Here is a 144,179-nt window from a genome sequence, read left to right on the forward strand (position 1 = left end):
TCGGTTCGGTTGTGCTTTCAGGCCAGAAACTAGGAATTGTTTCATGGTGCTTGGTGTTTATTGTCACGGAGTTTGGCTGGAAGTAAAGCTGGTGGGGCTGCCACAGTGAAGAGCTGGCGCGACTCGTTAGGACCGTGGATCTCAGATTTGAGCCTCTGTGGGACTCGTCTGAAAGTCCAGATGCTGGGCTACCCTGCCACACCACTGATTTTCTGATCCAGTTGTTCCGGGGTGGGACCCGAGACTCGCACCTTTCCCATGTTCACAGGTGATGCTGGTGCTCCTGGACCTCAGACCACAGTCTGCATGTCAGTGACTCCAGACAGGGGTCTGCAAATTTCTCCTGGAAATAGTAACTCTTTCAGGCTTTGTAAGCCACGCACTCTCTGTTATAGTTACCCAGTTCTGCCTTGGTAGAGCAGAAATAGCAGCCAGCAATTTGTCAATGAAGGGGTCTAAGCTCTGTTCCAATAAAACTTTATTGACAAAACCACAGGTTCCAGTTTGTAGATCCCTGGTTTAGCAGAACCTGGAGTGTTGGCTCTGTTGAGGGTAGTACAGTGGGTGATTCCTACTCCCTCTCAGAGGAAAGGGGAAGCTAGTAATTCTCCCACATGCCAGGCATTTGACCTCATGGGACGGTTGCTGTGCTCAGGACAACGTGGTAGGTAGGCAAGGTGATGCCTGCCTTTCTAGGCTGTATTTCTATCTGACACTGAAATAAAACCATGCCATGGTGGGAATATAAAGTACGAAGAACCCCTTCTGTCTCCTCTCATGTAAGTACACCCAGGACTGGCTCCATAATTCGTAGGCCAAATACAAAATTGAAAATTCAGACACCCTTGTGCAGAAAGTAGTAAGAATGTCAAGGTAGTAGTAGTGGAGCATTATAAGCCCAGGACTCCATGGGGCTGTGCCAGTGTACTCCTGTGAGGCTAACCTGAATGCACAGCATCACCATGGCCTCCCCTACTTCTGTACCCGTAGGTCAGAAATGCTCTTAATGTGAGGGCATTAACAGTATTGATAACCATATTTTAGAAACAGATTTAGCTTTTTCTTGCCAGCTTTTTGCAGCACTCTTGGTTCCTCTTGGATAACTGTGTGGCATATGACCAAATTACCCAGTGTTCAAAGATATGTAACACAGTATAGGGAGAGAGGGCGTCTAGACTGACAGAAAACATGAGCAATCCATCCACAGCGGGTTAGATATCTACCAGAAATACAGTTTTAGCCTTGTGGGTAACTGGTCAACCATGTTTGAATAAGCTCTCTATCCAGTTCTATTATTTCCTGTAATTTCCCCCCCAGGATGTATTTCACAGGCTTTGGCTCCTGGTGGCCAGCAGGGTCCATAAGAGTTTTAGGTGTGCACATGCAACAACTCTGACCAATATGGAGACTTCTACAAGAGTCAGAGTTCTATGTTCATAAATAAAACCAACCAAAAGCCTAGAGCATTGGCTTCTGCTGAGTGAGTATGCTTCATTGAAGTGATCCCCAAAGTCTTGAGTCTCCAGTTTCCCCTGGTGTTCTAGAACTAGACCAGCAGCATGAGGGTATTTGGAGTCCATGAGAGAGACAAATTGGAGGAAAATATTAGCCTTGATCTAGTGGTGAGTTGGGGGCTGAAGAGCATCATTCTCCTGACCCCACTTGTCTGTTTTGAGCCACAGAACAGCTGTGGCATTTCCTTTGAAAGAAGCAGATAACCCTAGCCCGTTTGGAGGAAAGACTGTTTTGAAGTTGCAGCCATGTATTTGGAAGGTTGCATTTTCTTGTTAAAGGGTGAGTGTACTGCACTGTAACACCTAACCTAACCCCAGATGGTGGGAAATGATGTAGGCTTAGTAAGATAATGTACAACAGTAATATGCAGATTTCTTCAAATTTTATCAGACTTTGTATCGGTGTCCCCATGTCAGCTGTTCACATATTCAGCACCCTACATTTTACTGTAGAAAGCCTTTCAGGATCTCTCTCCAATTTGAATTATATTTCCTCCTGTCCTTCTGTCTCCCTCTCCCCCACCTGACCATCCACTGACTCTCCAGCAGCCTCTATCTTGGTTTTGTTACTCAACTAACTGATCTCCTTGAAGGCAAGGAAGATGTCTTATTTTATGTTTGTATTCCCAGTGCCAATCACAGTGTTTATCACCCTCTAGATCTTCAAAAAAGGCTGAATAAATGAAATCCAAAGTAAAACTCAGAACCTAGCTCATGTTACAAGAAAGTGAGTATGTGGCACGTCAAAACTGATCTTCAACAACAGCAGTGTTCTCCATTGAGAGAATCTCCTGTATCTCTTCTATCCAAGATGGTAGCCAAAAGCCCCTGTGGCTCTTGAGCATGTGAAATGTGACTTCTGCAAAAGAAGAACTGAAGTTTTGATTTTGAGTAATTTAAACAGCTACATGTGCCCAGTGGCCACCATCTTGGCTAGCACAGTCTCAAGGCCACACACCTCTATCCAATAAAGACCAGAAATAACTTTGTTAGCCATGGAAGCAGGCATTCATCTTATGCCTAACTTCATCATGGAGTCTGAGAATGGGAGAAGTGGGGATGATAGAACACAAGAAAAAAGAGGTCTATTTTCTCTCTTGTATGACACAACACATATAGCAAGGCCAGGAATTTTAGCTGCTGTTGGTTTGGGAGCCTGGAGAATTTGGACTTTTAGTTGCGTTCCTCACTTCAACCTGATAGGAGTTCATAGGACAAAATGAGATTGACTTCCATCATTTGTGCTCACAAATCTCACATGTCTCACAAATCTCTTTAAGGTATCGACTTGCTAGTGGACTTGAACTGTATTGTGAACTGGGTTCCATTTTGGGCGGTTTCATTAATCCATTTCAGGGAGGTTGGTTTTCTTGAAAATAGCTGGTCATCTTTTGAAATGAAAGGAAGAACACTTTCTTATGAGGGCCTGGCATTTTTACTTTCCAATGAACTGTAGAGAGATATGGGGTTATCTCCCAGGGACAGCAGAGCCTGGTGGGCTGCCGTCTTTGGGGTCGCACAGAGTCGGACACTACTGAAGCGACTTCGCAGCAGCAGCAGCAGCAGCAGTTTAGCATGGAATGATCATCAAAATGGAAAGGCCTAGCTCCAGTGTTTCATGCTGGGTAGTCATTCCCTGTCTACTGTAAAGACCGTTTGAGGGAAAATAATTTAGCCACCTTAATGTGCTTGCCCTTAAGTCATGAACTGCTCTTGATTGCTGTTAAACATTATAATGCATTCAAAGTTCTATTTCTCTGGATAGTATAAACAGGGATGGGAGGTCAGGAGAGGGACTGACATTACCTTGAGGCCTGCACTACTCCAGTGAAATGTAAAATGTCTCCGAACTGAAAATGTCACCTGACTCAATCCCCAGGAAAGTCTTTATGGACATCTCAAGTCAAAGTTGATTTGAAAAATTATTTCTCAAGAATGAAGAATGAACTGTGGCTCTCTCCTTCATTTCACTTCATGGATGCTCATTTTGTCCCCTCCCACCCCACCTCTGTTCCTTTTTCCTCTTCAAGTACTTAAACATCACTCACCTGTTCTGGGTTCTTATTCTCAACATGTGCATTGGGCAGGGGCAGGTTGAAGCTGAGGAGGTGGGTTCGGGGGACAAGTATGATTAAATTGCTTGTGCTGCCTGACTCTGGGGGAACATTTTTATTTAAAAGCTGAGCTTATTTCTGGTATTGACATTAATGAAACCTGAGTGGGCCCATTTGAGTGGATCTGGGTGGCTTGGTACTTCTAGGGACCCATATGTCCACTCTCTTTCCATACTGATTCCCTTGATATTTTTCTGATCACAGCAATAGTGTAATTACTGTATTTGACTTTTCTGGTTGCCCAGGACGTCAGAGGCTGGGGAAAGCCATTGGTTGCTGCTGCTGCAAAAAAAAGAAATATCTACCTGAAACCCCATAATGGTGAGGCTGGGGGGAACTTGACGGTCACTTTTCTTCATAGAACAGCAGCCTCACTGCTGTTCTTCTGACATTGTTTGTGGGGTGATTGCTTCTCATTGTCACTTGAGCAGGGGTCCCCTAACCTCAACCCTGGGTCAATCAGGATGTGGTAGAGTTGTGTCTTGCTCCATAACCATTTGCCACTTAGCTGCTGTGCCACACACCCCGAGCAAATTGAGCTATGTTTTCCACTGAAGCCCCCAGGTCCTCACCCACAGAATGAGATGAGGACAGCTCCGCTTGGCCCCTGCGATGTAAGCTGTTACCCAAAGAGCACGCAGGGCAGAGGGAGGAGTCAACCTTCTCTGTTAACGCAGGGTCTTCATGAAGTCGTAGGTGTTTTGCCCTTACCAGCTGTGTTTTCTCTCCCCTGGGTCCAGGCTGCTTTGAATGCTGCATCGAGTGTCTGGGCAGAGTCCCCTACGCCTCCCTGGTGGCCATCATCCTCTGCTTCTCGGGTGTCGCCCTGTTCTGCGGCTGTGGGCACGTGGCTCTGGCAGGCACCATGGCGATCCTGGAGCAGCACTTCTCCACCAACACCAGTGACCATGCCCTGCCAAGTAGGTGTAAGTTGCCTCCTTCCTTTTAGAAATGCATTTAAAGTACCACCACCCCAGGAGGGTTGCAGAAAAACTGCTGTGGGCGCCCCTGGGAGAAAATAGATGCCTTTCATTCACGCTCCCCAGGAGAAGACAGAAAAAGGGCCAGGAAAGAAGGGAAAAGAAAGGGCCAGGTGTGCAGTGGGTGTTGGGGACCTGGGATAGGATGGCTTCTGGAGAATGGGACAGTGCACACATAAGACACAATGAACGGGTGGCCAAGGGGGATGGTGGCAACACTACCCAGCCTCTCACCGATTTACCATGGTCCCCGAGTAACAGATGCCCTCCAGTGCTGTCAGGGAAAATGGCCAGCAGTGGCCTGGTAGGAGCCTGTCAAGGACTTAGCCCCACCTGAAGTTGACAGGAGTAGGACTTGGACGTTCATTCTTCAAGCAAAGGAAAAATCCCTGGGGATCCTCCAGTTCAGAAAAGGGGAAGTTTTACGGGTATGGCCTCAGCTCTGCTGTCCCAGAATCCTCCTGAGTATCCAACTTCCATGCATGGATTCTCATAAGCGTGCCTGCCTGGCAGCAGTGTATTGATGATTGTCTTTGTGTATCTTCCCCTGCCCCTCACTGATTTTTCCTTCCTTACTCCCAAAGTTCGACAGTCTTTAGGTGACTTGTGATTGGGAGATACTTTTCTACCAGCCCTTTGAAAAAGGCAGGAATTAATTTTTATGAAATAAGGGAAGCATGTTGGAAGAGTCCTTGGGAAATTTTATTTTTTATCTGTGAAATGATTCAAAGAAATCAGCAGTGGTGGAGGCCATGAGGAGGATCAAGCAGGACAAGGGATTCAATGAGTGCCAATTGTGTATAAAAAAAGACCAAGAAATATTTACCATGACTAAGTCTCAGGAAAGCATGGTAGTTTACTTAGCTGGTGATGTTGATAAGTGGCTCTCAAACTTGGAAGAATGTTTTTTAAAAAATCCCCAGGTCTATGTTTCACCCCAGACTAATTGAGTCATAATCTCGGGGGATAGGACCCAGGTACCATAGTCTCTAACTCACCAGCTGGTTCCACTGGGCAGCCAAAGGTTGTCATCTGCATTTATGTTGGTTTTCATAGGACCAAATTAGATGTGAATTAACTTGCTTGATACTTTATCACTTGTGTTATGACAGTGTCTTGCGCGGAAAGCTTTTGCCCAAGTTACTCCATAGCGAGGCCATGAATGCTTACTTAGGGGTTGTAGCAGAAAACCGTTAAGCACAAAGCCTGGCCTGGTTGGGAGACATTCTGATGTGGTGGAAGGGATAGGAGGTCCACTGGACCCAAGTTGAAATGCTGGTTGTATGTGTGTCCTGGATGAGTGGCTATAACTTGTCAATCTATGCATTTACTTACATGCAAAGGAGCATCATCTAGTAAGTACTAAAAGTCCACTGGGGCCCCGCCCAAAGGAAACATCTCCCTGATCTGGGAAGTTGCCCACCCCTTGGAAGAAGGGCCCAGGTTGCTGTGGTCTGGGCAGGGGTGCCTGTCTGCGGCACTCCCACTGAAGCCATCAGTGGGCCAACTGTCACAGGATGTCACCTACCCCACGGCCTCCCCTCCAGAGGCCAAAATCAGGCCGCAAATGTAACCACTTGGGATCTTCTTCTTTTTGCAGAATTCAACTGATGCAGTATGTCATCTATGGAATTGCGTCCTTTTTCTTCTTGTATGGGATCATTCTGCTGGCAGAAGGCTTCTACACCACGAGTGCAGTGAAAGAACTGCACGGGGAGTTTAAAACAACCGCTTGTGGCTGGTGTATCAGCGGGATGATGAGTATGCATGAAATGATACAAAATTCAAGTTTTTTCTGTCTGGTATGGTTTTTGGCAACCGCTTCCCTTTGCTGACATGTGGTCTGTGATTGCATTCACTCAGCAAATCTGAGACGTATCTGTGACCCAATGGAGCCTGACCAGTTCCTTCTCTGGCCTTTCACGGGCAGTGTTTGCTGACCTCTGGCCTAGAGGAGGACAGAACTTAAAAGGGGCTCGGTAAGAGACAGGGTCAGAAAGTGCTCTATCACAAAAAGAGACTCAGGGGTGGAGGGAGAGGTGGGAAGGAGGCATTTTTGGAGTTGGAGTTGGGGTGGTGGTGTTGAAGTGGGGTTTATAATGGCCTATGCCAAGCAGCTGGATGTGTGGGTCTGGCATTTGAAAACTGGTCAGATGCGAAGAAAACAGCTGGGGAGTTGAGAGAGATGCACTCATATGGAGGCAGAAAGTCATGGAAGGAGGAAGATAAACACCTAGGCTGCAGGGCTGAGGACACCAACTGAGCTCTCTGCTGTCCTAAGGTGAGGACTCTTAAAGATGTAAAACCAAGCAAGACTAGAGGAAAATGAGCATTTGAGCAGGTTTACTGTGCACTAAGCTTGTGTTCATGGCTATTGTAAATGTAGCAAAGGTGCATCTAATGCTCGTTAGTAATTCCACAGGATCTTGAAGCTACCCAGGTTCTTTTCCAGAAAGAACTTCCTGTAGTGGTGGTTGTTCTACATCCCATCTATCATGCAGAATAAAGGCAATTTGGAACAGAGTTCTAATGCAGTGGCCTGTGAGAGCATCCACACACCTTGGTAACTGTGGAACTGATACTTACAAGGCACGACTGGAGAAGGCCTTGTCCCAGCTAGCTCGGTGACCTTGGACATAAACAGCCTGCTTTGGCTACTCACATCCTTACTAAATACGGATCTGCAAAACTACAGAATTTCCCTTGTATCTGCTATGGTCCAGTGACTGCATCCAGCAAGTTTAGTATTAGGAGATATATATTATTATTCCTCCCAGGGATTGCACTGGTTGGTGACGATTCTTTCTCCTTCTTGTCCTAGTTTGTCTTCCTCACCTATGTGTTGGGAGTGGCCTGGTTGGGTGTGTTTGGTTTCTCGGCGGTGCCATTGTTTATGTTCTACAACATATGGCCCACCTGTGAAGTCATCAAGTCCCCCCAAACCAACAGGACAGCAGGAGTGGAGCAGATCTGTGTGGCCATCTGGCAATATGATACTTCCTGTGTGGTCCCGTGATTCATTTGTGTTCTATGTGCATATGCAGATTTAAATTATTACAGGGTTGTAATAAGAATAATCCTAATAGTCATTAGAATGGAGAAGAGCAGAGGAAAGCAGAGAAGACTGAAGAAACAAGACTCTGGAGATCAGGGGATGAGACCCTAGAGAGTCAGGAGGGTAACTCCGGAGACTTGGGAGATGAGATCCAAGACTAGAGACTTCAGAGATCTGGGATAGGAGACTCAGGAAATGAGACCCCAGAGACTCAGGAGACGAGACACTGGACAGTAGACTCAGGAGATGAGACTTGGGAGACTAAGGAGATGAGATGAGACTTAGGCTATTCAGGACAGGACAGTTAGGAGACTTGGGAGGCAACACAGTGGTGACTCAGGAGATTAGACTCAGGAGACGAGACCCTGGATAGCAGACTCAGGAGAGGAGACTTAGGAGACTAAAGGAGATGAGATTTAGGAGACTCAGGAGATGAGACCTGAGTGATTCAGGAGATGAGATCCAAGGGTCTCAGGATAGGAGACTGTGAAGAGGAGACTCATGAGAGGAGATTTAGGCTACTCATGAGCGGAGAGACAGGAGATTCAGGAGAGGAGATCTATAGCCACGGGAGATGAGACCCTGCAGGCTCAGGAGATGAGACCCTGGACAGGAGGAGAGTCAGGAGAAAGACCCTGGAGACTCAGGAGACAAGACTCTGGAGATAAGCGAATGAGACTCAGGAAAGGAGACCCTGGAGACTCAGGAGACAAGATTCTGGACAGGATACACTATTGACTCGGGAAAGCACACTCAGGAAAGGACACCTACAATACTCAGCAGACAAGACTTAGACTACTCAAGAAAGGAGAGTCATGAGACTTAGCAGACGAGACTCAAGAGATGAGACCCTAGTGTCTCAGGATATCAAGAAAGGAGACTCAGGAGAGGAGACTTAGGAGATGAGACTCTGGAGGTTAGACCCTGAAGACTCAGGAGACTCCAGAGATAAGACTCAGGAGAGGAGATTTTGGAAACTCAGGATATGAGTGGAGACTTTGAATATTCAGGAGAGGAGATGCGGCTCTAGAGACTCAAGGAGAACATAAAATCCGGGCATATTTTAAAGTCATTCAAAGGGACTCTAACAAAGCTGAGCGCTGGATACCTATTCAAACATATTTTTCTGAGTGGGCACTTTACCTAAGTTCAGTTCATCTTGAGAGGCCACAGAAAGGGCCACGGCACCTCCTGTCCATCACTGCAAACCAGACATCCCTCCTGAGTGAGAAAAGACAGTAGTACTTCTGTCCAGGATGGTGGAAATCCTGTTGTTGGCAGGATCAACTAGGGGGAAAGAGTTTTCCATTAGAATTGAAGAGGAAATAATTGTTCTTTTCAAAGCTTTTCTAGAAGAGCTTTCTTCCTGTCTGATTTATCCTCAGCATTTTACCTTGAACCATAATACAAAACTTAACCTAAAATGCACCTTGCACTGATCTCTTCTCATAGAACCAAAGTTTCAACTACACTGTTCTTTAGAACAGGTGGAAAACAGAGGCTCAAGTTGATTTTGAAAATATTTGTAAATGAATATCTAGGTTCATGTATCATTTCCTTACTCTTCACCATTCACTACAAATGTCTCGTCATCAGTAATCATTTAAAAAAATCTGTTCTTGAAATCAGTGGTTTCATCATGTCCCATTCTCCTGAAACAAAGACTTACTACTGGTCCATAACAAAGGTAGAAGGAATAGTTTTTAAGTATCTCCCTTTCTGACCTCCTGGGAGACAAGAGAACTTGAGGTGTGTTTTGTTTTTAAGGGCACATCGAGGCATTAATGGCAGAAAAAGCAGCCTCCGCCATATGGACGAGGTGACCACAGAAGGAGCTGGATACAGCAAGGACACCACAGGCTGAACTGGCCTCACTCTGTGGGGAAGTACAGTGGTTTTCCAAGCTTCCAATTGGACTTTCAATCCAGAAGCAGTTCTGAGATACTTGTATAACACAGCAAAAAAGAACAGAAAAGCATACAAAATGGAAGTGCAGATTACAGAATATAAACAAATTCCTCTGTCAAATTGCCAAGAACCTTTCTGAGCATAGCCTCTCCCTTTCAGAATGGAGTCAGGGCCAACCATGGTGAAAGAGCTTGAGGAGCAAGGATGCAGACCGTGAAGTTCAGGGTAAGATGTGTTTGGTTTTAGGAGGAGGAAATGCCTTATGTTGCGGGGGCGGGGGGGGGGGCGGGGAGGGGTTGTTATCCTGCAGCTGTTGAACTTGAGTACAGGAACTGTTGAACTCGAGTTCAAGCTCAACTAACCAAAGCATAATTTGTCTAATTCTCTCATGGACTAGTTGCCTTTGTTCTTGCCCTGTTGTCCAAATAGGACTTTTTATTATTGCAGACAGTTTCTTCTGCAGAGGGCAGATGCATCAATTGTTGATGAAGAACATAGCACATGATTGTTTTGTAATTACCTCTGAAAGTGGAGCGGCCCAGTGCAAGCAGGGACACTGGCCTTTGTGCTAATCACTAACCTTCTGCTGGGATTCACTTTCTAGGAATTATCCCTTGGAATGCTTTCCCAGGAAGAATATGTGGCTCGGCCCTAGAAAACACCTGCAACACCAACGAGGTAGGCCCCGGCCCCTCAGCTGGTCCTAGACGACCACTGGGCACTTCAGGCTGAGGCAAAGGGTGCTCCTAGGAAGAAAGACCATGAGAGTCTGAGCCACCTTTTTGCACCTAGATAATGGCCCTGTCCCATGGCTGAATCTAGAGTGACAGTCCTGTGCCACTGGACAGCTTACTCTCTTGATGATATTTGGAGAGTGATCCCAATCCTGCCCAATCTGAATATATCTCGATTCTTCTCTTTCATCTTCAGATCGTTTGTCAAAGTAGAACATTTGTCACAGGACCAATGTAAATTTCCCCAGAGAGGATTGCCCTCAATTTGTATACAACTGAATTTTTATACATTGGCAACTTAGTCTTTTAAGACTGAGTTGCTGCTATTGCTTGTTCATCCTCCAGTTCAGTTCAGTTCAGTTCAGTCTGGCAGTAGTGTCCGACTCTCTGCGACCCCATGAATCACAGCACGCCAGGCCTCCCTGTCCATCACCAACTCCTGGATTTCACTCAAACTCATGTCCATCGAGTCGGTGATGCCATCCATCCATCTCATTCTCTGTCGTCCCCTTCTCCTCTGGCCCCAACCTTTCCCAGAACAGGGTCATTTCCAGTGAGTCAACTCGTTGCATGAGGTGGCCAAAGTATTGGAGTTTCAGTTTTAGCATCAGTCCTTCCAATGAACACCCAGGACTGATCTTCTTTAGAATGGACTGGTTGGATCTCCTTGCAGTCCAAGGGACTCTCAAGAGTCTTCTCCAGCACCACAATTCAAAAGCATCAATTCTTTGGCGATCAGCTTTCATCACAGTCCAACTCTCACATCCATACATGACCATGGGAAAAACCATAGCCTTGACTAGACGGAACTTTGTTGGCAAAGTAATGTCTCTGCTTTTTAATATACTATCTAGGTTGGTCATAACTTTCCTTCCAAGGAGTAAGCGTCTTTTAATTTCATGGCTGCAATCAGCATCTGCAGTGATTTTGGAGCCCCCAAAAATAAAGTCTGACACTGTTCTCACTGTTTTTCCATCTATTTCCCACGAAGTGATGGGACCAGATGCCATGATCTTTGTTTTCTGAATGTTGAACTTCAAGACAACCTTTTCACTCTCCTCTTTCACTTTCATCAAGAGGCTTCTGAGTTCCTCTTCACTTTCTGCCATAAGGGTAGTGTCATCTGCATATCTGAGATTATTGATATTTCTCCCGGCAATCTTGATTCCAGCTTGTGCTTCTTCCAGCCCAGCGTTCCTCATGATGTACTCTGCATATAAGTTAAATAAACAAGGTGACAATATAGAGCCTTGACGTACTCCTTTTCCTATTTGGAACCAGTCTGTTGTTACATGTACAGTTCTCACTGTTGCTTCCTGACCTGCATACAGGTTTCTCAAGAGGCAGGTCAGGTGGTCTGGTATTCCCATCTCTTTCAGAATGTTCCACAGTTCATTGTGATCCACACAGTCAGAGGCTTTGGCATAGTCAATGAAGCAGAAATAGATGTGTTTCTGGAACTCTCTTGCTTTCTCCATGTTCCAGCAGATGTTGGCAATTTGATCTCTGGTGCCTCTGCCTTTTCTAAAACCTGCTTGAACATCTGGGAGTTCATGGTTCACATATTGCTGAAGCCTGGCTTGGAGAATTTGGAGCATGTCTTTATTAGCATGTGAGATGAGTGCAATTGTGTGGTAGTTTGAGCATTCTTTGGCATTGCCTTTCTTTGGGATTGGAATGAAGACTGACCTTTTCCAGTCCTGTGGCCACTGCTGAGTTGTCCAAATTTGCTCGCATATTGAGTGCAGCCCTTTCACAGCATCATCTTTCAAGATTTGAAATAGCTCAACTGGAATTCCATCACCTTCACTAGCTTTGTTCATAGTAATGCTTTCTAAGCCCACTTGACTTCACATTCCAAGATGTCTGGCTCTAGGTCAGTGATCACGTTATCATGACTATCTTGGTCATGAAGATCTTTTTTAGACAGATCTTCTGTGTATTCTTGCCACCTCTTCTTAATATCTTCTGCTTCTGTTAGGTCCATACCATTTCTGTCCTTTATCGAGCCCATCTTTGCATGAAGTGTTCCCTTGGAATCTCTAATTTTCTTGAAGAGATCTCTTGTTTTTCCTATTCTGTTGTTTTCCTCTATTTCTTTGCATTGATCGCTGAGGAAAGCTTTCTTATCTGTCCTTGCTATTCTTTGGAACTCTGCAGTAAATCCTGACACACTATGGTTGAAAAATCTCTCTGCCCTAGAATAGTCTTCAGGAATTGGCTTATAACTGTATATAAAAGCAGATTCTCAAATGCACTGGTGAGAGTTTGCATTTAAGACGATCCTGACATGGTTTAGGAAGTAAGCTGCAACCGCAGTAATCAGGGCCTGCCTACCTGGTTGCTAGGCGTGTACATCCATGATCTGGGCCGCAGGTGGCAGGCAAGCAGGAGCAGGGTAATACCCTGTTAGTGGGGAGCAGCCTCAGCTATACCCATGTAATTGGCCTGGGGTACAGCCTCTTTCCAAGTGCTGAAAGCTCCCCAGGTAAGCCCAGCATGTGCCCGGACTTCAGAAATCAGCCCTACAGAGGAAAAGGGAGTGCACCCAGATTAGAGGAGTCCATCACTCCCCCGTAGAATGCTCACCTCAGTGCCCGGTTCTCTCCTAGTTCTACATGTCCTCAGTTCAGTTCAGTCGCTCAGTCGTGTCCGACTCTCCGCGACCCCATGAATCACAGCACGCCAGGCCTCCCTGTCCATCACCAACTCCCGGAGTTCACTCAAACTCATGTCCACAGAGTCGGTGATGCCATCCAGCCATCTCATTCTCCGTCGTCCCCTTCTCCTCCCGCCCCCAACCTTTCCCAGCATCAGAGTCTTTTCCAGTGAGTCAGCTCGTCGCATGAGGTGGCCAAAGTATTGCAGTTTCAGCTTTAGCATCAGTCCTTCCAATGAACATCCAGGATTGATCTCCTTTAGAATGGACTGGTTGGATCTCCTTGCAGTATAAGGGACTCTCAAAAGTCTTCTCCAACACCACAGTTCAAAAGCACCGATTCTTCGGCGATCAGCTTTCTTTACAGTCCAACTCTCACATCCATACATGACCACGGGAAAAACCATAGCCTTGACTAGACGGACCTTGGTTGGCAAAGTAATGTCTCTGCTTTTTAATATACTATCAAGGTTGGTCATAACTTTCCTTCCAAGGAGCAAGCACCTGTTTATCGTGGCCTGTGCTGGAGCTGGCACCAACGTCATTGCCCTGGTGAGTGCTGGCCCCCTTCCCTGCAGGCACCATCCTAACAGATTTCCCTTCCAGCCAACACACCTGGGATTCAGCCTTGGTTCAGGTGCCCCTGTGTAAACGTACCCCGTGTCTAGCTTGCAGGAAGAACGAGGTGCTGGTCTTGGCATTCATGGTAGGTGATGAGATTCAGATTCTGTGGGAAGAAGCCTTTTGCCTCCGTTTAAAGGCATCTTGTGGGGTATATATTGCGGATTCATGGACAGTGTACCCATGCCAGCAGCAGTGTTCCTCAGGCCTGACTGGAGCTTGCTGAACACATGTATTTTCTCCGTCAGGCCCCGTGCAGTCTCCCTGCGCTTAGAAACACTAGACGGCCCTTTAGTACTCTCATGAGGGACCACAGAAAGAGTGAGCTCACAAAAATGCAAAAACCAGGGCACACGATGAAAAGGATGCTTGTTTACAGCTGCCATAGGAAGGCAGAGCTTTGCCTTGGGCATGTTAGCTTTTCCTCATTCTGTGCATCCCCATGGCTGTGAGTGCTGACCTGAGAGTTAGGGAAATTTTAGCACAAGGACAGATTCATAAATATGGAAGATGCCACCACACAGGCATGTGTCTGTGTGTATTCACATGGACTGAAAACTTGGGAGGGCTTGGCTTGTGGTGTCCAGAGATCTAAGGTGGGTAGAGTGGGTAGAGTGAGGGGGAACCTCAAGTGCTGAGAAATGAGGAAGTGAGTCCTTCAGAGTCTGTCCAACCTTTGCTGTCATCCCTCCCCACGTGGAGGCAACCCTCTGTTCCCTCAGGGTGGGGACCTGTTCTCTGGGCTGATGACTTATATTGTACAGGTGAGACTCCAGAAACTTGAGTGTGCAGATATAATGGGCTTACAAATGACAAAAAAGAAACACCTTAGGCTCTGAGCTGGCTCCCATTCCCAGCCGAATTTAGAAGCGTCGGGGCAGCGGCCCACACTGCCTGTATCTTACTGTCCTGTTCTGTTCTCTTCCACTAGCTGATCTACATGATGGCTACCACATATAACTATGTGGTTTTGAAGTTTAAGAGCTGGAAAGATTGCTGCACTAAGTTCTAAGTTGCATAAGGCCAATAAGGAGCTTTAGAGAGCTATATTCCATAGCGTGAAGTATCACTGACCCCCAGACAAAAACAGAGCCTAGGTTTCTGCAGTTTTGTTACAGTAATTTGTAAATTGCTTTAGTTAACTCATTTTGCATGGTAGATTACTCAAATGACTTACCATACATGAACTACAAAATGATGATGAGATCTGGCTATTTCCACTTTGTGGAAAGGATTCAGTTATTTACTGACATTGGTGAACAGCCACTGAAAAACAATTTCTTTGAACTTAAACTCTGAGCAGTATCTCTAAGTGAAGTATTAAAACTGGAATACCTGTGTTTTCCATTATTTTTGCTTGCTTGATAACCCATTTCAGTAATGAACAAAAGCCCTGAAGATGAATTGGAAGAAACTGTTTTCATCTGGATTTGGTCTTCTCAGACTCTGTCTGGAAAATATTTTACACACATATTTTAAATGATTATAGTATTTTTAAAAAATGATTATAGGGTGGCTCACTACCAAGTAAATGCCCCTTAAATAAGCTGACAAAAATTTGAAGAAAAAGAGCTCACTTGTTATCTCTCAAAAAATATTTATATGTACTTTTATTTTTACACAACACCGTCAGTCCTTTCAGAGCCCACAGAATGGATAACCTCACAGTGTTGGATTGGGGTGAGTACTAACTGATTCCTCATAGCCACTTCTCAAACTGCACGTAAGATTCTAATGGGGAAAGTAATTGTGCTTGGATCTGAAAGTCTCCAATATGTTGAGAAGGAAATATAAGGAACTTGATATATAGATTTTGCAGGAAAGATGAGGAAAATAAGCAGGAAAGAAGCATTTGCCACATCAAACTGTAAAGGATGATCATAACAATTTCGACGTTTTATGAAGTGAAATCACGGCAGTTATACATGAAAACTAGTTTCACTACTAAAAGTGTGTTAAAACAGAGACTGCATGCTTTGCTGATAGTTCTTAATTTTGGTTTTGACATTCACTTAATTTTTCCATGTTAAATATGTAGTTTTATATTATTTACTCAAAATACACACCGTTTACACTTTCAGGCCTTTGGGGAAATTGATTTTTGTCCACAGATGGGAAAGATCTTTGCATGACACTCATTCCAAAATAACCACACAGCATGCTTCTGAACTTTTGCCTTCGTTTTTACAGTGACTCTTAAAATGGTAAAAAGCACCCTGTCGTATTTCATTTTTGTCTTTTCTTAACAGTAACTTGGGCCATTTTCTCCTGATTCAATATGTTTGTTTACTTTTTTCACCCTTTTAATATGAAGTGTCCTAGCAGAGCTTGCACTCAGTATCCAGTGCCTCTGATAGAAGAATGAGTATTAACCTGGAATAACCCTCTCCATTTTTACATCACAGAGCGTCTAATCTGCCTTCACAGCTTGCTTTGCCTTCTCACATGCTCACTAGCCATCATGCTCACCTTTCTTTTCAAGATCTACTTCCTCATGATACTGACTTCTAACTGGGCTTACATAAAGTATGCAAGCAAAATGCAGGCTTACCAGGATATCAAAGTAAAGGAAGAACAGAAACTGCAAAGATATCGTCCCAGTCAAAAGAACAACTCAATTCTTACACATAAATGTTTGCCAGAGGGTCTCAGCCAACAAATTTACAGCTCTGACAAATCATCATATAGCTGCTCTGCAGCACAGATGTGTACCCCACAAAACAAACTCATGTAGAAGTCCAAACACTTCACTGTCTGTCTCAAGCTGCTGGGATGTAGTTCTAGGAAAACCTTCCAGTAGGTAACTCTTTTTCTTTACAACAGATATTGGAGGTTTCATGGGAGCCATTTTAAAAGGCAACACTTCAACAAAATGAATATTTATCCTTTTGAAATTTGTGGCATGTTCACGATCCTACCAAGACACGCTGTGAGAACACGATACCCTTTGATAAGGTCCATGCCATAACAGCATCAGGCGGTATGACCACACATTCACTTCTACCATCTGTCCTCAAACACATCTAGGAACTAAAATGGAAAAAATCTCATTGACGTGACATTCCATTTCTGACCGCTGACATGTATGAAACTGTGCCTCAAAGATAAAGTGATTCTTAGAGTTGACCCTGGTAAGAAAAATATTAGCTGACCTCCCCAACACTCTTAAGTCCAGGACATACTAATTTCCTGGTCCAATCAGAAATCATTTTTTTCCTTTCCGTCAAGAATGCTAAAATGAGCCCATTATAGTAATTCTGAGACAGTGTCAGATTTTATTTTTTTGGGATCCAAAAACACTGCAGATGCTGATTGCAGCCAGGAAATTAAAAGACGCTTACTCCTTGGAAGGAAAGTTAGGACCAACCTAGATAGTATATTGAAAAGCAGAGACATTACTTTGCCAACCAAGGTCCGTCTAGTCAAGGCTATGGTTTTTCCCATGGTCATGTATGGAAGTGAGAGTTGGACTGTGAAGAAGGCTGATCGCTGAAGAATTGATGCTTTTGAAATGTGGTGTTGGAGAAGACTCTTGAGAGTCCCTTTTACTGCAAGGATATCCAACCAGTCCATTCTAAAGGAGATCAATCCTGGGTGTTCATTGGAAGGATGATGCTAAGGATGATGCTAAAGCTGAAACTGCAATACTTTGGCCACCTCATGCGACGAGTTGACTCACTGGAAAACTCTGATGCTGGGAAAGATTGGGGGTGGGGGGAGAGGGGACGACAGAGAATGAGATGGCTGGATGGCATCACCAACTCTATGGACATAAGTTTGAGTGAACTCTGGAAGTTGGTGATGGACAGGGAGGCCTGGCGTGCTGTGATTCATGGGGTGGCAGAGAGTCGGACACGACTGAGGGACTGAACTGAACTGAACTGAACTGAACGATGGATGGAGCTAGATTCAGACTGACAAGCTATCCAGAATCAATTTTGTAATAGATTTCTTTTAAAAAAATGTCAGCTTTGCCTTAATGAGTATTTGTTTTCAATTTCTAAGAACTCACAATCAATTCGGTTCAGTTCAGTTACTCAGTTGTGTCCGACTCTTTGCGACCCCATGAATCACAGCAAGCCACGCCTCCCTGTCCATCACCAACTCCTGGAGTTCACTCAAACTCATGTTCATCAGTCGGTGATGCCATCCAGCCATCTCATTCTCCGTCATTCCCTTCTCCTCCCGCCCCCAACCTTTCCCAGCATCAGGGTCTTTTCCAGCGAGTCAACTAGTCGCCTGAGGTGGCCAAAGTATTGGAGTTTCAGTTTTAGCATCAGTCCTTCCAAAGAACACCCAGGACTGATCTTTAGAATGGACTGGTTGGATCTCCTTGCAGTCCAAGGAACTCTCAAGAGTTTTCTCTAGCACCACAATTCAAAAGCATCAATTCTTCGGCGATCAGCTTTCTTCACAGTCCAACTCTCACATCCATACGTGACCACTGGGAAAACCATAGCCTTGATTAGACCGACCTTGGTTGGCAAAGTAATGTCTCTGCTTTTTAATATACTATCTAGGTTGGTCATAAGTTTCCTTCCAAGGAGTAAGCGTCTTTTAATTTCATGGTTGCAATCAACATCCGCAGTGATTTTGGAGCACAAAATAATAAAGTCTGAAACTGTTTCCACTGTTTCCTCATCTATTTCCCATGAAGTGATGGGGCCAGATGCCATGATCTTTGTTTCTCAATGTTGAGCTTCAAGCCAACTTTTTCATCTCCTCTTTCACGTTCATCAGGAGGCTTTTGAGTTTCTCTTCACTTTCTGCCATAAGGGTGGTGTCATCTGCATATCTGAGGTTATTGATATTTCTCCCAGCAATCTTGATTCCAGCTTGTGCTTCTTCCAGCCCAGCGTTCCTCACGATGTACTCTACATATCAGTTAAATAAGCACGGTGACAATACATAACCTTGAAGGACTCCTTTTCCTATTTGGAACCAGTCTGTTGTTCCATGTCCAGTTCTAACTGTTGCTTCCTGACCTGCATACAGGTTTCTCAAGAGGCAGGTCAGGTGGTCTGGTATTCCCATCTCTTTCAGAATTTTCCACAGTTTATTGTGATCCACACAGTTAAAGGCTTTGGCATAGTGAATGAAGCAGAAATAGATGTTTTTCTGGAACTCTCTTGCTTTCTCCATGATCCAGCAGATGTTGGCGATTTAATCTCTGGTTCCTCTGCCTTTTTAAAAACTGGCTTGAACATCTGGAAGTTCACGGTTCACATATTGCTGAAGCCTGGCTTGGAGAACTTTGAGCATTACTTTGCTAGCGTGTGAGATGAGTGCAATTGTGTGGTAGTTTGAGCATTCTTTGGCATTGCCTTTCTTTGGGATTGGAATGAAGACTGACCTTTTCCAGTCCTGTGGCCACTGCTGAGTTGTCCAAATTTGCTCGCATATTGAGTGCAGCCCTTTCACAGCATCATCTTTCAGGATTTGAAATAGCTCAACTGGAATTCCATCACCTCCACTAGCTTTGTTTGTAGTGATGCTTTCTAAGGCCCACTTGACTTCACATTCCAAGATGTCTGGCTCTAGGTCAGTGATCATGCAGTCATGATTATCTTGGTCGTGAAGATATTTTTTGGACAGTTCTTCTGTGTATTCTTGCCACCTCTTCTTAATATCTTCTGCTTCTGTTAGGTCCATACCATTTCTGTCCTTTATCGAGCCCATCTTTGCATGAAATATTCCCTTGGAATCTCTAATTTTCTTGAGATCTCTTGTCTTTCCCATTCTGTTGTTTTCCTCTATTTCTTTGCATTGATCACTGAGGAAGGCTTTCTTATCTCTCCTTGCTATTCTTTGGAACTCTGCATTCAGATGCTTATATCTTTCCTTTTCTCCTTTGCTTTTCGCTTCTCTTATTTTCACAGCTATTTGAAAGGCCTCCTCAGAGACAGCCATTTTGCTTTTTTGCGTGTCTTTTCCATGGAGATGGTCTTGGTTCCTGTCTCCTGTACAATGTCACGAACCTCTGTCCAGAGTTCATCAGGCACTCTATCAGATCTAGTCCCTTAAATCTATTTCTCACTTCCACTGTATAATCATAAGGGATTTGATTTAGGTCGTATCTGAAAAGTCTAGTGGTTTTCCCTACTTTCTTCAATTTTGGTCTGAATTTGGCAATAAGGAGTTCATGATCTGAGCCACAGTCAGCTCCTGGTCTTGTTTTTGCTAACTGTATAGAGCTTCTCCATCTTTGGCTGCAAAGAATATAATCAATCTGATTTCGGTGTTGACCATCTAGTGATGTCCACGTGTAGAGCCTTCTCTTGTGTTGTTGGAAGAGGATGTTTGCTATGACCAGTGTGTTCTCTTGGCAAAACTCTATTAGTCTTTGCCCTGCTTCATTTTGTGCTCCAAGGCCAAATTTGCCTGTTACTCCAGGTGTTTCTTAACTTCCTGTTTTTTCATTTCAGCCCCCTATAATGAAGAAGACATGTCTTTTGGGTGTTAGTTCTAGAAGGTCTTGTACGTCTTTGTAGAACCGTTGAACTTTGGCTTCTTCAGCGTTACTGGTTGGGGCATAGGCTTGGATTACTGTAATATTGAATGGCTTGCCTTGGAAATGAACAGAGATTATTCTGTCGTTTTTGGGATTGCATCCAAGTACTGCATTTTGGACTCTTGTTGATCATGATGGCTACTCCATTTCTTCTAAGGTATTCCTGCTCACAGTAATAGATATAATGGTCATCTGAGTTAAATTCACCCATTCCAGTCCTTTTTAGTTCACTGATTCCTAGAATGTCTACATTCACTCTTGCCATCTCCTGTTTGACCACTTCCAATTTGCCTTGATTCATGGACCTAACATTCCAGGTTCCTATGCAATATTACTCTTTACAGCATCGGATCTTTCTTCTATCTCCAGTCACATCCATGACTGTGTGTTGTTTTTGCTCTGGCTCCATCCCTTCATTCTTTCTGGAGTTATTTCTCCACTGATCTTAAGTAGCATAGTGGGCACCTACTGACCTGGGGAGCTCCTCATTCAGTATCCAATCATTTTGCCTTTTGATACTGTTCATGGGGTTCTCAAGACAAGTATACTGAAGTGGTTTGACATTTTCTTCTCCAGTGGACTACATTCTGTCAGACCTCTCCACCATGACCCACCCATCTTGGGTTGCCCCACAGGGCATGGCTTAGTTTCATTGAGTTAGACAGGGCTGTGGTCCATGTGATCAGATCGACTGGTTTTCTGTGATTATGAGTTCAGTGTGTCTGCCCTCTGATGCCCCGTCACAATACCTACCATCTTATTGGTAGGTATTTGGGTTTCTCTTACCTTGGTCGTGGGTTATCTCTTCACGGCTGCTCCAGCGAAGCGCAGCCAGGGCACCTTACCTTGGACAAGTGGTATCTCCTCAAGGCTGCCCCTCCTGACACTGAACATGGAGTAGCTCCTCTTGGCCCTCCTGCGCCCATGTAGCCACCATCCTTGGACGTGGGGTAGCTCCTCTCAGCCACCGGCCCTGACCTCTGGGTTGGGTAGCTCCTCTTGGCCGCCGCCCATGGCCTCAGGCGTTGGGTAGCTCTTCTCGGCCATGCTTCTGCGCGTGGTCGGTTGTGCCAGCGACGCCAGAGCCAGCGTCCTGCGTCTGCAGAACGTACAATAGGAAACCCCAAATCCTTCAAAGAATTTTGTTTCACAAATGTTTTTCTTAATGAAGAAGTGTTACCTTATTAAAATGACCACCACTCAAAGCCATTTTTTTATGTGGTCTGAATAGCAAGTTTACAGTTTCATACCAACTACGCAAAACTTAATTACCAACAGAACGTGGACCTCCTACTTTTATAGACTTGAATACTGAAGCAATGTCAGTTAGGTTTGATATTTATTTCACTTTTTCTTATCTAAATCTTAAGTTTCCTGGAATAAGAAAGTTCAATGTTCAGGAAAAGAAAAGAAAAAAACAAACAAACCTAAATGCTTGAGTTTAAGCCATCTTCAAAAGAAACTTGCCTTCTAAATCATTGTGTTTCAGAACAATAATTGACTACCAGTTCAATGGGTATTGGGTATTAGTGATGGTAAACTTTGTGTTGTTCTTTATGAAATGATACATATAACTGTTGGGTGCATCAGTGCTTTTAAAGGGGGGCTGCATAATATAATAGAGTTAACTATGTAAAAGACGCTTACTCCTTGGAAGGAAATTTATGACCAGCCTAGATAGCATATTAAAAAGCAGAGACATTACTTTGCCAACCAAGGTCCGTCTAGTCAAGGATATGGTTTTTCCCGTGGTCATGTATGGATGTGAGAGTTGGACTGTGAAGAAAGCTGATTGCCGAAGAATTGATGTTTTTGAACTGTGGTGCTGGAGAAGACTCTTGAAAGTCCCTTGGACTGCAAGGAGATCCAACCAGTCCATTCTAGAGGAGATCAATCCTGGGTGTTCATTGGAAGGACTGATGCTAAAGCTGAAACTCCAATACTTTGGCCACATCATGAGACGAGTTGACTCACTGGAAAAGACTCTGATGCTGGGAGCGATTGGGGGTAGGAGGAGACAGGGACGACAGAGAATGAGGTGACTGGATGGCATCACCAACTCGATGGACATGAGTTTGAGTGAACTCCGGGAGTTGGTGATGGACAGGGAGGCCTGGCGTGCTGTGGTTCATGTCGCTAAGAGTCGGACACAACTGAGTGACTGAACTGAACTGAACTGATGTATATTCATGTTAAGAAATAACTTGTGGTTTGGCTGTTTTCTGGATTTTAAACATATTCACCTGCCGAAATGTCTTAAAATGAAAGGAAGCATACCTTTATCAGATGCTATTAAAATTGAACATCAAGTATATTTCATTTGGATTCTTTTTGTTGGTGTTGTTGTTAATGCCTGAAAATGCCTTTTTGGATCTTGACTATTTTTCTTTTTCTAAATCAGGAGACGATCTCTCCTGTGTAGAACAGCTGTTCCAGAATAGCTTGGTGTTTTGTGTTCCTGTTGCATCACAGACCTAAATATTTTTTCCAGCAGTGGAGGTGCTGTTTGAGTCCAGTGTTCTAGAAGAGGCAGTGTCTAAAGCCTAATTTTACTTTTCTAATTCTGGTAGCTCTTACCAGGAATTTTTGAAAGTTTTGTTTAAGTGGTCTAATATTTTTTATGTAAAAGCATTAAATTTTGCTATGTATAAATTTTTGTAACCTAACAGTGAATCAATATTTTCTATCAGTGCCAAGGACTTCCTGTAGTTCTATTCAAGTGTTACAATAAATATTTGTAGATAATAGTCAATACCTGTATATGCTTATTTTAAAGATCTATTTAGGTGGAAATAGATATGGATGTATTAAGAGAAATGAAATAAAAATTATAGCTTCATTCACTTGCCTTTTTACCATATATATATACTCTCTCTGTCCTCAGTATGGTGTCATTTTTAAACAGTATGCATAATCAAGATTCTACATTTGTATGGAAATCAAGTTTCCAAGTGCTGTGTGTTTCATTTCTGACAGAAGCCTCTTTTAAAGCAAGAGCAATTTGAGAAAACACTGTAACCCACTGGGCGGTATGCTACATCAGTTGCCACTAACACTTAGGTATGAAGCTAGTCAGAAAAATTATATACTAATTATGGCATTAATAAAAGCTTTCTTTTTGGAGACAGTGGGAACAGGGAGGAACCTTCATAAAGGTCCACGTAACACTGGGTATTTTACCAACCGAAGATACCACAGTCTATTCAACAACAGGATCCTATTGTATGGAGCATAGGAAACTATAATCACTACAGAAGAGCCTGAAAAATTGTATATGAAAAACACATATGTATGTTTATATATATATATACACACACATGCATAACTGAATCACTTTTGTATACATCACTAACACAACAGTGTAAATCAACTATATTTCAATTAAAAAAACTAAGCCACAATGCTAGATTTTTTACTTAGGACTTCATTTTATAATCTCCTTCAGGAAGGAGGGAACAAGATGGCGGAGGAATAGGACGGCAAGACCACTTTCTCCCCCACAAATTCATCAATAGAACATTTGAATCCTGAGTAAATTCCACAAAACAACTTCTGAATGCTGGCTAGACGACATTAGGCACCCAGAAAAGCAGCCCATTGTCTTCAAAAGGAGGCAAGAAAAAACATAGAAGATAAAAAGAGAGGCAAAGGAGGTAGGGACGGATCTCCGTTCTGGGAAGGGAGGCTTTAAAAAGAGAGAAGTTTCCAAACACCAGGAAACACTCTCACTGGCTAGTCTGTGGCAAGCCTCAGACCCTCAGAGGGCCACATAACCAAGAGGAAAAAGAAAGAAATAATAAAAACCCAAAGATTACCCACTCAACGTAACTCCCAGTGGAGAAGCAGTGCAGACATCCGCATCTGCCATTAGCAAGCGGGGGCTGGGCAGGGAGGAGCAGAAAGTGCTTAGAGTGAGGTTCAGGTCTGAATGCCACGAGGGCAATCTCAGATAGCTAACGAGATAGCAAAGCAGACTGTGGGATAACAACCCTGCAAAAAGGCAAAGAGCCCTAACCTAAGACTCCACCAGTCCCACTCACAGAACAAAGGACTGAGCAGAGCTAGCTCTCTGCGGATGGCCCATCCCCCACTGAGACAGGCAGGGGAGGGGAGCCAAAGCTGGAAGGGGCAATCGTGCCCCCCAAAAGGCATCCAATACCAAACTGCAGGCAGGCTTCTTTGCTAACCAAGACTTCTTGGATTTCTGGACAGTCGACATCCACCTGAGAAGGGCGCAGGTTGTACACCCAGAAAACCGAGCGGGAGGGACTGGGGAGGCGATAAGTCGCAGGGACCAAACACCTGGTCGCCTAAGCTGCTCAGACAGGGAAAGGGCACAAAACGCAGGCCCAACCAAGTCTGTGCCTTTGTGGAGTACCTGAGTGCCTGACCCGAGCGGCTTAGACCTGGGATGTGCATGCAACCCAGCGCAGGTTTCAGACAGGTCTCGGCAGAGCAACCAAGAGACTGTGCAGTGTAGACTGGGACAGCACACATGCCGTGAGCGGGGGCAAACCCAGTGTGGCTGAGACACTGCGAGCACTCCCCACAGATCCCAGAGATATTTGTCTGCAGTGTTCCTCCCTTCCCAGAACAGGACTGAACAAGTGAGCCTTAAAAAGTGTCCACCACTGCCCCCTAGTCTCAGGGCAGAATTTAGACACTGAAGAGACCAGCAAATAGAAGCTAAAACAGAGGGAACCACCTTGGAAGTGACAGATAAAGAAGTCTAGAGGCTACTGCAAGAATAAGACTGAAAACCAGAGGCAGGAGGCTTAAGTCCAAATCCTGAGATCACCAGAGAACTCATGACTCCAGGCAACTTTAATCGATAGGAGCTAATCAATTGCCTCTATACCTACACTGAAACCAAACACCACCCAAGGGTCAAAAAGGTCCAGAGCAAGACATACCAGGCAGATTCTCCAGCGACACAGGAAAATAGCCCCGAGCTTCAATATACAGGCTGCCCAAAGTCACTCCAAACCCACTGACATCTCATAACTCATTACCGGACACTTCATTGCACTACAGAGAGAAGAAATCGAGCTCCACCCACCAGAACACCGACACAAGCTTCCCTAACCAGGGAACCTTGACAAGCCACCCATCCAACCTCACCCATAGCAAAGAAACTCCACAATAAAGAGAACTCCACAAACTGCCAGAAGACCAAAGGCCACCCCAAACACAGCAACATAAGCAAGATGAAGAGGCAGAGAAATACCCAGCAAGTAAAGGAACAGCATAAATGCCTACCAACCCAAACAAAAGAGGAAGAGATAGGGAACGTACCTAATAAAGAGTTCTGAATAATGATAGTGAAACTGATCCAAAATCTTAAAAACAAATTGGAGTTACAGATAAATAACCTGGAGACAAGGATTGAGAGGATGCAAGAAAGGTTTAACAACATTCTAGAATATATAAAAAAGAGTCAATATACAATGAAAAATGCAATAGATGAGATCAAAAACACTCTGCAGGGAACCAACAGTAGAATAACGGAGGCAGAAGACAGAATAAGTGAGTTAGAAGATAGAATGGTAGAAATAAATGAATCAGGAAAAAAGAAAAACGAATTAAAAGAAATGAGGAAAATCTCAGAGACCTCTGGGACAATGTTCAATACCCTAATATCCGAATCATACGAGTACCAGAAGAAGAAGAAGAGACCATGAGAAAATACTTGAGGAGATAATAGTTGAAAATTTCCCTAAAATGGGGAAGGAAATAATTACCCAAGTCCAAGAATCCCAGAGAGTCCCAAATGGGGTAAACTCAAGGCGAAATTCCCCAAGACACATATTAATCAAATTAACAAAGATAAAATACAAAGAACAAATATTGAAAGCAGCAAGGGAAAAGCAACAAATAACACACAAGAGGATTCCCATACGGATAACAGCTGATTTTAAAATAGAAACTCTTCAGGCCAGAGGGAATGGCAAGGCATACTTAAAGTGATGGAAGAAAATAACCTACAGCCCAGATTACTGTACCCAGCAAGGAACTCATTCAAATATGAAGGAGAAATAAAAAGCTTTATAGACAAGCAAAAGCTGAGAGAATTCAGCATCACCAGACCAGTTCTCTAACAAATGCTAAAGGACCTTCTCTAGACAGGAAATACAGAAAGAGTGTATAAACTCGAATCCAAAACAAAGTAAATGGCAACAGGATCATACTTATCAATAATTACCTTAAATGCAAATGGGTTGAATGCCCTAACAGACTGGCTGACCAAGACTGGCTAAATGGATACAAAAACAAGGCCCCTATATATGTTGTCTACAAGAGACCCACATCAAAAGGAGGGACACATACAGATTGAAAGTGAAGGGCTGGAAAACGATATTTCACGCAAATAGAGACCAAAAGAAAGCAGGAGTAGCAATACTCATATCAGATAAAATAGACTTTAAGACAAAGGCTGTGAAAAGAGACAAAGAAGGACACTACATCATGATCAAAGGATCAATCCTATAAGTTATAACAATTAAAAATATATGTGCACCCAACACAGGAGCAACGCTATATGTAAGACAAATGCTAACAAGCATGAAAGGGGAAATTAACAATAACACAATAATAGTGGGAGACTTTAATACCCCACTCACACCTGTGGATAGATCAACAAAACAGAAAATTAACAAGGAAACACAAACATTAAATGATAAAATAGACCAGTTAGACCTAATAGATATCTATAGGACATTTCACCCCAAAACAATGAATTTCACCCTCTTCTCAAGCACACATGGAACCTTCTCCTAGTTAGATCACATCTTGGACCATAAATCTAGCCTTGGTAAAGTAAAAAAAATTGAAATCATTCCAAGCATCTTTTCTGACCGCAATGCAGTAAGACTAGATCTCAATTACAGGAGAACAACTATTAAAAATTCCAACACATGGAAGCTGAACAACACGCTGCTGAATAACGAACAAATCATAGAAGAAATTAAAAAAGATATCAAAATATGCATAGAAATGAATGAAAATGAAAACAACAACCCCAAACCTGTGGGACTCTGTAAAAGCAGTATTAAGGGGAAGGTTCATAGCAATACAGGCATACCTTAAGAAACAAATCAACTAAATAACCTAACTCTACACCTAAAGCAACTAGAAAAGGAAGAAATTAAGAACTCCAGGATTAGTAGAAGGAAATAAATCTTAAAAATTAGGGCAGAAATAAATGCAAAAGAAACAAAAGAGACCATAGCAAAAATCAACAAAGCCAAAAGCTGGTTCTTTGAGAGGGTAAATAAATTTGACAAACCATTAGCTAGACTCATCAAGAAACAAAGGGAGAAAAACCAGATCAATAAAATTAGAAATGAAAATGGAAAGATCACAAAAGACAACACAGAAATACAAAGGATCATAAGGGACTACTTTCAGCAATTATATGGCAATAATAATGGACAACTTGGAAGAAATGGACAAATTCTTAGAAAAAGTACAACTTTCCAAAACTGAACCAGGAAGAAATAGAAAATCTTAACAGACCCATCACAAGCACGGAAATTGAAACTGTAATCAGAAATCTTCCGGCAAACAAAAACCCAGGTCCAGACTTCTTCACAGCTGAATTCTACCAAAAATTTAGAGAAGAGCTAACACCTATCCTACTCAAACTCTTCCAGAAAATTGCAGAGGAAGGTAAAATTCCAAACTCATTCTATGAGGCCACCATCACCCTAATACCAAAACCTGACAAAGATGCCACAAAAAAAGAGAACTACAGGCAAATATCACTGATGAACATAGATGCAAAAATCCTTCACAAAAATCTAGCAATCAGAATCAAACAACACATTAAAAATATCATACATCATGACCAAGTGGGTTTTATCCCAGGGATGCAAGGATTCTTCAATATCTGCAAATCAATCAATGTAATAAACCACATTAACAAAGTGAAAAATAAAAACCATATGATTATCTCAATAGATGCACAGAAAGCCTTTGACAAAAATCAACATCCATTTATAATCAAAACCTTCCAGAAGGCAGGAATAGAAGCAACATTCCTCAACATAATAAAAGCTATATATGACAAACCCACAGGAAATATTATCCTCAATGGTGAAAAATTGAAAGCTTTTCCCCTAAAGTCAGGAACAAGACAAGGGTGCCCACTCTCACCACTACTATTCAACATAGTTCTGGAAGTTTTGGCCACAGCAATCAGAGCAGAAAAAGACATAAAAGGAATCCAAATTGGAAAAGAAGAATTAAAACACTCACTGTTTGCAGATGACATGATCGTCTACACAGAAACCCTAAAGACTCTACCAGAAAATTACTAGAGCAGATCAATGAATACAGTAAAGTTGTGGGATATAAAAGAAACACACAGAAATCCCTTGCATTCCAATACACTAATAATGAGAAAATAGAGAAATTAAGGAAAATTCCATTCACCATTGCAATGAAAAGAATAAAATACTTAGGAATATATCTACCTAAAGAAACAAAAGACTTATATATAGAAAACTATAAAACACTGGTGAAAGAAATCAGAGAGGACACGATGGAGAAATATTCCGTGTTCATGGATTGGAAGAATAAACATGTGAAAATGAATATATTACCCAAGGTAATTTATAAGTTCAATGCAATCCCTATCAAGCTATCAACGCTGTTTTTCACAGAGCTAGAACAAATAATTTCACAATTTGTATGGAAATACAAAAAACCTCGAATAGCCAAAGCATTCTTGAGAAAGAAGAATGGAACGGGGGGAATCAACCTGTCGGACTTCAGGATCTACTACAAAGCCACAGTCATCAAGACAGTATGGTACTGGCACAAAGACAGAACTATAGATCAATGGAACAAAACAGAAAGCCCAGATATAAATCCATGCACCTATGGACACCTTATCTTTGACAAAGGAAGCAAGAATATTCAATGGAGAAAAGACAATCTCTTTAACAAGTGGTGCTAGGAAAACTGGTCAACCACTTCTGAAAGAATGAAACTAGAACCCTCCCTAACATCATACACAAAAACAAACTCAAAATGGATTAAAGATCTAAATGTAAGACCAGAAACTATAAAACTCCTAGAGGAGAACATAGGCAAAACACTCTGCGACATAAATCACAGCAGGATCCTCCATGACCCACCTCCCAGAATATTGGAAATAAAAGCAAAAATAAACAAATGGGACCTAATTAAAAATAAAAGCTTCTGCACAGCAAAGGAAACTATAAGCAAGGTAGAAAGACAGCCTTAAGAATGGGAGACAATAATAGCAAATGAAGCAACTGACAAAGAATTAACATCAAAATATACAAGCAACACCTTCAGCTCAATTCCAGAAAAATAAACGATCCAATCAAAAAACGGGCCAAAGAACTAAACAGACATTTCTCCAAAGAAGACATACAGATGGCTAACAAACTTATGAAAAGATGCTCAACATCACTCATAATCAGAGAAATGCAAATCAAAACCACAACGAGGAACCATTTCACACCAGTTAGAATGTCTACCTTTGAAACATCTACAAGCAATAAATGCTGGAGAGGGTGTGGAGAAAAGGGAACCCTCCTACACTGTTGGTGGGAATGCAAAGTAGTACAACCCCTATGGAGAACAGTGTGGAGATTCCTTAAAAAACTGGAAATAGAGTTGCCATCTGACCCAGCAATCATACTCCTGGGCATACACACCGACGAAAGCAGAACTGAAAGAGACACATTTACTCCAATGTTCATCGCAGCACTGTTTATAATAGCCAGGACATGGAAGCAACCTAGATGTCCATCTGCAGACGAATGGATAAGAAAGCTGTGGTACATATACACAATGGAGTATTAACAGCCATTAAAAAGAATATATTTGAATCATTTCTAATGAGGTGGATGAAACTGGAGCCTATTATACAGAGTGAAGTAAGCCAGAAAGAAAAATACCAATACAATATACTAAAGCATATATATGGAATTTAGAAAGATGGTAATGATAACCCTGTATACGAGACAGCAAAAGAGACACAGATATATAGGAGAGTCTTTTGGACTCTGTGGGAGAGGGTGAGGGTGGGATGATTTGGGAGAATGACATTGAAACATGTATATTATCATATGTGAAACAAATCGCCAGTCCAGGTTCGATGCATGATACAGGATGCTCGGGGCTGGTGTACCATAATGACCCAGAGGGATGGGATAGGGAGGGAGTTGGGAGGGGGGTTCAAGGTGGGGAACATATGTATACCCGGGGCAGATTCATGTCAATGTATGGCAAAACCAATACAATAATATAAAGTAAAAAAAAAAAAAAAAAAGAAATAGGAGGATGTGTGGTAAAAAAAAAAAAAAAAAATCTCTTTCAACTACTTACCTGTTAGCATGACTATACATGTGGACTGTCTATGAGCTTCTGAGTAAGGACTGGGTTTTGGCACCATTGACATTTCTAAAGGAGGCACTGACTCTGGATTATCACCCTTCTCTCATGCACAGCAGGAGAACATCAGCAGTGCAATTATTATGCGGTTAGTCACACAGCTTATCACCTTCTGTTTATGGACTGTTGTGTGCAGTCATTTCCTAAGTTACATTAGATCACAGGTACTATCTAAAATACTGACAGAAATCCTGCCACAAAATGTAGGAACCCCTAGAGGTTTAAAAGTATGAGTTTTCCCTTTTCCCAGTTACACACTGTGAAAATTAATTTCTAAGGAATGAAAATCAAGTCAAAATTATACAGGACTCATCTACTCATTTAATAACCAACAAGCAAAATACTCTACATTGAAACAATCGTTTTAGGGCTTTCTAATAGTTCCTAATCCAGGCAAACCTCAGAGACACTGCAGGTTTGATTCCATACCACTGTGATACAGCAAATGGTACAATAAAGAGTAACATGCATTTCTGGACTTTCCAGTGCATACAGGTGTTCTACACCACAGCCTATTAACACGTGCAATAACATTACATCTGAAAAAGGAAACAACATGTATACCTTAATTAAAGGACACTTGGAAGGACTGATGCTAAAGCTGAAACTGCAATACTTTGGCCACCTCATGTGACGAGTTGACTCACTGGAAAAGACTCTGATGCTGGAAAATGTTGGGGGCGGGAGGAGAAGGGGACGACGGAGAAAGAGATGGCTGGATGGCATCACCGACTGTGTGGACATGAGTTTGAGTGAACTCCGGGAGTTGGTGATGGACAGGGAGGCCTGGCGTGCTGTGATTCATGGGGTCGCGGAGAGTCGGACACGACTCAGCGACTGAACTGAACTGAACTCACTGCAGAAAACACTATCAGCTGAGCTTTCAGTGAGCTGTCATCTTTCTGCTAGCAAACGGTTTGAAATACTGTTATTATTACTGAAATGTGACACAGACACAACGTGGGCAAATGCTGTTGGAACAACAGCACCAACAGATTTGTTTGGGTTGCCACAGACCTTTAAATTATAAAAATCTTAGTATCTGTGATATACAATGAAGCAATGCACAACAGAAGGAGGTCTGCCCGTTTCAAGATTTAAAGGAGGCAGTATGCTTCGTGAGTACTGTCTTGTCCTAAATGGTGACAGTGTCTGCTAGCCAGTGCAGGGTTACTTTGTTCTTGGCAGTGTGTGAAAAATTAGATTTTTACTTAAGGTAATTTTTTCAAAGTGAGTGTTAGGATGAGTAAAACAACAGAAAGTTGTGAGGAACAAAATACAAAGAGAGGTCAGTCGGGTTTGGTGAAAAAATGCTTTTTCTCAACTGCCCCTCCACCTTCATGTTTGCTATCTATACTTATATACTTACCTACCTGGGGAGGATGTGAATAGACTCCATTTGGGGGGTCTTGGGGAGGCAGGAGCAGGCAGCCTGCAGGGGAGCGTGTCACATTTCTCAGGCTGTATTCACACGCATGGGGGATGATGTGACCACCTGCCATGCTGCATAAAGAGGTGACTTACTGCTCTTGAAATAGACCTTAACCTCATCTGGAGTAACAAGAATACTGTTTAGAATTTAAGCTGATCGACAGGAAAAAACAAAAAGAAATGAAGTTAACAACCCCCAAGCTAGAAAACTGAAACAACACAATCAATGATTTAGACAAGGGCTTTGCAGATAGAGAAGGGGAGGGAAAAGTAATACTAGGAAGTGTTCAAAGTTATCTGAGGGTTTAGGACTAAGACCGTGACATAGGCTCCTGAACTCCCCCTCTTCCCATGGACACACAGCACAGACCACTGCACACCGAGCAGGTTTTTCTAAAAGAAAAAACTAGCTGGGCTACTCTTACACATCGAGCAGAAAATACCCACATTGAAATGGACAGGAAAGGCTCAGACATAAGACTTACCAGAAACCCTAACTCTGGCACACCACCACACAATCTGGTGGGCAATCCCACCTCCACAATTCACTGAATAGCAAAGGGTTCCCACCCTACATCTGGCACCTCCCCTTTTTATGACTTTCACCTACGGAACAGACCATGCCCCAAACATCTTGTTTTAAGGTGTTTTGTGGTGTCCAAGAAACCCACAAGACTGTCACAGCCAATTCTTATCCAGCTCGAGAGGACTCGCCAACTCCTCGTCTTTCCCGGAAAAGGGTCTATTTACATACATTAAAAGGCTGCCTAGAGTCACGCTTCTAATTTAGCACACAGGGAACTGCCATCCTCCCTACGGACCATGAAAGCCACTATATCCATGCTCTGCCTGCTCCAATCACCCATGTCTCCAGAAAGGAGCTGGTACACTGATCTGTGTTCCAGCATTGGCACCTGCCACCCAGGGCACAGATCCGAAGACTATCTGGCTCTGACAGCCACAAGGACGGGCACTCACAAGGCCTACAGGACACAGCAGCAGTTCTTATCAGGCACTGGAGTACGAGTACCCATTCAGCTATGCACCCAGGAAAAGTGCAGAGGGAGCAGGCAAAAACCACCAGCTCCCAGGATCAGACCTGCTGCTGCTGTCGCTTCATTTGTGTCTGACTCTGTGAGATCCCATAGATGGCAGCCCACCAGGCTCCCCCGTCCCTGGGATTCTCCAAGCAAGAACACTGGAGTGGGTTGCAATTTCCTTCTCCAATGCATGAAAGTAAAAAGCGAAAGTGAAGTCGCTCAGTCGTGTCCGACTCTTGGCGACCCCATGGACTGAAGCCTACCAGGCTCCTCTGTCCATGGGATTTTCCAGGCAAGAGTACTGGAGTGGAGTGCCACTGCCTTCTCCAGGATAGGACTTAACACCTCACTTTTCCAGCTGCCATCTGAGGGGTCAGTTTCCCAATCAGCCTGCATCTACATGCTGACTGTGATCTTCCCCACTGCCACACTGACCAGTCCTGACAATACCCTCAACTACTAAGAAGCACCAAGAACAAAGAAAGTAGCTTGGACTATCATGAAGTTTTGAGAAGCAACCAAAAGCTTGGGCTGGGCTGGATGACAAAGCTCATCTCCCATAGAGACCACCCTGTTGAGACTGGGAGAGGTGGCTGTTTTATCTGATGTACAGAAACCAACACAAAGAAAATGAAGAAAAAATATATACTATATTCCAAACGAATAAAACTCCAGAAATATACTTTAATGAAATGGAAATAAGTGACTCACCTGAGAGTTCTAGGTAACAGTCATGCAGATGCTCACCAAGATTAGGATAACAATGCATTAACAAAGCGAGAATTTCAAATAATATATCTAAAAGCACCAAACAAATCACATAATTGAAGAATAACTGAAAAATTCAAAGATGGATTCAATAGCAGACTAAATGAATGGGTAAGCAAATTTGAAGACAGTCACTGGAATTTATCCACTTAGAGGAGTAAATAGAAAAAAAATGAAAAAGAATTAAGATAATTTAAGGGACTTACAGGAAACAGTCAGGTAAACCAGTTATATACATTATAGAGGTCAATGAAGGAGGCAAAAAAGGGGCAGAAAATTTATTGAAACAAATAATGGCTGAAAACTTCCCTAATATGGGGAAAGAAATATTCAGATCCACAAAGTCTGTAGAGTTTCAAAAAAAAAAAAAAAAAGAATCCAAAGAGATACGCACTGAAATCCAATATTTTGTTTGTTTGGCTGATCAGGGACTGAACTTGCAGTGGAAGCGTGAAGTCTTAACCTCTGGACTTCCAGAGAAGTCCCTGAGATACATTAATTTTGAATCATCAAAAGCTACAGACGAGTAAAGAATTTGAAAAACATGAAGAGAAAAACAACTTGTTACATATAAGGGAATACCTGGAAGACTATCAGCAGAAATTGTGCAAGCCAGAGCATATTGAAATGATGTATTCAAACTGTTCAAAGAGAAAAACTTCCAAGCAAGGATACTATACCCAGTTAAGCTGTGCCTCACAACTAAAGCTGAGAGAGATTTCCCAGCAAGCAAAAGCTAAAGTGAGTTCATCACCACCAGAGCAGTCTTGTAAGAAATGTTAAAAGAAGTTCTTCAAGTTAAAATGAAAAGATGCTAATTAGTGAGAGAAAACCTATCTAAGTACAAAACTCACTGATAAATATAAAGTCAAAACACTTTAATCTTGTAATGGCGGTAGGTAAATCCCTTGAAACTCTAGCATAAAAATTAAGACAAAAGGATTGAAAATAACTATAATTTGTCAGTGGATATATGATGTAAAAAGATATAAATTGTGACATCAAATACAAAATGGGAAGAAGTCTATAAATGTACAGCCTTTGTATATGTTCAAAATTAAGTTGTTGTCAGGTTAAAAGTAAAGTCGCTCAGTCATGTCCGACTCTTTGCGACTCCATGGACTGTAGCCTACCAGGCTCCTCTGTCCATGGGATTTTCCAGGTAAGAGTACTGGATTGGGTTGCCATTTCCTTCTCCAGGGGATCTTCCTGACCCAGGGATCGAACTCGGGTCTCCAGCATTGCACACAGACGCTTTATTGTCTGAGCCACCAGGGAAGACTGTTACAAATATGTTTTATGTAATCCCCAGGGTAACAGCAAAGTGAAAAGCTATAGAAGGTACACAAAAGATAAATCTATGCATAACATAACAGAAAACCATCAAATCACAAAGAACACAAGATGAAAAAAACAAAGGAATACAAAACAATTAAAAAAATTAACAAAATGTCAAGTTACATACCTATCAAAAATTACTTTAAATGGACTCTGAAAAACAGAATGAAGTGAATCATTTTTCTTTACACTTGAAACTAACATAACACTGTATAGTAACTTTACTTCAATTAAAAAAAAATGAATAAATGAGTTTAAAAAATAACAACAACAACAAAAAAGACCCATAAATAATGCTGCCTACAAGAGACTCACTTTAGCTTTAAGGACAAACCAGATTGAAAAATGAAGGGAGAAGACAGCTGGCAATTCATGAGCAGGATGCATCTGGATGGCGGGCAGATACTTGTTGCTGCCAGTATGCTACCCGATCTTCCTGGTGCACATTTCTCCACTTGGGGCTGACTGAGGAGCTGGCAAGATTATTTCTGAATGTCCCTGGATGGGGTATGACTGCCGGGTAGGGGACAGATTCCTCCCTCCCCAACACACCTCCTGACGCATGCTTGGCTGATTCTGGGGACTGGAGTTCACTTCCAAGTTTCACCATAGGTCAGCCTCAGTCAGCCCAAGGACGCTGAGCAATTTTCACCATCATCCTCGGTCAGTATCACACTTTGTGCATGCATGAAGAAAGTTTCCTTTCCCCGACCCCTCGCAGACACCACAACAAAAGAACATCCATAAATGAGACAAATAAAAACATAGTAACATTGAAAAAAAAAATTTAAAAGTGAACAGAGGGAAAAATTCTATGCAAATAGAAGCCAAAAGAAAGCAGAGGTGGTATACTTTTATCATACAAAGTAGACTTTAAGCCAGAGACTATAACAATACACAAAGGAGGTCATAATGTAATTATATAGAGGTTAGTTCAGCAAAACATGTAACATTTGTAAATATTTATTCAACCAATATAAAAGCATCTATGTTACAAAGTACAGTAATCAAAATAGTACGGTACTGGCATAAAAACACACACATTAATCAACAGAACAGACTATGGAGCCCAGACATAAACCTATGTGTATATGGTCAACTGATTTCCAACAAAGGAGCCAAGACTATGTAAGAGGGAAAGAACAGTCTCATCAATAAGTGGTGCTGGGAAAATTGTATAGGCACATGCAAAATAATGAAATCTGACCCCTATATCACACCACACACAAAAATCAACTCAAAATGGAGTAAAGACGTGAAAAAATAAGACCTGAAACCATTAAATTCCTAGAAGAAAACAAACAGGGTAAACGCTGGTTTTGATGAGGACTCTGATTTCACACCAAAAAGAAAAACAAACAAGTGAGAAATCAAAAACATTTTGCACAGCAAAGAAAATAATCAACAAAATGAAATGGTAATCTATACCATGGAAGAAATATTTACAAATAATGTTTCTGATAAGGGGATAATTTTGAAAATATATAAAGAACTCCAATAATCCAATCCAACAACTCCAACTCTCACATCCATACATGACTACTGGAAAAACCATAGCTTTGACTAGATGGACTTTGTTGGCAAAGTAATGTCTCTGCTTTTTAATATGCTATCTAGGTTTATCATAGCTTTTCTTCCAAGGAGCAAGTGTCTTTTAATTTCATGGCTGCAGTCACCATCTGCAGTGATTTTGGAGCCCAAGAAAATAAAGTCTGCCACTGTTTCCATTATCTTCCCATCTCTTTGCATGAAGTGATGGGACCAGATGCCATGATCTTAGTCTTCTGAATGTTGAGTTTCCAGCCAGCTTTTCACTCTCCTCTTTCACCTTCATTAAGAGTCTCTTTAGTTCCTCTTTGCTTTCTAAGCCATAAGAGTGGTATCATCTGCACATCAGAGGTTACTGATATTTCTCCTCACCATCTGATTCCATCTTGTTCATCCATCCTTGCATTTCACATGATGTACTCTGCATATAAGTTAAATAAGCAGGGTGACAATATAGAGCCTTGACGTACTCCTTTCCCTGATTCTGAACCAGTCTGTTGTTCCATGTCCGGTTCTAACTGTTGCTTCTTGACCTGCATACAGAGTTCTTAGGAGGCAGGTAAGGTATTCTGGTATTCCCATCTCTTCAAGAATTTTCCACAGTTTGTTGTGATCCACACAATCAAAAGCTGAAGTAGAAGGAGATGAAGCAGATGTTTTTCTGGAATTCTCTTGCTTTTTCTGTGATCCAGCGGATGCAATTTGATCTCTGGTTCTTCTGCCTTTTCTAAATCCAGCTTGCACATCTGGAAGTTCTTGATTCATGTACTGTTGAAACCTAGCTTGGAGGATTTTGAGCATGACCTTGCTAGCATGTGAAATGAGTGCAATTATGCAGTAGTTTGATCATTAGAAGCCTAAGGAATAATAAACACCCCCAAATCTCCTTCCCATTTTAGTAAGGAAATTAATGGCCGAACAAGCATCTCCAGCAAAGACAACTAGCCCAATCTGAATATGTAAAGTAGGAATCCTCTCGGGTTTCACTGGAAAGACAGAGTAGACAGACCCTGCTTGTATTATTCTCTGGGTGACCACTGGTTAGCACTGAAACTCTAGAATAGAAAAACATGTGTTTGTATTTTCAGGGACAAACCATAGGAGAATGCCAGGGAAGATGGTCTCCTGTTTGACAGGTGGGAGCCCAACACTTAAGAGGAAGAGACAACTGAAAGTTCAAAAAGGGAGGCCTAGAACTTAACCAATAAGATAAGTTCTCAAGAAGATATAACTTAAGATAAAAATGGAGAAAAAAAATTAGCAGCTCATTTCAGTGTAGTGAAAGGCCTAAGAATGAGAAATCTTTAAGAGATGTCACTTGACTAGATTATTTTTCATTTATATACTATAGTAGCAAATAGAACTAGGAAAAAAAAAACCACACTGGATCGCACATGATTTTTATTGAGCAGTTTGTCTCACTACAGAGAACCCACAGGCCATTAGTTATGAATTGGAGTAAGAAGCTGGGCAGCCAACACGGTTACCAAATGTCATCTGGTTCCTCATGAGAAAAGGCTGCAAAACTAAATTAGGGAAAGAAAAAAAATTTTTAAATCTGTTATATTCTTGTCAATTTTATTCTGTTATCTCTATCATGTTCTCATTCCTTTCCTCTGGGGTTTCTGCCCTTGCTCACGATTTTTATCAATAATTTGACAGGTAATAAAATGTAATAGATTTTTTTTTTTAAGTCAGTCATTTTGACTGATTCAGTTACAGGCAGACTCAAATATCTGAATAATGCATCCCTGGCTGAGAATGAACCAGCAATATAATAAATGGTTTGCAAAAGAACACAATGCTGGGGACACCATACCTTTCATCTTTGTCACTAGATGGCAGCGTGTCCAATTGTGAGTTCTCTCTGACCACCTTTTTGGAACTCTGACACAACAAGGAGGAGGAGAGAGGAATTTTGCAATTAGATGTATATTCGTTTTATTTAAAACTTTATGATTTCTCTAAGAACTGTTTTTGAAATATATAAGTAATTGAGTCTATAAAAGCTGTGACTTTTAAAAATGACATTCAGCAAGCACATCAGAATAAGATACCTGGAAGGTATTCTCAACATAGTACATTAGTCTTAGATAAAAGATTACTGTCTCAGGACTAACTCATTCATTATTCAATCTTAGAGCTTTCATTTTATTTATTTCTTGTTCTGAAAATAATAAGATATCCCAACTTTTACAAACTTTGACAAATCAAAACTTCTTCAATCTTTTACTCAAAGAAAAGCCATGATTTGTCAGGAGTGTCAGATATTGAGAAGGCTGGAGCTCTATGTGACTTTCAGATTTTCTATGCTTTTCCCTTTGTCTCCAGTGGAGATAGCAGATCTTTATCACAAAGTTTTCAAGTAAACCGCATAAGCCCTCAACACTCCCCACCCACAGACGCCTGTCCACAACATCAGCACCTTATCCGTGGCGTCCTGGTCTGGATTCTGTTGCAGGATTTTCATGTATTTCTCTAGAGGATTTTCACCACAAACAGATTTAGATTTGTCTTTCATTTCCTGAACACTTGATTCATATTCTTTGTCCATTTCCAACTTCAATGATTCTTCAATTAGCCTCTGAAATAGATGGGTACCAGAATAGGAACTAAGTATCTTCTAGAAGTTCTAAGGGTTAAAAAACACACAGTAATGTAATCCTGATCCTTTACCTACAACCCGCGTGCCAGAGAATTGTTTTTTAATTGAAGTCACTGTTACCATCAAAGGGGCACAAGTGAAGTGGCCTGAGTAATCTGTCTGGGACCAGCCTAAGGGCCAGGAGCACAACAAAGAAAAGAGGACAGGGGAGCCCTGAAGCAAGAGGCTCTTTTTGTAAAAGAGGACAGGGGAGCCCTGAAGCAAGAGGCTCTTTTTGTAACCTCATTTACAATGAGAAAATCAACTGCAAAACAAGGTCCTCCTCATTCATGAGCCTGTTTTCAGGACTAGATGAGGATGCACAGGACTGGGCTGGCCCTGCTACCCTGAACCAGAAGGCCTGTGTGCTCCACAGCTGTCTTCAGGCCGCCCAAGGCTGGTTCACTTCCCTGCTCCTCCTAGGACTTGGAGACACAGGGGCCTCCCTCTCCCACCAGCATCACTACCCTTTCCTGATCCAGATTTTCGAGTTCTCGCTGCTCCCTCTGCAGAGTTTCCTGCCACTTGCTCTGCCTCTGTTCTTCTTCCTGCCTTCGTTCCCTGGCCTGCTGTTCTTGGAGTTTTTCTTCTTTCTTCTGTTCTTCGAGTGATTTCTGGTTGACACCTAATGGTACAGAAAATAAAGAACAAATAGCTTCCGGCAGCAGATTTTTCAGACAAATACAGGATGGATACGCAGGGGTCTTGCCAAGCCCCAGGGAGATGGTGTGATTGTCAGCTGCCTCTGCTGGCCTCCAAACCCTCAGCCCCAAACCTGGCAGTGCACCCAGCTCACCTCTCAACAGTGTCCCCACCTCCTCCTTCCTCACTGAGGGGAGCCCTGTATTTCTGCCTCTACATCTGGTTCTGAGCCCGCAAGATGCTTAGCATTCTGAGCCAATCATTTGTCTCCATTTATTCCCACAGCATTCTGGTCACTAGCCCAACCCTACTTCCACAGGGGTGCAAGGGTCTCCTGCCCAGAGCAAGACAAAACCACCAGCCACCCTCCCCTCCCCGCTCAGGCCGCCTGGCCATCACTCCATTCCCTCCAGGCGGATCCCTCCCTGGTTCTGTCCACCAACCGCCAGGACTTCGGGCTCCCACCTCTCCTCGTACTGCTGCTGCAGTGAGGGTTCTGACCACCCTTCACCAAGAGCACCAACACCACAGTCTCTGCACTCCCTGACACCAGTCTCTCAGCCTTCAAGTCAGTATGCTTCCTTAGCACCAGTCACCTCCCGAAGAGAAGGGAGGGATGCACTGAGCACTGTCTCTGCTCCGGTAGAGTCCAGACCATGGCAGCTGAGGCCCCGACAACTTGTCTTTTCCTATCATATTGACTTCCTCCACCATCACCATCACTTTTGCACATCTGACCCCCACAAACCCCCTCCAAGTATGTTTACTGTCACCTGACTCCAGCTGCTCTTTGCTGCCCGCGCCTTTGCTCCCACAGTCTCCCCAACTCGATGTGCTCCCTCCCCATCTCTCCCTGGAAACCCCCCTCCTACCAGGTGAGCTCCCACCCTGGTGTCCCCCGGTACCCCCACAGGGGCAGGGAACCTCTCCAGTGCCAGCCTTGTCCACAGTGGTATGTATCTACTTTCTGCTCCTTCTGGGCACGGCCCAGGCTTCATTGCTAACTCCTGAGAGCCCACAGCACAAGTCCGTGTACCTCATGGTTGAATTACATTCCAATCCCCACTGATGGTTATGCTGACCTTTCTCCTCCAGCCCTGGCTGAAAAACCTCATCTCTGACCCACCCCGCCCCCCCAACAGTGTGGAGAAACAGATAAATTCTCTAGTTCACCAGAGGACTCTGACTCTCTGTGCCGGGCCCTGGTTCCACGTCACCAACTGGAGAGAGACAACACAGGCTTGTCTGGCCCTTGATCCTCGCCATGAACCTGACTACTGGAGGCAGCCAGTACTCATTTCCATGGGCAGAAAGGCAATCTAATCTTCTGGGGGAGGAGGATCACTCCTGAATGATGTAGCCACACTTCTGAATACTCATTTTAAGAAGATCTATGATTATACCCTCTAGTACCTGTCAGAGGCAGAACACCTATCTCCTCAGTTGGTTTCTCTTACTCTGTTATTTTTATTACTATCTCCTCTAGATGGCTGCCATCATCCCTACTGAGTATCCATCTGACTGCGGCTCCTTGATGATGGCTTGCTGACCATCCCCTCCTCCACAACCCCCTCCCCCTCACCCAACCCTGAGAAGCTCCACAAAGCAGGAGCTGCTTGACTGCAGGATGCCCAGCCCCCAGGAAAGTGCCTGGCACAGAAAAAGCTCTTGAGCAAGCCATCCTGAATGGATGTTTTCCACAATGATTTATGCTGGACTCAGCAAAATCAACCCTCTCACAATCTTTCTTCTGTCAGCAATTCTTCCTGTTCCCGAGTACGCTGACTTCACACTGCCTACAAGAGGCTTTACACAGCTTTGGGGGAGGATGGTTTTACTAGTAGATGGTTTTACTTGAGGAAGGGTGTGTACGAGGCTTCAATGCTTTGTCCAAGGAGAGGAAAGGACCTGTCCACTGACCAAGGCCAGAACCACTTCCACACGCTGGTGAGGGAAGGGGAAGCCTGCAGAAGAGACAGGGACAGAAGGTGGGCCAGACAGTATGGAGGGATATAATGACCACTTTTCCTTCAATGTCATCACTGTTTTGAAGACTGAAATGTAACAGGTTAATCACCCTAATTTTTTAAGGTATGAAGGAAGCAAACAGAAAGAAAACAATATTAAACATTATGATTGACATACCTCGTTAGTTAAAACAGAGGAAAACTCACCCGGGTACTGAAAGGAGATGGGCCTGGTGGGCACAGGGGCTGCAGCGCTGTCCACTTGAGGCATGTCGCCGGCATGATGGAGGCCCTCTCTCTCGAACTGCCTTGGCACACTCCGTCCACCTATAAGAAGTGCAAGTGAGTCTCCCTTAGCCCTCAGCAGCAGCAAGAGAAGAGAGGGTGGGGATAACTGCCTGCTGAGCACTGAAGTTTCAGACAAAGCAACTGGGCCAGCCCTTTCCTTATAGGGTTCCAGGAACTTACTGGAGCCATTCTCCAATGTATCTGCTTCTCAAAGCGTTCTTAGGAGATTCATTTACAAATTTGACTTGTTACCCAGCAGGGAAATCAGTCTAGTGACAGCAGAAATCATCTGGCTTGGTAAAAAGCATCTGAATTCTATTTCAATAGCAGTGATTTAACAAAGTTACTGAAGTTGGTTCAAAGAGTTCATAAAATATACGAAGCCCTTTCATTTCCCTGTTCAAACTACTAGACATTCAGACTTGAGGATGAAGCTCTTAAGGCAAAACAATAGGTTAACACACAAATAAAAAGACTTTCTGGGGCATGGGATCAAGATGGTGGAGTAGGTCGTGGAGCTCACCTTCTCCCACAAACACATCTGCATGTGGAATGCAGACTAAACACTGGAAGACCACCTCAGACTTAACATAAGGGCAAGAAAAACTCTAGGTAACTGAGTAGGATGAAAGAAAAAAGAAAAAGGAAGGAATTGGGAAGGGACCTGCACCCGAGCGAGGGAGCTGTGAAAAAGGAAAGGTTTTCATACTCTGTGAGCTAAGGCTCAGCCTTCAGAGGTCAGAACCTGGGAGACAGCCTGAGGGGCTAGAGTGTGGTGCGCCATGTTAGGTCCATGAATCAAGGCAAATTGGGAGTGGTCAAACAGGAGATGGCAAGAGTCAACATTGACATTTTAGGAATCAGTGAACTAAAATGGACTGGAATGGGCAAATTTAACTCAGATGACCATTATATCTACTACTGTGGGCAAGAATCCCTTAGAAGAAATGGAGTAGCCTTCATAGTCGACAAGAGTCTGAAATGCTGTACTTGGATGCAATCTTAAAAATGACAGAATGATCTCTGTTCGTTTCCAAGGCAAACCATTCAATATCGCGGTAATCCAAGTTTATGCCCCAACCAGTAATGCTGAAGAAGCTGAAGTTGAACAGTTCTATGAAGACATACAACACCTTCTAGAACTAACACCCCAAAAAGATGCCTTCTTCATTATAGGGGACTAGAATGCAAAAGTAGGAAGTCAAGAGATACCTGGAGTAACAGGCAAATTTGGCCTTGGAGTACAAAAATGAAGCAGGGCAAAGGCTAATAGAGTTTTGCCAAGAGAACACACTGGTCAGTCATAGCAAATACCCTCTTCCAACAACACAAGAGAAGACTCTATATATGGACATCAAGAGATGGTCAATTTCAAAATCAGATTAATTATATTCTTTGCATTCAAAAATGGGGAAACTCTATACAGGTCAGCAAAAATAAGACTGGGAGCTGATTGTGGCTCAGATCACGAACTCCTTATTGCCAAATTCGACTTAAATTGAAGAAAGTAGGGAAAACCACTATACCATTTAGGTATGACCTAAATCAAATCCCTTATAATGATACAGTGGAAATGACAAATAGATTCAAGGGATTAGATCTGATAGACAGAGTGTCTGAAGAACTATGGACGGAGGTTTGTGATATTGTACAAGAGGCAGTGATCAAGACTGTCCCCAAGAAAAAGAAATGCAAAATGGTTGTCTGAGGAGGCCTTAGAAATAGCTGAGAAAAGAAGAGAAGCTAAAGGCAAAGGAGAAAGGAAAGATATATTCATTTGAATGCAGAATTCCAAAGAAGAGCAAGGAGAGAGAAGAAAGCCTTCCTCAGTGATCAATGCAAAGAAATAGAGGAAAACAACAGATGGGAAAGACTAGAGATCTCGTAAGAAAATTAGAGATACCAAGGGAAAACTTAATGCAAAGATGGGAACAATAAAGGACAGAAATGGTAAATGGACCTAATAGCAGCATAAGATATTAAGAAAAGGTGGCAAGAAAACACAGAAGAATTATACAAAAAAGATCTTCATGACCCAGACAACCATGATGGTATGGTCACTCACCTAGAGCCAGCCATCCTGGAATGCGAAGTCAAGTGGGGCTTAGGAAGCATCACTATGAACAAAGCTAGTGAAGGTGATGGAATTCCAGTTGAGCTATTTCAAATCCTGAAAGATGATGCGTGAAAGTGCTGCACTCAATATGCCAGCAAATTTGGAAAACTCAGCAGTGGCCACAAGACTGGAAAAAGTCAGTTTTCATTGCAAACCCAAAGAAAGGCAATGCTAAAGAATGCTCAAACTACCACACAATTGCACTCATCTCACACGCTAGCAAAGTAATGCTCAAAATTCTCCAAGACAGGCTTCAACAGTACATTAACTATGAGCTTCCAGATGTTCAAGCCAGTTTTAGAAAAAGCAGAGGAAACAGAGATCAAATTGCCAACATCCACTGGATCATTGAAAAAGCAAGGGAATTCCAGAAAAACATCTACTTCTGCTTTGCTGACTATGCCAAACCTTTGACTGTGTGGATCACAAGAAACTGTGGAAAATTCTGAAAGAGATGGGAATACCAGACCACCTTACCTGCCTCCTGAGAAATATGTATGCAGGTCAAGAAGTAACAGTTAGAACTGGACATAGAACCACAGACTGGTTCCAAACTGGGAAAGGAATACATCAAGGCTGTGTATTGTTACCCTGCTTATTTAACTTATCTGCAGAGTAAATCATCTGAAATGCCAGGCTGGATGAAGCACAAGCTGGAGTCAAGATTGTCAGAAAAATATCAATTACCTCAGATATGCAGATGACACCACCCTTATGGCAGTAAGCAAAGAGGAACTAAAGAGCCTCTTGATGAAGGTGAAAGAGGAGAGTGAAAGAGCTGGCTTAAAACTCAACATTCAAAGACGAATATCATGGCTTCTGGTCCCATCACTTCATGGCAAATAGATGGGGAAACTATGGAAGCAGTGACAGACTTTAATTTTGGGGGCTCCAAAATCACTGTAGATGGTCACTGCAGCCATGAAATTAAAAGATGCTTACTCCTTGGAAGAAAAGTTATGACCAACCTAGACAGCATATTTAAAAGCAAAGACATTACTTTGCCAACAAAGGACTGTGGAGTCAAAGCTATGGTTTTTCCAGTAGTCACATATGCATATGAGAGTTGGACTATAAAGAAAGCTGACTGCAGAAGAATTAATGCTCTTGAACTGTGGTGTTGGAGAAGACTCTTGAGAATCCCTTGGACTGCAAGGAGATCAAACCAGTCAATCCTAAAGGAAATCAATCCCAGTATTCATTGGATGAACTGATGCTGAAGCTGAAGCTCCAACACTTTGGCCACCTGATGCAAAGAACTGACTCATTTGAAAAGCCCCTGATGCTGGGAAAGATTGAAGGCCCGAGGAGAAGGGAACAACAGAGGATCAGATGGTTGGATGGCATCACTGACTCAATGGACAACAGTTTTTGAGCCAGCTCCAGAAGTTGGTGATGGACAGGGAAGCCTGGCGTGCTGCAGTCCATGGGGTCAAAGAGTCACACACAACTGAGAGATGGAACTGACAGGCTTAGTTCTGATTTGCAATTGTTGTTGTTCAGTCCCTAACTCACGTCCGATTCTTTGTGACCCCGTGAACTGCAGCACACCAGGCTTCCCTGCCCTTCACTATCTCCTGGAGTGTGCTCATGTCCATTGAGTGGGTGATGTCATCCATCCATGTCATCCTCTGCCGCACACTTATCTTCTTGCCCTCAGTCTTTCCCTAACTTTGCAATTTAGTTATCCTGAAATTTTTAAAAAATGGAACTGAGAACCTAAAAATCTTTGTGATACAAAAACATGGCACTATATCCGTATCACTGATTTTATCAGAAAATAAAAATGTGTTACTTTGTAACTGTTTTGCATTTTGTAACAATTTGTATGTTTTGCCAAAACATTTTACATTTTGAAACAAGTTCTACATATAAACTTTGAAACAAGTTCTACATATAAGAGCAAGCAAAAGTTATACATATAAAAACAATTTACATATTAATATAAATTTTCATATTTAAACTTACATTCAAAAGATGGTTCAAATTCCTTGTTATCCTTAAAAACTAGCTTGTCCACATTTGAAAATTCATTTTTGTCTTGAAGTTCTGTATGTCTTTGATAAAGGCTGGATGGGAAGAATAAAACTCAAGAATGTGAAGCTTTAATAATGTAAGACACAAGAGCAGAGAGTGATGAAAAGCCTGTTGTGATTTAAGAAAATGCTTTAGAAAATTAATTTTTAGTGGACACATAGTGAATAGGAGCTACTCTGCACTGGCCGCTATCCATGCACCAGACATCATTCCAAACCATTAATATGCATTAACTCAGTCACTCTTCCACACTGGCTCATGCCATGAATTGGGTACTACCATTGTCAATAAACAATATCCTGGCACTCTCAGAGCTGTTCCGAGGAGGAATTTTTATTTAAAGAACTTGAAAAATTTTTCAAAAAGCTCTATACGCCATTAGCATGAGCCAGCTGAAGATGCCACGCATCACAGTACCCTAACTTGGACCACATGTGTCCTGCCTCTCTTCTGGCTTTAAACAGAAGGACCAATACGAAAAAAAATCACCTACTTTAGGACCAGACAAGCACCTGTGGTAGTTTTCAACTTTGTACAGTAGATGAGCATCAACACTCAGACGCCCAGGCCTGAGCCAAGAGAGGAGTCAGAACCTCCCACCGTGGAGACCGGGCACAGGTAGAAGGCCCACTCTTGACTTGAATCTCAGCCTCCTGCCCAACCCCACCCCCAAGGTTTTCGACACACCCACCCCATTCTGCTTCAGCCCGTGTATCCTAGGACTCACTACCACTTTTGAATTTATTTCAATGATTGCCACTGTGGAACCTTATTTGCTTATATTTAAATACCTAAATATTTGTAAGTGACTTTTTAATTATGTACAAAACTATTTAATGTTTACAGTGAATTGGTTTACATTTGCAAATTTTTTATGTCTGTTTTATCTTTATAAACCAAGTCTTCACAGAACTATGAAGATGCTTATTAATACCCAAGTATATACACTACAGGGCTTCCCTATTAGCTCAGTTGGTAAAAAATCCGCCTGCAATGCAGGAGACCCCAGTTCGATTCCTGGGTTGGGAAGATCCCCTGGAGAAGGGAAAGGCTACCCTCTTTGGTATTCTGGCCTGGAATTCCGTGGACTGTATAATCCATGGGGTCACAAAGAGTCAGACATGACTGAACAACATTCACGCATACACTATACATCAAGTTTAGCAAACAAGCAGAATTTGATTTTCCTCCAGGCAATAATTCAAATGATTCTCAGAGATCATGCATCTTATAATCTGATTGCAAATTCTGTCCTGCCATGTGGTCTTTAACATCACCTAAAAAACTGAAGAGTACATCATGAGGAACCCTGGGCAGGAAGAAGCACAAGCTGGAATCAAGATTGCCGGGAGAAATATCAATAACCTCAGATATGCAGATGACACCACCCTTATGGCAGAAAGTGAAGAGGAACTCAAAAGCCTCTTGAGGAAAGTGAAAGAGGAGAGTGAAAAGGTTGGCTTGAAGCTCAACATTCAGAAAACAAAGATCATGGCATCTGGTCCCATCACTTCACGGGAAACAGATGGGGAAACAGTGGAAACAGTGTCAGACTTTATTTTTTTGGGCTCCAAAATCACTGCAGATGCTGATTGCAGCCATGAAATTAAAAGACGCTTACTCCTTGGAAGGGAAGTTATGACTAACCTAGATAGCATATTAAAAAGCAGAGACATTACTTTGCCAACAAAGGTCCATCTAGTCAAGGCTATGGTTTTTCCCGTGGTCATGTATGGATGTGAGAGTTGGACGGTGAAGAAAGCTGATCGCCGAAGAATTGATGCTTTTGAACTGTGGTGTTGGAGAAGACTCTTGAGAGTCCCTTGGACTGCAAGCAGATCCAACCAGTCCATTCTAAGGGAGATCGATCCTGGGTGTTCATTGGAAGGACTGATGCTAAAGCTGAAACTCCAATACTTTGGCCACCTCATGCAACGAGTTGACTCACTGGAAAAGACTCTGATGCTGGGAGGATTGGGGGGTGGGAGAGACAGGGATGACAGAGAATGAGATGGCTGGATGGCATCACCAGCTCGATGGACATGAGTTTGAGTGAACTCCGGGAGTTGGTGATGGACAGGGAGGCCTGGTGTGCTGTGATTCATGGGGTCGCGGAGAGTCGGACATGACTGAGCTACTGAACTAACTAACTAAAAAACTGGAGCCAGTCCGGATGAGACCACAGGAAGCTAATCAGCCTCAGCAGAGGCCAGAGAACAAGGTACTTACCCGGCCTTCTGCTCCAGAGGGCTGGAGAGCGAGTACATGGAAAGGTTGTGCCTGGACTCGGCAGGCAAAGGCTGTGGCTTTCTGTCGGGACAGATGGCAGTGACAGTAGACTGACCCAGACCTATGGGGCAGGAGGAACCAGGATAATCATGTTACATGTGTGGAGAAGATGGCAGTGCAGCTTCTAGAGATTTTTACCACTTTGAAAATGCATTCGATCATCTTTGCAAGCAGTGGGGTATCATCCACAGAACTAACAATTCAGGCATGAAAATGAAACTTCAGTGATAAGGGGAGAATACATGCAACTAAGCAGCAGCCAAGGAAAAGCCACAGTCACTCTGAAAATCTCTACGTGCTGAGTAAAATGCCGGCACTCGACTTTCCATCCTACGGCCCCCACACCACCTGCAACCTGGGGTGGGGGAGTCGGGGTTCCCAGTTTATCAGCCTCCAGCTGCCCTGTCACCCAGAGGAGAGGAGGGATGAGGAGCAACCGACCCCCATCCAGAGCATCCCCAGGCCTGTGTCCATAGCTCACCTTCTAGGTACATTTCACTATTGAGGCTTCTCGCTTTGGGGAGTGGCATGTAGGAGAGCCGTCTGGAGGCTGTGCTCTTGTGTGACCTTGAGGCCATGCTGCTGGGCACCTCGGACACCTCGCTTTCATCTGCTCCACGCGTGCTGACTGGAGGCTGCTGAGAGGTGACTCTGGCATCCACAAAAACACACCTCTCGGGAGCAGCTGCAGGGATGTTCTTGAGAGTCCCCAGCAGATGCAGTGAGGGTGGGCTCCTGGCTGCCAAGCGGCTCTTGGCAGGGCACCGACTGACCCTTTGATGGTAGTTCTGGAAAGCTTTTTCTAGGCGCTCTGCCTCCTGCTCCAGCTCTCTCACCCTTACCTTGGTACTGGCTACAAACTCGAGGTCAGAATCAGGGGAACTTCCCTCTGCACTGGCATTTGGGTATCTGGGGATTTGCGGTTTAACTGGGCCTGCTGTCGCCTCCTCTTGTCTCAGAGGATTTTTCAAGAAATCCCCACTGATGTCGCCATCACGAGGCCCCACGCTGGTGCTCATTAACCCGCTGATGGAGCAATTCAGCAGAGACTGCCTCTGGTTGTGGTACACTTCGTTCTCTAGCGCTGCGGGTCACAAACAGAGAGTGTGAGACCGGAAGGGAAGAGGTGGAGAACCGAACTGAAATGTTTCAGCAACTTTTTTCTTGAATAATCAACTAGCACATTAAACAGTTTGTGGCGTGTGATCAAGATGGTGGAGCAGTAAGATGTGAAGCACACCTCTGCCCACAATACATCAACAATACATCTATGTGTGGAGTGATTCTCACAGAATAGCTACTGAACACTGGCAGAAGACCTCAGACTTCCGAAAGGGCAAGAAAATCTCCATGGAACCAGGACAAAAGAGGGGAAAAAGCAAGGAAGAAGTTGGGACAGAATCTGTATCCTCAGGAAGGTGCGATAAAAGAGGCAAGGTTCCTGCACCCCATGAGATCAGCCAGGATGGAAAAGAATGCAGCCTCTGGTGTGCAGCAGCTGGGAGGGAGAGACCTGCACAAAAAATCAGCACCACTGCCCAGTACTCCCCAGCCCGAGACATGTGTCATCCCATGCAGGCAGGAGCTGGGTGCTGAAGCTCACACTTCAGAAATCAGACCCAGGGAGCAGGCTAGGGTGGGCTGTGTGGAAACAGCCTGAAGGGGCTGGAGTCTGGAGCAGTCACTCCTGAGGGTGTACATGGAGGAAGCTTGGGCCGACCTAGAGGCCAGGTGCTACTGATGGTTGGGGTGTGTGAGGGGAGTGGTGGGACGCACCACTGCAGCCTCTTCCGCTGTGCACTCTTTCAGGTGGCATGACACGGCCTACAGGAGCTCCAAGAGGGTCACAAGCTGCAGCAACCGCCACCTGCATACCACAGGCTTCAGGATCGGTTCTGAGCCTCTGCTGTGACTTACTCCCTACCTCAGGCTACAGAAGCAGTCTCGAATGGCCACCACTGCCGGCCTTCTGGGCTCCAGGAGTGGTCTCAAGCCGCCAACAATCCCATCATGTGCTCTGGGAGTCTATGAGATCCTTCACCAGTGCTGAGAACCTCAGGACTGGGCACCAGCCACTGCATCTGCACACACCGATTATAAGGGGATAATGACCATGGCCAGCACATGCTGAGCAAAAAGGCCACAGGCATCCATACCAAAAACAGCCCTCATGCCAAACAAACACTAAACCCACAGAAGCTACACAGGGATGCTTCCACATATAAATAGTCCCCCAAGACCACAATAGATATATTTATCTTCTGTAAGTTTGGGAGAGAAAATTCAGTAAACTGAAGCAGAGGAACAACTCCCAGTTAAAAGACCAAGATAATTCCCCTGAAAGAACAAATAATGAAACAAACCTCTTCAGTTTAACAGACACTGTTTTCAAAAAAGATAATGAAAATACTAAAGGGGTTAAGGAAAAGTTATCAGTAAAAATGCAGAGTACTGTAAAAATGGACTAGAAAGGACAAAGAGGAAGCAAGAAAATTACAAAACTCATTTGCTGAGACTAAAACTGAACTAAAGGCAATGAATAACGTAGAAAAACAGGCAATTCCCTAGTGGTGCAGTGGTTAGGACTCCACGCTTTCACTACTGAGGGTGTGGGTTCAATCCCTGGTAAGGGTACAAGATCCTGAAAGCCATGAGGCATGGCTGAAACAAAACCAAACCAATAACGCTGAAGAATGAATAAGTGACCCAGAAGACAGAATAATGTAAATCACCCATTCAGGACAGCAGATAGAAAACCAAATGAAAACAAACAAACAAACAAAGAAACCTAAATAAGTAGTAAATAACCTGAAAGTAGTGAAAGTGAAAGTCGCTCAGTCGTGTCCAGCTCTTTGTGACCCCATGGACTATACAGTCCATGGAATTCTCCAGGCTAGAATACCAGAAAGGGTAGCCTTTATCTTCTCCAGGGGATCTTCCCAACCCAGGGATCGAACCCAAGTCTCCCGCATTGTGGGCAGATTCTTTACCAGCTGAACCACAAGGGAAGCCCAAGAATACTGGAGTGGGTAGCCTATCCTTTCTCCAGTGGATCTTCCCAACCCAGGAATTGAACTGGGGTCTCCTGCATTGCAGGCAGATTCTTTACCAGTTGAGCTAGAGACCTATGGGACAATAAAAAGCATGCCAACCTATACATAATAGGGATTCCAGAAGGGAAAGAAAGAGAAAAGCTCAAAAATGTATTTGAAGAAATTATGGCTGAAAACTTCCCAAACCTGAAGATGTAAACAGATATCTGGTGCAGGAAGAGACAGGGTTCCATACAAGGTAAACTCAAAGAGACCTACACCAAGGCATATTCTAATAAAAAATGGCAAAAGTTAAAGAGAGGATTCTAAAGGCAGTAAGAAAAAGAGAGTAAGAAAACATAGATATCCGTCCCCCTTTCTAGAATATGTTAGAGCCTATATGGCTACCAGTCTAAGGCAAGCAGACAAAGGATGGAGTTAACATACTTGAAAAACAGGGTAACTACAAATCAAAAACATACAACAGATTCACAAAAACCAAAAAGAAGAGAACAGAAATATAATAAAAAAGAAAATCATCAAACCACACAATGAAAAAGAAATGGACAAATATAAAATCAATGGGAAAACAAGCCTTAAAATGGCAATAAATGTATATCTAACAATTATCAGCTTAAATGTAAATGGACTGAATGCACCAATCAAAAGACACAGAGTGATTGATGGGATTACAAAAAACAAGAGCTTAGGGCAAAGGACACAGACTGAAAGTAAGGAGATATACAAAGATATTTCAACCAAACAAATGGAAAGAAAGCAGGGGTCACAATACTTTAATCAGACAAAACAGACAAAGGTCATAAAGAAAGATAATGAAGGACACTTTATAATGATAAAAGGATCAATACAAGAAGATTTTACATGTGTTGACCTAAAATATATGCACATAACATAGAAGCACCCAAACACATAAAACAAATACAAACAGATATAAAGAGATAAATTCACAAGAATATGATAATGGTAGGAGACTTTAACAGCCCACTCCCATCAATGGACAGATCTTCTATGCAAAATAATAATAAAACAATAGAGATCCTAAATGGTACAATAGAGCTAGACCTAATTGATATTTTCACGACATTATATCCAAGAACAAAAAACCAATACACATTCCTTTCAACTGCACATGGAACAGTCTCTACAACTGACCACATGCTAGAGCACAAAACAAGCCTCAACATATGTAAGGGTACATTAATTATCTCACACATCTTTTCTAACTACAAAGGCATGAAACTAGAAATTAACCACAGAAAAAGAAATGGGGAAAAAATGACTGCATGCAGACTAAACAATATGCTACTGGAAAACCAATGGATCAACAAGGAAACCAAAGTGGAAATTTAAAAATACCTTAAGACAAATGACAATGAAAACAGAACCATACAAAATCTAACGGACATGGCAAAAGCAGTTCTTAGAAGTTCACGGTAATACAGGCCTTCCTCAAAAAAACAAGAAAAATGTCAAATGAACAACGTAATATACCACCTAAAAGAATCAGAAAAAGAAGAACAAATAAAACCTAAAGTCAGCAGAAAGAAGGAATAAAGATAGAAAATAAAGTAGCAATTAAAAAGTGAAAAAAGTCAATAAAAGCAAGAGCTGGGCCTTTGAAAGAGTAAACAAAATTGATAAACCTCTGGGCAGACTCACCAAGAAGAGACAGAACCCAAATAAACAATTTAAGAAATTAAAAAAGACATACAACAGCCAATACCACAGAAATTAAAAACAAAATCCTAAGGGAATACGAAGAACAATTATATTCCAATAAATTCGACAACTTAGAAGAAATGGACAACTTTGTAGATATATAGAGCTCACCAAAACTGAATCAATAAGAAATAATTTAAACAGACTGATCACTAGAAGTGAAAGAGAATCTGTAATTGAAACAATCAAACAAAAAACTCCATAGAAACAAAGTACAGGACGAGTTGTCTTCACAGGTGAATTCTTTCAAACACACAAAGAAGCACTTATACAGATCCTTCTCAAACTCTTACAAAAACTTGAGGAGGCAGGAACACTCACAAAAATCTTCTATGAAACCATCATCACCCTGATACCAAAACCAGACAAAGACACCACTGAAAAAGAAAATTACAGATCAGTATCTTTGATGAATATAGATGAAAAATTCCTCAGTAAGCTATTAGCAAACTGAATCCAACAATACATACAAAAGATCATATACTACAACCCACATGAGATTCATCCCAAGCTCACAAGAATGGTTCAACGTACACAAATCAATGTGAAACACCACATAAACAAAAGACAAAAATCACATGATCATCTCAATAGATGCAGAAAAACCATTTGATAAAACTCATCATCCAGTCAAGACAAAATTCTTACTAAGGTGGGTATAGAGGGAACATGTCTGAACACAATAATAACCATTTATGAAAAACCCACAGCCAATGTAATACTCAATGGTGAAAAGCCAAAAGCCTTTCTAGGAAAATTTCGAACAAGACAAGGATGCCCATGCTAACCTCTTCTATTTAATACAGTACTGAAAGCTCTAGCCACAGCAATTAGACAAGAAAAAGAAATAATATGTATCTAAATTGGAAGGGAAGAGGTAAAATTGCCACTATATGCAGATGACATGAAATTACATATATAGAAAATCCAAAGGACTCTACACAAAAACTGCTATTTCTAATAAATGAATTCAGCAAAGTAGCAGGATACAAGATTAACCTTCAGAAACCAGTTGCATTTCCTTACACTAACAATGAAATATTAGAAAGAGAATGTAAAAAAAACAGTACCTTTTAAAATTACTTCCCTCCCAAAAAAAAGAAAAATAAACTTGACCATGGTGAAAGATTTATACATTGAGAGCTATAAAATAAGATTATTTACCAGCTGAGCCACCAGAGAAGCCCAAGATGCAGGAGTGGGTAGCCTATCCCTTCTCCAGTGGATCTTTCAGACCCAGGAATTGAACTGGTGTCTCCTGAATTGCAGGTGGAATTCAGGAGACACCAGTAACCAGCTGAGTTACTAGGGAAGCCCACCAAATATTAATAAAGGAAATTAAAGAGGATTCAAAGAAATGGAAATATACCCATGTTCTTGGACTGGAACAATACTGTTAAAATGGCAATATTACCCAAAGAAATCTATAGATTTAATGTGATCTCTATCAAATTACCCATTATATTTCTTCAAAGAAATAGAACAATCAATCCTAAAATTTATATGGAACCATAAAAGACCCAGAATTGCCAAAGTCATCCTGAGGAAAAATAAAACAAGCCACAAGGCATAACCCTTTCAAACTTCAGACAACACTACAAAGCTATTGTAATCAAAACATCATTGTAATGACACAAAAACAGATATATGCATTAATGGAATATAACAGAGAGCCCATAAATAAACCCACACATCTACACAGTCAATTAATCTTCAACAAAGGACACAATAACATACAGTGGGAAAAACATAGTCTGTTCAACAAGTGGTGCTGGGAAAGCTGAAGAGCTGCATGTAAATCAACAAAATCACCATACATAAAAATAAACTCAAAATAGCTTAAAGATTTAAACATAAGACATGATACTATAAAACTCCTATACGAGATCATAGGAAAATATTCTCTGACATAAATCACAGCAGTGTTTTCTTAGATCAGTCTCCCAAGGCAATAGAAATAAAAACAAAAATAAGCAAATGAGACCTAATCAAATGTACAAGCCTTTGCACAGCAAAAGAAACCCTAAATAAAACAAAAAGACAACCTACACAATGGTATAAAATATTTACTAACAATGCTACCAACAAGGGCTTAATTTCCAAAATACATACACTCAATGGCAAAAAACCAAACATCTCAACTGAAAAATGGCAAAGAGTATGGAGGTTCCTCAGAAAAGTAAAAACAAGTTACCATATGATCTAGTGATTCCACTCCTGGGCATATTTACAGACAAAGCTCTAATCTAAAAAGATATATGCACCAGTATGTTGACAGCAGCACTATTCACAATAGCTGAGACATGGAAACAACCTAAACCTTCATCAACAGATGAGTGGATAAAGATGTGGTGTGTACAGACACACACACACACACACCACACACACACACTGGAATATTACCCAGTCATAAAAAAGAACAAAATAATGCCATTTGCAGCAACATGGGTCCAACTACAGAATGCCATACTAGGTGAAGTAAGTCAGAAGGAGAAAAACAAATACCATGTGGAATCACTTATATGTGGAATTTAACATATGACACAAATGAGCATATTTGTGAAACAGAAAGACTCGTAGACATTGAGAACAGACTTATGGTTGCTAAGGGGGAGGACGTTGGGGGAGGGATGGAGTGGGAGGCTGGGGTTAGCAGATGTAAGCTACTATGTATGGAATGAGTAAGCAACAAACTTCTATTGTAGAGCACAGAGAACTCTTATTAAGTATCCTGTGATAAACTGTAATGGAAAACAACACCAAAAGCAATCTATCTGTGTGTGTGTGTGTGTACGTGCTAGTATGTGAGCACGCAAGTGAATCACTTTGCTGTACAGAAGAATCAACACAATGGGGTAAATCAACTATACTTCAATTAAAAAAAAAATAGTCTGTAAAACCAAAGTTATACCTGGTGGCTCAGAGGGTAAAGAATCTGCCTGCAATACAGGAGACCTGGGTTTGATCCCTGGGTGGGGAAGTTCCCCTGGAGAAGGGAATGGCAACCCACTCCAGTGCTCTTGCCTAGAGAATCCCATGGATGGAGGAGTCTGGCGAGCTACAGTCCTTGGGGTCGCACAAGAGTCAGACACAACTGAATGACTAACACTTTCACTTTCACAGCAGAAATCAACACAATAGGGTAAATAAACTATACTTAAACAACAAAAGTCTGTAAAACCAAAATAGTAATTATTAACGTTTGAGAGCTTATGTGTACCAACTATTGCTTCATATGCCTTCTTTTGTAATGCATGCTATTATTTCACAATCCATTATGCATGACCTTGAAATCCATAAAGCTCTGAGAACTGAAAAGGCATTCACAATGTATTAGGGGACAAAGCCTAACCGGACTTGAACTCATGTGGTTGAAAAGCCTGACCTGATCTGATATAAACCCATTTATAATCTTTATTTAACCAGCAGGAACATTCACACACTTGACTTCAAAATAATGAATGTGTCTTATTACAGGATGCCACCGCCGAACTCCCAGGACTGCAGCAAAATCTACTGCGTACAGCCTGAGTCTCAGAGAGGGGAAGAAGGGCGTATGGTCAGGCCACCACCGTGGGCCCAAAAATCTCACTGCTCCCATGTCATGGACAGGAGACTATAGCTGAATCACCCAAAAGCAAAGCACCAAGTCGCTGGGTTGGCCTAATGCAAAGCCACCACATGTGACTGCTCCTCTCCTGCAAGGCCACCTTGACGATGCCAGGGACAGATGCTTGGGAGGCCCGTGCTCATGAAGCTTCCATCCTCAATGAACTATTTCTAATGATCTGAGCTTGGGACAGTTACAGCAGTGGGAAGTCTGGCAAACGCAGAGCTGTGGAGAGAAAATGAGCAACAGGAAAGAGTAGAGATGAGTGAAGAGAAGGAAATAAGAGCAGGGTGGGGAGAAGGGGCCAAGGACTAAGGGGTAAGAACTGCAAATAGGGCCTGAGGAAGGCTCAGAATCACAAAGTCTCATGAACATCTGCTGGGCTTGAAAGCAGCTCAAGAAAGTGTCAAAGTTGCCACTTGTTATGAAGGAGGGGCAGGTATCATGCACCCACAGGAAGACACAGTAATAAAATGACAGCAGTGGCCATTTCCCCAAGTGTTTTATGTGCCCCAGGTAATGCACTGGAGCCGACCACATATCCCCTTCATCCTCCACGGCACAGAAGGTATTATCCTCATTACAAAGAGGGGAATTGAGGCCCATGGAAGTTAAAAGAAACGTACCCAAAACCAAAAAACTAACTGCAAAACTGGGTACAAAACCAGTTTTCTGATTTTAGTAGCAGTGCTCTTTCGGCTAGGACACGTTGCCTCTCCCACTCACATAAACCTCTGTCAGGGAATGTATAAAACCACTCAAGAGTTGACTGGTCTTATTATCAGGATGTGTGTTAGTCACTCAGTCATGTCCGACTCTTTGCAACCCCATGGACTATAGCGTGCCAGGCTCCTCCGTCCATGGGTTTTCCTAGGCAGGAACATTAGAGTGGGTTGCCATTCCCTTCTCCAGGTGATCTTCCTAGCTCAGAGATCAAACCCAGGTCTCCTGCATTGCAGGCAGATTCTTCACTGTCTGATCCAGCAGACAGCAAATAAAAAAGGAAAGCCTAGGTCCAGGATGAATTTGGGGGCTTCTGTATCACTATCACACCTATCTGCAGTATGAGGTTCCCCCAAGCATGGGGCACATGTTAAAACAAGTCACGTTGGCTGACCACCTGGCTGGTATCCCTGAAATGGACAGGGAGATTGACTTCTGAGATGGCACATTTCTCTATGACTTTTCCCTATGAGGTGCTATGTGCTCAGCTGTGTCCAACTCTGTGGCTCCATGGACTATAGGCTGCCTGTCCATGGACTATAGTTTCCTCTGTCCATGGGATTCTCCAGGCAAGAATACTGGAGTGGGTTGCCATTCCCTTCTCCAGGGGATCTTCCCGACCCAAGGATCAAACACATATTTCCCATGTCTCCTGCATTGGCAGGAGGGTTCTTTACCACAGAACCACCTGGGGAGCTTTCCCCTACTATGAGAATTACTAAGAATTCAATGAGAACAATCACATTTTCACAAATGTCAGATGTTTTACACACACACAAAACACACACACACACACACAGATTAAAAATGTCTCTAACCTCTCTGAGTTTCTTTTAGCTGAGATTTTAAAATTGAAACCTGTGCACTTAACCTCTTGACAGAAGCATCATATTCTAATACCTGGACCTTCAGCTGGGCGGAGTGTTCAATCTGCAGAGAATTAGAGAAGAAAAGAAATGAACATAAAAGAAATCACAGCTCACTTCAAAGGGAGCTTTTCTCTCACTGGGCTTAATTCTTTTTTGCCACTTCTGAGCAGTATTACACCCTTAATGCACAGGGTCCCTACAAGATGATGAAAGATAAGTTTCCACCTCTTGTCACACTCAAGTTAGAGCAGCTACTCCTGGGCAGACACAAGAGAGATGGCAGCAGTATTTCCAAGTCGCAGGGTGAGAATCAAGACACTGCCACTGTGGGCACCACCAGGGCTTGAAAAATTGTGTGTTTAAGTGAGTTTGCTTGCCTCTGGATTTTGTGACAATTATGAATATAAAGTCTCATGATCAGTGGAGAGGTCTCTCAGATGAGAAAGCACACACTTTAGCACCTTGGGGGAGCTCTGATGTTGAAGTAAACCCCATTTACACTGGTGTGGTGTGTGTCAAGTTCACATATCTATGCAGCAGACTGGCCCGACACCTGGCTGCACAAGGAGCAATACTCACTTCTCTTTGAAGCTGTTTTTGTAGAGCTTGCTTGTGGGTTTCGAACGCCTTATGCTTAAATGCAATAGCATTTTCTGCTTTCTTTAATTCATTCTGAAAAATCAGCACTTCAGGAGACGGCTGAGCTATGCCTAGGAAAATAGCAGAGTGTGATTGTTATCAACCTGAAGTTTTCTCATTGAGTTTTACTTTTATTTATTTATTTATGGTACTTTTAAGACCTACGATATACATTAATACATTGTCTTTATTATTATTTTTTTTTATTTTACTATATTATATTGGTTGGTTTTGCCATACATTGACATGAATCCACCCCGGTGTATATGAGTTCCCCTTTCTGAACACCCCTCCCACCTCCCTCCTCTCCTTATCCTCCCTCTGGGTCATCCCTGCACACCAGCACCGAGCATTCTGTATCATGCATTGACCCTGAGCTGGCGGTTCGTTTCACATATGATAATATATATGTTTCAATGCCATTCTCACAAATCATCCCACTCTCACCCTCTCCCACAGAGTCCCAAAGACTGTTCTATACATCTGTGTCTCTTTTGCTGTCTCGTATACAGGGTTATCATTTCCATCTTTCTAAATTCCATATATATGCATTAGTATACTGTATTGGTGTTTTTCTTTCTGGCTTACTTCACTCTGTATAATAGGCTCCAGGTTCATCCACGTCATTAGAACTGATTCAAATGCATTCTTTTTAATGGCTGAGGGGGCGGGAGGAGAAGGGGACAACCGAGAATGAGATGGCTGGATGGCATCACCGACTCTGTGGACATGAGTTTGAGTGAACTCCGGGAGTTGGTGATGGACAGGGAGGCCTGGCGTGCTGTGATTCATGGGGTCATGGAGAGTCGGACACGACTGGGCAACTGAACTGAACTGAACTGAATACTCCATTGTGTATATGTATCAAAGCTTTCTTATCCATTCGTCTGCAGATGGACATCTAGGTTGCTTCCATGTCCTGGCTATTATAAACAGTGCTGCAATGAATATTGGAGTACATGTGTCTCTTTCAATTGTGGTTTCCTTGGTGTGTATGTCTAGGAGTGCGACTGCTGGATCATATGGCAGTTCTATTTCCAGTTTTTTGAGGAATCTCCACACTGTTCTCCATAGTGGCTGTACTAGTTTGCATTCCCACCAACAGTGTAAGAGGGTTCCTTTCTCTCCACACCCTCTCCAGCATTTATTGCATGTAGACTTTTGGATAGCAGCCATTCCGACTGGTGTGTAATGGTATCTCATTGTGGTTTTGATTTGCATTTCTCTGATTATGAGTGATGTTGAGCATTTTTTCATGTGTTGGTTAGCCATCTGTATGTCTTCTTTGGAGAAATGTGTTTAGTTCTTTGGCCCATTTTTGATTGGATCGTTTATTTTTCTGGAATTGAGCTGCAGGAGCTGTTTATATATTTTGGAGATTAATTCTTTGTCTGTTGTTTCATTTGCTATTATTTTCTCCCATTCTGAAGGCTGTCTTTTCACCTTGCTTATAGTTTCCTTTGCTGTGCAGAAGCTTTTAATTTTAATTAGGTCCCATTTGTTTAATTTTGCTTTTATTTCCAATATTCTGGGAGGTGGATCATGGAGGATCCTGCTGTGATTTATGTCGGAGAGTGTTTTGTCTATGTTCTCCTCTAGGAGTTTTATAGTTTCTGGTCTTGCCAGTCCAGGTTCGATGCATGATACAGGATGCTTGGGGCTGGTGTACTGGGATGAACCAGAGGGATGGGATGAGGAGGGAGGTGGGAGGGGGTTCAAGATGGGGAACACATGTACACTGGGGGCAGATTCATATCAATGTGTGGCAAAACCAATACAATAATGTAAAGTAGTTAGCCTCCAATTAAAATAAATAAAAAAAAAATAAAACCAGCTAGAGAAGTTTCAAATTGTTCTTCCTTTTTGGGCATGCACACAATTTTCTAACAGCTCCATCAAATGGACAATGAGCAATTCTGCCACAGGAATTTCAAAACAATTTAATGCACATAAATGCCAATTTTTCTATTCTTGAGTCCTTCTCCATGTAATAGAGTTCTTTCAAATCCTTAAATTAATTCGAAAGCCTCTCTCTCCCCTCTACCAAGAACACAGGTAGAGAAGGAACACTCTAGCAAAACCTATCCATGACTGCCCTGAGGTCCAATTTGATCTGTTCATCTGTCAGCAGCTCTCAGGGTCCAGGCAGAAAGCAGATGGTATCTCCAATTCATCGGAGAAGCCTTCAACGAAGACTGACTTAGGCTGGTTCCTAGCTACAAAGGATGGTGTAGTTCCCTAGACTGCTAGTGGAACTAGGCTGTTTGCTACCAGCCCTTGGGCCTGAAGGACCTGGGAGGGAGTAACTCCCAGAAATGGGGAGAATGAGCTTAAGTCATAGAGATGATGGCAGTCAGAGAAGAAAAAGAGATGAAAAGAATCCAAATTGGAAAAGATGAAGTAAAACTGTGATGTTTGCATACGACATGATACTATACACAGAAAACCCTAAAGATGTTACCAGAAACTAGAGCTAATCAATGAATTTGGTAAAGCTGCAGGATACAAAAATCAGTCCACGGAAATCTCTTAGATTTCTATACACTAACAATGAAAGATCAGAAAGAGTAATTAAGGAAACAATCCCACTCCCCATTGCAACAAAAAGAATAAAATACCTAGGAATAAGTCAACCTGTATGCAGAAAACTATAAGATTCTGATGAAAGAAATCAGACAACACGAAGAGATTTACCATGTTCTTGGATTCAGTTCATTTCAGGTCAGTCACTCAGTCGTGTCCGACCCTTTGTGACCCCATGAATCACAGCACGCCAGGCCTCCCTGTCCATCACCAACTCCTGGAGTTCACTCAGACTCAACTCCATCAAGTCAGTGATGCCATCCAGCCATCTCATTCTCTGTTGTTCCCTTCTCCTCCTGCCCCCAATCCCTCCCAGCATCAGAGTCTTTTCCAGTGAGTCAACTCATCGCATGAGGTGGCCAAAGTATTGGAGTTTCAGTTTTAGCATCAGTCCTTCCAATGAACACCCAGGACTGATCTCCTTTAGGATGGACTGGCTGGATCTCGTTGCAGCCCAAGGAATACTGGATTCAATACTGTGAAAATGACCAGGAAAGTAATGCTCAAAATTCTCCAAGACAGGCTTCAACAGTACATTAACTATGAGCTTCCAGATGTTCAAGCCAGTTTTAGAAAAGGCAGAGGAACCAGAGATCAAATTACCAACATCCACTGGATCATTGAAAAAGCAAGGGAATTCTAAAAAAACATCTACTTCTGCTTTACTGACTATGCCAAAGCCTTTGACTGTGTGGATCACAAGAAACTGTGGAAAATTCTGAAAGAGATGGGAATACCAGACCACCTTACCTGCCTCCTGAGAAATATGTATGCAGGTCAAGAAGTAACAGTTAGAACCGGACATAGAACCACAGACTGGTTCCAAACTGGGAAAGGAATACATCAAAGCTGTATATTGTCACTCTGCTTATTTAACTTATCTGCAGAGTAAATCATTTGAAACGCCAGGCTGGATGAAGCACAAGCTGGAGTCAACACTGCCAGAAAAATATCAATAACCTCAGATATGTAGATGACACCACCCTTATGGCAGAAAGCAAAGAGGAACTAAAGAGCCTCCTGATGAAGGTGAAAGAGGAGAGTGAAAGAGCTGGCTTAAAACTCAACATTCAAAAAACTAAGATCATGGCATCTGGTCCCATCACTTCACGGGAAATAGATGAGGAAACAGTGGAAACAGTGTCAGACTTCACTTTTTTGCACTCAAAAATCATTACAGATGGTGACTGCAGCCATGAAAAGACACTTGCTCCTTGGAAGGAAAGCTATGACAAACAGTGTATTAAAAAGCAGAGACATTACTTTGCCAACAAAGGTCTGTTGCGTCAAAGCTATGATTTTTCCAGTAGTCATGTATGGACGTGAGACTTGGGACCATAAAGAAGGCTGAGTGCCAAACAATTGATGCTTTTGAACTGTGGTGTTGGAGAAGACTCTTAAGAGTCCCTTCGACTGCAAGATCAAACCAGTCCATTCTAAAGGAGATCAACCTGACTATTCACTGGAAAGACTGATGCTGAAGCTCCAGTACTTTGCCACATGATGCAAAGAACTGACTCATTGGAAAAGACCCCAATTCAGGGCAAGATTGAAGGCAGGAGGAGGTGATGACAGAGGACGAGATGGTTGGATGGCATCACCAACATGATGGACATGAGTTTGAGCAAGCTCCGGGTGATGGTGAAGGTCAGAGGAGCCTGGCGTGCTGCAGTCCATGGGGTCAGAAACAGATATGACTGAGCGACTGAACAACAACCCAAGGCAATCTCCAGATACAGTGCAAACCCTATCAAATTACAAATAGCATTTTTCACAGAATTAGAACAAACAATTTCACCCTTTGTATGGAGACACAAAAAACCTCGAACAGCCAAAGCAAGCTTGAGAAAGAAGAATGAAGCTGGAGGAATCAGGGTCCCTGACTTTAGACTATTACTACAAAGTAATCAAGACAGTATGGTACTGCCACAAAAACAGAAATACAAATCAATGGGACAGAACAGAAAGTCCAGAAATAAACCCACACACCTATGGTCAATTAATCTACGACAAAGAAGGCAAGAATATACAATGTTGAAAAGACAGTCTCTTCAAATGGTGCTGGGAAAACTGGACAGCTACATGCAAAAGAATGAAATTAGAACATTCTCTAACACAATACAAAAAAATAAACCCCAAATGGATTAAAGGGCCTAAATGTAAGCCCATGCATCTATGCTCAGTTGTGTCCAACTCTTTGCGAACCCATGGACTGTAACCCGCCAGGCTCCTCTGTCCAAGGGATTCTCCAGGCAAGAGTACTGCAGTGGATTTCCATGCCCTCCTCCAGGGGATCTTCTCAACCCAGGGATCGAATCCGGGTCTCCTGCATTACAGGCAATTCTTTACCACTGAGCCACTGGGTAAGCTCAGTATTATAAAACACTTAGAGGAAAACACAGGCAGAACAGTGATATAAATTGCAGCAATATCTTTTTGGATCCACCTCCTAGAGTAATGAAAATAAAAATAAAAATAAACAAACGGGACCTAACAAAACTTCAAAGGTTTTGCACAGCAAAGGGCACCATAAAAACGAAAAGACCACCTAACAGAATGGGAGAAAACATTTATAAATGAAGTAACCAACAAGGGATTAATCTCCAAAATATACAAACAGGTCATGCAGGTCAAATAACCCAATCAAAAAGTGGGCAAAATATTTAAATAGACATTTCTCCAAATAGACATCAGTTCAGTTCAGTTCAGTTCAGTCGCTCAGTCGTGTCCGACTCTCCGCGACCCCATGAATCACAGCACGCCAGGCCTCCCTGTTCCTCACCAACTCCCGGAGTACACTCAAACTCAAGTCCACAGAGTCGGTGATGCCATCCAGCCATCTCATTCTCTGTCGTCCCCTTCTCCTCCCGCCCCCAACCTTTCCCACATACAGATGGTCAAAAAACACATGAAAAGATGCTTAACATGACTAATTATTAGAGAAATGAAATTCAAAGCTACAATAAGATACAACCTCACACCAATCAGAATGGCCCTCATCAAAGTCTATAAACAATAAATGCTGGAGAAGGCATGGAGAAAGGGGAATCCTCCTTCACTGATGGTGGAAACGTAAATTGGTACAACCACTATGGAGAATAGTATGGAGGCTTCTCAAAAAAATAAAAACAGAACTACCACGTGATCCAGCAATCCCACTAATAGGCACATATTTGGAGAAAACCATTATTTGAAAAGATACATGTACCCCAGTGTTCACTGCAGCACTATTTACAATAGCCAAGACACAGAAGCAACCAAGTGTCCATGGACAAATGAATGGATAAAGAAGATATGGTACATATACACAATGGAATACTGCTCAGCCACAAAAAAATAATGCCATTAGCAGCAGCAAATATGCAACTAGACAACACCATGCTAAGTGAGGCCAAGTCACAGAAAAAGACAAATATCTTACAATATCACTTATATGTGGAATCTAAAAGTCATACAAATGAACTTATTTACAAAACACAAGACCACACAGACTTCAAAAACAAGTTTATGGTTAGCATAGGGGAAAGGCGGGGGAAGGATAAAATTAGAAGTTTTGGATTAACAAGACACACACTACCATATGTGAAACAGATAATAAGGACAGCACAGGGAACTCGACTCAATAACCTGTAATGACCTACATGGGAAAAGAAGCTGAGAAAGAATGGATATGTGTAGATGTATAACATAATCCCTTTGCTCTACACTTGAAACATAACACTGTAAATAACTGTAATCTAAAATAAAAATTAAATTTAAAAATGTTATTCTTACAGACACTATGAATTATTGAATAGCAAGCAAAAAAGAAGGAATTTCAATCTGATAATTTAAATTTTATAAAACCTTCCCAACTGAAGCCTCCTCTAGAGCAGTTTCCTGGGACCTCCCTGATGGTCCAGTAGTTAGGCTCTGCACTTTCACTGCACAGGTTTGATCCCTGGTTGGGGAACTAAGATCCCACATTCTCATGGTGTAGCCAAAAAAAAAAGCAATTTTCTATTACGAACCTAACATGAATTACAAATCATTTTTTAAAGAAGACTTACGGTTTAGGAGATCCATGTTTTCACTTTTCATGTCTTCCACTTGTTGTTTAAGTAGTTTATTTTGTGCCTGAAGCTCCAGTTTTCCTTCTTTCAGCAGAGAATAGTCACTCATCTCTTTAACCTTCTCGTTTAGCATGTGGTTTTGCTTTGTTAATGCCAAACACTGAGCTCTGACAGACTCCAACTCAAGCTGGAATTGGAAAAGGAAAACTTGTATTTGAACAGCGACTTTACAGAACTGAGTAGGTAAATGCTGACAGTCTGCTCTCAGCTTTGTGGCATAATTTAATTATGGTCAGTTCGCTGGTCTGCTTCTCTGTAACAAGACGACTCTAACTACAACAATTTCTGTCTTGGAGCTGGGGCAAGTTCATACAACTCAATTTATGCAGAACCCTGTCCTACATAGAAGGCCTTCAGATTGTCACCCAACTTTCTAGGTGCAACTAAGGACCCAAAAGCCATCACAGATTTAATAATGTGTCTGTTTTTTAATATGAAAAGGTGAGATAAATACTACTAAGGTGCTGGGAGGTGCTCTCCTTCCCTCAGTCTGATATGTCTCATTTGAAGACAGGAGCCTATAAAGTTCTCAAGTAATTCATCACAGTTGCAAAAACAAATCTTATATACAGAATATATTTTAAGTATCTGACTCTTTGGGACCCCATGGACTATATCATACAGGCTCCCCTGTCAATGGGATTTTCCAGGCAAGAATACTGAAGATCCAGTTCTGGGCTTTGGATAGCAAGCACAGAAATGAACAGAAAAAAAGTAACTGTATCATGTGAAAGATGCCTTTCATTTTGCTTTAATCTGTGCGATCCTGATGTAGTGATAGCAACTTTTACTTGGTGCTGAGGGAAAGGGAAAAGAGGCTGAGTAGATACTAGTACATGACAGCCACCTGCTATGGAAAGGCACAGAAACCAGCTGAAGTCCCTCAACAAACCATGGGATGTGGGCAATATTCCAGAGTTTAGACATAAGGGATCTGAGGTCACAGATCTTGCCCACAGGCACAAAAACAGTGAGGGAGACAGGATTCAAAGACAACTCTGGGCCCCAAAGGACATGCTGTTTCTATGCTTCTCTAGGAGACAGATTGAAATGAAGAACTAATGAATTAAGTTCAGCCATCATCCTCTGCATCATATAATAAACAGTCAAAACATACAAAGAGGATCACTTGAGATAAATTATGTGTGACTGAAGTTAAAATTTCCCGTGTTGTCTAACATCTATTTCAAAAAATCAATATGATTAACCATTACCTTGAGTTCTTTCACATGGTTTATAGAACGATCAATTTCTTCCTTTTTACAATTAAGAGCTGCAAGTTCCTCTTGCAGATGTATAGCTTTCTCTGAAAGACAAAGCCAAGCAACTAAATATCATAAAGGTTTCTCAGTGAATACAAGTCATTTAATCATTTATAGCGAGTATGTCAGACTTAATGACCACTATTTCATCATCTAAAATAGCAGAGGGAATTCCCTGGTGGCCCAGTCATTAATATTCTATGCTTTCACTGCCCAGAGTGAAGGTTGGATCATCGATCAGGAAATTAAGATCTCATAAGACCTGTGGCATAGCCAAAAAAAAAAAAAAAAGATATAAAACAGCAGATACTGGGTAAAAAAAAATTTTTTGCAGGCAAGTAAGTCCAACCAGTCCATTCTAAAGGAGATCAATCCTGGATGTTCTTTGGAAGGACTGATGCTGAAGCTGAAACTGCAATACTTTGGCCACCTCATGCAACGAGTTGACTCACTGGAAAAGACTCTGATGCTGGGAAAGGTTGGGGGCGGGAGGAGAAGGGGACGGCGGAGAATGAGATGGCTGGATGGCATCACCGACTCTGTGGACATGAGTTTGAGTGTACTCCAGGAGTTGGTGATGGACAGGGAGGCCTGGCGCGCTGTGATTCATGGGGTCGCAGAGAGTTGGACACGACTGAGCGACTGAACTGAAGTCCTGTTACTCAATAGGTGATGTGAAGTCAGCTCTAATGATCATATATATGGTGAACTTCCTGCTGCACACAAGTCACCAGAGTTACACCACCTGTGTGGAATGTGGGGCCCTCATGCCAACAGCTCTGAATTTTCTTAAAGACAAAGACTGCTGTGGTAAGATTTCATACTTATTATTTTGTCATTATCACTTCATCTAACATAAGACTATATGGAGGTATCATCAAAAAGTCACATGTTAACTACATGGCAATACCAATTCCTATAGAAGTATCAATATTAGTCTGAGCACGACAGGTGCAAAGGAGCAGCCACACACACCTGGTGACCTTCTGATAAGGACCAAGTACCCAGCCCTGGTTGACCCCTTGCAATCCATTTGAAATATCCACCCAAAACTCTTGTCACAGGATAGTTCCTAGAAATACACTGCAATGTAAAATATCTAAAAGATCAATAAATTACCCAACTTTCCTCACCTTGGGGTAATATATACAAGAGTTTAGGAGGCTATATGTGAAAATAAAATATCATGAAGCATAAATATGTGTTAGAAATTAAGAAAAATAAGAAACCAGGTCATGAGGTATAGAGAAGTTAAAATAAAATTTCCCCTAAGTGAAACATAACCCCTCTCATGGTTTAGAGTAGTAGTAACCAACAGCAGTAAGTTGCTGCCACCTTCTTGACATCACAGATTTATTCATCAAGATATACTGAAATACAGTTGAATAAAATTCTACCCATAAATCACTGATCTTTGTGAAAATACAAAGAGTTAAATGAGAAGGTTTGCAAAAACATTGACAGTGATTATTTTTTTCACTCTGTAAAATTAAAAGGACAAAAACTATGTCAGTTAATAGTAACAATGAAGTGGAAGGTACATATTTTTTGGATTAAAGAACAGACCCAACTTAAGAAGTTAATAACCTGTGTCAAAACTGAAAAATACAACTTCTTGCCCTGCCCCCAAAATCACCTTTATTTTTCCTTTCATCTTCGATCATTCTGTTGGTTCTAGTGATATAGTCCTCTTTCAGTTCAAGTTGATACCTGAGAATCAGAAGGATGGAAAATGAGTTCTGGTCACTTCCCTAGACAGACTGCCATAAACAATGAGCTTATCTATGGCATCAGGGCACTGAATGGCACTAAACAGGACAACGCATAAACTTCAGAAGCACTCAGTGCTAAGGCCAGGGGTCCAAATTCTGGCCATAAAAAGTCCACTAAAATCTTGCTGCAGTTCTATAAAGTGGGTCCCAAAACTCAAGCAGAAAATGAAGGGTCATGCTCTTGAGGCTATAGAGGGCACTGTTTCTCAGTTGGCACCCAGTGACACAAAAAAAGGTAAATTTACTTACTTTATACTGTATACAGCAGACTCCAAATCCCAAAGGATAACAAGTCAATCACTTCCAGTCCACCTGTCCTGCCTTCCCACCCTCAAGCAGGATAAGACCTTTCGCCCTAAGGAGCTGAGGTAGTACCACGAGCTACTGTCAACAGCAAATATATTCGGACTGGTGATACCAGAGTCACATTATCATGGAATTTTACCATCTCCACCAGCTGTTAGCAGCTAAATTTCTGGTTCAAAGATTAGAGAAAGGAAAGAAGTACTCCTATGGTGAATATCCTCAGAACCTCAACACCTGCCAAAGTCATATGAGGACACCCATGGACAGACAAAGATACCTGACAGTCCATTCCACAGCTATATCAAGCTAACATACCCACTTTTATTCACTTATTCCTAAAACTTTAACAACTATAGATTCTTTATGGAGGTTAGCTCCAAAATACGTAGATAAATCCATAAAATATGTGGATAAAAATCTAGCATGTCAAAACTAGAAAAGTGCTATATTTTTTATTAGAATTATTTTAAAGAATAACCCCCAAAAACCTCTGAAGGTACTATATCATGGACTATCAATGACAAATTATGGACAAAGCAGTAGAGAGAGGCCGATGATGAAGAAACATCGAGAGCTGCTGTGTTGAGTCATCACTTCACTCTGACTTCACTGCACCAATAAACATTAAGTGAACACTTACTGTGTGCCAGACATTGCACTGAGCACTGGAGAAAACTTACCACATATGCACTTAATGCCTCTGCACTAAGATACTATCCACTAGAACACAACAAAACTCAGACTAGAGGAAAGCCATGGCACCAGAGCTGTACATAGCTTCCTTTCCCTCTATCATTTTTTGCTTTATACAGTTAATTCTAGTTTGTTCCTTTTGATTCTGGCTTTGCAGAATCTTGAAGGAATACAGATCAACAAATACTATAACAAATTAGCAGAATAATTTATAGATCGTTAGATACTCCATCTGAATGGCAGTATGAGTGGGGTAGAGGAAAACATAAAACATGACCATAATCCCCACTTGAAAGCTTCTCAGCAAGTTACAAGGTGCCCTAAGAAATTCAAGCAAATCATAGGCCCTCAATAAATACTCCAGAAGTGATAAGAACAAGCAGAGGATGCTATTTCCTGTACTGTATTTTTTAAAGCCATCCTAACTTGAATATTCACAGGAAAAGCTTGACTGTCAATGAACATGTGCATCTTTTTTAAACATTGGATTTTGCCATAAAATACGAGTCTTATCTACTTTATTAGTGTTGCTTTGTTTCCATCAACTTAATTCAAACATGATACTTTTTTTTTTTAAGATGCCAAACAATTACTTTAGAAGTTCGTTCTTGAGCTTTTGGTCATAGGTCTCCACAATACTCTTTATATTCAACTCCCGCTTTTGTTTTTTTCTTCTTGAAGCCTCTGGGCCCTGAAATTAGCAAAAACAGGTAGCCCCACACACTCAAACTGTTCTGTGACTGTCATTGCTAGGGAGTAAAAGCAAAGGGCCAGAAGTGTCCCACGATTTTAGCAGCTGATCTAGTGATGATGGATCTGAACTACAGATAGAGTTCAATAGTTCTCTGGCTGGGGCGAGTGAGAAAATGCCAAAACCAAAGTGGTGTCTCACAGGAGATGGTTCACACTTAAAAAAAAAAAAAAAATGGGCACAAGTGGTAAGTGGCCATAATCAGTTCAGTGTAAAAGATTAATGTTTTAAGTTACAAAGCTACATTTAAACTTCAGTTAGCATACTCAAGTGCTTGTTTCTTTTATAATACTGTTTCTAACTGACTAGCCCACAGCTATTAAAGACATAAAATTTGTTCTGGCCTTTCACAATCTACTAGTTCAAAATCAGTAAACTAAATCAATACTGAAGAGAAAATACTGAAAAGAGAGCAAAAGATAGATGGCTCAGTCAGAACATCCCAACACTGAAGAAAGGAATGGTCTTGATAGTGAAACCTCAAGTCAAGCACAAAATCATTTCCAGAGCCAGGGAACTGAGTTCACAGGGACCCAGATCGAGCTAAAAACAGAAGTGCTAGGCAACAGACTGTTCCAAGCAAAGGATAAAACGTCTCTGTGTTAGCGCCTTCTGCTGGTTAATCTGTAAAGCAAAGGAGAAGTATTTCTTTTATATGATAAGCTTCCCTGATGGCTCAGATGGTAAACAATCTGCCTGTGATGTAGGAGACCTGGATTCGATCTCTGGTTGGGAGGATCCCTTGGAGAAGGAAATAGAAACTCAATCCAGTATCCTTGTCTGGAGAATTCCATAGACAGAGGAGCCTGATGGGCTACTGTCCATGGGGTCACAAAGAATCGTACACAACTGATGACTTAACACATTCACTTTCAGTATGCTTAGAAAGGAGAAGGAGGGAAAATGGAGGTAAATAAGTGATTCAGTTCAGTTCAGTCGCTCAGTCACGTCCGACTCTTTGCCACCCCATGAATCACAGCACGCCAAGCCTCCCTGTCCATCACCAACTCCCGGAGTTTACTCAAACTCATGTCCATCGAGTCGGTGATGCCATCCAGCCATCTCTTTCTCTGTCGTCCCCTTCTCCTCCCACCCTCAATCCTTCCCAGCATCAGAGTCTTTTCCAGTGAGTCAGCTCGTCGCATGAGGTGGCCAAGTGATTACATAATCATTAACTATCAATGCCTTAATTGGTTTCCTTTTCTCTCTTATGGTCAATTTACCTCTCAGTACTGCCAAAAAGAGTAAGGTTGGCAGATAGAAGAAATCAAATGAACCTAGCCTACATAAACGAGAAAACAATATTCATGAAAATGAAGACAAATCTTTTAAGGAAAGAAGATTCCGGGAGAATCTGTGAGTGACGACTAATGGCAGGTAAATGGGAAAGAAGGCTTATTCCATAAGCTATACAATGCTGAGCTTGCTATGTATCCTAGGTAAGATGTGAAGAATGAAAGACTGGTGAATGTTTAGAAAAAAGCAACTCATACATAACAAGCAACAATTTCTCCCAGTACAAGTCAACTCAGAGCCACCGTGTTGCCCTTTTTTGCCAGCAGAGACGGTCAATCTGGCAGGTCTGGCTGTCTGGAACTCAGTTACTACATGCACATGAAACTGTGAGATCTGAATGGTTGACATAAATGGGAAACGTATGATCTGTTAAAGCATTATTTGCTTCTCCAAATTATTTGTCTGGTCCCACTGTAGCCTGATGATGGCATTTCCTTCCGCTTTCATCCCAGTGTCTAATATTCAAAAAATACTCATTTTCATTTCTCCTGAAGTATGCCTTGGAAGCTAGGTGATATCACCTTTACAACCAAGGACTGTATTCTGTAGTATTAGAATATGTAGACATATTTAGTAGTTCTTTTTCATCTCGTTCATTCTGAAAGTCCAAAATGGACACATACTACTTACAATTCAAAGGCTTCAATTCTTTGCTTCAGCTCGGCTTCTCTGCCTCTCAGCAAATCGATATCTTTTAGTAGAAGCTGCCTTTGAGCATAGATTTCTTTTGTTTCATTCTGTAGAAGAAAACATTAATTTTTACCAAGCAAGCTAAAGAGGACAAAGGAGATTTGAATTAATACATTGTTTCCTTAATTCTAGAAAACAAAGGATGGACATTTAGAAGAACAATTTTCAAGAGGTTCCAATGCAAGGCATATATTTTGCCTTTTTATCCTCACAAAAATTTATTCTCCTCCTCCCTCAAGGACTGTTAAGTTACATCACCCTGTATTTCCAGCGTCCCTTGTGTATAATTACTTTGTTACATTATTAACATCTCTCAGACACTTAAAAAAACTTCATTAAGTTCTACAGTAAGAAAAAAAATGAAACAAAATGTTCATTCAGCAATAAAATAAAACTTAAAAGATGATGGCCCGAATGGAATGGCCACACTTCCATGTATGTGTTCCCTGAACACCTATCACGTGTTAAAGGCCACATTGGGTGCTGGGTACACAAAGATGGACAGATACAGGTCAGTCCCACTTTAAAAAAAAACAAACACAAACCTCAGTTTTTTCAGGGAGAGAGATACAAACCAAGCTACTACAGCGTGATGATTTCACAAAGTACATCTAGACTCATGGGATGAACAATGCCTTGAGGAGTCCATCAGTGGGGGGTCAGGAGATACATCATGAGGACCTGACATTCCAGCTGGATTTTGAAGGACTGGATGGTTTTATCAGGCCAAGAAGGGGAGGCCATTCCAGATGGTGGAATAGAGGCATGGTACTCTTCACAAATGGCAACCTTCTCAAGAGCCTTCAGAGATCAGTTGAATAAACCAGGGTTCAAGTCTGTGAACTGATTGATCTAGTCAGGCATCTTTTTTTTTAAAATGTTACTGAATTATAGTTGATTTACAATGCTATGTTATTTTCTGCTGTACAGTAGTAACTCAGTTATACAAATATATCTTTTTTATATTCTTTTCCATTATGGTTTATCACAGGTTACTGAATATGGTTCCCTGTCCCATCCTGTAGAACCTTGTTGTTTATCCATCCTATATATAACAGTCCGCATCTGCTAATCCCAAACTCACAATCCCTCCCTCCTCCACATCCTTCCCCCATGGCAACAAGTCTGTTCTCTGTGTCTGTGAGCGTGTTTCACAGATATGTCCATTTGTCTCATATTTAAGATTCCTCACTTAAGTAATATCATATTGTATATTTGTCTTTTTGAATTTGGACAACCCAGCAGTGGCCACAGGACTGGAAAAGGTCAGTCTTCATTCCAATCCCAGGAATGGCAATGCCAAAGAATGCTCAAACTACCGCACAACTTCACTTATCTCACATGCTAGTAAAGTCATGCTCAAAATTCTCCAAGCCAGGCTTCAACAGTATGTGAACCGTGAACTTCCAGATGTTCAAGGTAGATTTAGAAAAGGCAGAGGAACCAGAGATCAAATTGCCAACATTCATCTGGATCAACGAAAAACCAAGGGAGTTCCAAAAAAACAGCTACTTCTGATGATTGATTATACTAAAGCCTTTGTGTGGATCACAAAAAACTGGGAAAAAGTCTGAAAGAGATGGGAATACCAGACCACCTGACCTGCCTCCTGAGAAATCTGTATGCAGGTCAGGAAACAACAGTTAGAACTGGACATGGAACAACAGACTGGTTCCAAATACAGAAAGGAGTGTGTCAAGGCTGCATATTGTCACCTTGCTTATTTAACTTATATGCAGAGTACATCATGAGAAACACTGGGCTAGATGAAGCACAAGCTGGAATCAAGATTGCTGGGAGAAATATCAATAACCTCAGATACACAGATGACACCACCATTATGGTAGGAAGTGAAGAGGAACTAAAGAGCCTCTGATGAAAGTGAACGAGGAGAGCGAAAAAGTTGGCTGAAAGCTCAACATTCAGAAAACTAAGATCACGGCATCTGGTCCCATTCAGTTCAGTTCAGTTCAGTCGCTCAGTCATGTCCAACTTTCTGCGACCCCATGAATCACAGCAAGCCAGGCCTCCTTGTCCATCACCAACTCCCGGAGTTCACTCAAACTCATGTCCACAGAGTCGGTGATGCCATCCAGCCATCTCATTCTCCGTCGTCCCCTTCTCCTCCCGCCCCCAACCTTTCCCAGCATCAGAGTCTTTTCCAGTGAGTCAACTCGTCGCATGAGGTGGCCAAAGTATTGGAGTTTCAGCTTTAGCATCAGTCCTTCCAATGAACACCCAGGACTGATCTCCTTTAGAATGGACTGGTTGGATCTCCTTGCATTACTTCATGGCAAATAGATGGGGAAACTATGGAAAGAGTGAGAGACTTTATTTTTTTGGGCTCCAAAATCACTGCAGATGGTGATGGCAGCCATGAAATTAAAAGACGCTTGCTCCTTGGAAGAAAAGTTATGAGCAACCTAGACAGCATATTAAGAAGCAGAGACGTTACTTTGCCAACAAAAGTCCATCTAATCAAAAACTATAGTTTCTCCAGTAGTCATGTATGGATGTGATTTGGACTATAAAGAAAATTGAGCACTGAAGAATTGATGCATTTGGACTGTGGTGTTAAAGAAGACTTTTAAGAGTCCCTTGGACTGCAAGGAGATCCAACCAGTCCATCCAAAAGGAGATCAGTCCTGAATATTAATTGGAAGGACTGATGCTGAAGCTGAAACTCCAATACTTTGGCCACCTGATGCGAAGAACTGACTCTTTGTAAAAGACCCTGATTCTGGGGAAGATTGACGGCAGGAAGAGAAGGGGACAACAGAGGATGAGATGGTTGGATGGCATCACTGGCTCGATGGACATAAATTTGAATAAACTCCGAGAGCTGGTGATGAACAGGGAGGCCTTGCATGTTGCAGTCCATGGGGTCATAAAGAGTCGGACATGACTGAGGGACTGAACTGAACTGAATGGTATATTTGTCTTTCTGACTTTGTCACCTGTCTTCAAGATGCCACTGTTGGTGCTTGGTTTGGCAGCACATATGCTAAAAGTAGAATGATACAGAGAAGATTAGCATGGCCACTGTGCAAAGCTGACAGGCAAATTCATTCAGTGGCCCATATTCTTCCTAGAATAGTACTTTGCCATTATTAATGAATTATGAGAAGCAGCTCAAGGAAGTGTTCCTCACCGGAAACTCCGGGTGAGGTAAGCTGAAGATGACCAAAGAAAACGCTGGCTGTTGTTTAAGAAAAGAACTAAAACCATCAGCTACTGGTTTCAGCTGACAATAGAATGAATTTGTTGCCAGCAATTTGGTATTGCTGCCACTATCCATGCCTACAGATAATTTATCTTGTATTTTTGAATAAAGACATTTGTATGTTCTTGAAAAATGAGCACAAGAGCCATGTACCAATATACTGTTTCAACTTAAATCACTGAGGCATTTTTACTACAATGCTGTTAAAATCAGGATTTTAGTGTTTGCCATCACCCGATGAGAAGTTAAGGAGCAGCTTTTCTTTGGAGAGTAAGAATAATTCTGTACAGAGTAGAGAAATATCCAATTATGTGAAAACATCCTTGGAAGGAAAGTTATGACCAATCTAGATAGTATATTAAAAAGCAGAGACATTACTTTGCCAACCAAGGTCCGTCTAGTCAAGGCTATGGTTTTTCCAGTGGTCATGTATGGATGTGAGAGCTGGACTGTGAAGAAAGCTGATCGCCGAAGAATTGATGCTTTTGAACTGTGGTGCTGGAGAAGACTCTCGAGAGTCCTTTGGACTGCAAGGAGATACAATCAGTCCATTCTAGAGGAGATCAATCCTGGGTGTTCATTGGAAGGACTGATGCTAAAGCTGAAACTCCAATACTTTGGCCACCTCATGCAACGGGTTGACTCACTGGAAAAGACTCTGATGCTGGGAGAGATTGGGGGCAGGAGGAGACGGTGACAACAGAGAATGAGATGGCTGGATGGCATCAGCAGCTTGCTGGACACGAGTTTGAGTGAACTCCGGGAGTTGGTGATGGACAGGGAGGCCTGGCGTGCTGTGATTCATGGGGTCACAAAGAGTCAGACACGACTGAGCGACTGAACTGGACTGAACTGAACTGTCACTTTCATCAAGAGGCTCTTTAGTTTCTCTTCACTTTCTGCCATAAGGGTGGTGTCATCTGCATGTCTGAAGTTATTGGTGTTTCTCCCAGCAATCCTGATTCCAGCTTGTGCTTCATTTTGTCCAACATTTTGCATGATGTACTTTGCACAGAAGCTAAACAAGCAGAGTGACAGTGCATAGCCTTGTTGTACTCCTTTCCCAATTTGCAACCAGTCCGTTGTTCCATGTCCATTTTTAACTGTTGCTTCTTGATCTGTATACAGGTTTCTCCAGGAGTCACGTAAGGTGGTCTGGTATTCCCATCTCTTGAAGAATCTTCCAGTTTGTTGTGATCCACACAGTCAAAGGCTTTGGCATAGTCAGTGAAGCAAAATAGATGCTTTTCTGGAATTCCCTTGCTTTTTCTATGAGCCAACGGATGTTGGCAATTTGATCTCTGGTTGCTCTGCTATTTCTAAATCCAGCTTGTACATCTGAAAGTTCTCAGTTCATGTTCTGCTGAAGCCTAGCTTGAAGGATTTTGAGCATTACCTTGCTAGCATGTGAAAAGAGCACAACTGTACGGTAGCTTAAATATTCTTTGGCACTGCCTTTGTGACTGGGATGAAAACTGACCTCTTCCAGTCCTGCAGCTATTGCTGAGTTTTCCAGATTTGCTGGCATATTGAGTGCAGTATTTTAACAGCACCATCCTTTAGGATTTGAAATAGCTCAGCTGGAATTCCATAACTTCCACTAGGTTTGTTTGTAGTAATACTTCCTAAGTCCCACTTGACTTCACACTCCAGGATGCCTGGCTCTAGGTGAGTGATCACGCCATCATGGGTATTCGGGTCATTAAGATCTTTTTTGTACAGTTCTTCGGTATATTCTTGCCACCTCTTCTGCTTCTGTTAGGTCCTTGATGTTTCTGTCTTTATTGTGCCCATCTCTGCATGAAATGTTCCCTTGGTATCTCCAATTTTCTTGAAGAGATCTCTAGTCTTTCCCATTCTAAGTGAGCCCAATTCTCAGAACTGCTTATACAAAACTTGTAGAGGGGGTGCAATTACCATTCAATAACTGGGTCTTTTTGAGAAGCTCCAAGCAAGGGTGGATGCTGGCAGGAAGTGTCTTACTTTCAACACAACTTCCTGACAGAAGCCCCGGCTGTCCACAGGAAGCAGTGCCCTAGATCCAGTCTGGTCTAAGACACGACCTTAACAAAGGAACCTGCTTTTCCTAAGCAATGGATCAAATCTCTCCCCACACCCAGTCCTGCCACTGGGCAACCTCTCCACTTCCCATCCAGCCACCATCCTGGTGGACAGGATCACACGGCCACATGGCAGCCCTGGATGCCACCACCCCAGGGACCTCACCTCTGTTCCCACGTCAGCACGTTGCATTTCGTTTCCATTTCTGACCTCAAACCCCTACCTGAAACTCTGTCCTCTTGACCCATCTTCTTCCACCCGTCAGAATCCCCAGACCTGCTTCTCAGTGTCTTTCAGGCGGCCATGTCACCGTCCCTGTTGCTTTATATTAGTGGCCACCTGCCATCTTGAGCTCCCTTCCCCACCGTGCCCAACCCCAGTGTCTTCCATGAAATTGGCTGCTTTTCTGAAGCCAAGGAGATTCAGCTCTCTCAAGCTCATCTCCCTGAGCAACTCTATCCCTCCAGCCTTGTCGACACTACACACTCTCCTGAGAGCTGCACTGGGGCCATCACCTGGAAGCCCTGGACTTGGTCTATTGCTGCCGGTCCAGGCTGCCTGCCTCAGCTGAGCCCTTGACACAGCTCCTGTCTGCTTTCCAGGGCTTCGTTTCCTTTAATGACAGCAGCTATTTCACAACTCTGATTCTCTCCTCCCTGCTGTTAACCAAACCTCACAGCTGCTGCTTCTGTGGTGCAAGTTTCTCCCACTCTGAGCGTGGACCAGCCTGTTTGCAGTCCATTCCCTCCAGCCGTTTTAGATGAAGGACGCCTGCACATCCTTTCCAAGTCCTGTGCTTTCCCTTGAGCTTTTGACCCCAGGTCCTACTCAAGAGATAGCCTAGAAATGCCCCACCCCAGTAAATGATTTTAGAATATTACCTCCTGGTGCTTTTGAATTCTCTCAAGGGTTATCTTTTCCTGAGACATCAGGGCTTCATATTTTGCCTGATAAGTTCTCTCAAATTCGTTCCGGAACTCAACAAACTCCTTCTCACAATTCCTTTTTTCTTCCATTTTAATTTTCACTATTTCAGTATCCTTAAAGTATTTCATCTGCCAATTGATGACAAAAATTTGTAAATACTAATAACTATAGTATAGAAACAGTAACAAATTCTCTCTTCACTGTTAGCTTTAACATTCAGTTCAGTTCAGTTCAGTTCAGTCGCTCAGTCGTGTCTGACTCTTTGCGACCCCATGAATCACAGCACGCCAAGCCTCCCTGTCCATCACCAACTCCCGGAGTTCACTCAAACTCATGTCCATCGAGTTGGTGATGCCATCCAGCCATCTCATTCTCTGTCGTCCCCTTCTCCTCCCGCCCCCAATCCTTCCCAGCATCAGAGTGTTTTCCAGTGAGTCATCTCGTCGCATGAGGTGGCCAAAGTATTGGAGTTTCAGCTTTAGCATCAACACTATCTAAATATATTTAGTTTAATTAATCTTCATGTTTCATCTCATTCACTACATTTACAGGGTGTATTCAAGTCACACAGAACTGACATTATCTGGCAAGAGAAGTAGTAAGCACAACAGTATAGTATCACGTTCATTAGTAAAAATTGTAGTGATTTCCCCATATACTGAAGGTGAAGACATGAAAAGACAAGCAAAAACATCACTCTTAATGATAACAAGACAAATCTTACCTTCCGACTCATTTCTGCCTGTAGCTGCTGTTCTATTTCCCTCTTATATTTGTTTAACTTGATTTCTAAGGATTCTAACTTTGACTGCTGAGAGCAAGCACCTGCAAACTCATTGTCAATAAGCTGAAGCTTCTCCGCTACCAAAAAATAACACAGAAAATGAGGTCAGAAAGACACGGGCAGGTGAGCAAACGGCCAGAGCTCTGTTCAAACACAGCATATACTTAGGAGAAAGTGTTAAGGATGTCTGCCATTTACTTATTAATACAAATGTATCCAAAAAGTGAGAGAGCTTAATGGACAGACAGGTAGTTGATTAAGCAAGTATAACAAATTTCATGGCAGACTCGAGGTGTATAACTGTTCTCCATAAAGCTTTTGACTGTTCTGGAAGTTTGAGAATCCTCTCTAAAAAAATATAGGGAAGAGAAAACAAAAAGTATACTTTAAGTCAGAAAACAGTGGCATCCCTTTCTAGTGTCTATGTCCACGGGAGAGAGCTCTTTCACTTCACCTTGGTTAGAGCTGACTCACAATTCCAAAACAGTGACCCTAAGAGGAATCAAAGATCACATGTTTCACTTCCTCTACTTCACAGAGGAGGAAACTGATGCCCATCCAGTTGATGGGACTTTCAGAGGGCTAACCAGCTACATGAGGTAGCCAAAGTATTGGAGTTTCAGCTTTAGCATCAGTCCTTCCAATGAATACCCAGGATTGATCTTTAGAATGGACTGGTTGGATCTCCTTGCAGTCCAAGGGACTCTCAAGAGTCTTCTTCAGCACCACAGTTCAAAGGCATCAATTCTTTGGCGATCAGCTTTCTTTACAGTCCAACTCTCACATCCATACATGGCCACGGGAAAAACCATAGCCTGGACTAGACGGACCTTGGTTGGCAAAGTAATGTCTCTGTTTTTTAATATGCTATCTAGGCTGGGAGTGAAAAGGTTGGCTTGAAGCTTAACATTCAGAAAACAAAGATCATGGCATCTGATCCCATCGCTTCATGGTAGATAGATGGAAAAACAGTGGAAACAGTGTCAGACTTTATTTTTTTGGGGCTCCAAATACACTGCAGATGCTGACTGCACCATGAAATTAAAAGACGCTTACTCCTTGGGAGGAAAGTTATGACCAACCTAGATAGTATGTTAAAAAGCAGAGACACTACTTTGCAAACCAAGGTCCATCTAGTCAAGGCTATGGTTTTTCCAGTGGTCATGTATGGATGTGAGAGTTGGACTGTAAAGAAAGCTGATCACCGAAGAATTGATGCTTTTCAACTGTGGTGCTGGAGAAGACTCTTGAGAGTTCCTTGGACTGCAAGGAGATCCAACCAGTCCATTCTAAAGGAGATCAATCCTGGGTGTTCATTGGAAGGACTGATGCTAAAGCTGAAACTGCAATACTTTGGCCACCTGATGTGACGAGCTGACTCACTGGAAAAGACTCTGATGCTGGGAAAGGTTGGGGGCGGGAGGAGAAGGGGACGACAGAGAATGAGATGGCTGGATGGCATCACCGACTCTGTGGACATGAGTTTGAGTGTACTCCGGGAGTTGGTGATGGACAGGGAGTCCTGGCATGCTGTGATTCATGGGGTCGCGGAGAGTTGGACACAACTGAGCGACTGAACTGAACTGAACTGATGTGGGTCATAACTTTCCTTTCAAGGAGTAAGCGTCTTTTAATTTCATGGCTGCAATCAGCAGCTGCAGTAATTTTGCAGCCCCAAAAATAAAGTATGACACTGTTTCCACTGTTTCCCCATCTATTTCCCATGAAGTGATGGGACCAGATGCCATGATCTTCGTTTTCTGACTGTTGAGCTTCAAGCCAAACTTTTCACTCTCCTTTTTCACTTTCATCAAGAGGCCTTTGAGTTCCTCTTCACTTTCTGCCATAAGGGTGGTGTCATCTGCATGTCTGAGGTTGATATTTCTCCCAGCAATCTTGATTCCAGCTTGTGCTTCTTCCAGCCCAGCGCTCCTCATGATGTACTCTGCATATGTTAAATAAGCAGGGTGACAGTATACAACCTTGACGTACTCCTTTTCCTATTTGGAACCTGTCTGTGGTCCATGGCCATTTCTAACTGTTGCTTCCTGACCTGCATACAGGTTTCTCAAGAGGCAGGTCAGGTGGTCTGGTATTCCCATCTCTTTCAGAATGTTCTACGGTTTATGTGATCCACACAGTCAAAGGCTTTGGCATAGTCAATGAAGCAGAAATACATGCTTTTCTGGAACTCTCTTGCTTTCTCCATGATCCAGTGGATGTTGGCAATTTGATCTCTGGTGCCTCTGCCTTTTCTAAAACCTGCTCGAACATCTGGAAGTTCACCATTCACATATTGCTGAAGCCTGGCTTGGAGAATTTTGAGCATGACTTTACTAGCGTGTGAGATGAGTGCAACTGTGCAGTAGTTTGAGCATTCTTTGGCATTGCCTTTCTTTGGGATTGGAATGAAGACTGACCTTTTCCAGTCCTGTGGCCACTGCTGGGTTGTCCAAATTTGCTGGCATATTTAGTGCAGCACTTTCACAGCATCATCTTTCAGGATCTGAAACAGCTCAATTGGAATTCCATCACCTCCACTAGCTTTGTTTGTAGTGATGCTCTCTAAGGCCCACTTGACTTCACATTCCAAGATGTCTGGCTCCAGGTGAGTGTTCATGCCATCGTGATTATCTTCGTCATGATGTTCTTTTTGTACAGTTCTTCTGTGTATTCTTGCCACCTCTTCTTAATATCTTCTGCTTCTGTTAGGTCCATACCATTTCTGTCCTTTATCAGGCCCATCTTTGCATGAAATGTTCCCTTGATATCTTTAATTTTCTTGAAAAGATATCTTGTTTTTCCTATTCTGTTGTTTCCTTCTATTTCTTTGCATTGATCACTGAGGAAGGCTTTCTTATCTCTCCTTGCTATTCTTTAGAACTCTGCATTCAGATGCTTCTATCTTTCCTTTTCTCCTTTGCTTTTTGCTCCTGTTCTTTTCAGCTATTTGTAAGACCTCCTCGGTTAGCCATTTTGCTTTTTTGGATTTCTTTTCCATGGGGATGGTCTTGGTCCCTGTCTCCTGTACAGTGTCATGAACCTCCGTCCAGAGTTCATCAGGCATTCTATCTATCAGATCTACACCCTTAAATCTATTTCTTACTTCTACTGTATAATCATAAGGGATTTGATTTAGGTCATATCTGAATGGTCTAGTAGTTTTCCCTAGTTTCTTCAATTTCAGCCTGAATTTGGCAATAAGGAGTTTATGATCTGAGCCACAGTCAGCTCCTGGTCTTGTTTTTGCTAACTGTATAGAGCTTCTCCATATTTGGCTGAAAAGAATATAATCAATCTGATTTCGGTGTTGACCATCTGGTGATGTCCATGTGTAGAGTCTTCTCTTGTGTAGTTGGAAGAGGGTGTTTGCGATGACCAGTGCGTTCTCTTGGCAAAACTCTTATTAGCCTTTACCCTGCTTCATTTTGTGCTCCAAGGCCAAATTTGTCTGTTACTCCAGGTGTTTCGTGACTTCCTACTTTTGCATTCCAGTCCCCTATAATAAAAAGGACATCTTTTTTGGGTGTTAGTTCTAAAGCGTCTTATAGGTCTTCATAGAACCGTTCAACTCTGGCTTCTTCAGCATTACTGGTTGGGGCATAGACTTGCATTACTGTAATATTGAATGATTTGCCTTGGAAACGAACAGAAATCATTCTGTCATTTTTAAGATTGCATCCAACTACTGCACTTTGGACTCTTTTGTTGACTATGATGGCTACTCCATTTTTTCTAAGGGATTCCTGCCCACAGTAGCAGATATAATGGTCATCTGAGTTAAATTCACCCTTTCCAGTCCATTTTAGTTCACTGATTCCTGAATGTCTACGTTCACTCTTGTCATCTCCTAAACGCTTCAAATTTGCCTTGATTCATGGACCTAACATTCCAGGTTCCTATGCAAAATTGCTTTTTACAGCATCGGACCTTGCTTCTATCACCAGTCACATCCACAACTGGGTATTTGTTTCGCTTTGGCTCCATCCCTTCTTTCTGGAGTTATTTCTCCACTGATCTCCAGTAGCATACTGGGCACCTAACTGACCTGGGGAATTCCTCATTCAGTATCCTATCATTTTGCCTTTTGATACTGTTCATGGGGTTCTCAAGGCAAGTATACTGAAGTGGTTTGCCATTCCCTTCTCCAGTGGACCACATTCTGTCAGACCTCTCCACCATGACCCGTCTGTCTTGGGTGGCCCCACACCCACTTTAGTGACTATAAAATAAATTAAGATGAGACACAGGGAAGAACTTCCCAGTCAAGAGAGATTCAACTGAACAAACAAGGAAGTGGGCCTCTGGATCCCCATGAGATATGGAAAGCATAGCCCTGGTGGTCATGAAGGGAGAAGCAGCCCTGGAGAGCAGCTCCTGGTCCCTCTGAGAGAAAATGAGCAATGATTCCAGAAATCATGTCACCAGCAGCCTGTATCCCTCTCAGTGAAGCAACAAATACATAAGACAGTACATCAGGTCATCATCTTCACTGAAAAAAAAAAAAGGAAGATGTGTAATTATGGAAGAAGATCACAATTACCAAGAAGGTCTTCGATGGGAAATGTTGAACTTGTCTGAGTTTCCACATTGCAACTTGCTTTATTTTGATGAAATTCTGCTAATTCTTTCAGAAATATAATAAGAAAACCTGAAAAGCATAAAGTAGATATTTTTGTTTCACAACTTTCTTTCATTCAACCATTGTTCAATCACTGCTTATGCAATCTTGAACTTATAACATTATTATCTTTCTAACATTATGTATCCTTTAAGAATAATTTCTGAGAGAACGCTTTTCCAAGCATGAAACCAAACATGAAAATAAGAACTTATATATGGCATGAAAGAACGAAGTCAAAAAACAAATGATGTACTGGAAACAAGTATTGCCATAATATGAAGACAGAGGATTAATTTTCATACTAGCAAAAAGCTTTTACAAATCAGTACAAAAATATAAAAATAGGATAAGGACAGGGAGGGAGGAAGATGGCGGAGGAATAGGAAGGGGAGACCACTTTCTTCCCCACAAATTCAACAAAAGAACATTTGAACACTGAATAAATCCCACAAAACAACTTCTGAATGCCAGCAGAGGACATCAGGCACCCAGAAAAGCAGCCCATTGTCTTCGAAAGGAGGTAGGAAATGATATAAAAGATAAAAAGAGAAACAAAAGAGGTAGGGACAGAGATCCGTCCCAGGAAGGGAGGCTTAAAAAAGAGGTTTCCAAACACCAGGAAACACTCACTAGCGAGTCTGTGGCGAGCCTTGGAACCTCAGAGGGTAACATAACCAGGAGGAAAAAGAAATAAATAATTAAGACCCACAGATTATGTCCCCAATAGCAACTCCCAGTGGAGAAGCAGCACAGATGCCCGCATCTGCCACTAGCAAGCAGGGGCTGGGCAGGGAGGCACGGACTGCATTGCTTAGAGTAAGGACTGCGCCTGAATGCCCCGAGGGGAGTCTGAAGGGACTAGCTTGAGACAGCAAAACAGACTGTGGGATAGCTACCCCACAAAAAGGCAAGAAGCCCTAACCTAAGACTCCGCCAGATCCGCTCACAGAACAAAGGAATGAGCAGAGCTAGCCAGCTGTCGACAGCCATCCCCAGCTGAGACAGGCAGGGGAGGGCAGCCAGATGTGGAAGGGGGCAATCACGACCCCAGAGAGACATCCAATACCAAACTGCAGGCAGGCTTCATTACTAAAAAAGACTTCTTGGGATTCTGGCCACTCAACATCCACCTGAGAAGGTGCACCGGTTGTACACCTGGAAAACCGAGTGGTAGGGACCGGGGAGGCGATAAGTCACAGCGACCGTGCTCGCCAAACACCTGGTCACCTGAGCTGCTTGGACTGGGGAAGGGCACAAAAAGCAGGCCCAACTGAGTCTGCACCTTTGTGGAGTACCCGAGTACCTGAACCTGAATGCCTTAGACCTGGGAAGTGCATGCAACCTAGCACTGGCCTCAGACAGTTCCTGTCAGAGCAACCTACAGCCTGTGCAGTGTAGACTGGGACAGCACACATGCCGTGAGTGGGGGCAAACCCAGTGTGGCCGAGACACTGCGAGCACTCCCCACAGATGCCAGTGTTATTTCTTTGCAGCGTTCCTCCTTCTCCACAGCCCGACTGAACAAGTGGGCCATAAAAAGTGTCTACCACTGCCTCCTAGTGTCAGAGCGGAAATTAGACACTGAAGAGTCCAGCAAACAGAAGAAGCTAAAACAGAGGGAACCACCCTGGAAGTGACAGATGGAGAAGTCTTGAGGCTACTGCAAGAATAAGACTGAAAACCAGAGGCAGGAGGCTTAAGTCCAAAGCCTGAGACACCAGAGAACTCCTGACTCCAGGGAACATTAATCAATAGGAGCTAATCAATCGCCTCCATACCTACACTGAAAGCAAGCACCACCCAAGGGTCAACAAGTTTCAGAGCAAGACATACCACACAAATTCTCCAGCAACACAGAAACATAGCCCTGAGTTTCAATACACAGGGTACCCAAAGTCACAGCAAACCCACTGACATCTCATAACTCATTACTGGACACTTCATTGCACTCCAGAGAGAAAAAAATCCAGCTCCACCTACCAGAACACTGACACAAGCTTCCCTCACCAGGGAACCTTGACAAGCCACCCGTCCAACCCCACCCACAGTGAGGAAACTCCACAATAAAGAGAACTCCACAAACTGCCAGAAGATGGAAAGGCCACCCCAAACACAGCAATATAAGCAAGATGAAGAGGCAGAGAAATACCCAGCAAGTAAAGGAACAGGATAAATGTTCACCAACCCAAACAAAAGAGGAAGAGATAGGGAACCTACCTGATAAAAAAATTCCAAATAATGATAAAGAAAATTATCCAAAACCTTGAAAACAAATTGGAGTTACAGATAAATAACCGGAAGACAAGGATTGAGAAGATTCAAAAAAGGTTTAACAAGAATCTAGAAGAAATAAAAAAGAGTCAATATACAATGAATAATGCAATAGATGGGATCAAAAACTCTGGAGAGAATCAACAGTAGAATAACGGAGGCAGAAAGAATAAGTGAGTTAGAAGATAGAATGGTAGAAATAAGTGAAACAGAGAGAGAGAAAAAAATGAATTAAAAGAAATGAGGACAATATTAGAGACCTCTGGGACAATATTAAATGCACTAACATTTAAATCATAGGAGTCCCAGAAGGAGAAGACAAAATGAAAGACCATGAGAAAATATTTGAAGAGATAATAGTTGAAAACTTCCCTAAAATAGTGAAGGAAATAATCACCCAAGTCCAAGAAACCCAGAGAGTCCCTAACAGGATAAACAAAAGGCGAAATACCCCAAGACACATATTAATCAAATTAACAAAGATCAAACACAAAGAACAAATATTAAAAGCAGCAAGGGAAAAACAACAAATAGCACACAAGGGCATCCCCCTAAGGATAACAGCTGATCTTTCAATAGAAACTCTTCAGGCCAGGAAGGAATGGCAGGGCATACTTAAAGTGTTGAAAGAAAATAACCTACAGCCCAGATTACTGTACCCAGCAAGGATCTTATTCAAATATGGAGAAATCAAAAGCTCTACAGACAAGCAAAAGCTGAGAGAATTCAGCATCACCATACCAGCTCTCCAACAAATGCTAAAGGATCTTCTCTAGACAGGAAACACAGAAAGTATGTATAAACTCAAACCCAAAACAATAAAGTAAATGGCAATGGGATCATACTTATCAACAGTTACCTTAAATGTAAATGGGTTGAATGTCCCAGCAGACTGGCTGACAAAGACTGGCTGAATGGACACAAAAACAAGACACCTATATATGTTGTCTACAAGAGACCCACCTCAAAACGAGGGACACATACAGATTGAAAGTGAAAAATATATTCCACACAAACAAAGGCCAAACGAAAGCAGGAGTAGCAATACACATACCAGATAATATAGACTTTAAAACAAAGGTTGTGAAAAGAGACAAAGAAGGACACTACATAATGATCAAAGGATAAATCCAAGAAGAATATATAACAATTATAAATATATATGAACCCAACATAGGAGCACCACAATATGTGAGAAAAATGTTAACAAGTATGAAAGGGGAAATTAACAATAACACAATAATAGTGGGAAACTTTAATACCCCACTCACACCTATGGATAGGTCAACTAAACAGATAATTAACAAGGACACAAACGTTAAATTATACAATAGACCAGTTAGACCTAATTGATATCTATAGGACATTTCACACCAAAACAATGAATTTCACCTTTTTCTCAAGTGCACACGAAGCTTCCCCAGGATACATCATATCCTGGGTCATAAATCTAGCCTTTGTAAATTCAAAAAAACTGAAATCATTCCAAGCATCTTTTCTGACCACAATGCAGTAAGACTAGATCTCAAACACAGGAGAACAACTATTAAAAATTTCAACATATGGAGGCTGAACAACATGCTTTTGAATAATCAACAAACCACAGATGAAATAAAAATGAAATCAAAATACACATAGAAATGAATGAAAATGAAAACACAACAACCCCAAACCTGTGGGACACTGTAAAAACATTGCTAAGGGGAAGGTTCATAGCAACAACAGGCATACTTCAAGAAACAAGAAAAAAGTCAACCAAATAACCTAACTCTACAACGAAAGCAATTAGAAAAGGAAGAAAGGAAGAACCCCAGGTTTAGTAGAAGGGAAGACATATTAAAAATTAGGGCAGAAATAAATGCAAAACAAAAGAGACCATAGCAAAAATCAACAAAGCCAAAATCTGATTCTTTAAGAGGGTAAATAAAATTGACAAACCACTAGCCAGACTTATCAAGAAACAAAGGGAGAAGAACCAAATCAATAAAATTAGAAATGAAAATGGAGAGATCACAACAGAGAAATACAAAGGAACAATAAGAGACTACTATCAGCAAATATATGCCAATAAAGTGGATTTCTTGGAAGAAATGGACAACTTCTTAGAAAAGTACAACTTTCCAGAACTGAACCAGGAAGAAATAGAAAATCTTAACAGACACATCACATGCACGGAAATTGAAACTGTAATCAGAAATCTTCCAGCAAACAAAAGCCCAGGTCCAGATGGCTTCACAGATGAATTCTACCAAAAATTTAGAGAAGAGCTAACACCTATCCTACTCAAAATCTTCCATAAAATTTCAGAGGAAGATAAACTTCCAAACTCATTCTATGAGGCCTCCATCATCCTAATACCAAAGCCTGACAAAGATGCCAGAAAAAAAAGAACTACAGGCCAATATCACTGATGAACATAGATGCAAAAATCCTAAACAAAATTCTAGCAGTCAGAATCCAACAACACATTAAAAATATCATGCACAATGACCAAGTGGGCTTCATCCCAGGGATGCAAGTGTTCTTCAATACCCGAAAATCAATCAATGTAATACACCACAGTAACAAAATGAAAAATAAAAACCATACGATTATCTCAATAGATGCAGAGAAAGCCTTTGACAAATTTCAACATCTATGTATGACAAAAACCCTCCAGAAGGCAGAAATAGAAGGGACATTCCTCATCATAATAAAAACTATATATGACAAACACACAGCAAACATTATCCTCAATGGTGAAAAATTGAAAGCATTTCCCCTAAAGTCAGGAACAAGACAAGGGTGCCCACTCTCACCACTACTATTCAACATAGCTTTGGAAATTTTGGCCACAACAGTCAGAGCTGAAAAAGACATAAAAGGAATCCAAATTGGAAAAGAAGAAGTAAAACTCTCACTGTTTACTCCAATTCAGTAGATCAATCTCACTGTTTGCAGATGACATGATCCTCTACACAGAAAACCCTAAAGACTCTACCAGAAAATTACTAGAGCTAATCAATGAATATAGTAAAGTTTCAGGATATAAAATCAACACAGAGAAATCCCTTGCATTCCTATACTAATAATGAGAAAATAGAGAAATTAAGGAAACAATTCCATTCACCATTGCAACGAAAAGAGTAAAATACTTAGGAATATATCTACCTAAAGAAACAAAAGACCTATATACAGAAAACTATATAAAACACGGGTGAAAGAAATCAGAGAGGACACTAATAGATGGAGAAAAATACTGTGTTAGTTGATTGGAAGAATAAATATTGTGAAAATGAGTATATTACCCAAAGTAATTTATAGGTTCAATGCAATCCCTATCAAACTAACAACGGTATTTTTCACAGAACTAGAACAAATAATTTCACGATTTGTATGGAAATACAAAAAACTTCAAATATCCAAAGCAATCCTGAGAAAGAAGAATGGAACTGGGGAATCAACCTGCCGGACTTCAGGCTCTACTACAAAGCCACAGTCATCAAGACACTATGGTACTGGCATAAAGACAGAAAGATAGATCAATGGAACAAAACAGAAAACCCAGAGATAAATCCATGCACCTGTGGACACCTTATTTTGACAAAGGAGGCAAGAATATGCAATGAAGAAAAGACAGTCTCTAACAAGTGGTGCTGGGAAAACTGGTAACCACTTGTCAAAGAATGAAACTAGAACACTCCCTAACACCATACACAAAAATAAACTCAAAATGGATTAAAGATATAAATGTAAGGCCAGAAACTATAAAACTCCTAGAAGAGAACATAGGCAAAACACTCTCCGACATAAATCACAGCAGGATCCTCCATGACTCATATCCCAGAATATTGGAAATAAAAGCAAAATTAAACAAATGGGACCTAATTAAAAGTAAAAGCTTCTTCACAGCAAAGGAAACTATAAACTAGGTGAAAAGACAGCCTTCAGAATGGGAGAAAATAATAGCAAATGAAACAACTGACAAATAATTAATCTCAAAATATATAAGCAACTCCTGAAGCTCAATTCCAGAAAAATAAACGACCCAATCAAAAAACGGCCCAAAGAACTAAACAGACATTTCTCCAAAGAAGACATACAGATGATTAACAAACACATGAAAAGATGCTCAACATCACTCATTATCAGAGAAATGCAAATCGAAACCACGATGAGGTACAATTTCAGGCCAGTCAGAATGGTTGCTATCCAAAAGTCTACTGCAATAAACGCTGGAGAAGGTGTGGAGAAAAGGGAACCCTCTTACACTGTTGGTGGGAATGCAAAGTAGTACAGCCACTATGGAGAACAGTGTGGAGATTCCTTAAAAAACGAAACAGAACTGCTATACAATCCAGCAATCACACTCCTGGGCATACACACCGAGGAAACCAGAACTGAAAGAGATACATGTACTCCAATGTTCATTGCAGCACTGTTTATAATAGCCAGGACATGGAAGCAACCTAGATGTCCATCTGCAAATGAATGGATAAGAAAGCTTTGGTACATATACATAATGGAGTATTACTCAGCCATTAAAAAGAATACATTTGAATCAGTTCTAATGAGGGGGATGAAACTGGAGCCTATTATACAGAAAGAAGTAAACCAGAAAAAAAAGAAACACCAATACAGTATAATAGCATATATATATGGAATTTAGAAAGATGGTAACGATAACTCTGTATGCAAGACAGCAAAAGAGACACAGATGTATAGGACAGTTTTTCTACTGCATAGCAAAGTAATTCAATTATACATATACACTTTTGTCAGGAAGCACTTAATAGGAGGCTTCTTGTGTGCTGTTTTGGATCTGTCAGGAATTCTCTGTTCCAATTAAGAGGAGAGGCAAGCCTCTCCTGGAGGATGAGGAATCCAGCCATTTCCTTCTATAAGGTGATAAATACCCTCTTCCTTTTTATGAACCATATGGTAAAAGTGATTATTTACAATTCTCTTTCTTTAATATGGATCGCCTATGTTTTGTAAGTCTGGAATTTAATCTTTATCTTTGTTGAGAATAACTACAGTATATATGCCCACACCATGTTGATTAAAACACCTTTGCTTCATCAGAGCTTTGGTCCCTGTGTCTTGCTTTCTCTCTCTCTCTCCCTCAGGCTAATTCCTGGAGCGCAGAGGTCCTCTGGTTTCATTTTCCTGCCCGGGCTGCTAAGACCCTCTCGAGAAGGTGCTCTGAGCCTTCACCCCATCAAGAGGGCACCTGAGGCCTTCATGAACAGAGAAAGCCCCAAGCCAGGGGCTTTATTGGCTTTCTGCATAAACCAAGGTATATCAGCCTCTTTCCTCTCCTTTACTTTTTCATAGGTCGACTCCGGACCACCAGGTTCCTGTCCATTAAAGGACCTCAACACACTTTACAAAATATTATTTTCCACTGTGATTTACCATAGGCTACCGAATATGTTTCTCTGGGCTATACAGTAGGACCTTATTGTTTATCCATAAGGTTTCCTCTGCTACCCCAACCTCCTCCCCCTTGGCAATCACAAGTCTGTTCTCTATGTCTGTGAGGCTGTGTCTGTTTCATAGATAGGTTCAATCGTGACATATTTTAGATTCCACATAAGTGATATCACACAAGGAACTGTTTTTTCACTTCTCCTACTGTAGATATACGGAGAAGGCAATGGCAACCCACTCCACTACTCTTGCCTGGAAAATCCCATGGACGGAGGAGGCTGCGGTCCATGGGGTTGCAAAGAGTCAGACACGACTGAAGCAGCTTAGCAGCAGCAGCAACTATAAACTTTTTTTTCATATTCAGTGCCTTGTAACTCTTCTCTGTTATCCACCCTCTTCTCCTGACCATTTCCAGTGAGCCTGTTCTCACCTCATCCCCCTCCTCATGCTGAGGGCAGATCTTGGCTCTCTCTACAGGAGAAGGTCAACATTCGGCAGAAAGTTTGAATATCCTGCAGCAGGTCATCTGTAGACATTCATTCTTCCACCTCAGCACTTTAATGCTGTGAGTTTTGCAGAGCTTTCCACAGGCCCCCAATTAGTTCCACTTCCCCCTTCTCTCCTCCACATCCCCTCCCCCAAGAAGGATATGGCTAGTCTCCTTTATCTACTCATTTTTTCATATCGGTATGAACCCCTACTTTATACTTTGGTAATTATAATTCATAGCTAATTCTATAATTCATTTATATAACTCAGCCGTTTTTGTTGCTGTTGTTGTTGCTCCAGCTTTTCCGGCTTTCTTTTGCCTTCAGAAGCACTTACATTGTAAATTTTTTCTTAAGCACTTCCTTAGGTTCTGGCACTATAAGGGGCTCCAAGTTCATTATATTGGTTAACCTCTGCTCCATTCCTGGAATCAACCACTGCTGCAAGGAGCCTTGGTTTCTGATTACTACAGAATGGTACTAGACACTGCATCTTAGTACTTCAAACTGGGCTTGAGGTGTGCTTACAGAAACTGGGATGTCACTGCTTCTAGCACCTCAGCCTGCAGAGTTAGGAAACATGAATGTACACTAACCTATGTATACATACTTATTTATAAATATCTCTATGTCCCATCTGGATCTATGTTAAATTAAACATGAGTTCATATTGATGTCTCCAACGACACCAATACCGTATGTATCATCTTACCCTATTGTTTATCTGTAAGTTCTCATCTGGCTCCCACCATCTACTATTCACTTAACTTCATTATTCAATTCAAGCCCACATGTATAACAGTTTCAGAATTTTCAACCAGCACCCCTACGAGAAGTAACTCTCACCTTGACTGCTGCTGCTGCTGCCAAGTCGCTTCAGTCGTGTCCGACTCTGTGCAACCCCATAGACGGCAGCACACCAGGCTCCCCTGTCCCTGGGATTCTCCAGGCAAGAACAATGGTGTGGGTTGCCATTTCTTCTCCAATGCATGCAAGTGAAAAGTGAAAGTGAAGTCGTGTCCGACTCTTAGCGACCCCATGGATTGCAGCCTACCAGGCTCCTCTGTCCATGGGATTTTCCAGGCAAGAGTACTTGCCTTGACTACACAGCCTATATATAGTTCCTTCTGCCTTCAGTTGTAGTCTTCATCCCTTTCTAGAATTACCCCTTCAGTGAGGTTTCCACACTTACATTGTTTTGTCACAGTCAGCATTTCAACCTGAGATCACCTGACTTCCTACATTTGCATACATGAAAGTTCACTCCTTGTAAGCACTATAGGATTTGACAAATAGTGCCATGTATTCTACCATTATAGTAATAAGAACACTTTCACCACCCTAAAAAACATCCTATGCTTCCTATTTTCAACTTCCTATCCCTTTCCTTCACATCCCTAGAAACCACCTAGCAGCAATGTAGTCAGGTGTGCTGACCATCCTAGCATTGCTTTCCTCAGAATGTCACATATATAGAATCTTAGAGCATATAGCCTTTTCAGTTGGGCTTCTTACATTAACAACACATATTTGTGATTCATTTCTCTCTCTGCATGGCTTGATAGTCATTTCTTTTAGCTGAATAGTATTTCCCAGTTTGGGTGTACCATAGCCTGTTTATCCATTCCCCCAGAGAAACATATCTTGTTTGTATCATGCATCAAACCTGGACTGGTGATTCATTTCACATATGATAATATACATGTTTCAACGCCATTCTCCCAAATTACCCCACCCTCAATGGCAAGCCACTCCAGTACTGTTGCCTGGAAAATCCCATGGATGGAGGAGCCTGGTGGGCTGCTGTCTGTGGGGTCGCTAAGGGTCAGACACGACTGAACGACTTCATTTTCACTTTTCACTTTCACACATTGGAGAAGGAAATGGCAACCCACTCCGTTGTTCTTGCCTGGAGAATCCCAGGGATGGGAGAGCATGGTGGGCTTCCGTCTATGGGGTCATACAGAGTCGGACACGACTGAAATGACTTAGCAGCAGTAGCAGCCCCCCATCATAATTTGTCTTTTCACTCTCATAGAAATGCAATTATAAATTTTAACAAAATCTAACTGGTCTATTTTCTTTCATTTAATCACACTTTTGATGTCATAGCTCATCACCAACACCAAGGTCACAAAGATCTTCCCCCTAATGTTTTCTTTCTGAAGTTGTATCAATTGGTTTTACATTTGGATATATAATTCATTTTCATCTAATTTTTGTGTAAGGTGTTCGGTCTGAGTCTAAGTTCATTTTTATGCATATAATACCCAGATGCTCCAACACCACTTGTTGAAAAGACTAACTTTCCTCCATTAAATTGCTTTTCCTTTTGTCAAAAACTAGTTGACTGTATTTAGTTCAGCTCAGTCACTCAGTCATGTCCGACTCTTTCCGACATCACGAACTGCAGCATGCCAGGCCTCCCTGTCCATCACCAGCTCCTGGAGTTTACCCAAACCCATGTCCATCGAGTCGGTGATGGCATTCAGCCATCTCATTCTCTGTCGTCCCCTTATCCTCCTGCCCCCAACCCCTCCCAGCATCAGGGTCTTTTCAAGTGAGTCAACTCTTCACATGAGATGGCCAAAGTATTGGAGTTTCAAATTTAGCATCACTCCTTCCAATGAACACCCAGGACTGATCTCCTTTAGAATGAACTGGTTGGATCTCCTTGCAGTCCAAGGGACTCTCAAGAGTCTTCTCCAACACCACAGTTCAAAAGCATCCATTCTTCGGCGCTCAGCTTTCTTTACAGTCCAACTCTCACATCCATACATGACCACGGGAAAAACCATGGCCTTGACTAGACGGACCTTTGTTAGCATAGAAATGTCTCTGCTTTTTAATATGCTGTCTAGGTTGGTCATAACTTTACTTCCAAGGAGTAAGCATCTTTTAATTTCATGGTTGCAATCACCATCTGCAGTGATTTTGGAGACCCTCAAAATAAAGTCAGCCACTGTTTCCACTGTTTTCCCCATCTATTTGCCATGAAGTGATGGGACTGGATGCCATGATATTAGTTTTCTGAATGTTGAGCTTAGGGCCAACTTTTTCACTCTCCTCTTTCACTTTCATTTGGTTCTCTATTCTGTTCCACTGATCTATCTATCCTTTTGTCAATCACAGGTATGGACTTAAACTTCCAGAAAGAAAAGCGTCAGTGTCCAAATTCTCCACCCAGCTATTTTCTGTATAACATTTATCTCTGAAAGGAAAAACTAGGGGTGGGAAGGATGTGTGAGTGGAATCTAGGGGAAAGTACCCTAAAAGCATCCAACAGATCAGCATACCCAAAGTACAGATACAGTTGAGTTCAGTTCATTTCAGTCGCTCAGTCATGTCCAAATCTTTGAGACCAGATTCCATGAACTTGGTTTTCTGAATGTTGAGCTTTAAGCCAACTTTTTCGTTCTCCTCTTTCATTTTCAAGAGGCTTTTCAGTTCCTCTTCACTTTCGGCCATAAGGGTGGTGTCATCTGCATATCTGAGGTTATTGATATTTCTCCCAGCAATCTTGATTCCAGCTTGTGCTTCTTCCAGCCCAGCGTTCCTCATGATGTACTCTGCATATAAGTTAAATAAGCAGGGTGACAATAGATAGCTTTGACGTACTCCTTTTCCTATTTGGAACTAGTGTGTTGTTCCATGTCCAGTTCTAACTATTGCTTCCTGACATGTATATAGGTTTCTCAAGAGGCAGGTTAGGTGGCCTGGTATTCCCATCTCTTTCAGAATTTCCCACAGTTTATTGTGATCCACACAGTCAAAGGCTTTGGTATAGTCAATAAAGCAGAAATAGATGTTTTTCTGGAACTCTCTTGCTTTTTCCAAGAGCCAGAGGATATTGACAATTTGATCTCTGATTCCTCTCCCTTTTTTAAAACCAGCTTGAACATCTGGAAATTCATGGTTCACATATTGCTGAAGCCTGGCTTGGAGAATTTTGAGCATGACTTTACTAGCATGGGAGATGAGTGCAATTGTGTGGTAGTTTGAGCATTCTTTGGCATTGCCTTTCTTTGGGATTGGAATGAAAACTGACCTTTGCCAGTCTTGTGGCCACTGCTGAGTTTTCCAAATTTTCTGGCATATTGAGTGCAGCACTTTCACAGCATCATCTTTCAGGATGTGAAATAGCTCAACTGGAACTCCACTAACTTTGTTTGTAGTGATGCTTTCTAAGGCCCACTTGACGTCACATTCCAATATGTCTGGCTCTAGCTGAGTGATGGTCATGAAGATCTTTTTTGGACAGTTCTTCTGTGTATTCTTGCCACCTCTTCTTAATATCTTCTGCTTCTGTTACGTCCTACCATTTCTGTCCCTTATGGAGCGCATCTTTGCATGAAATGTTCCCTTTGTATCTGTAATTTTCTTGAAGAGATCTCTTGTATCTCCTATTCTATTATTTTCCTCTATTTCTTTGCACTGATCACTGAGGAAGGCTTTCTTATCTCTCCTTGCTATTCTTTGGAACTCTGCATTCAGATGCTTATATCTTTCTTTTTCTCCTTTGCTTTTCACTTCTCTTCTTTTCACAGCTCTTTGTAAAGCCTCCCCAGACAGCCATTTTGCTTTTTTGCATTTCTTTTCCATGGGGACGGTGTTGGTCCCTCTCTCCTGTACAATGTCACGAACCTCCATCCCTAATTCATCAGGCACTCTATCTATCAGATCTAGTCCCTTAAATCTATTTCTCACTTCCACTGATAATCATAAGGGATTTGATTTAGGTCAAATCTGAATGGTCTGGTGGTTTTCCCTACCTTCTTCAATTAAAATCTGAATTTGTCAATAAGGATTTCATGATCTGAGCCACAGTCAGCTCCAGGTCTTGTTTTTGCTAACTGTACAGAGCTTCTCCATCTTTGGCTGCAAAGAATATACAACCTGACTTCGGTGTTGACCATCTGGTGATTTCCATGTGTAGAGTCTAGATAAGACCTAAGATCTCTGTCAGGAAATTTACAGCAGTCAGGTACATCTTCCTACATGGTTTCTGACGGTCTCAATTTCTTGAGGCTGAAGAAGTTCTAGTACTTTGTCCACCCGATGCAAAGAACTGACTCACTGAAAAGACCCTGATGCTGGGAAAGATTGAAGGAAAAGGAGAAGGGAGAGGCAAACGAAGAGATGGTTGGATGGCATCACTGATTCAATGGACATGAATTTGAGCTAACTTCAGAAGATTTGTGTCCTGCAGCCCATGGGGTCGCAAAGTATCACACATGACTTACTGACTGAAACAATAACAATGTCTTAACTAAAGTCACCAATTTAAAAATAATTTCATTGTAAGAGTAGCTATTTTACTGTTAGTGAAGAATTTCATCAAAGTTATGCCACTAGCATGTGTGATGTGTCTGCAACTCAGTTTTTCTGACTTTCAGGGATTTTACTAGGATGCTGGGTGAAGCTGACCAGACATCTTTCTGAACTACAAAGAGGCAAAGAGCATGTTTAAAAGTGAAAAGCTATTTTTAATAATATAAATACTTAGAAATAAATGGATTATTTAAACCCCTTAAAGCCCCTAATTTCTTTCTGAAATAGCAGATAGTAGCTACAGATAGCGGGAGAAGGCAATGGCAAGCCACTCCAGTACTCTTGCCTAGAAAATCCCATAGATGGAGGAGCCTGGTATGCTGCAGTCCATGGGGTAGCTAGGAGACTGAGTGACTTCACTTTTGCTTTTCACTTTCATGCATTGGAAAAGGAAATGGCAACCCACTCCGTGTTCTTGCCTGGAGAATCCCAGGGACGGGGGAGCCTGGTGGGCTTCCGTCTATGGGGTCACACAGAGTTGGACACGACTGAAGTGACTTAGCAGCAGCAGCAGCAGCAGCTACAGATAGCAGCTAATTACTTAGACCTGTGCTATCCAATGTGGCAGCCAGTAGCCACAAGTAGCTATTTAAATTATAATCTCAGTTTCTCACACTAACCACATTTGCTCAATAACCCATTGTGGCTAGTGGCTGCCATATCAGAAAACACAGATTCAGACATTTCCATCATCACAGAATTATACTAGACATCACTAGAATCTACAACCTTGGTTCAACTACCATCCTCAACTTCAGTAAGGGTGAGCTACTTCACAGGTGATCTAGAGTGACTTGTGATCCAAATATATACAGGATGGATAAGCAACAAGTACCTACCGTACAGCACAGGGAAATATTCAATATCCTATCGGGTATGTGGGAAAGAATATTAAAAATAATGTAAATGTATGTATAACTGAATCACTTTTCTGTATAACTGAAATCAATGGAATATTGTAAGTCACCTATACTCCAATAATACAATAAAATAAAACAGAAATAGAATGTCTTGTGATTCAGTTTACTTATCCTCTGCTAACATTACTTCCAGGAGACCAAGAAGTTAAATGACAGACTAATGACTGGCAGAAAGTAGGTACTCAAGTGTTTGCCAAACTGATGAGTCAACATTCTAATGAGGATGGTAGCAATGCTGGCAAAATCCAGGAGTACACCAACATGAAAGGGCCATTACATAATAAGTTACAAATTTTTTGAAAAGCTCTAAATAACAGTTATGCAACACAGGTAGGTTACCAGCTTACGTTCATACTACCAAGTCCATCAAATCTAGCCCATGGCCTGGCAACCCACAGAAGTTGTAAAGGGAAAAAGAACCTCAGCTTTCATCCTTCTGTGTAGGCAAAAATCCACCTCTTTCACCTCTCTGCTCCCTGTCAGACTCCTCTGCTTTTACACAGAACAGAGCACTAGACTTCACTCCTGGCAGTCCTGCTCACCTGAAGTGTGGGGGTTTCTCCCCACACCAAGCCATACTCTTATGAGGCCAGCTAGGTGTCCAATTTAACTCAATTCTGACATTGTGTACTTGGAGCTAGTACCTGATGTCATGGGTGAGGGGCCCTCACTCCCACAAGACTGATCCCTTACCCCTCATAGATACCCTAACACATCTTTTAGATGCCAGCCCCAAGCCCAGGTTGCCACCTGTGCTTCTGAGCAATGGCTATTGATAGGAGATGCCATCCTCCTCCGTGGTCTTGCTGAATGTGTCAGAGCAGCTCACACAACTCAGTGAAGCTCTTAGACTTGGCAGTTTATTAAAGAACATGATAAAGGAAATAGCTGAACAGCTGAATGGAAGTACTGCACAGGAGCCAAGCAGGAGCCTGGGGTTCCATGCCTTCTCCAGGCATGCCACTCTTCTAGCACCTCCACCTGTTCATTTACCTGGAAGCTGTCTGAACTCTATAGTTTTGGGATTTATGAAGACTTCATCACAATGCCTGATTCATTATTAACACCATTTTTAGTCCTTCTCCCTTCAATGGAATGTGGGGTAGTCAGGGCTGAAAACCCCAGGCTTCTAAACATGGCTTGGCCTTTTTGGTGACCAGCCCCCATCCAGGAGCACACCCAGTGCTGGCTCATTCAAACAAAAGACACCCCCATGCCCCAGGAAACTACAAGGGTTTCAGGAGCCCTGTGACAAGAACTGAGGTCAAAGACCAACACAAGAACAAGAGCGGCTCCATGTATTCCTAGGAAATTACATGGGTTTGGGGAGCTGTGTGCAGGAACCTGGGGATAGAGATCAATTTATAAATATTTTTCTATTATCTGAGAGTAGTTGGACTTCCCAGATGGCGCTAGAGGTAAAGAACCTACCTGCCAATTCAGGAGACTTCCCTGGGTCAGGAAGATCACTTGGAGGAGGAAATAACTACCCATTTTATTATTCTTTCCCAGGAAATCCCAAAGACAGAGGAGTCTGGTGGGCTATGGTCCTTAGGGTCACAAAGAGTGATTATGACTGAAGCGACTTAGCATCAGATTTATATAAACACTTGATTATGAAAATAACATACCACATACAGCTCATTCTTTAAGCAAATATGAATACAAAACTCAATACATTGCACTTGGGGGATGTCTAGGATACAAAGACACATAAACATTGTTCTCTCTGTTTTGGAAATGTTCCATACATTGGGTATCTTTTAAAAAAATTAGCTTTCAAGCTGTTTGTAGGGGTTTTGATGCCATCTCCAGTTTTCTTATTTGAGTAAGAGCTATCTTAAAAGGTTGAAAACCAGGGGAAAAGATCCACATTTGTCAAAAGAGATGAATAATTCTATTAAAAAAAATGCTGCTAGCAAGGAAAATCAAACAATTCAATGTAAATTGCCTATTCTTCCACCTAAAAATTATTAGCTTCATATAAAAAAAACACCTAACAAAAATGTTCCTCTTCTCCACAAAGATGAAGGCTCCTACCTTTTTGGTTTTCTTTATCAAATCCTGAAATCTGTTAAAAGAAAACAGTTTATTTTCATTCAACTATTCAGTTTTTATTAACAAACCAAAGCAAGTTATTAAAAACTAAACAATCCTACCAGTGACTTGTAGAGACTGGATTCAGGACTGATTTTAAAAAGATGTAATAGATTCTGCATAGTAAATACCTTAAAAAAAAAAGGACACATATTTTAACATCAATGATTAAGTGATGATCTGGGATGTTTAAACCATCATGGTTCAAGTTAAATAAGATTGTAACTATGCTAATAACATAAAATGTAAGCTTCCTCCTACTATTAAATAAATTACACTAAACATTGAGGTCAAAAGGATAAAATTTCTCTTGATCATATAATTAACCTCCAAAAAATTCACATAAAAAATAACATGCCTAGAGCTTGTCTGGCAGTCTAGTTGTAAGAAATCCACCTGCCAAAGTAGGAGACACAAGTTCAATCCCTGGTTTGTTAAGATCCCACATACCATGGAGCAGGTAAGCCTGGAGCACCACAACTACTGAGCCAGTGCTCTACAGCTCACATGTCACAATCACTGAAGCCCATGGCCCAGAAAGCCCATGCTCAACTAAAAGAGAAGCCACTGCAATGAGAAGCCTCATGCCAAAACAAAGTAGCCCCTGCTTGCCACAACTAGAGAAAAGCCAGTGCAGCAATGAAAACACAGCATGGCCAAAAACAAATTTAAAATTAAAAAAATATATATATATATTTAAAAAATGATATGCCTGACAGAAATAACAGAAATGGTTAATGACTTACAGCTGACACTCAAATATCTGAGGCACCAATGAACATATGAGTGTATTCCAGGGTTTATCAATTGTAATGAAGTTTTAAAATTACTATTGCTTCTAAATGTAAATAAACTAAGCTTTTATTCTCTTTAAAACTATGAATATTTAAAACTATTTTAGATATATCTATGGTCAAACATTTTGAGTAAATTAAAAAATATACTTATTTTGGTTGCACTGGGTCTTCATTGCTGCACATGGGCTTTCTCTAGTTATGGCCAGTCGGGGCTATTCTTCACTGCAGTGCACAGGCTTCTCATTGCAGTGGCTTCTCTTATTACAGAGCATAAACTCTAAGGCTTGGGGGCTTAGTTGCTCTGCAGCATGTGGGATCTTCCCCAACCAAGGAAATGAATCTGTGTGTGTCCTCTGTACTGGCAGGTGGATTCTTAGTCAATGCACCACCAGGGTAGTCCCTTGAGTAAATATTTTTCACATGTATTTCTATTACCATATGTATTGCTTATTATGTCTACCCTGAGGACACTGATATAATCTTCAGTTGGCTTTCCTTTAAAGAAAATATTTTACGGTATAGAAATGTTTAAGTGTGTGAACTAGATAAGTGTTATAACTATTGATTAACTATTATTCATTCAAGCGGCAAAATTGTGAAATAAGAGAAATTTAGATGGAAGGATCAAAAAAGAATGATTAATGATGAGACGCCGGCCCCGGCGGCACAGACAGGAGAGACGCCGGCCCCGGCGCAATGAACCACGCAAAGAGGCGCAGCCGTGAGGAGCTACCCCACGCCTGAGGCCAGGGCAACAGGTGGTGGCTGCGCGGGTGCAGGAGGGCTGAGAGGAGCTACTCCGCGTTCAAGGTCAGGAGGGGCGGCCTTGAGGAGAAACCCCTCATCCAAGGTAAGGTACAGTGGCTGCACTTTGCTGGAGCGGCTGTGAAGAGATTTTCCACGACCAAGGTAAGAGAAACCCAAATAAGATGGTAGGTATTGCGAGGGGGCATCAGAGGGCAGACAAACTGAAATCATAATCACAGGAAACTAGCCGATCTGATCACATGGACCACAGCCGAATGTGGTCCACTGGAGAAGGGAATGGCAAACCACTTCAGTATACTTGCCTTGAGAACCCCATGAACAGTAACAAAGGGCAAAATGATAGGATACTGAATGAGGAATTCCTCAGGTCGGTAGGTGCCCAGTATGCTACTGGAGCTCAGTGGAGAACTAACTCTAGAAGGAATAAAGGGATAGAGCAAAAGCAAAACAAATACCTAGCTGTGGATGTGACCAGTGATAGAAGCAAGGTCCGGTGCTGTAAAGAGCAATATTGCGTAGGAACCTGGAATTTTAGGTCCATGAATCAAGGCAAATTGGAAGTGGTCAAACAGGAGATGGCAAGAGTGAACATAGACATTCTAGGAATCAGTGAATTAAAATGGACTGGAATGGGTGAATTTAACTCGGATGACCATTATATCTACTACTGTGGGCAGGAATCCCTTAGAAGAAATAGAGTAGCCATCATGGTCAACAAAAGAGTCCGAAATGCAGTACTTGGATGCAATCTTAAAAACGACAGAATGATTTCTGTTCGTTTCCAAGGCAAGCCATTCAATATTACAGTAATCCAAGTCTATGCCCCAACCAGTAATGCTGAAGAAGCCGAAGTTAGTCAGTTCTACGAAGACCCACAAGACCTTTTAGAACTAACACCCCAAAAAGATGTCCTTTTCATTATAGGGGACTGGAATGCAAAAGTAGGAAATCAAGAAACACCTGGAGTAACTGGCAAATTTGGCCTTGGAGCACGGAATGAAGCTGGGTGAAGGCTAATAGAGTTTTGTCAAGAGAATGCACTGGTCATAGCAAACACCCTCTTCCAACAACACAAGAGAAGACTCTACACATGGGCATCACCAGATGGTCAATACCGAAATCAGATTGATTATATTCTTTGCAACCAAAGATGGAGAAGCTGTATACAGTAAGCGAAAACAAGGTCAGGAGCTGACTGTGGCTCAGATCATGAACCCCTTATTGCGAAATTCAGACTTCAATTGAAGCAAGTAGGGAAAACCACTAGACCATTCAGATATGACCTCAATCAAATCCCTTATGATTATACAGTGGAAGTGAGAAATAGATTTAAGGGACTAGATCTGATTGATAGAGTGCCTGATGAACTCTGGACGGAGGTTCGTGACACTGTACAGGAGACAGGGACCAAGACCATCCCCATGGAAAAGAAATGCAAAAGAGCGAAATGGCTGTCTGAGGAGGCCTTACAAATAGCTGTGAAAAGAAGAGAGGTGAAAAGCAAAGGAGAAAAGGAAAGATAGAAGCATCTGAATGCAGAGTTCCAAAGAAGAGCAAGGAGAGATAAGAAAGACTTCCTCAGTGATCAATGCAAAGAAATAGAGGAAAACAACAGAATAGGAAAAACAAGAGACCTCTTCAAAAAAATTAGAGATTCCAAGGGAACATTTCATGCAAAGATGGGCTCGATAAAGGACAGAAATGGTATGGACCTAACAGAAGCAAAAGATATTAAGAAGAGCTGGCAGGAATACACAGTAGAACTGTACAAAAGAGATCACGACCAAGATAGTCACGATAACGTGATCACTGACCTAGAGCCAGACATCTTGGAATGTGAAGTCAAGTGGGCCTTAGAAAGCATCACTACAAACAAAGCTAGTGGAGGTGATGGAATTCCAGTTGAGCTATTTCAAGTCTGAAAGATGATGCTGTGAAACTGCTGCACTCAATATGCCAGCAGATTTGGAAAACTCAGCAGTGGCCACAGGACTGGAAGAGGTCAGTCTTCATTCCAATCCCAAAGAAAGGCAATGCCAAAGAATGCTCAAACTACCACACAATTGCACTCATCTCACACGCTAGGAAAGTCATGCTCAAAATTCTCCAAACCAGGCTTCAGCAGTATGTAAACCGTGAACTCCCAGATGTTCAAGCAGGTTTTCGAAAAGGCAGAGGCACCAGACATCAAATTGAACATCTGCTGGATCATGGAGAAAGCAAGACAGTTTCAGAAACACATCTATTTCTGCTTCATTGACTATGCCAAAGACTTTGACTGTGTCGATCACAATAAACTGTGGAACATTCTGAAAGAGATGGGAATCCCAGACCACCTGACCTGCCTCTTGAGAAACCTGTATGCAGGTCAGGAAGCAACAGTTAGAACTGTACAAGGAACAACAGACTGGTTCCAAATAGGAAAAGGTGTACGTCAAGGTTGTATATTGTCACCTTGCTTATTTAACTTATATGCAGAGTACATCATGAGGAACGCTGGACTGGAAGAAGCACAAGCTGGAATCAAGATTGCTGGGAGAAATATCAATAACCTCAGATATGCAGATGACACTACCCTTATGGCAGAAAGTGAAGAGGAACTCAGAATCCTCTTGATGAAAGTGAAAGAAGAGAGTGAAAAGGTTGGCTTGAAGCTCAACATTCAGAAAACAAAGATCATGGCATCTGGTCCCATCATTTCATGGGAAATAGATGGAAAAACAGTGGAAACAGTGTCAGACTTTATTTTTTGGGGCTCCAAAATCACTGCAGCTGCTGATTGCTGCCAGGAAATTAAAAGACACTTACTCCTCGGAAGGAAAGTTATGACCAACCTTGATAGTATATTAAAAAGCAGAGACATTACTTTGCCAACCAAGGTCCGTCTAGTCAAGGCAATGGTTTTTCCCGTGGTCATGTATGGATGTGAGAGTTGGACTGTGAAGAAAGCTGATCGCCAAAGAATCGATGCTTTTGAACTGTGGTGTTGGAGAAGACTCTTGGGAGTCCCTTATACTGCAAGGAGATCCAACCAGTCCATTCTAAAGGAGATCAATCCTGGGTGTTCATTGGAGGGACTGATGCTAAAGCTGAAACTGCAATACTTTGGCCACCTCATGCGACGAGTTGACTCACTGGAAAAGACTCTGATGCTGGGAAAGGTTGGGGGCAGGAGGAGAAGGGGACGACGGAGAATGAGATGGCTGGATGGCATCACCGACTCTGTGGACATGAGTTTGAGTGAACTCCGGGAGTTGGTGATGGACAGGGAGGCCTGGCGTGCTGTGATTCATGGGGTTGCGGAGAGTTGGACATGACTGAGCGACTGAACTGAACTGAATGATGCTGAAACTTGGTTGTTAAATATACTGTATTTATTCACTGTTTATTTAGTATTTATTTATTTGGTAGTGCAGTTGTTAGCTGTGGTACGTGGGATTTAGTTCTCTTACAACTTCTGAGTATCACACTTTTGGGCAATTACGGCCCAGATAACAGCAAAAACACAGGGAAAACCCCAAGACTGAATCCTAATGTAAACTATAGCCTTCAGGTGATAATGATGTGCCAATGTAGGTTCACTGAATGTAAAACTGTACATAGTAGAAAATGTTGGGGTTGAGGGAGAGGCTGTGCTTGTATGGGGTCAGGGAGCAGATGCACTGCTTTTTGCTGTAAACATAAACTGCTCTAAAAAATTAAGTCTATTAAAAAAAAACAGGAAATTTCCTATATATGCCTTTAAAAAAAACAAAATGTAACTCTTATGTTCAATGGTTGGTAGAGAGATAGTTAAAATAATTAGGAAAAAGCTGTTTTACTATTGAAGAACTCCACAGGGTTTTAAAAGTTATTCTTCTCTTACTTAATCACAAAGAGGACAAGTATATGACGAGATTGTAGCAGAGTCAAGAAAGCACATTGTAGACCTAAATTAATGCCCTGTTGCCACTTACAAATCATGTGAACTTGAGTAAATCATCTCACTTCTCCAGAGGCTGGATCTCTACCTTTAACCCATCTACGATCTGCAAAGTGACCAGCAGTGCCAGTCTCATGACAGATGTTCAACCTAAATGGCAGTTTGGGGGTCTCAGACTACATGGAATGTCATTTCAATTCTAGCTTCAAAACATCACAATTTTGTAAAGACAAAATAAGATACCGAGGAATTGGTAACAATGTTAGATTTCATGCTCCTTTGTCACCTTATACTAAATACATGATGTAATTTCAAAGATAAAAAAGAAACAGACCCAGCTATCCAGGGAGCACTTAGCAATTTTCTGAGGAAAGTTCAGAAAAACAAAAGGTGTTACCTTTTCTTTTGCCAAACCACTTTCGGGAAAGAAGACAGAAAGCGAATACTCATAGCCACATCTCTGTAAGTGACTGGCCACTAAAAAGTTGGAGGCTTCTATTAAGAGGCAGCTCTCTTCCACTGAGATGGATGGGGACTGCACCTCACCATTCAGTATAGGGTGTGTCAGTTCATGAATCAGCTCCTTTCTGACTTGTGTCTAGAACAAATACAAAAATGAAACAAGAGGGAAAACAATTTCAGCAGGATTTTTTCCACTGGAGGTTCACAGATTTGTCACATAAATTAGAATCTTTTCTTTTATTTCCAGAATGGTTCAAGATCCATGGCCAAAATTTAGGAATCTTTTCCTGCACTCTGTCTTACACTGTTAGACAAACAGCTCAGTAGGTTCTGGAAAGAGCAGTTTGAACTGGTGGTAAGCCACAACGTGGTGAGACTCATTTCACTTTTCAGTTCAGGAACTTTTCATGGTGGTTTCAAACAAAGGAGAAAACTTGGCTTCTCCCTCAGCTCTCTGTGGATTATTAGAAGTTATGAAATCAATATGTTTAAATAATAAATATTAATATGATTAAATGTTAAAGTATATTGTTGGAAGTAAAATTAGTTTCCCAAAAGAGAAATAATATATGTAAGAGAGAAATCAGTAAATCCAAAATGCTTATTAAGATTCATTTTCACATGGACTATTTATAATTCAAGGCGCTGTGAAACATAATAGTTTCCCTCTATTTTACAATAAGAAAATTTTAGGCTAAAGTTGGCTAATTTTCTCAAGGTTATAACATGAGTATCATTGTTTATCTGGATTTTAAGAAAAATCCCGTAAGTTACTGAAACTAGTGGGTATTTGGTTTAAATATTTTGCACGTAATCTGAAAACATACAACTGGGCCGAGCTTAAGAGTACATACACTGCCTAGTTTCATGGTGTTTAACAGTAAACAACATCTAAGAAATTTTTATTAGTAGAATAAAAAGAATAAACCAATAGAGTTCTTGTTACTAACATCTCTTTTCTTCTCTTCTTTAGCTAAAGAGTAGAAAGTATATGGTGAGTGTAAAACAAAATTTATTATATGTACATTTAAAATGCTATAGCCAACAACACTTTTACACAAAACAGAATATACACAGTTTACTTCATCTGATACTAAGTGACAGCATTTACCATCAATAAAATTTAATGGTCTAATTCAATTTGTAACATGGCAAAAAGAAATATATTTAGATCCAGCTTAATTAAAAGGATTTAAGGTGTCTGTCAAACAAGTACTGAAATGGGTAAAAATTAAATAAAGGACATAAGCAGCGTAAAGGAAAAGAAGAGAAGCAAACAGTGGAATGACACTACAGATGAATTTCCATCTAAACAAACACAAAAGCACACCATATAGCACTTGCTAGAAGGAATCCAAAAAGTGGCTGGGAGGCTTTCCAGAAGCCAGTGCAAAGAGGGAAATCTATTTGCAATTAAAGTTTGAAATGTCCTCAAGGCAGAAATAGCGACAGGGTAATCACTAAAGATTTTACCTATTAAAAACTCCCCCCAAACCATTGGGGAATTCAGGTTTTTTTGAGCATGAGTCACCTGTTCTTCTAACTTGGCCCTGCAATCAACCTTTCTCGCTGAAAAAAAAAAAAAAAACTGCAAAAAACAAACCACAACTATTCTCAACTATTGTGGGAAAGAGGGGAAGTGGGGGAAACAAGACTTATGGACCCTAAGCACATCTCTCATGAGTTAACAGAGTATACAGCCAAGATTACTCTACCTAGAAAGGATCTCACTCAGATTCAACAGACAAATCAAAAGCTTTTCAGATGAGCAAAAGCTAAGAGAATTCAGAACCACCAAATCAGTTTTACAATAAATGTTAAAGGAACTTCTCCAGACAGGAAGCACAGGAGAGGAAAAAGACACAGAAAAACAAACCCAAAACAAATAAGAAAATGGTAATAGGATTACATGTGTAAATAATTACCTTGAATGGAAGTGAATTAAATGCTCCAACCAAAGGACACAGACTGGCCGAAAGGATACAAGAGCTGACTCATTTGTAAAGACCCTGATGCTGGGAAAGATTGAGGGCAGGAGAAGGGGACGACAGAGGATGAGATGGTTGGATGGCATCACCGACTCAATGAACATGAGTTTGGGTAAACTCTGGGAGTTGGTGATGGATGGGGAGGCCTGGCGTGCTGCAGTTCATGGGATCACAAAGAGTCGGACACGACTGAGCGACTGACCTGAACTGAGAAACAAATAACAACAGAAACACAACGACCCAAAACCTAAAGTACACAACAAAAAGCAGTTAAAAGAGGAAGTTTATAGCAATTCAAATCACTTCAAGAAACAAGAAAAATATCAACGATCCAAACTTACACCTAAAGCAACTAGAGAAAGAACAAAAAAATCTGATGCTAATAGAAGAAATCATAAAATATCAGAGCAGAAATCCCTGAAGTAGCACCAAAATGACAATAGCAAAGATCAATTAAATAAAAGTTAGTTCCTTGAGAAGATGAATTAAATTGATAAACCTTTAGCCAGACTCATCAAGAGAAAAAGAAACAGAATTCAAATCAAAATTAGAAATGAAAAGAAAAGTTACAACGGACTCTACAGAAATACAAAGGATGATAATACTATAAGCAACAATGACAACCTGGAAAAAATGGACAAACTCTTGGAGAGGTACAGCCTTCTAAGAATGAACCAGGAAGAAACAAACAGATCAATGACAAGTAATAAAACTGAAACTGTAAAATCTAACAAACAAAAGCCCAGGATCAGAGAGCTTCACATATGAATACTATCAAACATTTAGGTGTTAACAAGAGTTAACACCTATCCTTCTCAAACTCGTTCACAAAGTTGTAGAAGGAGGAACAGTCCCAAACTCATTCTACAAGGCCACTATCACTTTGATACTACAACCAGACAAAGATATCACAAGAAAATTACAGACCACTATAACAGATGAACACAGATTCAACAATCCTCAACAAAACACTAGCATACAGAATCTAACAACACATTAAAACAATCAAACAAAATCATCAAGTGAGATTTATCCCAGGGAGGCAAGAATTCTTCAATATACACAAATCACTGTGAAACACCATATTAACAAGCTGAAGAATGAAAAGCATATACTCATCTCAATAGATGCTGGGAAAGTTTGTCAAATTTCAATACCGATTTATAATAAAAAAATTACTCTCCAGAAAGTGGGCATAGAAGGAATCTACCTCAGCATAATAAAGGCCATATACAACAAACCCACAGTAAACATCATTCTCAGTGGTGAAAACCTGAAAGTATTTTCTCTAAGATAAGGAACAAGAAAGGATGTGCACTCTTGCCACTATTATGCAACATAGTTTTGGAAGTCCTTGCCAAGGCAAATAGAGAAGAAAAAGAAATACAAAAATTCCAAATTTAAAAAGAAGTTAAACTCTCACTGTTTGCAGATGTACCATACCTAGAAAATCCTAAAGATGCCACTTTAAAATTATGAGAGCTAATCAGTGAATTTGGTAAAGTTGTAAACACAAAATTAATACACAGAAATCTCTGCATCCCTATACATTAACAATGAAAGATCAAAAAGAGAAATTAAGGGAACAATCCCATTTACCAATGCAACAAAAAGAATAAAACACTTAGGCATAAATCTTTCTAAGGAGGTAAAAGGCCTGTACTCAGAAAACAGTGATGAAAGAAATCAAAGATGACATAAGATCAGTTGGAAGAATCAATATTGTGAAAATGACTATAATCAGTTCAGTTCAGTCACTCAGTCGTGTCCGACTCTTTGCAACCCCATGAATCACAGCATGCCAGGCTTCCCTGTCCATCACCAACTCCCAGAGTTCACTCAAACTCAAGTCCATCGAGTCGGTGATGCCATCCAGCCATCTCATTCTCTGTCGCCCCCTTCTCCTCCCGTCCCCAATCCTTCCCAGCATCAGAGTCTTTTCCAGTGAGTCAACTCATTGCATGACTATAATACCCAAAGCAATTTACAGATTCAATACAATCCTTATCAGATCCAATGCCATTTGCACAGAACTAGAACAAAAATGTTACAGTTTGCATGGAAACACAAAATGCTCCAAATAGCTAAAGCAATTTTGAGAAAGAAAAAGAGTTGGAGGAATCAGGCCCCCTGACTTCAGATGACACCACAAAACTACAGTAATTGAAACAGTACAAAACTGGCAGAAATACAGAATACAGATCAATGGCACAGAATAAAAAGTCCAGAGATAAACCCACACACCTATCACCACATAACCTGTAAAAAAGGAGACAAGAATATACAGTGGAGAAAAGACAGTTTCTTCAAAAAGTGGTGCTGGGAAAACAGTTATATGTTTTTATACACAAAATTATAACATTCTCTAACATGGTACAGAAAAATAAACTCAAAATGGGTCAAAGACATAGATGTTAATTAACACTATGATAATAAAACTCAGAGGAAAGTGTAAGCAGAACAGTCTTTGACATAAATCACAGCAAGATCTTTTTTGACCCACCTCATACAATAATAAAAAATTTTAAAAATTAACAAAGGGGCCTACTTAAGCATAAAAAGTTTTGCAGAGCAAAGGAAACCATAAAGAAGATGAAAAGACAAACCTAGGAGTGAGAGAAAATATTTGCAAATGAACAAGTTGTGCAGCTCAATATCAAAACAACAAACAATTGAACCAAAAAATGGACAAAGATCTACACAAACATTACTCCAATGAAGACATACAGATAGTCAAGAGGCACATGAAAAGATGCTCAACATGACTAATTATTAGAGAAATGCAAATCAAAACTACAGTGAGGAATAAGCTAACACAGGTCAGAATGACCATCTATGTAGGTCTTCATAGAACTATTCAGCTTCAGCTTCTTCTGTTTTAGTGGCCGTAGAACAGACCTGGATTACTGTGATGTTGAATGGTTTGCCCAGGAAACAAACAGAGATCATTCTGTCGTTTTTGGGATTGCACCCAAGTACTGCATTTCTCACTCTTTTGTTGATTATGAGGGTTATTCCACTTGTTCTAATGGATTTGTGTCCTCATTAGAAACAGACCCTGAAGCTGGGAAAGATGGAAGCCGTGGAGGGACAGGGGGTGCCGACAGAGAGGATGATGGTTGGATGGCATCACCAACCTGATGGACATGAGTTTGAGCAAACTTCGGAACTTGGTGATGGACAGAGAAGCCTGGTGTGCTGCAGTCCATGGGGCTGCAAAGAGTTGGGCCCAACCGAGTGACTGAATTGAATTGATTGATGATCATATCAATTTGCATCAGCCCTGGGATTATAAATGGGAATTCCAAACTGCAATCTTTGTAGTCTCACCCATGGAGCAGACTCACTGCCTGGGACCTCTTCCCAACTGGGACTCCAGAAGTGCTATGTCATGGGACTCCCAGTGCTGTTTAAGTCCGGATGTTGGTCAAAACCCAATTTGATGATGTATTCCCTGCTCTTTCTATTTTGCTTTTCTTTTAATGTTAGTATATTAAATGAAAGCTAGATAACTTTCTAATAAATATTTCTATTATTTATTTATATATAACAAGTGTCTTATTTTGTTAACAAATCCTTTGAACCTGCGATGAAAGTGAAAACTTTCAGCAAAAGATATGTTCTTAAATACAAAAACCACACACAGGAAAATGATCACCATTAAAGAAGATATACAAATATTGAAGAAGATATACAAATTGACACAACATTATGCCCATTAGCGCTTGTGTTAGAGATGACTTCTCTCCTGTATGCTTTTCAGATGAGCCTGAAGTGTTTCTAAGATACAAAAACAATGGAGGAGGCAACACAAAAGATTTTTCCTTGAGTTCCCTCTTTAAGTGTAAAACAGTTTTTTGAAATGTATATCGAAAACACATTTGAACTAATCGTACTCCCTGCTGTTAATCTATACATGAAATTTGTTAAGAAATATATGCTGTGCAAGAGTTCATACCTTTCAATATCTTTCAAAGAAATTTCTCATTACTCAAACTTTTCTACTGTAAGTAGTCCCTTAATGTTTTCTATATGCTGTCAATATCCTCCATTCAAATGTAACTATTACAAAACCACTTAACTCAGGAACCACTATGACTAATTTTTAAAACAAACCTAACCTTACTAAAATATGTTTAGTATTTCACGATTAAAGAGTGAACAGGGCAATAAAAGTCACCAACACAATCTGTGTATCATACTATTTTTAAACCCCAAGACATAGATGCATTTACATGTGTACTATCTATTATAGGTTAAACTTATGAAACAGGACTATAACTGATACCTTGAGTGTGTCCAGTATACCCCGATCTGTAAACGTCTGGTACAGCTTTTTGCGAAGTTCATCTTGACTCAACACATCAGATTTAAGGGGCATGATGGACTAGAAAAGAAATGGTTATGGGTTACCCAGAGGGCAGAGGAGATGTTAACTTCTGCAAACAGACCAGTTGTCTCCAAGGAAGCCTTCAGAAGTCTAGGGGAAAAGGTGCTTTAACGGAAACAAGTTGGAGAAAGAAATGGCAACCCACTCCAGTATTCTTGCCTGGACAATTCCATGGAGAGTGGGTCAAAGCTACAGTTCACGGGGTCACAAAAGTGGGACACGACTAAGGAACTAACACACACAACAGAAACAAAGACTTCACTTCCACCGAGGAAGCTGCCATTGTACCTACCTGAGCCGTCAGGCCTCGGCTTCCTCCGGAACCCTCCCCACCGTGCCCTGTGGTGCCCCCTTTGAATCCAAATGCGGGATGCAGGTGCTGGCCTAGGGCAATACCTGCCTTCAGATCCCAGGCTCTATCTCAGAGGATGGGGAGGAACAAGGTGAAGCCTCTGCCTTGCACTGCCAGCTAGGAACTCAGACAGAAACGGCGCACTTCTTGCCGGTTCTGGCCGGTGGGCTACGTATGGCCCACGCGCCAGTATAACGGCTAGAAACCGGAAGACAGAAGACCAGAGAAAGCGCAGCAGTGGCCGGAGCTCGCGCTGCTCCGAACTGATCCCACCCTCCCCGGAAGTCCTGCAAGCATAGCTGCCATAGTCTGGGGCTCTAAGGCGCAGGCGCCAAGTTACCTAGCTGTGCTGCTGAAAGTTTTGCCTACTAGCGAAAGCGTTATCACGGAGTCCGGTGTACTCTGCTTCCCGGGTCCATAGGAAAGACGAGGAGCACGGGTTGATATCTGGGCAACTGACAGGTCATTTTAGTTGCCAGTGTCTCTAAGGGGATGGAGTTAGTAGGCTCTGGGACTCAGGGGAAGTGCCTTGTACCGCATGATCCAGATGTCAGCCTTTTGTCCCACTTCTGTCCCAGCCATCCTTTCCTCACAGACATTCAGTCTGTAAATATGCGACTGCTTAGGCGCTTTGCTTTCACTGGTTTATGCAGCCCAGGTTTTTAATTTGTTTTTAACTGAAGAGTAATTGCTTTATTGAATTTTGTTGTTTTCTGTAAAACATTAACATGTATCACCCATAGATATATATGTCCCTCGCTCTGGAAACTCCCTCCCATCCCCCTCACCATTCTACCCCTCTAGGTTGATAAAGAGTCCCTGTTTGGGTTCCCTGAGGTATACAACAAGTTTATTTTGGCTATTTTAAATATGGTAATGTAAGTTTCTGTGTTATTTTCTCCGTCACCTGCCTATCTTCTATGTCATCCCACCCTCTCCTCCACTCTCCTGTCATTCATAGGTCTTCTCTATGTCTGTTCTCTATGTCTGAGCTTCTTTCACGTGTTTGTTAGCTATCTGTATGTCATCTTTGGTGAAATGTCTGTTTAGGTCTTTTTCCCACTCTTTGATTGGGTTGTTTGTTTTCTGGTATTGAGTTGTATGACCTAGAACTATATCCATCAGTACCATATTATTAGATTCCACATACAGCTATTCAGTTCAGTTCACTTCAGTCTCTCAGTCGTGTCCGACTCTCTGCGACCCCATGAATCACAGCACGCCAGGCCTCTCTGTCCATCACCAGCTCCTGGGGTTCACTCAAACTCATGTCCATCGAGTCGGTGATGCCATCCAGCCATCTCGTTCTCTGTCGTCCCCTTCTCCTCCTGCCCCCAATCCCTCCCAGCATCAGAGTCTTTTCCAGTAAGTCAACTCTTCGCATGAGGTGGCCAAAGTATTGGAGTTTCAGCTTTAGCATAAGTCCTTCCAATGAACACTCAGGGTTGATCTCCTTTAGAATGGACTGGTTGGATCTCCTTGCAGTCCAAGGGACTCTCAAGGGTCTTCTCCAGCACCACAGTTCAAAAGCATCAATTCTTTGGCGATCAGCTTTCTTCACAGTCCAACTCTCATATCCATACATGGCCACGGGAAAACCATAGCCTTGACTAGATGGACCTTTGTTGGCAAAGTAATGTCTCTGCTTTTTAATATGCTATCTAGGTTGGTCATAACGTTCCTCTCAAGGAGTAAGCGTCTTTTAATTTCCTGTCTGCAATCAACATCTGCAGTGATTTTGGGGCCCCCAAAAATAAAGTGTGACACTGTTTCCACTGTTTCCCCATCTATTTCCCATGAAATGATGAGACCAGATACCATGATCTTCGATTTCTGAATGTTGATCTTAAAGCCAAACTTTTCACTCTTCTCTTTCACTTTCATCAAGAGGCCTTTGAGTTCCTTTTCACTTTCTGCCATAAGGGTAGTGTCATCTGCATATCTGAGGTTATTGATATTTCTCCCAGCAATCTTGATTCCAGCTTGTGCTTCTTCCAGCTCAGCGTTCCTCATAATATACTTTGCATAGAAGTTAAATAAGCAATGTACAACCTTGAAGTACTCCTTTTCCTATTTGGAACCAGTCTGTTGTTCCATGTACAGTTCTACCTGTTGCTTCCTGACCTGCATACAGGTTTCTCAAGAGGCAGGTCAGGTGGTCTGGTGTTCCCATCTCTTTTAGAATGTTCCACAGTTTATTGTGATCCACACAGTCAAAGGCTTTGGCATAGTCAATGAAGCAGAAACAGATGTTTTTCTGGAACTCTCTTGCTTTCTCCATGATCCAGCGGATGTTGGTAATTTGATCTCTGGTGCCTCCGCATTTTCTCAAACCTGCTTGAACATCTGGAAGTTCATGGTTCACATATTGCTGAAGCCTGGCTTGGAGCAGCTGTAAAGAGAAATTCCACAACCAAGGTAAGAGAAACCCAAATAAGATGGTAGGAATTGGGAGGGGGCATTAGAGGGCAGACACACTGGAATCATAATCACAAAAAACTAATTGATCTGATCATATGGACCACAGCCCTGTCTAACTCAATGAAACTAAGCCATGCCATGTGGAGCCACCCAAGACGGACGGGTCATGGTGGAGAAGTCTGACAGAATGTGGTCCACTGGAGAAGGGAATGGCAAACCACTTCAGTATACTTGCCTTGAGAACCCCATGAACAGTATCAAAAGGCAAAATGATAGGATACTGAATGAGGAGCTCCCCAGGTCGGTAGGTACCCAGTATGGGTAGGTACTGGAGATCAGTGGAGAAATAACTCCAGAAAGAATGTAGGGATGGAGCCAAAGTGAAACAAACACCCAGTTATGGATGTGACCAGTGATAGAAGCAAGGTCCGATGCTATAAAGAGGAATATTGTATAGGAACCTGAAATGTTAGGTCAATGAATCAAGGCAAATTGGAAGTGGTCAAATAGGAGATGACAAGAGTGAACGTCAACACTCTAGGAATCAGTGAACTAAAATGGACTGGAAAGGGTGAATTTAACTCAGATGACCATTATATCTACTACTGTGGGCAGGAATCCCTTAGAAGAAATGGAGTAGCCATCATGGTCAACAAAAGAATCCAAAATGCAGTACTTGGATGCAATCTTAAAAATGACAGAATGATTTCTGTTCGTTTCCAAGGCAAGCCATTCAATATTACAGTAATCCAAGTCTATGCCCCAACCAGTAATACTGAAGAATCCGAAGTTGAACGGTTCTATGAAGATCTACAAGACCTTTTAGTACTAACACCCAAAAAAGATGTCCTTTTCATTATAGGGGACTGGAATGCATAATTAGGAAGTCAAGAAACACCTGGAGTAACAGGCAAATTTGGCCTTGGAACACGAAATGAAGCAGGGCAAATGCTAATAGAGTTTTGCCAAGAGAACTTATAGCTGTTCAGTTCAGTTCAGTTCAGTCGCTTAGTCGTGTCCGAGTCTTTGCGACCCCATATAGCTGTTAGTATACAATATTTATCTTTCTGTCTTATTTAACTCTGTACAATAGGCTCTAGGTTCACGCACCTCATTAGAACTGGTTCAGATGCATTCCTATTTATGGCTGAGTAATATTCCTTCCTGGGTATGTACTGCAACTGCCTTATTCATGCATTTGTTGATGGACATCTAGGTCGCTTCCATGTTCTAGCTATTGCAAATAGTGCTGCAGTGAACAATAGGATACATGTGTCTCTTTCAATTTTAGTTTCCTCAGGGCATATGCCTACGAGTGGGATTGCTGTGTCATATGGAGGTTTTATTTCTGGGTCATATGGAGGTTTTTTAAAGGCATCTCCGTACCGTCATCCATAGTGGCTGTATCAATTTTCATTCCCACTAACAGTGCAAGAGAGTTCCCTTTTCTACATACCCTTTCCAGCATGTATTGTTTGTAGACTTTTTGATGAGCACCATTCTGGCCCACATGGGATGATATCTGATTGTAGATTAGATTTGCATTTCTCTAATAATGAGCAATGTTGAGCATCTTTTCATGTATTTGTTTACCATCTGTATGTCATCTTTGGTGAAATGTCTGTTTAGGTCTTTATCCCACTTTTTGACTGGGTTGTTTGTTTTTCTGGAATTGAGTTATATGAGCTGCTTGTATATTTTGGAAATTGATGTCTTGTCATTTTTTTCCCTATTATTTTCTCCCGTTCTGAGAGTTGTTTTTTCACTGTCTTTATAGTACCCACTCCATTATTCTTGGTGGAGAATCCCCATGGAAAGAGGAACCTAGTGGTTACAGTCCATGGGGTCACAAAGAGTTGGACACAACTAAGCACTAAGTAAATAGTTTCCTTTGCTATCTTGCATCCTTTGTCAAAAATAAGGTACCCATAAGTGTGTGGGCTTATTTCTGGGTTTTCCATCCTGTTTCATTTGTCTATATTTCGGTTTTTGTACAAGTACCATACTGTTGTCAAACAATACAAGAGAACTCTACAAATGGACATTACCAGATGGTCAATGCTGAAATAATGTTAATTATATTCTGTGCAGGGAAAGATGGAGAAACGCTATACAGGCAGCAAAAAGGAGACTGGGAAATGACTGTGTCTAGGATCATGAACTCCTTATAGCAAAATTCAGACTTAAATTGAAGTTCATTTTCTCAGTCATTTCCAACTCTTTGCAACCCCATGAACCACAGCACGCCTGGTCTTCCTGTCCATCAGCAGCTCTCAGAGTCCACCCAAACCCATGTCCATCAAGTCAACGATGCCATCCAACCACTTCATTCTCTGTCGTCCCCTTCTCCTCCTGCCCTCAATCTCTCTCAGCATCACGGTCTTTTCAAATGAGTCAGCTCGTCACATCAGGTGGCCAAAATGCTGGAGTTTCAGCTTCAACATCAGTCCTTCCAATGAACACCCAGGACTGATCTCCTTTAGGATGGACTGGTTGGATATCCTTGCAGTCCAAGGGACTCTCAAGTGTCTTCTCCAATACCACACTCAAAAGCATCAATTCTTCAGCACTCAGCTTTCTTTATAGTCCAACTCTCACATTCATACATGACTACTGGAAAAACCATAGCCTTGACTAGACGGACCTTTGTTGACAAAGTTATGTCTCTGCTTTTCAATATGCTGGCTTGGTTGGTCATAACTTTCCTTCCAAGGAGTAAGCGTCTTTTCATTTCATGGTTCCAATCACCATCTGCAATAATTTTGGAGCCCAGAAAAATAGTTAGCCACTATTTCCCCATCTATTTGCCATGAAGTGATGGGACCAGATGCATGATCTTAGTTTTCTGAATGTTGAGCTTTCAGCCAACTTTTTCACCCTCCTCTTTCACTTTTATCAAGAAGCTCTTTAGTTCTTCTTCACTTTCTGTCATAATGGTGGTGTCATAAATTGAAGAAAGTAAGGGAAATCACCAGGCTATTCAGGTAGGACCCAAATCAAATCCCTTACTATTATACCCTGGAAGTGAAAAATAGATTCAAGGGATTAGATATGATAGAGTACTTGAAGATTATTGGTGGAGATTCATGACATTGTACAGGAGGCACTAATGAAAACCATCTCAAAGAACAAGAAATGCAAAAAGGCAAACTGGTTGTTGCTTGAGGAGGTGTTACAAATAGCTGAGAAAAGAAGTGAAGCTTAAGGCAAAGAAGAAAAGGAAAGATATACCCTTTTGAATGCAGATTTCCGAAGAACAGCAAGAAGAGATAAGAAAGTCTTCCTTAGTGATCAATGCAAAAAATAGAGGAAAACAATAGAATGGGAAAGACTAGAGATCTCTTCAAGAAAATTGGAGATACAAAGGGACTATTTCATGCAATGATGGGCTCAATAAAGGACTGAAATTGTATGGACCTAACAGAAGGAGCTATTAAGAAGAGGTGGCAAAAATAAACAGGATAACTTTACAAACAAGACCTTCATGACCCAGATAACCACGATGGTGTGATCACTCACCAAAAGCCAGACATCCTGGAATGCAAAGTCAAGTGGGCCTTAGGAAGCATCACTATGAACAAAGCTAATAGAGGTGATGAAATTCCAGCTGAGCTAGTTCTAGGCCTAAAAGATGATGCTGTTAAAGTGCTGCACTCAGTTGCCAGCAAATTTGGAGAGCTCAGCAGTGGCCACAGGTCTGGGAAAGTCAGTATTCATTCCAATCCCAAAGAAAAGCAATGCCAAACAATGTTCAAACTACTGCATAGTTACACTCATCTTCAGTTCAGTTCAGTTCAGTCACTCAGTCGTGTCCGACTCTTTGCGACCCCATGAATCACAGCACGCCAGGCCTCCCTGTCTATCACCAACTCCTGGAGTTCACTCAAACTCATGTCCATCGAGTCGGTGATCTTACACTCTAACAAAGTAATGCTCAAAATTCTCCAAATGGGGTTTCAACAGTACGTGAAGAGGAGACTTTCATGTGTTCAAGCTGGATTTAGAAAAGATAGAGAAAGCAGAGACCAAATGACCAACATCTGGTGAGAACAAGATAGCAGAGGAGTAGGTGGATGTGAAGTACATCTCTCTCCATGGGTGCATCAGGAATACACCTTCAGACACAGAAGTGCATGCAGAACTCCAGCTGAGAGTGGACAGGAGTACCTGACCAGTGGAAAAGAATATATAGAATGAAGTAAAACTCAGTAGGATGAAGGAACTAGTGGGAGAAACAGGAGTGTTAGTAGGACTGGGCCTGCCTTTGGTGGGCGGGGAAACTGTGGTAGGGGTCCGATCCCCACTGTGGGGCATTTGTCTGAGTCAGAGGAGAAATATTTAATGCTGAGAGTGAAACAGATGATCTGTGGCTGCCTAAGTGGAATGAGAATCAGACAGCCCTTGCCACAGCCATACAGATCCCAGGCAGGAATGCTGATCTCCTGGAAGGCCCAGCGGCTGGGAGCTGAAGTTTAGGGATTGTGGAGCAACCCCAGGGTGAGGGCTGCTGTTGACTGCAGAGAGACGGATAGGATGTGAGGGAGAAGATCATGATGGGAAATACCATGGAGCAAAGCCAGGCAGCCATGGAAGTAAGGCAATACTGCTGAGTCATACATAGGTGGTGGAGCCATCACTACAGTCTCTCTCCCCACATGCCAGCACCAGCAGCTGAACAATAGAGAGGCTGATCCATCAAACACCTGAAACACTGAACTACAGAGGAGGACCCCACTTCGACTGCTCCTTTTAGTGACTTATGTGCCAAACTACAGAGTAGGACCTCACCCAGTGTGCCCCTTTAAGTGCCTAATGCACAAGTCTACAGGGTAGGATTCCAGCCAGGGTGCCCCTTTAAGTGCCTGATGCACTGAACAACAGAGGAAGACCACAGGCAAGGGAGCCCTCTAAGTGCCTGAATGGGCAGAGCTATGGAGAAACACTAGCCAAAGAATATTCTGATCACCAGCTACAAGAGACCCGAAAAAATACTCTGATAGGGCCTTAACCTCTGTGGCAGAGGCAGTCTGTGTCCTTCCATACTTGATGCAGTTTGAAAGAAATCAAAGACATGTCCTTGCACATTTGGCACACTTTGAAAGAAATCAAAGATGACATAAACAGATGGAGAGATATTCCATGTTCCTGCATAAGAAAAATCAATATTGTGAAAATGACATACTACAAAATGCAATCTACAGATTTAATGAAATCCCTATCAAATTACCCATCAGTAATTTTTCACAGAGCTACAAGAAAAAGTTTCACAATTCATATGGAAACACAAGAGATCCCGAATAGCAAAAGCAGTCTTGAGAAAGAAGAATGGAACTAGAAGAATCAACCTTCTTGACTTCAGATTATACTACAAAGTGACAGTCATCAAGACAGTTTTACTGGCACAAAAACATAAATATAGACCAATGGAACAAGTTATAAAGTGCAGAAATAAATCCATGCACCTGTGTGTGCCTCATTTTTGACAAAGGAGGCAAAAATATACACTGTGGCAAAGACAGCCTCTTCAACAAATGGTACTGGGAAAACTGGACAGTTAAGTGCAAAATAATAAAATTAGAACACTTCTTAACACCATACACAAAGATAAACTCAAAATGGATTAAAGACCTAAGTGTAAAACCAGAAACTATAAAACTCCTAGAGGAAAATATACGCAGAACACTCGATGACATCAACTTAAATCAGGATCCTCTATGACTCACCTTCTAGAGTAATAGAAATAAAACCAAAAGTAAACAAGTGGGACCTGATTAAACTTAAAAGCTTTTCCACAACAAGGAAACTATTACCAAGGTGAAAAGACAAACCTCATAATGGGAGAAAATAATAGCAAGTGAAACAACTGACAAAGGATTAATTCCCAAAATGCACAAGTAGTTCATACAACTCAAATACAAGAAAAATAAACAACTAAATAAAAAAGTGGGAAAAAGACCTAAACAGACATTTCTCCAAGGAAGACATACAGATGGCTTTCAAATATATTGCTCATTATTAGAGAAATGCAAATCTAATCTACACTCAGATATCACCTCACATGGGCCAGAATGGCCCTCATCAAAAAGTCTACAAACAATACATGCTGGAGAGCGTGTGGAGAAAAGGTAACTCTCTTGCACTGTTGGTGGGAGTGTAAATTGATACAGCCACTATGGAAGGCGGTATGAAGATTCCTTTTAAAATGAGGAATAAAACCTCCATATGACCCAGCAATCCCACTCCTAGGCCTAAGCCCCGAGGAAACCAAAATTGAAAGAGACACATGTATCCCATTGTTCATTGCAACACTATTTACAATAGCTAGAATATGGAAGCAACCTAGATGTCCATCGACAGATGAATGGATAAACAAGTTGTGGTACATATCATATACACAATCAAATATTACTCAGTCATAAAAAGGAACACCTTCGAGTCTGTTCTAATGAGGTGGAAGAACCTAGAACGTATTACACAGAGTGAAGTAAGTCAGAAAGGGAAAGATAAATATTGTGTTCTAACACATATATACGGAATCTAGAAAAATAGTACTGAAGAATTTATTTACAGGGCAACAGTAGGGAAACAGACATAGAGAATAGACTTATGGACATGGGGAGAGGTAGGGAGAGGGTGAGATGTTTGGAAACAGTAACAGGTAAACTTACATTACCATCTGTAGTGTAGATAGCCAACGGAAATTTGCTGTGTGGTTCAGGAAGCTCAAATAGGGGCCCTGTATCAACCTAGGGGGTGGGATGGGGAGGGTGAGGGGAGGGAGTTTGAAAAGGGAGGGAATATATGTATACTTATGGCTGATTCATGTTGAGGTTGGACAGAAAACAGTAAGATTCTGTAAAGCAATTATCCTTCAATAAAAAACAAAACAAACAAACATAAGCATCTGTTGGATCATCGAAAAGCAAGAGATTTTCTGAAAAATGTCTATTTCTGCTTTATTGACTATGACAAAGCCTTTGGCTCTATGGATCACAAGATGCAGAAAATTCTTAAAGAGATGAGAACACCAAACCACTTCATATGCCTCCTGAGAAATCTGTATGGTCAAGTAACAACAGTTAGAACTGGACATGCAACAACAGACTAGTTTCAAATTGGGGAAGGAGTACATCAAGGCTATATATTGTCACCCTGCTTATTTAACTGATACGCAGAGTACATCATGTGAAATGCCAGGCTGTATGAATCTCAAGCTGGAATCAAGATTTCCCAGAGGAATATCAATAACATCAGATGTACAGATGACACAACATTTATGGCAGAAAATAAGAGGATCTAAAGAGCCTCTTGATGAAAGTGAAAGAGGATAGTGAAAAAGCTGGCTTTACTCAACATTGAAAAACTGAAGATCAAGGCATTCGGTCCAATCACTTCATGGTCAATAGTTGGGGAAACAATGGAAACACTGACAGACTTTATTTTCTTGGGCTCCAAAGTCACTGCAGATGGTGACTGCAGCCACAAAATTAAAAGACTCTTGCTCCTTGGAATAAAATCTGTGACTAACCTAGATAGCATATTAAAAATCAGAGACATTACTTTGCTGACAAAGGTCCGTATTGTCAGAGCTATGGTTTTTCCAGTAGAAATGTATGGATGTGAGTGTTCAACTATAAAGAAAGCTGAGCACCAAAGAATTGATGCTTTTGAACTGTGGTGTTGGAGAAGACTCTTGAGAGTCCCTTAAACTGCAGAAAATCAAACCAGTTATTCCTAAAGGAAATCAGTCCTGAATATTAATTGCAAGGACTGACGTTGAAGCTGAAACTCCAATACTTCAACCACTTGACAGGAAGAACTGACTCGTTGGTACAGACCCTGATTATGGACCAGATTGAAGGCAAGAGAAGAAGGTGCTGACAGGGGGCAAGATGGTTCGTGATGTCACTGACTCAATGGACATGAATTTGAGCAAGCTCCTGGAGTTGATGATGGACAGGGAAGCCTGGTGTGCTTCAGTCCTTGGGGTCTCAAAGAGTTGCACATGAGCGATCGACTGAACTGAACTGACGTGTACTGTCTTGATGACTGTAGCATTGCAGTATAATCTGAAGTCAGGAAGGTTGATTCCTCTAGCTCCATCCTTCTTTCTCAAGACTTCTTCGTCTCTTCAGGGTCTTTTGTTTCCATATGAATTGCCATAGTTCTGTGAAAAATGCCATTGTTAATTTGATAGGGATCACATTGCATCTGTAGATTTCATTTGGTAGTATAGACATTTTCACAATATTGGTTCTTTCTACCCAGGAACATGGAATATCTCTTTGTATGTTTATGTCATCTTTGATTTCTTTCATCAATGTCTTAAAATTTTCTGTATACTGTTCTTTTGTCTCCTTAATTAAGTTTATTCCTAGATATTTTATTCTTTATGTTGCAATGGCGAATGGGATTGATTCTTTAATTTCTCTTTCTGATTTTTCATTGTTAGTATATAGGAATTCAAGTGATTTCTGTATTGATTTTGTATCCTGCAACTTTGTTAAATTCACTGATCAGCTCTAGTAATTTTCAGATTTCCTTTGTATAGTGTCACATCATCTGCAAACAGAGATATATTTCTCCTTTTTCAACCTAAATTCCTTTGTTTCTTTTTCTTCTCTGATTGCTGTAGTTAGGACTCCCAAAGCCATGTTGAATTGTCGTTGTGAGATTGAACACCTTTATCTTGTTCCTAGTCTTAGGAGAAATGCTTTCAGTTTTTCACCATTGAGAATAATGTTCGCTAAGTTGACTTAAAGCTCAACATTCAGAAAACTAATATCATGGCATCTGGTCCCATCACTTCATGGGAAATATGTGGAGAAACAGTGGAAACAGTGTCAGACTTTATTATTTTGTGCTCCAAAATAAAATAACTGCAGATGCTGACTGCAGCCATGAAATTAAAAGACGCTTACTCCTTGGAAGGAAAGTTATGACCAAGCTAGATAGCATATTAAAAAGCAGAGACATTACTTTGTCAACCAAGGTCCGTCTAGTCAAGGGTATGGTTTTTCCAGTGGTCATGTATGGATGTGAGAGTTGGACTGTAAAGAAAGCTGATCACCAAAGAATTGATGCTTTTGAACTGTGGTGTTGGAGAAGACTCTTGAGAGTGCCTTGAACTGCAAGGAGATCCAACCAGTCCATTCTAAAGGAGAACAATCATGGGTGTTCATTGGAAGCACTGATGCTAAAGCTGAAACTGCAATCCTTTGGCCACCTCATGCGATGAGTTGACTCACTGGAAAAGGCTCTGATGCTGAGAGGGATTGGGGGAGGGAGAAGAAGGGGACGACAGATGATGAGATGGCTGGATGGCATCACCGACTCGATGGACATGAGTTTGAGTGAACTCCAGGAGTTGGTGATGGACAGGGAGGCCTGGCGTGCTCTGATTCATGGAGTCGCAGAGATGGACACGACTGAGTGACTGAACTAAACTGAACTATCATATATGGCTTTTACTATATTTTGGTAGGTACTTTTATGCCCATTTTAAAAAGAGTTTCAATTATAAATATGTGCTGAATTACATCAAAATTTTTAATGTGGAGGCGGTCCTAAGATGGTGGAGGAAAGGACGGGAAGCCCACTTTCTCCTCCACAAATACATCAAAAGAACATTTGAATTCTGAGTAAATTACACAAAACAATTTTTGAATGCTCAGTTCAATTCAGTCACTTATATGCAGAGTACAAAATGAGAAATGCTGCTGGAAGAAGCACAAGCTGGAATCAAGATTGCCGGGAGAAATATCAATAACCTCAGATATGCAGATGACACCACCCTTATGGCAGAAAGTGAAGTGGAACTGAAAAGCCACTTGATGTAAATGAAAGAGGAGAGTGACAAAGTTGATTTAAAGCTCAACATTCAGAAAACTAAGATCATTGCTTCTGGCCCCATCACTTCACGGCAAACAGATGGGGAAATAATGGAAACAGTGTGAGACTTTATTTTTCTGGTCTCCAAAATCACTGCAGATGCTGATTGCAGCCATGAAATTAAAAGACGCTTACTCCTTGGAAGAAAAGCTATGACCAACCTAGACAGCATATTAAAAAGTAGTCTTTTGGGCTCTGTGAGAAAGGGCGGGTGTGGGATGATTTGGGAGAATGGCACTGAAGCACGTCCATTATCATATGTGAAACGAATCGCCAGTCCAGGTTCGATGTATGATACAGAATGCTCGGGGCTGGTGTACTTGGATGAATCAGGGGGATGGGATGGGGAGGGAGGTGGGAAAGGGGTTCAAGATAGGGAACACATTTGCACCCAGGGCATATTCATGTCAATGTATAGGAAAACCAATACATTAATGTAAAGTAATTAATCTCCAAATAAAATAAATAAATTAAATAAATAAAATACTTTGTCAACGATGGTCCATTTTGTTAAGGCTATGCTTTTTCCATGGTCATGTATGGATGTGAGAAGCAAGTTGACTGCTGAAGAATTGATGCTTTTGAAGTGTGGTTTTAGAGAAGACTCTTGAGAGTCCCTTGGACTGCAAGGAGATCCAACTAGTCCATCCTAAAGGAGATTAGTCCTGGGTGTTCATTGGAAGGACTGATGCTAAAGCTGAAACTCCAATACTTTGGCCACCTCATGCGAAGAGTTGACTCATTGGAAAAGACCCTGATGCTGGGAGGGATTGGGGGCAGGAGGAGAAGGGGATGACAGAGGATGAGATGGCTTGATGGCATCACCGACTCGATGGACATGAGTTTGTGTGAACTCTGGGAGTTGATGAGGGACAGGGAGGCCTGGCCTGCTGCCATTCATAGGGTCGCAAAGAGTCAGACACGACTGAGTGACTGAACTGAACTGAACTGAAGACACCGCCAGGCCTGCTCACAGAACAATGGACTGAGTAGAGCTAGCTGGCTGGAGAATGGCCCATCCATCCCCCGCCAGAGACAGGCAGGCAAGGGCTGCCAGAGCTGGAAGTGGGCATTCGCAGCCCCAGAGAGGCATCATCTACCAAACTGAAAACTGACTTTACTGCTAACCAAGACTTCTTGGGATTCTAGACTGTCTACATCCACCAGGAGGGTCACAGCCAGAGATCAGCTCCCCAGAATAGACATATGGCACACCTGAGAAAATGCATCTCTTGTACACCCAGAAACCTCCCCAGCAGGGACTGGGGAGGTGATAAGTCAAGCAACTGCACTCACCAAGCACCTGCTCACCTGAGCTGCTCTGACCTGAGAAGGGCACAAAACGCAGGCCCAACTGAGTCTTCACATTTGTAGAGTACTGGAGTCCCTGAATCTGAGTGGCTTAGACCTGGGAAGTATTTATCAGCCAGGGCGGATCTCAGACAGTCCTTGCAGAGCAACCTAGAGCCTAAGCAGTGTAGACTGGGAAAGCACACATGTGTGAGTGGGGGCAAAGCCAGTGTGGCTGAGATACTGCGAGCACATACCGTGTTATTTGTTTGCAGTTTTCCTCTCTTCCCACAGCACGACTGAACAAGGGACCCTAAAAAGTGTTCACCACCGCCCCCTTGTGTCAGGGTGGAAATGAGACACTGAAGAGATCAGCAAACAGAAGAAGCTAAAACAAACAGAAGGAATCACTTTGAAAGTGATAGGTGCAATCCATTAAAACACTGTAGTTAGCACCGACTGCATAGGGAGGGGCCTATAGATCTTGAGAAGTATAAACCAGATCAAGGAACTATCTGAAAATGAACTGACCACACACTGTCCACAACAACACCAGAGAAAGTCCTAGATATATTTTTACTATTATCATTCTTAAAATTAAAAAAACATTTAAAAAAATTTCAGTCCTCTATTACTCCTTTAATTTTCATTTTTATAACCTACTATTACATTGCAAAAAATATCCTATTTTTTAAAGCAAACTTCATATATATATATATATTTTATAATTTTTGTGACTTTGTTTTTTCTTTAATATAGTGTTTTTAAGAATCCAAACTTTACTCTAAATTTTTAATCTTTGCTTTTTGGTATTTGATATCAATTTTGTACCGTTAAGAATCCAATATTCAGTACCCATTTTTTCTTGGGAGCAAGATTACTACCTTGACTGCTCTCTTCACCTCTGGACACTCCTTTTTCTCCATCAGGTGGCCTCTATCTCCTCCCTCCCCCTTCTCCTCTCTACCCAACTCTGTGACTCTGTGTGTGTTCCAGATTGTGGAGAACACTTAGGGTACTGATTACTGACTGGATCTCTCTCTCTCTCTTTGATTCCCTCTATTCTCCTTCTGGCCACCTCTGTCTCCTTCCTCCCTCTTCTCTTCTCTGTGTAACTCCGTGAACATCTCTGAGTGATGCAAAATGTGGAGAACTCATAAGGAAGTGTTACTGGCTAGCTTACTCTCTCCTCTTTTGATTCTCCTCTCCTCCTGGTCACCTCTATCTCCCTCCTCCCTCTTTTCTTCTCCATGTAACTCTGTGAGCCTCTCTGGGTGTCCCTCATTGTGGAGAAACATTTCATCTTTAACATAGATGTTTTATCATTGGTGCTGTATAGATGGAGAATTCCTGAGAATACTGCAAGAAAAATCCTGAGACAACAGAGATCTCCTGACACCAGGGAACATTAATCGATAGGAGCTCATCAAATGCCTCCATACCTACACTGAAACCAAGCACCACCCAAGGGCCAACAAGTTCCAGAGCAACACATACCATGCAAATTCTCCAGCAACATAGGAACATAGTCTCACCTTCAATATACAGGCTGCCCAAAGTCACATCAAACCCACTGACATCTCATAACTCATTACTTGACACTTCCTTGCACTGCGGAGAGAAGAAATCCAGCTCCACCCACCAGAACACCGAAACAAGCTTCCCTAACCGGGGGACCTTGACAAGCCACCCGTCCAACCCACCCACAGTAAGGAAACTCCACAATAAAGAGAACTCCACAAACTGCCAGAATTCGGAAAGGCCACCCCAAACACAGCAATTTAAACAAAATGAAGAGGCAGAAATACACAGCAGGTAAAGGAACAGAATAAATGCCCACCAATCCAAACAAAAGAAGAAGAGATAGGGAAACTAACTGATAAAGAATTATGAATAATTATAATGAAAATGATCCAAAGTCTTGAAAACAAAATGGAGTTACAGATAAATATCCTGGAGACAAAGATTGAAAAGAGGAAAGAATGTTTAACAAGGACCTAGAAGAAATAAAAAAGAGCCAATATATAATGAATAAGGCAAAAAATGAGATAAAAGACACTCTGGAGTCAACCAACAGTAGAATAACGGAGGCAGAATACAGGATAAGTGACTTAGAAGATAGAATGGTAGAAATAAATGAAACAGAGATAAAAGAAAAATGAATTCAAAGAAATGAGGACACTCTCAGAGACCTCTGAAACAATGTTAAATGTCCCAACATTTGAATCATAGGAGTCCCAGAAGAAGAAGACAAAAAAAAAAAAAAAGACCATAAGAAAATACTTGAGGAGATAATAGTTGAAAAGTGCCCTAAAATGGGGAAGGAAATAGTCACCCAAGTCCAAGAAACCCAGAGAGTCCCAAACACGAGAAACCAAAGGCAAAGCACTCCAAGACACATATTTTCAAATTAACAAAGATCAAACACAAAAAACAAATATTAAAAGCAGCAAGGGAAAAACAACAAATAACACACAAGTGGACTCCGATAAGGATAACACCTTATCTTTCAATAGAAATTCTTCAGGCCAGGAGGGAATGGCAGGACATACTTAAACTGATGAAAGAAAGTAACCTACAGCTCAGATCACTGTAACCAGCAAGGATCTCATTCAAATATGAAGGAGGAATCAAAAGCTTTACAGACAAGCACAACCTCAGGGAATTCAGTACCACCAAAACAACTCTTCAACAAATGCTAAAGGATCTTCTTTAGAGAGGAAACATGGAAAGGGTGTATAAACTCAAACCCAAAACAACAAAGTAAATGGCAGTGGGATCATACTTATCAATAATTACCTTAAATGTAAATGGGTTGAATGCCCCAACCAAAAGACAAAGACTCGCTGAATGGATTAAAAAAAAACAAGACCCCTATATATATTGTCTACAAGAGACCCACCTTGAAACAAGGGACACATGCAGATAAAAGTGAAGGGCTGGAAAAATATATTCCACGCAAATAGAGACCAAAAGAAAACAGGAGTAGCAATAGTCATATTACATAAAATAGACTTTAAAACAAAGGCTGTGAAAAGAGACAAAGAAGGACACTGCATAATGATCAAAGGATCAATCCAAGAAGAAGGTATAACAATTATAAACATATATGTACCAAACATAGGAGCACCGCAATATGTAAGCCAAATGCTAACAAGTATGAAAGGGGAAATTAACAATAACACAATAATAGTGGGAGAATTTAATCCCCACTCACACCTATGGATAGATCAACTGAACAGAAAATTAACAAGGAAGCAGAAACTTTGAATGATACAATAGACCAGTTAGACTTAATTGATATCGATAGGACATTTCAACCTCCAAAAATGAATTTTGCCTTTTTCTCAAGCGCACATGGAACATTTTCCAGGATAGATCACATCCTGGGCCATAAATCTAGCCTTGGTAAATTAAAAAAAAAATTGAAATCTTTCCAAGCATCTTTTCTGACCACAATGCAGTAAGATTAGATCTCAATTACAGGAGAAAAACTATAAAAAATTCCAACATATGGAGGCTGAAGAACACGCTGCAAAATAACAAACAAACAAACAAAAAATCACAAAAAAATCAAAAAAGTCATCAAGATGTACATAGAAATGAATGAAAATGAAAACAAACAACCCAAAACCTATTCAGTTCAGTTCAGCTCAGTTCAGTTGCTCAGTCGTGTCAGACTCTTTGCGACCCCATGAATCACAGCAAGCCACGCCTCCCTGTCCATCACCAACTCCCGGAGTTCACTCAAACTCATGCCCATTGAGTCGGTGATGCCATCCAGCCATCTCGTTCGCTGTCATCCCCATCTCCTCCTGCCCCCAATCCCTCCTAGCATTAGACTCTTTTCCAGTGAGTCAACTTGTCGCATGAGGTGGCCAAAGGATTGGAGTTTCAGTTTTAGCATCAGTCCTTCCAAAGAACACCCAGGATTGATCTCTTTTAGAATGGACTGGTTGGATCTCCTTGCAGTCCAAGGGACTCTCAAGAGTCTTCTCCAGCACCATAGTTCAAAAGCATCAATCCTTCGGCGATCAGCTTTCTTCACAGTCCAACTCTCACATCCATACATGACCTCAGGAAAAACCATAGCCTTGACTAGACGGACCTTTGTTGGCAAAGTAATGTCTCTGCTTTTTAATATGCTATCTAGGTTGGTCATAATTTTCCTTTCAAGGAGTAAGCGTCTTTTAATTTCCTTGCAGCAATCAGCAGCTGCAGTGATTTTGGAGCCCCCCAAAATAAAATCTGACACTGTTTCCACTGTTTCCCCATCTATTTTCCATGAGGTGATGGGACCAGATGCCATGATCTTCGTTTTCTGAATGTTGAGCTTCAAGCCAACCTTTTCACTCTCCTCTTTCACTTTCATCAAGAGGCTTTTGAGTTCCTCTTCACTTTCTGCCATAAAGGTGGTGTCATCTGCATATCTGAGGTTATTGATATTTCTCCCAGCAATCTTGATTCCAGCTTGTGCTTCTTCCACTCCAGTGTTCCTCATGATGTACTCTGCATATAAGTTAAATAAGCAGGGTGACAATATGCAACATTGACGTACTCCTTTTCCTATTTGGAACCAGTCTGTTGTTTCATGTCCAGTTCTAACTGTTGCTTCCTGACCTGCATACAGGTTTCTCAAGAGGCAGGTCGCAAAGAGTCGGACACGACTGAGTGACTGAGCTGAACTGAAGAGCAGTACTGAAAATAATCACATTGGACTACTTTTTTGAAAACATGAGACCAAAAAGAGTGGAATGAAAGAAAGTATTAAGAGGAAAAAAAGAAAACCAGGATTCTGTGTCCAGAAAAGTTATCCTTCATAAAAAATGACAAATGCAGACTGTCTCACACAAGTCAAAATTAGAGAATTTGTCGCTATATGTGTCTGCAAGAAATGTTAAAATACCTTCTTTAGAGAGAAGGAACATGGTACCTATTACTCAGAAACCTGAGTCTAAAGAAAGAAGAAAGAGTTAAAAGTTACAGAAGGAATAAAAGAGACTTACAGAAGGTAAAATATTTATTTTCCTTACCATTATTTGTTCTAACACATTAAAACTTCTTTAAAATGATAATATTGAAAATAACATCTGTCCTGAAGCATATCTGTATTACCTATGCAACACTAAAGTATGGTGTTAGTAGAGGTGGACCTACCTTAGCTATAAATATATAATTCAGGCTTCAGGAGAGTAACTAAAAGTTTTGCCTAAAGGATGTTAAAATATTCTAAAAGAAGAGAGGAATTATGCAAAGTTCTTAATAAAGGCAGAGAAGGCAGAAAAAGAGTTATATGAGTAGTCATTTTAAAGTGTTTTGAATATACCAAATAAAGGAAGATTTTCAGAGTAAATATAAAAATAAAACTTAACTTTTTAATCTACAAATATAGAGAGATAGATAATTTAAAGATAAAAGAGCTAGAGAAAACATAGGCAAAACACTCTCCGACATAAATCACAACAGGATCCTTCAAGACCCACCTCCCAGAATATTGGAAATAAAAGCAAAAATAAACAAATGGGACCTAAGTAAAATCAAAAGCTTCTGCACAGCAAAGGAAACTATAAGGAAGGCGAAAAGACAGCTTTCAGAATGGGAGAAAATAATAACAAATGAAGCAACTGATAAAGGATTAATCTCCAAAATATACAAGCAGCTCCTCCAGCTCAATTCCAGAAAAATAAATGACCCAATCAAAATTGGGCCAAAGAACTAAACACATTTTTCCAAAGAAGACATACAGATGGCTAACAAACATGAAAAAATGCTCAACATCCCTCATAATCAGAGAAATGTAAATCAAAACCACAATGAGATACCATTTCACACCAGTCAGAATGGCTGCTATCCAAAAGTCTACATGCAATAAATGCTGGAGAGGGTGTGGAGAGAAGGGAACCCTCTTACACTGTTGGTGGGAATGCAAACTAGTACAACCACTATGGAGAACAGTGTGGAGATTCCTCAAAAACCTGGAAATAGAACTGTCATATGATCCAGCAATCGTGCTCCTGGTCACACACACCGAGGAAACCAGAATTGAAAGAGATACAGGTACTCCAGTGTTCATTGCAGCACTGTTTATAATAGCCAGGACATGGAAGCAACCTAGATGTCCATCTGCAGACGAATGGATAAGAAAGCTTTGGTACATATACACAATGGAGTATTACTCAACCATTAAAAAGAAAACATTTGAATCAGTTCTAATGAGGAGGATGATACTGGAGCCTATTATACAGAGTGAAGTAAGGCAGAAAGAAAAATACCAATACAGTATACTAATGCATATATATGGAATTTAGAAAGATGCAGATGACAACCCTGTATACAATACAGCAAAAGAGACACAGATGTATGGAACAGTCTTTGGGACTCTGTGGGAGAGGGTGAGGGTGGAATGATTAGGGAGAATGGCATTGAAACATCTATGTTGTCATATGTGAAACAAATTGCTAGTTCAGGGGCGATGCATGTTACAGAATGCTCGGGGCTGGTGTGCGGGGATGACGCTGAGGGAGGATAAAGGGAGGAGGGAGGTGAGAGGGGTGTTCAGGAAGGGGAACTCATGTACACCCGGGGTGGATTCATGTCAATGTATGGCAAAACCAACCAATATAATATTGTAAGATAATTAGCCTCCAATTAAAAAAAAAAGAGCTAGAGAAATAACATGCTAACACTAGTCAGCAGACAGACTGGCTATCTTACTTTTGGAGAAGGAAGGTGGACTTTCGAACAAGAGAAATCACCAAACGTAGAGATGGGCTTTATCCAAAGATAAATGGATCAAGTCTCCAAGAAGATATAACAGTTCTTAGTTTGTTGTGGTGGTAGTTTAGTCACTTAAGTCATATCTGACTATTACAACCCTAAGCCTGCCAGGCCCTTCTGTCTGTGGGATTCTCCAGGCAAGAATTCTGGAGTCGGTTGGCATTTCCTTCTCCAGGGGATTCTTAGGAGGTATGCATCTTAAAAACATCAACATTCGTAAGATCAAAACTGGTGGAACTGAATAAGAATAGATTAATCTTACATGAATAGATTAATTCATTATAGTAGTTGGAGACCTCAACTTACTTTTATCAGTAAATTTACAGATGTTAGTAACATGAGGGTGAACTGAACAACCCTGTTTGCAACTATATGTAATTGATTTTATAGAACAGGTCTTTACACAGTAGCACAATACCTATTCTTTTAAACAGATATGGAACATTAATCAACATAGACCAGAAATAGACCATAACAATAGAAATCATACAAAGAATACCCTCAGACCAAAGTGGAATATAACTTGAAATCAGTACCAGAAAGAAAACTGGAGAATTCCAATACAGTTGGAGCTTAAAGAGCACATGTCTAGAAATCAAAGAAATATTATGGAGAAATAAAATAATGGGAACAAAATGAAAGTGAAAATGCAACTTAACAATATTTGTGGATGCACTGAAAACAATACATGCATAAAGACTGTACAGCTTTGAATATTTATATTAGAAGAAACAAAACGGGAAGTCAATAAACAAACTTCCATTTTTGATAAGCAGAAAAAAAAAATTTGCTTCAGACTCACTGGAAAAGACTCTGATGCTGGGAAGGATTGGGGGCGGGAGGAGAAGGGGACGACAGAGAATGAGATGACTGGATGACATCACTGACCCGATAGCATGAGTTTGAGTGAACTCCGGGAGTTGGTGATGGACAGGGAGTCCTGGCGTGCTGTGATTTATGGGGTCGCAAGGAGTTGGACACAACTGAGCTACTGAACTGAACTGAACTAGAAGGAAAGATTAGAAACTTTAAGTATAAAATTCAGAAACTGAGAGAGTAAATCAGTAGAGAAAGCATGTTGAGGGTCAGAAACTGATTCTTTAAAAACAATAAAATTAAAAACTCTAGCCTGTGTACCAAAGAGAAAAGATACTAGCCATTAATATCAATGACAGAGAGAAAGACATCAATCACTACTGATTTGCCAAACATAGATGGGGGAGCCTGGTGGGCTGCCGTCTATGAGGTCACACAGAGTCGGACATGACTGAAGTGACTTAGCAGCAGCAGCAGCAGCAGAATGATAATAAAAGAATAGTATGAAAAACCAGGTAAAATGAATCATGAAACACAGACTCTATTAAATCTTGTACAAAGTGAAAATAGATAATCTGAACAGATTTTTAAATATTCAACAGTTGATAGCCTTTCAAAACCAAAAGCTCTAGACATGGATGGGTTTTTCTGGTGATGAATTCTAGCAAACATTTAAGATAGAAATTATATCAATTCTAGTTCTCTTCCAGAAAACGGAAGCTGAGCAAATACTTTCTCATTCTATGAAGCCAGCATTACTACAATATGAAATTCAAGAAAAAAGCTACAAGAAAATTACACACCAGTATGCTTTATATGAACTCTGGGAGCTTGTGATGGACAGGGAGGCCTGGCGTGCTGTGATTCATGGGGTTTCAAAGAGTTGGACACAACAGAGCGACTGAACTGAACTGAACTGAATGCTTTATGAATGTGGATGTAGTATTCTCAACAAAATATTAACAGTTCATCTGTGAGTGCATAAAAGGGATTCAAGCATATTTGGAAAACTCAGCAATGGCCACAGGACTGGAAAAGATCAGTTTTCATTCCTATCCCAAAGAAATTCAGTTCAGTACAATTCAGTCGCTTAGTCGTGTCTGACTTTTTGAGACCCCAAGAATCGAAGCACGCCAGGACTCCCTGTCCATCACCAACTCCTGGAGTTCACTCAAACTCATGTCCACTGAGTCGGTGATGCCATCCAGCCATCTCATTCTCTTTTGTCCCCTATTCCTCCTGCCCCCAATCCCTCCTAGCATCAGAGTCTTTTCCAGTGAGTCAACTCTTTGTGTGAGGTGGCCAAAGTATTGGAGTTTCAGCTTCAGCATCAGTCCTTCCAATGAACACCCAAAGCTGATCTCCTTTAGAATCGACTGATTGGATCTCCTTGCAGTCCAAGGGACTCTCAAGAGTCTTCTCCAGCACCACAGTTCAAAAGCATTTATTCTTTGGGGATCAGCTTTCTACACAGCCAAACTCTCACATCCGTACATGACCACGGGAAAAACCATAGCCTTGATTAGACGGACCTTGGTTGGTAAAGTAATGTCTCTGCTTTTTAATATGCTATTTACGTTGGTCATACCTTTCCTTCCAAGAAGTAAGCGTCTTTTAATTTCCTGGCTGCAATTAGCATCTGCAGTGATTTTGGGGCCCCCAAAATAAAGTCTGACAGTGTTTCCAAAGTTTCCCCATCTATTTCCCATGAAGTGATGGGACCAGATGCCATTATCTTAGTTTTCTGAATGTTGAGCTTTAAGCCAACTTTTTCACTCTCCTCTTTCACTTTCATCAGGAGGTTTTTAGTTCCTCTTCACTTTCTGCCATAAGGGTGATGTCATCTGCCTTTCTGAGGTTATTGATATTTCTCCCGGGAATCTTAATTCCAGCTTGTGCTTCTTCCAACCCAGCGTTCCTCATGATGCACTCTTCATATGAGGTAAATAATCAGGGTGAAAATATACAGCCTTAACAGTACTCCTTTTCCTATTTGGAACCAGTCTGTTGTTCCATGTCCAGTTTTAAGTATTGCTTCCTGATCTGCATATAGGTTTCTCAAGAGGCAGGTCAGGTGGTCTGGTATTCCCATCTCTTTCAGAATGTTTCACAGTTTATTGTGATCCACACAGTCAAAGGCTTTGGTATAGTCAATAAAGCAGAAATAGATGTTTTACTGGTACTCTCTTGCTTTTTCCAAGATCCAGTGGATGTTGGCAATTTGATTTCTGTTTCCTCTTCCTTTTCTGAAACCAGCTTGAATACCTGGAAGTTCACGATTCACATATTGCTGAAACCTGGCTTGGAGAATTTGGGGCATGACTTTACTAGCGTGTGAGATGAGTGCAACTGTGCAGTAGTTTGAGCATTCTTTGGCATTGCCTTTCTTTGGGATTGGAATGAAAACTGACCCTTTCCAGTCCTGTGGCCACTGCTGAGTTTTCCATATTTGCTGACATATTGAGTGCAGCACTTTCACAGCATCATCTTTTAGGATTTGAAATATCTCAACCGGAATTCTTTCCATCACCTCCACTAGCTTTGTTTGTAGTGATGCTTTCTAAGGCACACTTGACTTCACATTCCAAGATGTCTGGCTCTAGGTGAGTGATCACACCACTTTGATTATCTTGGTTGTAAAGATCTTCTGTATAGTATTCTGTGTATTCTTGTCACCTCTTCTTAATATCTGCTTCTGTTAGGTCCATAACATTTCCGTTCTTTATCAAGCCCATCTTTGCATGAAATTTTCCCTTGGAATCTCTAATGTTTTTGAAGAGATCTCTTGTTTTTCCTATTCTGTTGTTTTCCTCTATTTCTTTGCAATGATCGCTGAGGAAGGCTTTCTTACCTCCTTGCTATTTTTTGGAACTCTGCATTCAGATGCTTCTATCTTTCCTTTTCTCCTTTGCTTTTCACTTTTCTTTTCACAGCTATTTGTAAGGCCTCCTCAGACAGCCATTTTGGCTTTTTACATTTCTTTTCCATGGGGATGGTCTTGATCCCTGTCTCCTGTACAATGTCACGAACCTTTGCCCATAGTTCATCAGACACCCTGTCTATCAGATCTAATCCCTTCAATTTAATTCTCACTTCTACTGTATAATCATAAGGGATTTGATTTAGGTCATATCTGAATGGTCTAGTGGTTTTCCCTACTTTCTTCAATTTCAGTCTGGCAATAAGATGTTCATGATCTGAGCCACAGTCAGATCCTGGTCTTGTTTTTGCTAACTGTTTACAGCTTCTCCATCTTTGGCTGCAAATAATTTAATCAATATGATTTCTGTGTTGACCATCTGGTGATTTACATGTGTAGAGTCTTCTCTTGTGTTGTTGGAAGAGGGTGTTTGCTATGACCATTGCGTTCTCTTGGCAAAACTCTAATAGCATTTAGCCTGCTTCATTCCATACTCCAAGGCTAAATTTGCCTGTTACTCCAGGAGTTTCTTGACTTCCTACTTTTGCATTCCAGTCCCCTATAATGAAAAGGTCATCTTTTTTGGGTGTTAGTTCTAAAAGGTCTTGTAGGTCGTCATAGAACTGTTCAATTTCGGCTTCTTCAGTGTTACTGGTTGGGGCATAGGATTGAATTACTGTGATATTGAATGGTTTGCCTTAGAAACGAACAGAGATCACTCTGTAGTTTCTGAAATTGTATCCAAGTATTGTTTTCCAACTCTTTTGTTGATCATGACGGCTACTCCATTTCTTCTAAGGGATTCTTGCCCACAGTAGTAGATATAATGGTCATCTGAGTTAAATTCACCCATTCCAGTCCATTTTCATTCACTGATTCCTAGAATGTCGACGTTCACTCCTGCCATCTCCTGTTTGACCGCTTCCAATTTGCCTTGATTCATGGACCTCACATTCCAGGTTCCTATGCAATATTGTTCTTTACAGCATCAGACCTTGATCTATCACCAGTCACATCCATGACTGTGTGTTGTTTTTACTTTGGCCTCATCCCTTCATTCTTTTTGGATTTATTTTTCCACTGATATCCAGTCGCATATTCAGCACCTACCAACCTGGGGATTTCCTCATTCAGTATCCTATCATTTTGCCTTTTCATACTGTTCATGGGGTTCTCAAGGCAAGAAAGCTGAAGTGGTTTGCCATTCCCTTCTCCAGTGGACGACGTTCTCTCTGACCTCTTCACCATGACCTGCCCGTCTTGGGTGGCCCCACACGTCATGGCTTAATTTCATTTAGTTAGACAAGGCTGTTGTCCATGTGATCAGATTGACTAGTTTTCTGTGATTATGATTCCAGTGTGTCTGCCCTCTGATGCCTTCTCACAATACCTGCTGTCTAACTTAGGTTTCTCTTACCTTGGTCATGAGGTATCTCTTCACGGCAGCTCCAGCAAAGTGCAGACATTGCTCCTTACCTTGGAAAAGGGGTATCTCCTCATGGCCGCCGTTCCTGACCTTGAACATGGAGTAGCTCCTCTCCGCTTTCCTGTACCAGCGCAGCCGCTGCACCGCACTGACTTTGGAGGAGGGGTATCTCGTCTCGGCCATGCTTTTGTATCAGTTCAGTTCAGTTCAGTCGTTCAGTCATGTCCGATTCTTTGCAACCCCCATGAATCACAGCAAGCCAGGCCTCCCTGTCCATCACCAACTCCCGGATTTCATTCAAACTCATGTCCATCGAGTCAGTGATGCCATTCAGCCATCTCATTCTCTGTCGTCCCCTTCTCCTCCCGACCCCAAAACCTCCCAGCATCAGAGTCTTTCCCAGTGAATCAACTCGTCGCATGAGGTGGCCAAAGTATTGGAGCTTCAGATTCAGCATCAGTACTTCCAATGAACACCCAGGACTGACGGACTGGTTGGATCTCCATGCAGTTCAAGGGACTCTAAAGAGTCTTCTCCAGCAACACAGTTCAAAAACATCAATTCTTCGGCGATCAGCTTTCTTCAAAGTCCAACTCTCACATCCATACATGACCACTGGAAAAACCATAGCGTTGACTAGATGGACCTTTGTTGGCAAAGTAATGTCTCTGCTTTTTAATATACTATCTAGGTTGGTCATAACTTTCCTTCCAAGGAGTAAGCGTCTTTTAATTTCATGGCTGCAGTCAGCATCCGCAGTAGTTTTAGAGCACAAAATAATAAAGTCTGATACTGTTTCCACTGTTTTTCCATCTATTTCCCATGAAGTGATGGGACCAGATGCCATGATCTCTGTTTTCTGAATGTTGAGCTTCAAGCCAACCTTTTCACTCTCTTCTTTCACTTTCATCAAGAAGCTTTTGAGTTCCTCTTCACTTTCTGCCATAAGGGTAGTGTCATCTGCATATCTGAGATTATTGATATTTCTCCCAGCATTCTTGATTCCAGCTTGTGCTTCTTCCAGCCCAGCGTTCCTCATGATGTACTCTGCATATAAGTTAAATAAGCAAGGTGACTATATACAGCCTTGACGTACTCCTTTTCCTATTTGGAACCAGTCTGTTGTTCCATGTCCAGTTCTGACTGTTGCTTCCTGACCTGCATACAGGTTTCTCAAGAGGCAGGTCAGGTGGTCTGGTGTTCCCATCTCTTTCAGAATTTTCCACAGTTTATTGTGATCCACACAGTCAAAGGCTTTGGCCTAGTCAATGAAGCAGAAATAGATGTTTTTCTGGAACTTTCTTGCTTTCTCCATGATCCAGCAGATGTTGGCAATTTGATCTCTGGTGCCTCTGCTTTTTCTCAAACCGGCTTGAATATCTGGAAGTTCACGGTTCACATACTGCTGAAGCCTGGCTTGGAGAATTTTGAACATGACTTTACTAGCGTGTGAGATGAGTGCAACTGTGTGGTAGTTTGAGCATTCTTTGGCATTGCCTTTCTTTGGGATTGGAATGAAGACTGACCTTTTCCATTCCTGTGGCCACTGCTGAGTTGTCCACATTTGCTGGCATATTGAGTGCAGCACTTTCACAGCATCATCTTTCAAGATTTGAAATAGCTCAACTGGAATTCCATCACCTCCACTAGCTTTCTTCGTAGTGATGCTTTCTAAGGCCCACTTGACTTCACATTCCAAGATGTCAGGCTCTAGGTCAGTGACCTCGTTACCGTGACTATATTGGTCGTGAAGATCTTTTTTGTACAGTTCTGTGTATTCTTGCCAGCTCTTCTTAATATCTTCTGCTTCTGTTAGGTCCATTCCATTTCTGTCCTTTATCGAGCCCATCTTTGCATGAAATGTCCCCTTGGAATCTCTACTTTTCTTGAAGAGATCTCTTGTTTTTCCTATTCTCTTCTTTTCCTCTATTTCTTTGCATTGATCACTGAGGAAAGCTTTCTTATCTCTCCTTGCTATTCTTTGGAACTCTGCATTCAGATGCTTATATCTTTCCTTTTCTCCTTTGCTTTTCGCTTCTCTTCTTTTCACAGCTATTTGTAAGGCCTCCTCAGACAGCCATTTTGTTTCTTTGCATTTCTTTTCATGGGAATGGTCTTGGTCCCTGTCTCCTGTACAATGTCACGAACCTCTGTCCAGATTCATCAGGCACTCTATCTATCAGATCTAGTCCCTTAAATCTATTTCTTACCTCCACTGTATAATCATAAGGGATTTGATTTAGGTCATATCTGAATGGTCTGGTGGTTTTCCCTACTTTCTTCAATTTCAGTCTGAATTTGGCAATAAGGAGTTCATGATCTGAGCCACAGTCAGATCCTGGTCTTGTTTTTGCTAACTGTATAGAGCTTCTCCATCTTTGGCTGCAAAGAATATAATCAATCTGATTTCGGTGTTGACCATCTGGTGATGCCCATGTGTAGAGTCTTCTCTTGTGTTGTTGGAAGAGGGTGTTTGCTATGACCAGTGCGTTCTTTTGGCAAAATTCCATTAGCCTTTGCCCTGCTTCACTTCGTGCTCCAAGGCCAAATTTGCCTGTTACTCCAGGTGTTTCTTGATTTCCTACTTTTGCATTCCAGTCCCCTAGAATGAAAAGGACATCTTTTTTGGGTGTTAGTTCTAAAAGGACTTGTAGGTCTTCATAGAACCGTTCAACTTCGGCTTCTTCAGGTTACTGGTTGGGGCATAGGCCTGGATTACTGTAATATTGAATAGTTTGCCTTGGAAACGAACAGAAATCATTCTGTCATTTTAAAGACTGCATCCAAGTACTGCATTTCGGAATCTTTTTTTGACCATGATGGCTACTCCATTTCTTCTAAGGGATTCCTGCTCACAGTAGTAGATATAATGGTCATCTGAGTTAAATTCACCCATTCCAGTCAATTTTAATTCACTGATTCCTAGAATGTTTATGTTCACTCTTGCCATCTCCTGTTTGACCACTTCCAGTTTGCCTTGATTCTGGACCTAACATTCCAGGTTCCTATGCAATATTGCTCTTTACAGCACCGGACCTTGCTTCTATCACCGGTCACATCCACACTGGGTATTGGTTTTTCTTTTGCTCCATCCCTTCATTCCTTCTAGAGTTATTTCTCCACTGATCTCCAGTAGCATACTGGGCACCTACCGACCTGGGGAATTCTTCATTCCGTATCCTATCATTTTGCCCTTTGATACTGTTCATGGGATTCTCAAGGCAAGTGGAATGAAGTGGTTTGCCATTCCCTTCTCCAGTGGAATACATTTGGCTGTGGTCCATGTGATCAGATCGACTAGTTTCCTGTGATTATGATTTTAGTGTGTCTGTCCTCTGATGCCCACTTGCAATACTTACTGTCTTATTTGGGTTTCTCTTACCTTGGGCGTTGGATATCTCTTCATAGCTGTTCCAGGAAAGTGAGCCGCTGCACCTTACCTTGGATGAGGGGTATCCCCTCAAGGCTGCCCCTCCTGACCTTGAACGTGGAGCAGCTCTGCTCGGCTCTCCTGCGCCTGCGCAGCCACTACCTATTAGACGTGGGGTAGCTCCTCTCCGCCGCTGGCTCTGGCCTCAGGCATGGGGTAGCTCCTCAGGGCCACTCCTCTTTGCATGGTCGGGGTCAGACACTTATAAAAGAATGAAACTAGAACACTTCCTAACACCATACATCAAAATAAACAAAATGGATTAGAGAGCTAAATGCAAGACCAGAAACTATAAAACTCCTAGAGGAGAACATAGGCTAAATGCTCTCTGACATAAATCACAGCAGGATCCACCAAGACCCACCTCCCAGAATATCGGAAATAAAAGCAAAAATAAACAAATGGGACCTAAGTAAAATCAAAAGCATCCGCACAGCAAAGGAAACTATAAAGAAGGCGAAAAGACAGCCTTCAGAATGGGAGAAAATAATAGCAAATGAAGCAACTGATAAAGGATTAATCTCCAAAATATACAAGCAGCTCCTCCAGCTCAATTCCAGAAAAATAAATGACCCAATCAAAAAATGGGCCAAAGAACTAAACACATTTCTCCAAAGAAGACATACAGATGGCTAACAAACACATGAAAAAATGCACAACATCCCTCGTAATCAGAGAAATGCAAATTAAAACCACAATGAGATACCATTTCACACCAGTCAGAATGGCTGCTATCCAAAAGTCTACATGCAATAAATGCTGGAGAGGGTGTGGAGAGAAGGGAACCCTCTTACACTGTTGGTGGGAATGCAAACTAGTACAGCCACTATGGAGAACAGTGTGGAGATTCCTCAAAAACCTGGAAATAGAACTGCCATTTGATCCAGCAATTGCACTCCTGTGCATAGACACTGAGGAAACCAGAATTGAAAGAGACACATGTACTCCAGTGTTCATCGCAGCACTGTTTATAATAGCCAGGACATGGAAGCAACCTAGATGTCCATCTGCAGACGAATGGATAAGAAAGCTTTGGTACATATACACAATGGAGTATTACTTAGCCATTAAAAAGAATGCATTTGAATCAGTTCTAATGAGGAGGATGATACTGGAGCCTATTATACAGAGTGAAGTAAGACAGAAAGAAAAACACCAATACAATATACTAACCCATATATATGGAATTTAGAAAGATACAAATGATAACCCTGTATACGAGACAGCAAAAGAGAGAGATGTATAGAAAAGTCTTTGGGACTCTGTGGGAGAGTGTGAGGGTGGGATGATTTGGGAAAATGGCATTGAAACATATATATTATCATATGTGAAACGAGTCACCATTTCAGGGTCGATCCTTGTTACAGGATGCTCAGGGCTGGTATGCGGGGATGACGCTGAGGGAGGATAACGGGAAGAGGGAAGTGGGAGGGGTTTCAGGAAGGGGAACTCATATTAATCTACACCCGGGGCAGATTCATGTCAATGTATGGTAAAACCAACCAATATAATATTGTAAAATAATTAGCCTCCAAAACAGACTGGTTCCAGATAGCAAAAGGAGTACCTCAAGGCTATTTATTTTCTCCCTGCTTATTTAACCTATAGGCAGAGTACATCATGAGAAACGATGGGCTTGGGGAAGCACAAGCTGGAATCAAGATTGCCAGGAGAAATATCA

At 41.6% G+C, this 144,179-nt stretch overlaps 2 protein-coding genes and 1 non-coding gene across 3 annotated transcripts; 2 read left to right on the forward strand and 1 right to left on the reverse strand.

Moving 5' to 3' along the window:
* Positions 1–2,509: 2,509 nt before the first annotated feature.
* LOC129557925 (neuronal membrane glycoprotein M6-b-like) lies at positions 2,510–14,597 on the forward strand. The gene is made up of 8 exons (XM_088834392.1): positions 2,510–2,597; positions 4,369–4,552; positions 6,209–6,364; positions 7,429–7,600; positions 10,175–10,249; positions 12,918–12,925; positions 13,459–13,516; positions 14,517–14,597. The coding sequence occupies exons 1-8, from the start codon at positions 2,510–2,512 to the stop codon at positions 14,595–14,597; spliced, it is 822 nt and encodes a 273-aa protein (XP_088690518.1).
* Positions 14,598–38,042: 23,445 nt separating this feature from the next.
* On the reverse strand, positions 38,043–113,718 carry LOC129557924 (centriole and centriolar satellite protein OFD1-like). Its single transcript, XM_088834463.1, has 22 exons — positions 113,468–113,718; positions 113,074–113,172; positions 106,733–106,933; positions 100,911–100,979; positions 100,792–100,822; positions 84,249–84,356; positions 79,646–79,782; positions 78,876–79,049; positions 72,651–72,757; positions 68,839–68,912; positions 67,155–67,246; positions 65,878–66,067; positions 59,186–59,316; positions 58,556–58,667; positions 49,114–49,716; positions 48,573–48,693; positions 46,275–46,375; positions 42,110–42,229; positions 39,761–39,918; positions 39,075–39,233; positions 38,469–38,536; positions 38,043–38,175 (listed from the first exon to the last, which is right to left on the reverse strand). The coding sequence occupies exons 2-22, from the start codon at positions 113,164–113,166 to the stop codon at positions 38,133–38,135; spliced, it is 2,892 nt and encodes a 963-aa protein (XP_088690589.1). The 5' UTR covers positions 113,167–113,172; positions 113,468–113,718; the 3' UTR covers positions 38,043–38,132.
* LOC129557960 (U6 spliceosomal RNA) lies at positions 75,691–75,797 on the forward strand. The gene has a single exon (XR_008686364.1). It is a non-coding gene; the product is annotated as a U6 spliceosomal RNA (small nuclear RNA).
* Positions 113,719–144,179: the final 30,461 nt, after the last annotated feature.

This window comes from Moschus berezovskii, chromosome Y (assembly GCF_049115385.1).
Source record: "Moschus berezovskii isolate FMDL1 chromosome Y, NW_MosBer_1.0, whole genome shotgun sequence".
Classification (NCBI taxonomy): domain Eukaryota; kingdom Metazoa; phylum Chordata; class Mammalia; order Artiodactyla; family Moschidae; genus Moschus; species Moschus berezovskii.

Bases quoted from the DNA above. Each gene is read 5' to 3' on its own strand.
- LOC129557924 (XM_088834463.1), bottom strand. From the start codon at position 113,166: ATGCCCCTTAAATCTGATGTGTTGAGTCAAGATGAACTTCGCAAAAAG. The intron at 72,758-78,875 runs GTAATATTCTAA...TTTCTTCTACAG, and splicing joins GAATTCAAAAGCACCAGGAG to AATGAAACAAAAGAAATCTA. The intron at 38,176-38,468 runs GTATGGTGTCCC...TCCCTAATTTAG, and splicing joins TCTAGTGACAAAGATGAAAG to TTTTGCAGCCTTTTCTCATG.
- LOC129557925 (XM_088834392.1), top strand. From the start codon at position 2,510: ATGGAAGCAGGCATTCATCTTATGCCTAACTTCATCATGGAGTCTGAG. The intron at 2,598-4,368 runs GTCTATTTTCTC...CCCTGGGTCCAG, and splicing joins TAGAACACAAGAAAAAAGAG to GCTGCTTTGAATGCTGCATC. The intron at 6,365-7,428 runs GATGAGTATGCA...CTTCTTGTCCTA, and splicing joins GGCTGGTGTATCAGCGGGAT to GTTTGTCTTCCTCACCTATG.